This window comes from Amphibalanus amphitrite, unplaced genomic scaffold (assembly GCF_019059575.1).
Source record: "Amphibalanus amphitrite isolate SeventyFive unplaced genomic scaffold, NRLGWU_Aamphi_draft 001840F_arrow, whole genome shotgun sequence".
NCBI classification, from domain to species: Eukaryota; Metazoa; Arthropoda; class Thecostraca; order Balanomorpha; family Balanidae; genus Amphibalanus; species Amphibalanus amphitrite.
The window spans coordinates 1-102,192 of NW_024883333.1; the positions used below are offsets into that span (position 1 = coordinate 1).

General features: G+C 49.7%; 6 protein-coding genes across 13 annotated transcripts; 1 reads left to right on the top strand and 5 right to left on the bottom strand.

Annotated features, from left to right (window-relative positions):
- Nucleotides 1-14,758: 14,758 nt before the first annotated feature.
- On the bottom strand, nucleotides 14,759-18,693 carry LOC122375445 (damage-control phosphatase ARMT1-like). Of its 5 annotated transcripts, none has more exons than XM_043354836.1 (7): nucleotides 18,667-18,693; nucleotides 17,650-17,762; nucleotides 17,390-17,495; nucleotides 16,870-17,102; nucleotides 16,460-16,625; nucleotides 15,999-16,173; nucleotides 14,759-15,700 (listed from the first exon to the last, which is right to left on the bottom strand). In XM_043354836.1, the coding sequence occupies exons 2-7, from the start codon at nucleotides 17,760-17,762 to the stop codon at nucleotides 15,093-15,095; spliced, it is 1,401 nt and encodes a 466-aa protein (XP_043210771.1). In that variant the 5' UTR covers nucleotides 18,667-18,693; the 3' UTR covers nucleotides 14,759-15,092. The 5 variants fall into 5 exon arrangements, with proteins under 5 accessions (XP_043210771.1, XP_043210772.1, XP_043210770.1 ...); XM_043354837.1 differs by having other exon boundaries at nucleotides 18,663-18,681; XM_043354835.1 differs by having other exon boundaries at nucleotides 18,646-18,668.
- A 994-nt stretch (nucleotides 18,694-19,687) lies between these two features.
- LOC122375442 (calpain-A-like) lies at nucleotides 19,688-62,344 on the bottom strand. Of its 4 annotated transcripts, none has more exons than XM_043354829.1 (15): nucleotides 55,496-62,344; nucleotides 31,716-31,892; nucleotides 29,974-30,043; nucleotides 29,591-29,708; nucleotides 28,744-28,878; nucleotides 28,256-28,424; nucleotides 27,763-27,944; nucleotides 26,114-26,225; nucleotides 25,768-25,903; nucleotides 24,944-25,107; nucleotides 24,398-24,658; nucleotides 22,154-22,286; nucleotides 21,581-21,830; nucleotides 21,195-21,268; nucleotides 19,688-20,913 (listed from the first exon to the last, which is right to left on the bottom strand). In XM_043354829.1, exons 1-15 carry the CDS (start codon nucleotides 55,853-55,855, stop codon nucleotides 20,828-20,830), a joined length of 2,427 nt encoding a protein of 808 aa, XP_043210764.1. In that variant the 5' UTR covers nucleotides 55,856-62,344; the 3' UTR covers nucleotides 19,688-20,827. The 4 variants fall into 4 exon arrangements, with proteins under 4 accessions (XP_043210764.1, XP_043210765.1, XP_043210766.1 ...); XM_043354830.1 differs by lacking the exon at nucleotides 55,496-62,344 and adding an exon at nucleotides 45,085-46,216; XM_043354831.1 differs by lacking the exon at nucleotides 55,496-62,344 and adding an exon at nucleotides 36,255-36,856.
- LOC122375443 (N-acetyl-D-glucosamine kinase-like) lies at nucleotides 52,014-55,039 on the top strand. Its single transcript, XM_043354832.1, has one exon. The coding sequence runs from the start codon at nucleotides 53,281-53,283 to the stop codon at nucleotides 54,304-54,306; it is 1,026 nt and encodes a 341-aa protein (XP_043210767.1). The 5' UTR covers nucleotides 52,014-53,280; the 3' UTR covers nucleotides 54,307-55,039.
- Nucleotides 62,345-63,191: 847 nt separating the features above from the next.
- On the bottom strand, nucleotides 63,192-68,496 carry LOC122375444 (trafficking protein particle complex subunit 4-like). The gene is made up of 3 exons (XM_043354833.1): nucleotides 68,087-68,496; nucleotides 66,675-66,751; nucleotides 63,192-64,179 (listed from the first exon to the last, which is right to left on the bottom strand). Exons 1-3 carry the CDS (start codon nucleotides 68,259-68,261, stop codon nucleotides 63,778-63,780), a joined length of 654 nt encoding a protein of 217 aa, XP_043210768.1. The 5' UTR covers nucleotides 68,262-68,496; the 3' UTR covers nucleotides 63,192-63,777.
- Nucleotides 68,497-68,794: 298 nt separating this feature from the next.
- Nucleotides 68,795-75,572, bottom strand: LOC122375440 (delta(14)-sterol reductase TM7SF2-like). Its single transcript, XM_043354825.1, has 10 exons — nucleotides 75,385-75,572; nucleotides 74,295-74,336; nucleotides 73,915-74,128; nucleotides 73,445-73,719; nucleotides 73,016-73,192; nucleotides 72,356-72,539; nucleotides 71,230-71,764; nucleotides 70,843-70,970; nucleotides 70,382-70,504; nucleotides 68,795-70,156 (listed from the first exon to the last, which is right to left on the bottom strand). Exons 1-10 carry the CDS (start codon nucleotides 75,565-75,567, stop codon nucleotides 69,996-69,998), a joined length of 2,022 nt encoding a protein of 673 aa, XP_043210760.1. The 5' UTR covers nucleotides 75,568-75,572; the 3' UTR covers nucleotides 68,795-69,995.
- Nucleotides 75,573-76,172: 600 nt separating this feature from the next.
- On the bottom strand, nucleotides 76,173-94,091 carry LOC122375441 (putative transcription factor p65 homolog). Its single transcript, XM_043354826.1, has 10 exons — nucleotides 93,832-94,091; nucleotides 90,243-90,393; nucleotides 88,592-88,974; nucleotides 85,966-86,109; nucleotides 82,614-82,712; nucleotides 80,990-81,123; nucleotides 80,589-80,685; nucleotides 79,926-80,012; nucleotides 78,875-78,964; nucleotides 76,173-78,141 (listed from the first exon to the last, which is right to left on the bottom strand). Exons 2-10 carry the CDS (start codon nucleotides 90,344-90,346, stop codon nucleotides 77,543-77,545), a joined length of 1,737 nt encoding a protein of 578 aa, XP_043210761.1. The 5' UTR covers nucleotides 90,347-90,393; nucleotides 93,832-94,091; the 3' UTR covers nucleotides 76,173-77,542.
- Nucleotides 94,092-102,192: the final 8,101 nt, after the last annotated feature.

The following is a 102,192-nucleotide window of genomic DNA, read 5'->3' on the forward strand; positions in this document are numbered from 1 at the left end:
CCTCTTTGGGGCCCCTTTGGGCCCCTTCCTTTGGATTCCCCGGTAGTTTCTTCACCCAGATTGAAGAGGGGCCCAGGAGAGTGTCTGTGCAACATTTTGAAGAAAATCGTAGGGGCCGCCCCATTGGGCCCCAAATTTCAATTGGGTCCCGTGGGCCCCAGGTGGGCCCCATCGAAAAATGTTACTTTGGTTTTTTGTTTGGGAAATTACGCTCTTTCCAATGATGTGCAATTGCCGGGGTCGTCGCGAAATTAGGGGCAATACTTAGAAAGGGCCCTCTTGGGGCCCTCTTTGGGCCCCTTCTTTGGATTCCCCGGTAGGTTTCTTCAGCCAGATTGAAGAGGGGGCCAGGGAGTGTCTGTGCATATTTTGAAGAAATCGTAGGGCCGCCCCATTGGGCCCCAAATTTCAATTGGGTTCCCGTGGGCCCCAGGTGGGCCCCATCAAAAATGTTACTTGGGTTTTTTTTTGGGAAATTACGCTCTTTCCAATGATGTGCATATGCCGGGGTTGGTCGCGAAATTAGGGGCAATACTTAGAAAGGGCCTCTTGGGGCCCTCTTTTGGGCCCCAAAGAGTTTCTTCAGATTAGTAGGTTTCTTCGCCAGATTGAGAGGGGGCCAGAGAGTGTCTGTGCAAATTTTGAAGAAAATCGTAGGGCCGCCCCATTGGGCCCCAAATTTCAATTGGGTCCCGTGGGCCCCAGGTGGGCCCCATCGAAAAATGTTACTTGGGTTTTTTGTTTAACATTACGTTCTTTCCAATGATTGTGCATATTGCCGGGGTCGGTCGCGAAATTAGGGGCAATACTTAGAAAGGGCCTCTTTGGGGCCCTCTTTGGGGCCCTTCCTTTGGATTCCCCGTAGGTTTCTTCAGCCAGATTGAAGAGGGGGCCCAGGAGAGTGTCGTGCAATTTTGAAGAAAATCGTAGGGGCCGCCCCATGGGCCCCAAATTTCAATTGGGTCCCGTGGGCCCCAGGTGGCCCCATATCAAAAATGTTACTTGGGTTTGTTTGTTTGGGAAATTACCTCTTTCCAATGATTGCATATTGCCGGGTCGGTCGCGAATTAGGGGCAATACTTAGAAAGGGCCTCTTTGGGGCCCTCTTTGGGCCCCTCCTTTGGATTCCCGGTAGGTTTCTTCAGCCAGATTGAAGAGGGGGCCCAGGAGAGTGTCTGTACAATTTTGAGAAAACGTAGGGGCCGCCCATTGGGCCCCAAATTTCAATTGGGTCCCGTGGGCCCCAGGTGGGCCCCATCGAAAAATGTTACTTGGGTTTTTTTGTTGGGAATTACGCTCTTTCCAATGAGGTGCATATTGCCGGGGTCGTCGCGAAATTAGGGGCATACTTAGAAAAGGGCCTCTTTGTGGGCCCCTTTGGGCCCTTCCTTTGGATTCCCGGTAGTTTTCTTCAGCCAGATTGGAAGAGGGGGCCAGGAGAGTGTCTGTGCAAATTTTGAAGAAAATCGTAGGGGCCGCCCCATTGGGCCCCAAATTTCAATTGGGTCCCGTGGGCCCCAGGTGGGCCCCATCGAAAAATGTTACTTGGTTTTTTGTTTGGGAAATTACGCTCTTCCAATGATGTGCATATTGCCGGGATCGGTCGCGAATTAGGGGCAATACTTAGAAAGGGCCTCTTTGGGCCCTCTTGTGGCCCTTCCTTTGGATTCCCCGTAGGTTTCTTCACCAGATTGAAGAGGTGCCCAGGAGAGTGTCTGTGCAAATTTTGAAGAAAATCGTAGGGCCGCCCCCATTGGGCCCCAAATTTCAATTGGGTCCCGTGATCCCAGGGGGCCCCATCGAAAAATGTTACTGGGTTTTTTGTTTGGGAATTACGCTCTTTCCAATGATGTGCATATTGCCGGTTGGTCGCGAAATTAGGGGCGATACTTAGAAAGGCCTCTTTGGGCCCTCTTTTGGGCCCCTTCCTTTGGATTCCCCGGTAGGTTTTCTTCAGCCAGATTGAAGAGGGCCCAGGATGTCTGTGCAAATTTTTGAAGAAAATCGTAGGGGCCGCCCCATTGGGCCCCAAATTTCAATTGGGTCCCGTGGGCCCCGGTTGGGCCCCATCGAAAATTTTACTTGTGTTTTTTTGTTTGGGGAAAATTACGCTCTTTCCAATGATGTGCATATGCCGGGTTTGGTCGCGAAATTAGGGGCAATACTTAGAAAGGGCCTCTTGGGGCCCTCTTTGGGCCCTTCTTTGGATTCCCCGGTAGTTTCTTCAGCCAGATTGAAGAGGGGCCCAGAGAGTGTCTGTGCAAATTTTGAAGAAAATCGTAGGGGCCGCCCCATTGGGCCCCAAATTTCAATGGGTCCCGTGGCCCCCGGTGGCCCCATCGAAAATGTTACTTGGTTTTTTGTTTGGGAAATACGCTCTTTCCAATGTGCATATTGCCGGGTTGGTCGCGAAATTAGGGGCAATACTTAGAAAGGGTCTCTTTGGGGCCCTCTTTGGGCCCCTTCTTTGGATTCCCGGTAGTTTCTTCAGCCAGATTGAAGAGGGGGCCCAGGAGAGTGTCTGTGCAATTTTGAAGAAAATCGTAGGGCCACCATTGGGCCCCAAATTTCAATTGGGGTCGCCGTGGGCCCCAGTGGCCCCATCGAAAAATGTTACTTTGGTTTTTTGTTTGGGAAATTACGCTCTTTCCATGATGTGCATATTGCCGGGGTTGGTCGCAAAATTAGGGGCAATACTTAGAAGGGCCTCTTTGGGGCCCTCTTGGGCCCCTCCTTTGGATTCCCCGGTAGGTTCTTCAGCCAGATTGAAGAGGGGGCCCAGGATAGGTCTGTGCAAATTTTGAAGAAAATCGTTAGGGGCCGCCCCATTGGGCCCCAAATTTCATTGGGTCCCGTGGGCCCCAGGTGGGCCCTATCGAAAAATGTTACTTGGGTTTTTTGTTTGGGAAATTACGCTCTTTCCAATGATGTGCATATTGCCGGGGTTGTCGCGAAATTAGGGGCAATACTTAGAAAGGGCCTCTTTGGGGCCCTCTTTGGCCCCTTCCTTTGGGATTCCCCGGTAGGTTTCTTCAGCCAGATTGAAGGGGGCCCAGGAGGTGTCTGTGCAAATTTTTAAGAAAATCGTAGGGGCCCGCCCCATTGGGCCCCAAATTTCAATTGGGTCCCGTGGGCCCCAGGTGGGCCCCATCGAAAATGTTACTTGGTTTTTTGTGTTGGGAATTACGCTCTTTCCAATGATGTGCATATTGCCGGTTTGGTCGGCGAAATTAGGGGCAATACTTAGAAAGGGCCTCTTTGGGGCCCTCTTTGGGCCCCTTCCTTTGGATTCCCCGTAGGTTTCTTCTCGCCAGATTGAAAGAGGGCCCAGGAGAGTCTGTGCAAATTTTGAAGAAAATCGTAGGGGCCGCCCCATTGGGCCCCAAATTTCAAGTTGGGTCCCGTTGGCCCCAGGTGGGCCCATCGAAAAATGTTACTTGGGTTTTTTGTTTGGGAAATTACGCTCTTTCCAATGATGTGCATATTGCCGGGGTTGGTCGCGAAAATAGGGGCATACTTAGAAAGGGCCTCTTTGGGGCCCTCTTTGGGCCCCTTCCTTTGGATTCCCCGGTAGGTTTCTCAGCAAGATTGAAGAGGGGGCCCAGGAGAGTGTCTGTGCAAATTTTGAAGAAAATCGTAGGGCCGCCCCATTGGCCCCAATTTCAATTGGATCCCGTGGGCCCCAGGTGGGCCCCATCGAAAAATGTTACTTGGTTTTTTTTTTGGAAATTACGCTCTTTCCAATGATGGTGCATATTGCCGGGGTCGGTCGCGAAATTAGGGGCAATATTAGAAAGGGCCTCTTTTGGGGCCCTCTTTGGGCTCCTTCTTTTGGATTCCCCGGTAGGTTTCTTCAGCGATTGAAGAGGGGCCCAGAAGAGTGTCCTGTGCAAATTTTGAAGAAAATCGTAGGGGCCGCCCCATTGGGCCCCAAATTTCAATTGGGTCCCGTGGGCCCCAGTGGGCCCCATCGAAAAATGTTACTTGGGTTTTTTGTTTGGGAAATTACGCTCTTTCCAATGAGTGCATATTGCCGGGGTTGGTCGCGAAATTAGGGGCAATACTTAGAAAGGGCCTCTTTGGGGCCCTCTTTGGGCCCCTTCCTTTGGATTCCCCGGTAGGTTTCTTCAGCCAGATTGAAGAGGGCCCAGGAGAGTGTCTGTGCAAATTTTGAAGAAAATCGTAGGGGCCACCCCATGGGCCCCAAATTTCATTGGGTCCCGTGGGCCCCAGGTTGGGCCCCATCGAAAAATGTTACTTGGGTTTTTTGTTTGGAAATAACGCTCTTTCCAATAATGTGCATATTGCCGGGGTTGGTCGCGAAATTAGGGGCAATACTTAGAAAGGGCCTCTTTGGGGCCCTCTTTGGGCCCCTTCCTTTGGATTCCCCGGTAGGTTTCTTCAGCCAGATTGAAGGGGGCCCAGGAGAGTGTCTGTGCAAATTTTGAAGAAAATCGTAGGGGCCGCCCCATTGTGCCCCAAATTTCAATTTGGTCCCGTGGGCCCCAGGTGGGCCCCATCGAAAAATGTTACTTGGTTTTTGTTTGGGAAATTACGCTCTTTCCAAATGTGCATATTGCCGGGGTCGGTTCGCGAAATTAGGGCAATACTTAGAAAGGGCCTTTTGGGGCCCTCTTTGGCCCCTTCCTTTGGATTCCCCCGTTAGGTTTCTTCAGCCAGATTGAAGAGGGGGCCCAGGAGGTGTCTGTGCAAATTTTGAAGAAAATCGTAGGGGCCGCCCCATTGGCCCCAAATTTCAATTGGGTCCCGTGGGCCCCAGGTGGCCCCTCAAAAATGTTACTTGGTTTTTTTGTTTGGGAAATTACGCTCTTTCCAAGATGTGCATATTGCCGGGGTTGGTCGCGAAATTAGGGGCAATACTTAGAAGGGCCTCTTTGGGGCCCCTCTTGGGCCCCTTCCTTTGGATTCCCGTAGTTTCTTCAGCCAGATTGAAGAGGGGGGCCCAGGAGAGTGTCTGTGCAATTTTGAAGAAAATCGTAGGGCCGCCCCATTGGGCCCCAAATTTCAATTGGGTCCCGTGGGCCCCAGGTGGGCCCCATCGAAAATGTTACTTGGGTTTTTTGTTTGGGAATTACGTACGCTCTTTCCAATGATGTGCATGTTGCCGGGTTGTCGCGAAAATAGGGGCAATACTTAGAAAGGGCCCTCTTTGGGGCCCTCTTTGGGCCCCTTCCTTTGGATTCCCCGGTAGGTTTCTTCAGCAAGATTGAAGAGGGGGCCCAGGAGATGTCTTTGCAAATTTTGAAGAAAATCGTAGGGGCCGCCCCATTGGGCCCCAAATTTCAATTGGATCCCGTGGGCCCCAGGTGGCCCCATCGAAAATGTTACTTGGGTTTTTTGTGTTGGAAATTACGCTCTTTCCAATGATGTGCATATTGCCGGGGTCGGTCGCGAAATTAGGGGCAATACTTAGAAAGGCCTCTTTGGGGCCCTCTTTGGGCTCCTTCTTTTGGATTCCCCGGTAGGTTTCTTCAGCCAGATTGAAGAGGGCCCAGAAGAGTGTCTGTGCAAATTTTGAAGAAAATCGTAGGGCCGCCCCAGGGCCCCAAATTCAATTGGGTCCCGTGGGCCCCAGGGTGGGCCCCATCGAAAATGTTACTTGGGTTTTTTGTTTGGGAAATTACGCTCTTTCCAATGATGTGCATATTGCCGGGGTTGGTGTCGCGAAATTAGGGGCAATACTTAGAAAGGGCCTCTTTGGGGCCCTCTTTGGGCCCCTTCCTTTGGATTCCCCGTAGGTTTCTTCAGCCAATTGAAGAGGGGCCCAGGAGGAGTGTCTGTGCAAATTTTGAAGAAAATCGTAGGGCCACCCCATTGGCCCCAAATTCAATTGGGTCCCGTGGGCCCCAGGTGGGCCCCATCGAAAAATGTTACTTGGGTTTTTTGTTTGGGAAATAACGCTCTTTCCAATAATGTGCATATTGCCGGGTTGGTCGCGAAATTAGGGGCATACTTAGAAATGGGCCTCTTTGGGGCCCTCTTTGGGCCCCTTCCTTTGATTCCCCGTAGGTTTCTTCAGCCAGATTGAAGAGGGGGCCCAGGAGAGTGTCTGTGCAAATTTTGAAGAAAATCGTTGGGGCCGCCCCATTGGGCCCCAAATTTCAATTGGGTCCCGTGGCCCCAGGTGGCCCCATCGAAAAATGTTACTTGGGTTTTTGTTTGGGAAATTACGCTCTTTCCAATGATGTGCATATTGCCGGGGTCGGTCGCGAAATTAGGGGCATACTTAGAAAGGGCCTCTTTGGGGCCCTCTTTGGGCCCCTTCCTTTGGATTCCCCGCTAGGTTTCTTCAGCCAGATTGAAGAGGGGGCCCAGGAGAGTGTCTGTGCAAATTTTGAAGAAATCGTAGGGCCGCCCCATTGGGCCCCAAATTTCAATTGGGTCCCGTGGGCCCCAGGTGGGCCCCATCAAAAATGTTACTTGGGTTTTTTGTTTGGGAAATTACGCTCTTTCCAATGATGTGCATATTGCCGGGGTTGGTCGCGAAATTAGGGGCAAACTTAGAAAGGGCCTCTTTGGGGCCCTCTTTGGGCCCCTTCCTTTGGATTCCCCGGTGGTTTTCTTCAGCCAGATTGAAGAGGGGCCCAGGAGAGTGCTCTGCAAATTTTGAAGAAAATCGTAGGGGCCGCCCCATTGGGCCCAAATTTCAATTGGGTCCCGTGGGCCCCAGGTGGGCCCCATCGAAAAATGTTACTTGGGTTTTTTGTTTGGGAAATTACCTCTTTCCAATGATGTGCATATTGCCTGGTTGGTCGCGAATTAGGGGCAATACTTAGAAAGGGCCTCTTTGGGGCCCTCTTTGGGCCCCTTCCTTTGGATTCCCCGGGAGGTTTCTTCAGCCAGATTGAAGAGGGGGCCCAGGAGAGTGTCTGTGCAAATTTTGAAGAAAATCGTAGGGGCCGCCCCATTGGGCCCCAAATTTCAATTGGGTCCCGTGGGCCCCAGTGGCCCATCGAAAAATGTTACTTGGGTTTTTTGTTTGGGAAATTACGCTCTTTCCAATGATGTGCATATTGCCGGGGTTGGTCGCGAAAATAGGGGCAATACTTAGAAAGGGCCTCTTTGGGGCCCTCTTTGGGCCCCTTCCTTGATTCCCCGGTAGGTTTCTTCAGCAAGATTGAAGAGGGGGCCCAGGAGAGTGTTTTGCAAATTTTGAAGAAAATCGTAGGGGCCGCCCCATTGGGCCCCAAATTTCAATTGGATCCCGTGGGCCCCAGTGGGCCCCATCGAAAAATGTTACTTGGGTTTTTTTGTTTGGGAAATTACGCTCTTTCCAATGATGTCATATTGCCGGGGTCGGTCGCGAAATTAGGGGCAATACTTAGAAAGGGCCTCTTTGGGGCCCTCTTGGGCTCCTCTTTTGGATTCCCCGGTAGGTTTCTTCAGCCAGATTGAAGAGGGGGCCCAGAAGAGTGTCTGTGCAAATTTTGAAGAAAATCGTAGGGGCCGCCCCATTGGGCCCCAAATTTCAATTGGGTCCCGTTGGGCCCCAGGTGGGCCCCATCGAAAAATGTTACTTGGGTTTTTTGTTTGGGAAATTACGCTCTTTCCAATGATGTGCATATTGCCGGGGTTGGTCGCGAAATTAGGGCAATACTTAGAAAGGGCCTCTTTGGGGCCCTCTTTGGGCCCCTTCCTTTGGATTCCCCGGTAGGTTTCTTCAGCCAGATTGAAGAGGGGGCCCAGGTATGTCTGTGCAAATTTTGAAGAAAATCGTAGGGGCCACCCCATTGGGCCCCAAATTTCAATTGGGTCCCGTGGGCCCCAGGTGGGCCCCATCGAAAATGTTACTTGGGTTTTTTGTTTGGGAAATAACGCTCTTTCCAATAATGTGCATATTGCCGGGTTGGTCGCGAATTAGGGGCAATACTTAGAAAGGGCCTCTTTGGGGCCCTCTTTGGACCCCTTCCTTGGATTCCCCGGTAGGTTTCTTCAGCCAGATTGAAGAGGGGCCCAGGAGAGTGTCTGTGCAAATTTTGAAGAAAATCGTAGGGGCCGCCCCATTGGGCCCCAATTTCAATTGGGTCCCGTGGGCCCCAGGTGGGCCCCATCGAAAAATGTTACTTGGGTTTTTTTGTTTGGGAAATTACGCTCTTTCCAATGATGCATATTGCCGGGGTCGGTCGCGAAATTAGGGGCAATACTTAGAAAGGGCCTCTTTGGGGCCCTCTTTGGGCCCCTTCCTTTGGATTCCCCGGTAGGTTTCTTCAGCCAGATTGAAGAGGGGGCCCAGGAGAGTGTCTGTGCAAATTTTGAAGAAAATCGTAGGGGCCGCCCCATTGGGCCCCAAATTTCAATTGGGTCCCGTGGGCCCCAGGTGGGCCCCATCAAAAATGTTACTTGGGTTTTTTGTTTGGGAAATTACGCTCTTTCCAATGATGTGCATATTGCCGGGGTTGGTCGCGAAATTAGGGGCAATACTTAGAAAGGGCCTCTTTGGGGCCCTCTTTGGGCCCCTTCCTTTGGATTCCCCGGTAGGTTTCTTCAGCCAGATTGAAGAGGGGCCCAGGAGAGTGTCTGTGCAAATTTTGAAGAAAATCGTAGGGGCCGCCCCATTGGGCCCCAAAATTTCAATTGGGTCCCGTGGGCCCCAGTGTGGGCCCCATCGAAAAATGTTACTTGGGTTTTTTTTGGGAAATTACGCTCTTTCCAATGATGTGCATGTTGCCGGGGTTGGTCGCGAAAATAGGGGCAATACTTAGAAAGGGCCTCTTTGGGCCCTCTTTGGGCCCCTTCCTTTGGATTCCCCGGTAGGTTTCTTCAGCAAGATTGAAGAGGGGCCCAGGAGAGTGTCTGTGCAAATTTTGAAGAAAATCGTAGGGGCCGCCCCATTGGGCCCCAAATTTCAATTGGATCCCGTGGGCCCCAGGTGGGCCCCATCGAAAATGTTACTTGGGTTTTTGTTTGGGAAATTACGCTCTTTCCAATGATGTGCATATTGCCGGGGTCGGTCGCGAAATTAGGGGCAATACTTAGAAAGGGCCTCTTTGGGGCCCTCTTTGGGCTCCTTCTTTTGGATTCCCCGGTAGGTTTTCTTCCAGATTGAAGAGGGGGCCCAGAAGAGTGTCTGTGCAAATTGTGAAGAAAATCGTAGGGGCCGCCCCATGGGCCCCAAATTCAATTGGGTCCGTGGGCCCCAGGTGGGCCCCATCGAAAAATGTTACTTGGGTTTTTTGTTTGGGAAATTACGCTCTTTCCAATGATGTGCATATTGCCGGGTTGGTCGCGAAATTAGGGGCAATACTTAGAAAGGGCCTCTTTGGGGCCCTCTTTGGGCCCCTTCCTTTGGATTCCCCGGTAGGTTTCTTCAGCCAGATTGAAGAGGGGGCCCAGGAGAGTGTCTGTGCAAATTTTGAAGAAAATCGTAGGGGCCACCCCATTGGGCCCCAAATTCAATTGGGTCCCGTGGGCCCCAGGTGGGCCCCATCGAAAAATGTTACTTGGGTTTTTTGTTTGGGAAATAACGCTCTTTCCAATAATGTGCATATTGCCGGGGTTGGTCGCGAAATTAGGGGCAATACTTAGAAAGGGCCTCTTTGGGGCCCTCTTTGGGCCCCTTCCTTTGGATTCCCCGGTAGGTTTCTTCAGCCAGATTGAAGAGGGGGCCCAGGAGAGTGTCTGTGCAAATTTTGAAGAAAATCGTTGGGGCCGCCCCATTGGGCCCCAAATTTCAATTGGGTCCCGTGGGCCCCAGGTGGGCCCCATCGAAAAATGTTACTTGGGTTTTTTGTTTGGGAAATTACGCTCTTTCCAATGATGTGCATATTGCCGGGGTCGGTCGCGAAATTAGGGGCAATACTTAGAAAGGGCCTCTTTGGGGCCCTCTTTGGGCCCCTTCCTTTGGATTCCCCGGTAGGTTTCTTCAGCCAGATTGAAGAGGGGGCCCAGGAGAGTGTCTGTGCAAATTTTGAAGAAAATCGTAGGGGCCGCCCCATTGGGCCCCAAATTTCAATTGGGTCCCGTGGGCCCCAGGTGGGCCCCATCAAAAATGTTACTTGGGTTTTTTGTTTGGGAAATTACGCTCTTTCCAATGATGTGCATATTGCCGGGGTTGGTCGCGAAATTAGGGGCAATACTTAGAAAGGGCCTCTTTGGGGCCCTCTTTGGGCCCCTTCCTTTGGATTCCCCGGTAGGTTTCTTCAGCCAGATTGAAGAGGGGGCCCAGGAGAGTGTCTGTGCAAATTTTGAAGAAAATCGTAGGGGCCGCCCCATTGGGCCCCAAATTTCAATTGGGTCCCGTGGGCCCCAGGTGGGCCCCATCGAAAAATGTTACTTGGGTTTTTGTTTGGGAAATTACGCTCTTTCCAATGATGTGCATATTGCTGGATTTTGTCGATGTTATAGGCCTGAAATTGTTGAAAACGTTTATTTATGCCCCGAGGGCATACTCCCGGGCCCATAATTTGAAGCTGTTTTGTTCGGTTCAGGGGGGCGCTAGCCCCCTAAATTTGGTACCGTTGCACGTAAAATTTTGTCCTCTTTCGAATGACGTGCATTTTTAGCTGTTTTGACGGCTAGAAGTAGGGTTTCCAAAGTTCGTCGATTGTGCCCTGAGGGCATACTGTTTTTTGGGATTGTGGCCCCCCTGATGGATTCCCGCATTTTGGCACTAGGATTTTCGATAGAGGACACCATTCTGCACCTCTCCACCAAATTCAGCGAAATCGTAGGGGCCGTCGATCCCTGCTGAATCCCTGCTGAACCCCTGCTGAATCCCTGCTAACTTCCGTTACATCTCAAAAAATAAGTCTGAAGTAAAATAAACTCGGCAGGAAAGTGGGCACTGTTCTGATTATAAACAAGTCTGTCATCAGCTATACGGCTTTGGTCACATGCGAAAAACATGAAGATTACAGCAGAGAGTGGCTGTAGTCTGTAGGTGTAAAAAATGCGCGATAGAGGACGACAAATAATGGGTGGGACTAAATGCTTACTTCGAAATCTAAACTACGTTGCGGCATTGGCGGTTATGTGCGGCGTGTATGCCGCATGATTAGTAAGCGGCGACCACTAAATTAAAGACTCAAACGCTCCGACCGGTTCTCAATGAATAACACTGCATACCAAAAATGCCAACCGCTCTCGTCATAAGATATTCAGCTTTAAATAACTAGGTTATCTACATCATCATTTTGAACCAAATTAATACTTTCAACTTAACTCACTCATTCCTTCCTTTGTTGTCTCCAAACAGTCTTTCGATTGTCTGGAAATCGTATGCTAAATCCCGTACCTGTATGCGACTGGTGCATATAAAGGCCGATAAAAGAATTTGAATAGGCTCTGGCATGCGATTTCCTGGCTACCCAAAAAAGTCTGTTTCAGTCTTGCTATCAAAAGACCTCGCCCGCACAGGGGGGGGGGGTTGATGCAACCCCTCTAAGGTTTTTCGCGAATAACTCGCTTAAAAAGCGGCTGATCGCGACGAAACTTTCAGTACCCTCGCATTGATCAATTTAACACACATCCTGAAAATTTCATGACCCTGACCCAAATGACCTTTGACCTGTGACCTACTTTTCGAGACCATGTTTGGCCGGAACCGCGATTCAGCGTATGTCGGCTCGCATTAGCAGCGCGTTTGCAGTCTTTTCGTGGTTTCAAGCGTTCAAACATGTGATATGATGTTGCCCCCATGCATTAGGGTGGGTGTCAAGGTCACCTGAAGGTCAGGTCAGGTCATTGACCTTTGGTGACCTCGGTTCACTTTTCCGAGTTTGACATGTTTCTAGGTCAGTTTTTTTCGAGCTGAATTCGAATTAAGCAACCACATGAACGTTTACAAAGTAGTTTTGGTGCCTTCGTAACATGTACGAGGCTGTCAGAGGCGGTTGACACCTACTACAAATACCTGGCAGGACCTCCACTGGTTGACCTGACCTGACCTAACCCGACCTGGCCTAAATGAATGAAGACATCATCTGTGATCAAAACTAGCATGATATTCGTGATCAGCACCCCGAAAAACCCCATAGCAGCCACACTACGACGTTCTAACAGGTCCCAATTTTCCCGCCTTTTGGGTCATTGACCTGACCTGGAAGGTCAACCGATGACCTAGGACCTTAAAATTGGGTATCATCGGCTTTCTCTCGTCACGGGCAACACGCTCGTTTTTTCCGCGAAGCTCTAGCTTGATCAGGAGCGAAACGGCAAGGGGTTATACCTTATACGTTCGCGGCTGAGTATTAATTTGGTTCAAAGCAATGATGTAGATAAGTTAGTTATTTAAATCTAAATATCCTATGACGAGAGCGATGGACATTTTTGGTATGCAGTGTTATCCATTGAAAACAGGTCAAAGCTATTAAATTTTTAATTTAGTGGTCGCCGCTTACTAATCATGCGGCATACACGCCGCACATAACCGCCAATGCCGCAACGCAGCTTAGATTTCGAAGTAAGCATTTAGTCTCACCCCAAATAATAGAGAAGGCTCCCGGTCACTGATCAATTCGGAAGCTAAAGTACTCAAGATTACTGAGAAAAGCTACAACACTGATTTATGAATACGTATTTGTAACACATTTGCTCCCATTTTCGATCATGCTTATTGACTAATGGATTTGTGCGCACGATAAGTATCAGGCGAACACGGACGTTCGACATTTATTACCGTTTATGGCACACTTGAAATACCAAGGAAATTAGCGGTGAAATATGGTCAGGTTCTGATCAATAGGTACCTAAATACACTTCTGTTTTACACCTGACTTGCTATTTGGTTTTGAATATGGTAGCGCGATGTCTCGTAAACTGTTTAAAAAAAGACGATGAATTAAAAAAGTTAAAGATGTACCTAAATTACTAGAGCAAAGGGTGTATGCGGAAAACGGCCTGATTGCAATTAGGTACTGATTTTGGTAAGAGTGATTAGGTATGTTAAGTTACAGTTGACTAAAAGTGGCAAAATAAGCCAGTGAGCCAGTGGAAATCGAGGAGAATTAGGCAAAAGAACTCTCCATTAGTTGACAGATACCAGGTTCTGCCAATTAAAAAAAAATGTTTTAGCAGTTTGTTAACTTTCAAGCACGCATGCCATTTCTCGTCAAGAAGTCCAGGAGCCGAGGTAGAAGAGACTAATCCCTCCTTATTCAGCACGACGACGGCTCACAAGGACCTTGCCGTGTCGCGCGCGGAAGATTGTTGCAGCCCCCCCCCCCAACCGTATAATAAACGGTTGGATATACAATAAACGGTTGGACGCAGACAATAAACGGTTGGACGCAGACGGGGATCGTTTACACGTTACTGTGTTTTATCGGGTCCAACCGTAGGAGTTGCAGCCGTTATAAGGGTTAATTTTCCTGCAGAGGTATAATTTTGTTGTAAAAGTTCCATATTTAAGTCGAAACATTTCACCAATGACTTTTTTGAAATGTTCAACATGCCGAGTTCCAAGGCTCAGTGCTGCGAGGCCAGCATCCCTCTCTGGAGCGAAACGCAGGTGCAGCGGCGGCGCGCTAAGCCGTTGAGCACGATCGGTATACGTTTTTATCGTGTCACTCCAGCTCTGAGAGCTGCTGTGCGCGGACGTCCATTAGTTTCCAGGGCTGGACATTCTGACCCGTCTCAGAGCCGGAGAAGTGACCGTCTCTGGAACCTAGAGGTCCAGCAATTATCACAGCCCGATCAGTCGGCCGTTTCGGCACTATAATGTTCTGAGCGCTGATGGCGCTGCATAACTCAGATGATCGACAGACATGAACGGTTATTAATTAATTAGCTCGACTAAACGTTCCAACAAACCTGCTAAGTGCATAGTCATGGCCATGGGACGTCTTCGGATGCAGCGTAAATCGTAACCAACAATGTAGATGGATATAATACCTAAATGTTAGATGAGCCGTTTACATCCTTTATTGGTGGAACTGTATGACAAGGATCAGGTTTTAGTGTGTTAACGTTTCACTCGTGCATGGCACGGAGGTCAAAGTCCATCAAACCAAAACGTCACCGTCTTAAGACGGTCCAAATAGCACATTCACATCATGAACCGTTTATTCTTCTGTCTCTTCTGTCGGATCTAGTAGCAGTAGCGGCGGAACACCTTCAATTAAGGGGGGGGGCACTGACGACTTTTGGTCCCATTCTTTCCATCCAACGCCCATAGGGCTAATGTTAAAATGCCAAAATCAAAGGGTGGCACGGTGCCCTCCCCGTTCCGTTCCGCCGCCTATGTCTAGTAGGTCTTACCTGCTGAAAGTTGAAACGCACTGTCTTAGTTCGCACACCACCTCACTCTAAGGCACGTGACCACTGCCTGCGCGAACCCCCCACGCTGTCCGGGAAGCACTGGCGGCCGGCGCGAGTTTACGTTACCGGCTGCGGTCGTCAGGGACCGGTCGCCCGGGGCGGCAGGAATCAGCCGCCTATCGCCGCCTGACCTCTGGCGGCGGAAAGGTGAACTGCTGCTCTTGGTAGTTACCGGCAGACTGCATTCATGGCTCAAGTGCGTGGAATACGAGTATGGGCCTCGTGAACCGCGAAAATTCCTTTTCAATCTTCACTACCTTTCTTAGGTCGTAAGTTGAATTATTTTGCTACCTCACTCAATCTCGTCTTAAGCTCGCTTAAAAAAACTTATCAATGCTGTAATGTAGCTGCATGTCGCGATCGCTATTGGCTGTGATGGTGTGAGGCGTTCCCTGCGGTTACAAGTGGTCCTATGGAACATCCCCACCCGCTTTGGAGGGTCGAAAAAAAAACGTCGGTCAAGCTGTCAGTAAAACACGACTTCTGAAGTCCTGCGCATTGCACTTGTATTTGCGAGAGTTCAAAACGACAATAATAAATGGATCTCGAGTTTGAGAGAGGATTCATGCATCTTTGAAAGAAGCGGAACGTGGGCCAGGTAACGGCTTCACAGTCCACATTTCACACAATAATCACAAACGTTTTGGGCAGTTCCGATTTGCATTAAATAGTGCACAGCGATGCAATAATTGACAATAGCAGTTCCACAGTTAATAATCTCCACAGAACACTTCGCTAACGTAAATCCCCGTCACACGCCCCACACCGCTCTCCCTGACTAGTCCACGACACCGTCCGCCGGTTTCCCCGCTCGATCACAGCTCATCGCCACCCCGCGCGGTGTCTGAGCACTCACAGAGCTGTATGAGCGCCCACTCTCCGGACACCATCCAGTTGGGGTCTCCCGCGGTCAGCGCCTCCCGTTCCGGGGCCAGGCCCGATACCAGGTCCGCCTTCATGGTCCGCAGCGCCACCAGGGGGGCCGGGTGGAACCCCTCGAGGGAAGCACAGAACCCCGTACTGTGCGGCCAGTTCCGATCACCGAGCAGCTTGCGGTAGTTGAGGTCGCCCTTGAAGATGATCAGGTCTGCCCCCTGGAGGTGGGCGTACAGCTCCGGCGCCTCGCTGGCCATCCTGCTGAAGGGTAGGGGGGAGGTCCAGAAGGTATCCGTCTCAAACACCCACGTGCCGGCGTCCAGGTACCCCTGCCATCGCTCGGCGAGCCTGCGGAGGGCCGGTTTACCCTCGGCCGAGTGCATGTGTTGCAGTGTGTGCCGCACGTCGGCAGGGGTGGTGTCCGAGACGTACCACGGGTGCGCCTTGATGTGTAACGACATCCGCTGGGCGATACCCAGGGAGGTGAGCAGGTCGGCCAGGCACAGGTCCGAGAACAGCTCGAAACCGGCGTTATCCATCACAATGTCTGAAACGAGGAGCAGGGGACACATTTAGTCAATGGTAAAATATATCCACGGAAACGGGTTGGTAGCGATATCCAGAGATACGGATGACATCCCTACAGATGGCAGAGATAATGGAGGACAGCACTTTATAAAGCGAACTTCATGAAACAGAATAAATGAGGAGCGTATCAGCAATGCAAATGCTGACGATCAGCAGTACCGGAGGCAGTTTTTTAGATACCTACTCTTTCACTTGTCAAAACTAACGGCAAAATATTATACTCTCAACTAATACTGTTTCCTTTTGTCGTCACTCACCGATTCTGACGTCGCGTTTGTCCCGGAGTCTCCGCAGCTGAGCAAACACCTGCTCACTGTCATTAACCAGCACTCGATGGTTGAGTTCGACCAGCTGCACCAGCGGAGACGCCTCCTGCGAGACGTGCGCCCCGGCACTGATCGACAGGTCGTTCTTGTTCGCCCACAGAGACATCTGTCGGGAAAGACGGCATATTGTGATCTGCTGAGGTTCTGAGGTTGACTACGACACATCGAAAAACATTACAGTCTGTTGAATGGATGAAAAACATCATTTTATAGAAAATAATAATCGCAGAAAAACAAAGACTTACACAAAATACACACCAGGTTATAAAAAAGTTAAATTGCTTGAAGCAGCGCCCGTCCTACACACAACTGTGAAACTCGTATACAGGCATACCTCGACAGCGACAATATTAGACTAAACCTGCACGCAGTTTCGATGAACCGCTCCTTACCCCGATGAAGTCTGAGAAGGCCCGTTTGACCTGCTGGCCGGAGAGGCTCGCCGGGTCGGCCACAGTCTCCAGCAGGTGTTCTCCCAGCAGCTCAATGGCGGCCATCGAGGCCTCCAGGGTGTCCCGCTTCTGCTGGCCGAAGTAATCGTAATCCCGCAGCTCCCCGCTGGTAAACACACGCGAACGAAAAAAATGGAGTCAATCGAGTAAAATGATTAAATCCCGTAATGTGGTACGGGATTCCTTGGTTTGATATTGGATTTACACATTGCAATGTAACATATTAGCCAAAGAAAAAGTGACGGGAGAGGGAGGATAGGTGCGTTAACGCAAACAAATTTGTCAAACTGCGATCTTAGCCATACGCTTGTGTTGACTTCTTTATTCCATCTCCCTCATCGGTCAGTTACCTATTTTCGAGTATTTCCCGGACGCGTCGGTACATGTAGCACTCGACGAAGAGCCAGGGCGCGTCGAACCAGACAGGGGGCTCTCCGTCGACCCACTGCTCCTCCAGCAGGCGGTTCCACAGCGGCACGTCGGCAGCGGCGCCCGCCAGCGGCTGCAGCGGCTTGTTCCGCTGCATGGTGCTCTTCAGCTCCGACAGGCTGCCGTTGATCTGTTTCAGCTTCTCCTTGGCTGCCTGGCAGGAGGAGGATGTGGTAAAATGGTGGTGGGAGGGCTCAGAAAGGGGAGTGTTGCCTCCACTGCTCCAGTTGCAGAACGGCCCATTAGATATGGAAAAATTAATATCATTTTATAGTTTAAGGACATAAAAAACTTAAACATGAAGAATAAAATAATTTGTAAACATATCCTTCATAATAATAATAAATCTTTCATATAAGTTTCCTAGCAAAAAAGGCCACTTCTTCACCATTTTATAATACCTTTCCTTTAGCATTTAATTGACAGCATAGGACTACTTACATCTCCATATTGGTTCCCTATGTTGATCTTCTCTCTATGAAATAGATCTATCACCTTGGTAAGGATGACTGGCATTCTTTCTGAGATAGTCTTGTAAGCAAAAGACCTGAAACAGACCATGAATAAGTACATGACATTGTCTGTAACCCAGATATTAAATTACAAGGAGCCAATTACTGTACAAAAATGGTAAGAATCAATAGATGTCTTTGTATGACATTAAATTGAAGTGAAAAACCAGAAGCAGTAGTAGAACTTACCCCTTGTAGCTACCCCTTAGGACATCTGGTAGCTCAGTGTTGGCCTGGCCTCCCATTGTTGAAAGCAGAAAACAAAGCAGACCTAGTGTAGCAGAACACAAACCAGAGTTCATCTGTAAAAAATAGAAAAAAGTTACCTATGTCACATGTGACATTATAAGGGTAGAATAATGGTTAGTTGCATGTGGTGCATTACCTATAGCATCATAACAATAATTACATCAGATGATAAAAACTTATCCAACAGCACCAGAGTAATCCTAGCAGCCATATACCAGCAATAAGACAATTACATCTTATCTAATTTTGCTTTCAGTAGGCATCTGCTTGTGATCTAGATGGCATTTGTTAATTTATTTCTTTTGATGGCAGATGGAGTCAGTAGAAACATAACCAGACCCAGGCTACCGACCACAACTGTCAACTGTGACGGACGTATCAACATTTTTTTTCAACAAATTTAGCTGAAATTAAAATACAGCTGAAAAGTTGAATGCTTGCTTCTAAAATTGATCAAAATTAATGGTGACTAGTGATGATGACTACTGCACAAACTACAAAGGGTATATACTATATCATAAAAGAAGTATGAAGTTCATAGTCAACAAGATGTAAGTTAGAATGAGTTAATCTGACAGATACCTATCTACCCAATTGGCTAGTCCAAGATTTGAAAGTTAATTACCAACTTGCCCATCCAGGACAAAGCAAGTCATGCAAGTTCTTTGGTTGTTATTTATATGGTCTAATGCATTTTTATTTTGCCTTGCGTCATTCACTATCTCTATTCATTTATTTTAAACTAAAATTGAACTGATTTTTGATTGGAGTGCTCTAAAATCCAAGACACTGTTCTATTGTTCAGCATCAATATTATTGAATACTTGTAAGCCAGCTAAATACACTCAACAGTAAAAGATGCATTGATGATGAAGAACATGATTTTATAGTATGAGCCCATTCAATGTGAAAAAGTGATTCTCAACAGAAACAAACATCAACCCGCGTCTCACACACACAACCCGTCACGTCAGATATCGGCAACAAAATGCATGAAATCACAAATGTCACAAATGCAAGCATAATATGCTGTTTGATGACGTCAAATTTGTAAATGATCCTCAAACGTAGCTAACTAATTCGAATTGAATAATAACTACAATGGCGCTGGTTAATTATAAATTTTTAAGACATTTAATGTATTAATTATCTTTGTTATGACAAAAATATTTTGAAAGTATTTATGCTAGTCATAATAAATGCTTTTGTTAAATGTTGACAGCTAGCCCTACTCGCAGCATAGGCGCATTTATGTCTCATTTTCAGTAAGATGTAGGCAGCTAAATAATATTTTAGTAGATTCACTTTGATACAATTTAAAGCCGAAGTGATTAGATATTTTCAACACCACTTTTCAAGCGTGCATAGGGAATGCCGCAATGGCCCAGGAATTCATGGAGATGGGTTGACACAGACTGCCTTTCTGGATCCGCTAATGAATGTAAATAATTGACATTAGTCACAAAGTGCAACGTAAGTCATAGCGAGTCAGCGTAGGTCGGTGGAACGTAGGTCGAAGGTCCCGCTTTTCATGGGCACCGATAAACCTAAGAGAAGAGTACTTTACCGTCACTTCACCAGTTCGGGGCCAGGTGTCCCAGCAGATGGTGTAAAAATCTTCTGAACGGCCTACGTGCTGCGTGGGCCACTCGCACTTAGTGTTCCACGGCACCGGGCTGGACCGCTGCAGCTGGTCGTTTACTCTGCTCCTCCCTTCCTCCTCCCTCGCAAGTCGAACACATCCACAGCTGGACGCGATTATCGTCTGTCTATGCACTAATTACGTCGGGACGATGCTTATAAGCTGTCGAGTGTCGATTAGAGAGACATAGTCGATTAGAAAGAACAGTCTAAACGGTTCAAACGCTAATGCCGATTAGACAGAGAAGCGCTGCAGACAATAGTGACCACATTCATTGACACCACAATCGTTTCCATAAACTACGACGCATCAGCACATTTTGACACTCCATCGGTATATCAATAATGTAGGTATATTTCAAAGATATGCCAGCGATTGATAGCGCCTGCAGCCTGGCCAACGATCAATGACAAACAGCAGGCAAAGCATCACGAATCACGAACGTAGGCGCTTTTGCGAAAGCCACAAAAAGAAAGACTGAAGACGGCCATAAGCACTCGACAGAACCGCACAAAAACATGCAATACAGTTGCTGTTTAACTAAGTTACCAATCGCGATTTCAATTTTACCAAAGCCGACTTTATTCTTCTTTAAAAACTTTCGTAATTAACTACACACACCTGTCACGCAGAAATAAATTCGAAAATTGTAAACAGAGCATTAAAGCTGGCCGATGTTTGTCATTGTCTTCGCTCAGCCTTTATCAGCTAGTGCCCACTCCTACTGGTATTAGAGCATTCACAAAATAGAGACCCATCCATCATTTCCCCTTCCTTTTCCACTCTCATCGCAGACTGTTGACTACGCAAAGCGGCACCGGCAAGCTTCGTTCCACATCTATGTACATTTCTACTTGTTAATGGCGCTGTAAAGTATCTAGAAGCACAGCAAACTTTGGCACAAAAGCAATATTTCAAGCACTGGCATTAGGCACACACATCGTCTCAAAACCTAAAATCTGAAAATATGTACACCTATTCGACCCATGGATGCGACCTATCGCGGCCCTTTGACATCAAAGCGGTAAAATCGCGAATGCAATCAAATCGATTCAGACTTTTAGACCCGGAACAGCTACAATTACGGAACCACACATCACACTGTAGACTGTAGAGCCGACATTCACAACGTAGAAAACGGACTATAATTATGGACGTCCATAATTGCGATATTTGAAATTTAGAATAGCTTCAGTACGACACGATCACTTGAAACATCACATCAAGGTGTTGTACACCATTCTAGCTTACCGTCTTCTAAATAAAAGCAGTCAGTAAATCACACCAGTATGAAAGAAGGCGACACTCATTGCACGACACTATTCACCATTCCCCCTCTGCATCTTTGCACGAGAACGAGAACAACTGCTCGAACTCTAATCAATTGCAGTGCTCAGCCGGCCCGACTTTTTGTGACCGAGCCCGAGCCACCGATCTCGAAGTACGACGACAGGGAGATCAGACGACTTTCTCCATTTATGAGTACATGTTGTGTTCCATCCAGTCCTCCAGAGAGAACGTCGCCTTGTTTGTTTGTCTCGGGTCTTTGTCTTTGAAGATTTCTGCAACAAAAAATATTGATCATGAGCTTTTGAGAAATTCCATGATGCGGGAGCATCTCTGTGATTATCGTTCCACGTAAATAAAAGTTATGACGCTAAAAGAATAACTTATTCAGTCGGTTGCGGTCAGCAGTAATACGTTATGTCCGCAACGCCAATTGTAGGTACCCCAGTGACCTCTAGTCCTTTTGAACAACAGTGCTTTATTAAGACGATATATTATACCCAAATATGTCATGTCATCGATGAATATCGATCAGCGACCTCAACCGCCCACTTACCGATGCATGTCTTCATCTTCACGGCACAGGCCATGAAGTCGTCGAAGGCCACCCTTCCTTCTCTGTCACCGTATCTGCGAGGGGATTAAAAGATTAGAGACCTCCCCGAAAAGTAATAAATATTACGAGCAAATATAATAATATTATAATAACATATATATTATATAATAATATAAGAACACCGGAACATATATCATAGAACATCAGAAAATTAAATGCGATGAACATTTTAACCTTTAAGTTCTCGTAATTTCCTAGCGCATTAAAGCTGGCTGTCATACATTTATTTTCGATAAGGCTTCAGTCTCGAACCCATCTATCGGCCGCAGTTAGCACCAGACCCAACCAGTCACTTAGCCTTCCACCCTCCACACACACTGTCTGACCTGTGCATCAGCAGGTTGAGCATGTTGTTATTGACCCGGTAGCCGGACTCGTTTAGCGCCGCCCGTAGCTGGAAGCCGCTCAGGTACGACGAGCCCGAGCGGTCGTGCTTCTTGAAGACCGACTTCCACAGGCGGATACTGCTCCAGAGCGATTTGAACTCCTCCAAACCGAGCTGTCCCGAGTTGTCGACGTCCAGCAGAGCGACCATCGAACGCACCGTGTCCTTGCTGAACCCGTCAAACTCGAACTCTGCAGGGCAGAGAGGACGAGAATGAGAGTGGTAGTGCCTCGATCGGTGCTGTTCGCTTCATGGTGTCCAATGCTTGTATATTACACGATTTACGAACATCTATCAGGAGGCCTTACTTCGCTAATCCAACGTTGGCCAACCTTTTTAGCACCCCTTATCAGGTTGCATCCTGTTCCAACTGTCGATATCGAGGCTTTATCAACACAACGGCACTTGATAAATCCAACATATCACTATAATTACAAATATAGCGGCGTTAGATAGGGCGAACATAATTTTAATCCCAAACGACTATCTGAACTGAACGGTATCATCGTCGAACCTTTCTTCAGGGCGTAGTCGAGCACCTCCTTGAGCTCTCGCCAGTCGACCTCGAGGTTATCTCCGGCGATTTGTGTGAAGAACTGCCGCACGGCGCGGTCGTACTCGGACTCTTGGCTCAGCTCCGGCGTGATCTGTCCGTCAGGAGAGGTTACGAATTAGACACGGACGGTTAGGCATGGATCGTGTGGTGACGGATCGCACAAGTCACATGGCTATTTCACTCTGCACGATAGGCAACTGTCGATATGTATCTGTGGAGTTAGACAGCTGAAAAGTAGGACATAAAATGGCGATGTGCCTAGATCCATAGATTTAGATACGACATGCTGTTAAGTTCTTTTGTGATGCATAGACGTTATAGAAAATTTTGGAGAGTTATTTGTTTAATTAGTTGAGAACAAGTGAGCCATTTTGCATAACGCGCAATGATAACACGTGCAGCCAGTATGCCTACGTTTTAGGGAGCATTATTGTACTTACCGGATCATGCACGGTTTCTTGACAGGACCAAGGTGTATTTCATGGGAACATTCACAACAAATACTCATTTTAATTCACGTTCATTTACTACATACCAGTAAAACGCCTTTTGGGCGAAGAACGAGCGAGCGAGATAGTGAGCCCTGCACGTGCGGAAGGGCGAGAGGATGCTTCCAACGGGCTTGCGCAAAGCACCCTTCTAACCGGTCGCTAGCGGTGTGTCAAATTTGAACGCAATCGGCCCAGCCGTTCCTGAGATCTGGAAGCGGCATTCTGCACGTGCGCACGTGCAGACGGGGTCCAAAATGACTTTTGCACGGCACCCTACTAACTGGTCCCCAACCGTGTACCAAATTTGAGCGCAATCGGCCCAGCCGTTCTCGAGATCTGGAAACGCCCCCTGCACGTGCGCACGTGCAGTAGCACCCTAACCGCAACACATGGGAATGCATTGCCTGGTGGGTGCCTACCTGTATGCCAAGTTTCAGCGAAATCGCCCCAGTAATTACTGAGTTACTGAAATGGGAACAAATTTTGCACCTCTTATTGTTGTATTTTGCACGTGCACTGGGGGTGACCCACATGCATCGAGACTATCTTATTTTGGGTAGAGGGGATGCTGCTACCCTACAAAAATTACCGCAAGTCAATCGCCCAAGCGGCTGCTGAGATATGAGCCTCTCAAAATCACTACTTTAGCAAAACAGCTTGAACACCCTTGACTTTTCACGTGGCACGTGCCACGACGATCACTGAGATGTATCAAAAGTAGTCAATTACGGGGTAGAAGGGATGGGGCTACCCAACAAAAAAGACCGCAGGCCAATCGGTCCAGCGGTTGCTGAGATATAAGCCTCTCAAAAGCGTTACAGGCCGGGCCGGGCCGGGCCGCTCATACTGAGATTTTTCCGTTATATTGAAAAGACTCACTTCGCTCGCTGCGCTCGCTCGCTCGTAACAAATGAAGCATGCTTTGGAATGAAATGCGATATGAATATCCAGAGTCCTTTATATCACAAAACAGAGGCAAGGAGAAGCTGCGATGAATCAAACGAATATACAGGGATGCATGCTTATCACCCATTTACACAATCAGGTGGGTAACTACAGATGCACATTGGCATAATTCCGAAAAAGGCGCCACCCAGGGCATGTACCGTGATAAAAATAGAATGGCTCAATATTTATACACAAAGGAATGCAGCGTTCGAGCCGACCAGCCCAAACCAATTACCTAAGCGTTCTAAAGCCGATGTCCTCGGGTTCGCATTTTTGACGAGTTAATTAGGGGAATAGCGATATGGGGGAGGGGGGCTGCCTTACTGATTGTTCCTCCTTTCACTCAACTCACCACATGTATTCGTACCGAAACTCTTTCATCGAAGACCTACGAGAAGCATCAGCAAACCAAGTAAGAAGTTAAAACTGTCGGGAGTCGCTACCGTCATTTCCAATATGCACTTAAGTCAGTAAATGATTAAAGTAAATATTGAACAAGTGAATGAATGCTTTATGGTCAGGAAGGGTTAGCGGAGTCATTACCGACTACGTTAGTGTAAGTGAAAGTAAGGAGACATATAATTGAGATAGTTGAGAGAGACAGAGTTTACTACGGTGAGTTTAACGAGCGTGCTTATCTGCACCTAATGTTACACAAGCTGCACTGGTATACAGAGGTCTATTGTCCAATGTGATACCCTAAAATTCCCGATTTAACTAACCCAAAACCTCTTACGCCCACCTGTGCACTGTGCGTCCTCACCTCATCGGAGACCTGTCCGGGGCCGACTTCCTCGTCATTCTCCTCCATGTTGTTGCGCTTCTCGGAGAAGATGCGGATGAGGAATTCTCCCTCCTCGTTCGGCTCGAACGTGCTCGGCACGATGCAGTAGCTGCCCGGCGGCAGCTTGAAGCGGCACGACACCTCGCGCAGGTTGATGAAGCTAGGTGCGCGCGCCACCGAACAGTTGTACCGGAAGAACTGGGTGTCCAGAGGCTTGGGCGCGCTGTCCGGGTCATTCAGCTGAGAGGGAGGGGTGAAATGGCGTTAGACTCATTTGTAGCGCTTAAACCGGATATTTTACGTCGCATGACCGTTTTTTACATTTCCCGATGAAGCATAATATTTGTTCACTTTAGGTTACGTTTAACGTACCAACTATTGCACCGAATGGATATTTCAAGACGCCGTTTGTAGAAAAGTTATTCCTACGACACGACTTTATTTCCCCTATACACAATTCTTTTGAATAGTTTGGTAGCGGCCGTTTCTGATAGATGGACCAATCTAGCCCAGCCGTTTCCGTACGTGATAGATGGAGAAGCCGATGGTGAGACAATCGAGGCCGAGCCGCCGCTGGGCGCGCCGGTTCTTCTGCATCACGGCGATAATCACGGTGCACTTGCGCTCCTCGTCGTCTTCGTCGACGTCGTGAAGCTGGATCCGGTACTGAGGGTTGTGCGCGAACGTGTCTGACGGGAGATGACGGTCAGTCAGCGTCAGCCAATCCTTGTCTGATGTCATGGTGAGTTGAGAGTTTTATTGTTTGTTTGTTTGTTTGTTTTGTTGGGTTAGGCCTTTTCGGTCTGGCAAGACCATTTCAGAGCCGGGAGGATGATAGGATAAAGGGGAGACATTGGTCTGGGCAGGCACCCTAGTGAGTTGCCGGGGCTGAGCCCGTCCAGAGGACAGGCCACCCAGCCCCAAGGCACTCACTGCACCCGGCTACGGGGTGCGCTCCCTCGGGAGCAGCGGTGCCGCTCCAAGGGAGCAGCCCGCATGAGATAAAGTTGCCTGTCCAGCCCGGAGGGGGGTTGCGGCGTGGAGGAGAAGGATTTCTGTATCCTGAGGATAGAAGCACGGAACGGTGTGCGAGTTTTATTGTGACGGCAATATGTGAAATATCGTATCGCGAAGTATGTTTCACATACTTGTCTCGATTGCGAGATAATAATTTGACTGAACAGATTTTTATCATTGACTGACTGAATTACTTTGATTGAAAGTGAGATCAGTTTGAACCTAGGCGTATTTCTGTAAAGAAAGCAATAGGTATACAATACATGGATTAATAAATAAATGTGCACGAAACAAAACATCACGACACACATCCGTAGCCCTCAGCGTCTTACTGATATAGTTTCTGCAGCCACCGGCGGTGGCGCCGCGCACCCAGGCTCCCTCGAACACGGACATCTCCCAGCGCCTGGAGGCGTCGTCTTCATCGTCATCCAGGCTGTCCGGGCTCAGGTTACAGATCTCCAGACGCTGCCGGTCATAGGGCGGACGGCACGGTAAACACGCGACGGGGAGGGTCAATAGTGATTAGTGTGGAATATTGCAGACTGATGGGCATCGTTATTAGGGCGGATGATGGTTTTTATTGGTGATTTTCTGATTGATGACGAAGTTTGAGAAAATAAATCAGTAGCGCCGGTCAGGAGCAAGCCGATAAACGGTGAAGGAGTGATTATTTACCTGGAAGTTTCTGGTGAAGTCCTTGAATGTCATCCAGAATTCTCCATCGGCATCAAACGTTAGTCCGAGTTCCCTCCGGGTCTCCTCCGGAATATAGTTCCACTCCGGCGACCTGAAAACGACACAAGACAGTCGGCGTTAGGTATAGGTATCGTCTCTACTTCGAGGTGAAAATCGTTCATGACACGCATCTTTGACTTTGATTTGTTCAACAGCAATCGGATATATTCGCCCATTGATAGCTCACGTGATGGTCGATACGAGTGAACAAGTGCATGACTGTGCGCCGTGAGGTTACCAAATACCAGACGAGTGGATAGCGTACAACACAGAGCTCATGAACACCACCATGCTACCACGCTGCTGAAAGGTAGGCTGTGCCGCAGTACAGCGGTAACTGGATGTTAGGCTGTGCCGCAGTACAGCGGTAACTGGATGTTAGGCTGTGCCGCAGTACAGCGGTAACTGGATGTTAGGCTGTGCCGCAGTACAGCGATAACTGGATGTTAGACTGTGCCGCAGTACAGCGGTAACTGGATGTTAGACTGTGCCGCAATACAGCGGCGACTGGGGGTAGACTGTACCGCAGAACATCTTGTAAGTACTGGACGGTAAGCCATTGATGAATGGCGAATGTAAGCTCATGTCGTCAGAAAGTCGTTTAAACGTAAGCATTACTTACGAAGCGGCGTAATAGTTCTAGATCATCAACATCACAGTGTCATCCTCCAATTCTCAGTAAGCTTGGTAAATAAGGCGACCTCATCCAGAAATTAATTTTGACCGGGACATTTTTCACCTAAATGGCAGAGCTTTGTGAATGTGCGTCAGAGTAAGCAGTATTCATTATTCAAGCTAATGGGTTTGGCATTTTCAGTCAATATTATTCATTCGCTTTATCCAGTCTGTGACTGACGACTCGGTTCATGCTTTTACGGGAAACATTCTGAACGCTGTCCTGTGACCTGTCACTTGTTCTATTCAACATGACATTCACCGACATTCACCGGTGTCATGCAGAGACAGTGAGCCATGCTCCTGAGCTCGGCATACATGACCAGGCTGATGATTTCCGACGTTCTGGAATGTTGTGACGGCACATTGGTGTGTTTTAATTTCTCCGGCCGGCCGGCGGGGCGGAGGTGTTGTCCCTGGACGCGGGCCAGGCCGGCTGTCGACGCACCTGGCTGACCCGCCGGCCCGCGCAACTGGGCCGGGTCGGACCTCTGCCCCAGGGCGGAGCCGGCACCACCAGCCGGCCACACCCATTAAATGGACAAAGGGGCGACGTTGGGAAAGGCTGGCTTCGAATTTGTGAGGAAGCAAGCAACAGGAAAAACATTAATTGTCATTAGGGTCATTGGTTTACTGCCACACGGTAACAATGCGAAAGTGATGATACCGACATAGAGCTGAACAGGATACTTTGGGGCTGGGCGGTGGTGCTATCCTATCGCTGTAGCCACTAGCCACTAGTCGCTTAAGCCTGCATTGTTCATTCAAATCTTATCGTGCATGCACCCGCTATATAAACAAGCACCGTGACTCATTCTTATATCAGCAGCCCGGCTAAGAATGGCATGATAGCCAGGCCTTGGCCCTTGCCCAGTTGAGATAGCTCCCAAACCCGGCCAACCCCCCTCACTCACTTGTCGGAGAAGGCGCCCTTCCACTCCGCCTCGTTTCCCCACGGGTTTCTGATGCGCACCATGGGTATTTTGCCCTGGACCCGAGGCGTCTCGATATCGGCCAGGCAGGCCTTAGTCACCGAGTAGGCGTGACCCTTGATGAGGCCGTTCGACATTTCCGCCTCTGCCACGTATGGGTCCGGCTGAAGGGGGGGGGGGGACGAAATCAGAATACGGTATAACGTGAAACGGGTGAGAGGGAATGTGAAGTAGATTCTCTCTCTTCCGGTTTCCACCGGCGGTTTATTATATGGAGCTTATACAGGCAAATAAGGCATGTAGTTAAAGTAGATAAGCAAATAAATAATGCATGACTAGACATAACGCATCTTATGCCCTTTACAATGAAAAGGCAACAAGGTGTCTTTGAGCAAGGGAGCATGTTGGAATCGGCATGACCTTAATCTACACTCTTACCGACCACCATTTACTCCTCTATTTTTCTCTTTCTTACCTCGATGGAGCAGCTCATGAGTGACTGTCGCTGGTTGGCCTTCAGCATGATCTGAAACAGGTTCTCTGGGGCCTGCTCGATGTCGTACATCTCGGTGACGCCGCCGCTGAAATCCTCCATGGCCTCGCAGGTGGTGCCGCCCTTCAAGGCCTCGTACGAGCCGTGCAGTCTGAAGGATATGATACGACGATTAAATGTGATAATACTTGCCGCCGGTGCCACCGGATAACTTGGATAAACAGATTAGCAGGCATCGATAAGCGACTATTAGGCAGTTTTTCATTAGTTGTATTATGATCACGCTGTCTATTTTCATGATATTCTCTTTCAACTTACATGATGCGAGCGAGATAATGTTGCTAGAAAATGGCTGATCAGATGACCCGATACTTTTCCATTTTTACGTTATTCGGCAAAAACAAAACACTTCTCCCACCGTCAGTATTGGACGTTTCCGCCTAACACCCGTACCCGTCTTGCTGACTCACTTGGCGTATGCCTTCTCGAGGAGAGCCGACCAGAACTCCCTGTTGTCCTGCGAGTGCATGAAGGCCAGCTGACCGTGGTAAGTGGGCAGGCGGTCATCGACCACCACGTCCACCCACCGGCCGTACTGCCAGAACCTGACGGAGAGGCACGACGGAATAATATCTGAGACCAGCGGCGGAGAGCACAGGACAGGGTGGAGCCGCACCTAGGTCATAATGAGGTCAGCTAGGATGTAAAATGCTTCTTAAATGTGATTATGCTGAGCATTAAAAACTGTGTGTTTAAAAACACGTTGTTGTCCATTTCATAGACGAAGTAAAATAATAATAAACTTAAAAAAATAAAATTCAAACCCAAACAAGCATTTTGCACTACCTACTGTAAGAGCTATCACATAATCACAAAAAACAGAAATTTTACATTTGCCGTGTTTGGAGCCCGCAACTTTGCTATCTTATTCTGTACCTACCGTCAGCCCAAATTTATTGATGTGCACACAGAGGATAATTTACCATCGGCTGAACAGGGCTGTTTACTTGTTCAGCTGGTGTTTATGTTGAGATGTTTGCCGGAGGTGCCGAAGGTCTGAGGACCACCGCTGTTCAGAGGCCGTTAAACATAGGCTAATGAAGTCTGGACGGCTGGGGTGGGCAGAGGCCGCTTGTAAGCACAAGCGGTTCGCTGGGGTGGTACAATTTGTGCCTGATTTACCACTGCCATAAACGTCTGGAACTGGTTTGTTTGGTCTACATCGTTGCTCAATATAAAATATTATATGAAATTCCGTCCCGGCTTACTTGAAGCTGTTATCCAGAGGCGGTATCACAGACCTTCCCCATCACCTACCTGAAGTGGAAGATGCCGGCGTACTGGTCGTCCATCTCCTGGTCGCTGGGCACGATCTGCGCGAACAGCTCCTGGTTCAGTGTGATGTTGGCCACGGCGGCTAGCAGCCAGCAGTCGCCTGAGCAGAGACATGGAAAAGAACGTAAGGTGATACGGTGCCGGTGGTCTTCGAAGCTCGCCGCGAAAATAACGTTGAATGAATAATAAAGTACCATAAATCAGTTCACAAGACAAGTTCGCAATGGATGCAACGAGACGATAAGCGGAAACTTTGCTTAGTGTTTTTCAAAGATAAATTATGAAATAATTAAGTCATCGTGGTGAAATAATTAAATGTTGCTAGAAACATGGAATTATTAGCATGAATAAAATGAAATCCTTACCTAGCTCTCCCTGTTGGACATCAAACCGGGAAGCGCCTTTCAAGATGAACTTCGGGTTGCTGCAGATTTCCTGAGAAAAGAACGCCCAATTAGCCGTTTTTCGTCCTACTTTCTCGGTCCAACGTTCAATTCTTTTCGTCAACTGAGGTGTGTGGATGTTTGAGATTTTTCCATATCCCACCAGTACTAACATGTCACCGACCTGTCGGTTTGCACGGTCAACACCATTCTGTGACTGGTCGATTCGATACAGTAAACACACCAGCTCTATCGATCTACGGTGATATTAGACGGCGGTAAAATCCAATTTAATTCGTATATGATGCAAGATAAAATCACTAAAACCACCCAACGTTTCGTGTTATTCACTTTTTCAAGGGTGATATGACACATTTTACCTACAGAGTCAAGTACGTTTTTTTCGGTTTCGTTCGAATATAGCGTGGGCACTTTTTCACAAATTTCCTCTGCCTTGCATGACATATTGACACATACATACACACATACTACAAATTAACGTCTTTCCTAGCCAACAGAGCAGACACCGAAGCTAGTCTGAAGAATCCACTCGAAGTGTTCAAAACATCACCTTTCGCAATAAACGCTGCTTCTATAATTCTCCGTTGGGTTTTAGAAAAGTTTTGATCCACATAACCAGCCCTCAGCTGTAGCTGATCAGCCTGTGGCAGAAACCAAACCAATGGTAATAGCTCCGCATTCTCCTTTGAATGAAACGGTTCAGAAACTGATAGGTCCTGCGCTGGGCATAGTCTCTGTAGGGGGGGGGGGGGGGCAGAAGATAGGTGGGATAATGCGTAAAAAAAGGTAACAGTCTCGCAACAGAGACAGCGTAGTTTACAAAATTCCATGTAGTGGGTGCCCGCGGGTGTACTACGGGGAAACTGGTAGGGGTCTCAAAACACGGGTCCGTGAACACAGGGGGGATTTACGTAATCATAGACTTTCCAATGCATTTGTTATTCACGCTGAGAAAGAAGGGCATTTACCTGATTGGACGCGGGCTACACATGTGGATCAAAACTTTTCTAAAACCCAACGGAGAATTATAGAAGCAGCGTTTATTGCGAAAGGTGATGTTTTGAACATTTCGAGTGGATTCTTCAGACTAGCTTCGGTGTCTGCTCTGTTGGCTAGGAAAGACGTTAATTTGTAGTAAGTGTGTATGTATGTGTCAATATGTCATGCAAGGCAGAGGAAATTTGTGAAAAAGTGCCCGCGCTATATTCGAACGAAACCGAAAAAACGTACTTGACTCTGTAGGTAAAATGTGTCATATCACGCTTGAAAAAGTGAATAACACGAAACGTTGGGTGGTTTTGGTGTTTTTATCTTACATCATATACGAATTAATTTGTCCAATTCAAATAATCAAAATCCAATTTCCTTTTCCAGAGCACTTTATTTTAGGGAACCATGTAACTAGAAAGGAGAATATATGTGGAGCCAGCTGGTCGTGCGAGATCGATGACATATTTCAGGATGCCCGAGAAAATAACTCGTGTATGAGGAATCTGTTGTCAGATGAAGCAGTTTCCACTGGAAACTAAACGGTTGCGGTCAGCTTGGGACTGACGTGAAGTCATTTTTACTCAAAACCGCCGTGGACAGTCTGACACTCTCAATTGGTCATTCCCACTTGAAAGAATATTGTGTACTCACGTGAGGCCGTTTCCACTCGAAGGGCCGCGGCGGCGTGCGAGAGAAGAAGATGGAGTACTCACGTGAGGTCGTTTCCACTCGAAGGGCCGCGGCGGCGTGCGGGAGAAGAAGATGGAGCAGTCGGTGGCCGGAAACTCGGGGTCCTCGAACAGCCGGCCGGAGCGGCGACACTCGGCGCGCAGCTTCTCAAAGTCCTGCACCTCACCGCGGGCGCGCAGACCCGAGCCGCGCTCGTTCATCTGGGAGAAGAGCGGGGTCGGGCAGAGGTCAGAGCAGGTCAGGTAGGGTCACCGACGGGACTTAGTTGACCTTCAGTAGTCCGAAATAGTCGGATTAGGACGGATCATATACTGGAGTTAAACCTCGGAGACGCCTCATCGTATTTTTATTCTGGTTTGAATAAACGTTAATCAATTTCTGCTTCATATACAGCAATGATCCACTATTAGGCTGGCCTATACTTTTCTACTTGCCGTCACATGAGGGAAAGATCAGTGGTTCAGGCTCACAAGAACTAGGGTGGGTCGTCATCACTGACTGGGTAGCAGTATTGATATCTTCGCTGTGTTTTGGGCGTGTCAATGCAACGATAACAAACAACTCTCGTGATCATTCGTCTAACACGAAGCTGACGAAGCTGCCGTCATTGATGACCGATATCAACAATGGAATCGTCACAGATAGAAGGGGTAGACCACCCGCGTGAAGGCTGTGAAGATCGGTATGTTGGCTCAAGGTGTTTTGTTTGGACTAATGCCTGCTGACGTATTGTTTGGTTGGAAAACATAAATATGTATGTCGAAAACTGAACGTATGGCACAAACGGCCGGTTTATAGTTATATGTAAACAAAGTACAATAAAAACGTTAATGTTTTGTCCAGCTGACAGCTTCAGTAGACGCTTCATTTTCCAGCGTCTGTCCCTGATTCTGTGACCTCCAGCCCCAGCCTCTGTCCTCTGGGTCGATGGCCGGAGGCGGGAGAAGGATGGCTGGCACGGTGCCACCCTCCCCTCTCCCCTGTCTCCATGGCAGAGCTCCCAGGGAGCCTCGGCAGACAGCCGGGACGGGACAGGTCAGGGGTGTGAGGCGGGCTTCAAAGGCGCTGACACGCCAGGAATGCAGGCGCCGGTGGATAGTGCGCTAATTACTTGGCAGAGCGACTGCCTCACAACTTGTCAAGAGAGTAGTAAAAATGGCGCGTACCTGTCATGCTCATGTCTTGTATCGCAGAAGCACACATGACCGAACGCATTGGTATAATGAGATCATATTGCTAGAGGTCGTATACTCCTGAATGACCAAGAGGAAGGAAGAGATAGGAAGACAGTGAACATAAGCATGAAAAGATTGGGATATGACTCATTGTAATGCCGTCATTATGCCACTAAATCGCAAATGTGCTGAAAAATTGAACCCCCTAGGCCTAGCTATTCCAAACCGAAATGGTGAAAAAGCATGAAAATGCATGAATGAATAAATGCATGGAACACCTCTCTGCTATACAAGCACGATTTTACCTACCGGGACGATTTTCGTCCGTGCTTCCTTTGTGTTCGTCAGTCGCCCGTTGCCTCTGGACCTGCTCTTCTTGTAGTCATCGAAAGAGGCGTTCAGGTCAATGGAGCGCCGGGCCGGCTGCGGAACGGTGACCTGATCTAAGGTCATCCCGCTGGCCGTCAGTCGCCGGGGCGCCGCCACCGGCTTGTACTTGGGCTCTTCAACTGGCTTCGGTTCTTCGCCCTCCGAAGTTATGACCTCAGCTAGTACCGCCTTTACACGACCATCCTCCGGGACATTGGCAGCTCGGGTATCTTCCTGGGCTCCGTTAAGCTCTTCATTTTCTTTGGCATCGATATTGTGTCTTTTTGTAGGCTTTGCTCTCGGTTTCAAGCTATCCATATGCTCAGGACTTTCAGCGGCACTTCGTCTTTCATCATCCACGTCTCTCTGCTTTTGGTCACGCGTATGTCCGATTTCATCTCCAATCGGCATTTCTTCAGTTTTGCCGGACTTGAGTCTAGCTGATACTAGTTTTACATCGACCTTTCCTGTTCTTTCTCCTGTGTCCGCTTGCTCTTTATACGAATCATCTGCAGGTTTGACCTCAGGCCTCCGATATCGGCTCCGCCGTGCCGCCGCGGAGTTGCTGTCCTCCTCTGAGATCAGGTCCGGCAGCGGAGATGCCCTGGCTGAGCCGACCCTCGTGGCCGCTCTGGGGGTTGGTGTATCACTCGTTCTCAGAGCGGCTGATCTATGACTTCCCTCGGCCGCCGGGCTTCGGTCTCGAAGCGCTCGTCTCTTTTCAAGAGCATCTACTGAGCGGCGGGGCTCTGGTTCGGCCAGCTCATCACTACTTCCCGAGGCAGCCTTGGCAGCTTTCCTGATCTCTCTGATGGCCGAGGCGTGTTCAGCCGATAGTCTTCCAAGAGGCCGTTTCTCGTCCAAGTCACTATCTATTCTGTACCGCGCCCTGCTGGGTAGCGTTTGAATATGAGGCGCAGAGTGGTCGGTGCCCCGGTGCCGTCTCGGTGTTTCCTCGTGTTCATCAGCGTCTTCAGCATGTCTAGCTCTATGATGTCGATTACTCACCCTCGTCGCAACACTTGGAGACGATTCTTCATACCGCCTCTCTCCGTGGACCCTGGGAGAGGTTGGGACATCCACACTTCGATTCTCCGTGTCCAGTTCATCAACGGACTGACCTCGTGCTCTGGCAACCTGCCTTCTGTCAGACCGATCTGCATATCTTGATGGGGAAACGCCTGAGCGTCTACCAAGACTCCTGCTACCAGAATCATCGACTGCTCGGAAGGCACCCAGCCCTCTTCGTCGAGCTTCTGGCGACTCTCTATCACGAGGCTGCCTCTCAGTCGCCCCAGCCCGCTCTTGGTTCCCCTCCTCGTCCTCCGCCTCATCCCTCTGTTTCAGCCCCAGCCACTCTCCCATACTGCGGGGCCGCGGCGGCCGAGGCTGCTCCGCCCGACCCGTCAGACCGCTGCGGAGCCTGGCGCGCGGCGCGTCAGAGGGCCGGCCGTCGTCCACCTCGTCAGCCCAGGAGGGTCGCGGTCCGTCCTCCTGCGACTGCAGCCTCTCCATCATCCTCTGGACGTTGTTGCCGGTGCGCTGGCGAGTCCACGGCCTCGGCAGCGAGCCGGCGCCGATCAGGTTCCCCGTGCTTTTCCAGGGGCTCACCGGCGGCGACTGGCGGGGGATGTCCTCCGGCTCCGGATCAGCGAGCCCGTGGGTGGATCGCCACCGGGTCGGGCCGCCGGGTCGCGCCCGGTCATCACCGTATCGAGACGACATGCCGCCGCTGGCCGTCCTTCCTAAGCAGACGAGTTGATCTTTAACACTGATGGACAGATGGAGACGATTCGGACGCGTTCACCGTTGCAGGACACAGCTTGGCGGCAACCGCGCTCCTCCCAGGCTCCTCTCGGACACAGCTCGGACACAGTCCGGACACGGCTCGGACACAGTTCGGACACCGCTGCTGTCCGCCAGTGGACAGTCTACTGATAGCCAGTGGGTGGCGGCCGGCCGGGTGTGGCGAACTCCTATCAGGCCCCTATCAGCCCTCAGCCATGAGCGCAATCAATGGACAGTGGCCGCACCATGCAAGTCAGACAACCGCGGAACTCCCGACCAGATAGACGAGCTCTTGAGGACTTCGAGCATTCGGGTTGATTAGATTATGAGTGGTCTTAGTCACTCATGATATGTCATGATATGATATGTCAATGGGTTGTCGAATAGAAGGTCGCAGTCTTTCTGAAAGGCGAGTTTGTTTAAAGATTTAATGATTGAGATGACAGTGGTATCGCAAACTGAGCAGCGGTGTTCAGAATGATGGGTTGATGATGATGTCTAAAAGCGCCTTTAAATGTCTTGATTAAAGCGGCATGGGTGCATTACATGCCTAGTCGTGGGGCTACTTCATTCAAAAGCAAAGTCAATTGAACGACAGCTTTCAGCTGGGGCGAGAGTGCAAGTGTATCGTATTTTTATTTCGCGTGCATTTTATCAGGGCCAAGGACTTCGCATCTAGTTATACAGCTGAAGCTAATGTTGGTTCTTCTATCTATCGGTTTATTAAAACAGCGAGACTCACATTCATCTGACAGCTCCTTTTAGCCCCTGAGCCGTTTAATCCTGATCTAAACGGGACCCATTAAATCCTTAGGGACCGTTTGTTGTCCCTAATCCAGTTCCGTCTATCCTGAATTCTGCAGCTGTTCTGGGGGATTAGCAGTACGAGTTTTTAGCTTTTGCGGTAGCTTCGGGACACTTTGATCTCGAAGATTGTTAGGATAATTGGCTGCTCAATTAGTAAATTATCGCATTGGTTGAACTTGAAGTACAGGGTTATGTTGGAATAGATAAAAGAAATTCACAGGTTTTGTTTGATGAATACATGTGCATGTAAATGTAATAAACGGAATACGGATACGAGCTTCAAATTTACAACACCTTAACAACTGTTTTGTCTGTGAATTATCTCATTAGGCATCTCATATCATCTCATCTCTCATCTCATTTGAACGTATCGAGGCACTAGACTCATTCCAGTCATGGGTGCCATGCACAGTGCACACTTACCTTAAACACGGTGAGTTTCTTATAGCGGTACGGCATTTTCCTGTTTTATTTGCCCTCACTCAACTATATTTCACCAGCACAGTCACAGGTTGTCCCGCACTGGGTTCATAACGCTGCAGTTCACCTCTCGCACTTGCTGTGCGTTTACTGACTGTTCTACGTCTGACACTAGGACACACATAATTCCTAGCTGATTTCGGTCCCCTGTTGACTTGCTTTGTGGCTCCGCTTCGCTTCACTTCACAAGCAAGCTTGTTATTGCAAGAGAATGGCAAATTGGACCCACTAGATACACCGTTTGACAAACTAACGTTATGTACCAGAGGCTTTTCAACTGACTTTAACCGCTCGCTATATGTTATTTTGTAAACGTTATCTACTATAGTTGCGTCAAACAGTGGGCTTTAAATCAAGATTCGTTTCCCTTTTGCAATTTCAAATCCAAGTGAGCTTTGATCACATAATTTTACACAACGCTTTCTTCGCTTGTCCCTTCCTGCCGGCACTCGATTCCCCACACTTCGAGCACGTGTCCGCTGCCCTCCCCTCTCTCAGCCCCTCAGGCGGTGCCCTGACCCGCACGACCCGGCGCCGCAGGGCATACTGCCGGGCGCAGTTCGGCGCTGGGAGGCCGAGGCTGCGTGCGCGGACCGGGGACGGAACGCACGCAGACGCCGGCGGCGAGTGGCGACATCTACACGGATTGCCCGGAGGGAGGTGAGGGCAGGTGGTATCAGTATGTGGGGTGACACTCGCAGTCAGGTAGAGGTGGTGCCATCTGTCAATCATTTGGGTCACTTGTCGCTTCCGTTTTGGGTGAAGGGCTGAGAAGTGAGCTCGATCGATTCGCCCAATCGAAGTGCTTAAACGGCGCCAAATCAATATGACAGCAACTCACAATCTTGTACACGATCTTGATTTTGAGCGCCATGCATGCTCCGCCCGGCCGCATTCTCTGGTCGGGCGGCAGAGCCGTGCGGCACAGCATATCTTCAGGCGTTACTGTTGCTGCCATCTAGCGTAGATAGCCACGGCATTGCGCACCGCAGTGTTTCTAGCACGGATAACATACGAGTAGATCTAAAAACGCAAGGGTTAGGGTTTCCCGTAAGAAACAACTAGTTCCTACTGTTATTACATATGGAATGTGCACAGCACCGCCAACCTCCGATTAGCCTGCAAAATCAATGAGCATGAATTCTACTATCTTATCGGCCAATACGCTGAACGATATGATTAAAGGTAGTGTGCCACCTTTGAAAGATTTCCCATTTTATTTTTCCTAGGATAAGAAGCTTCTGTTTTTACCTAATAACGCAAAAAAAAAATCAAAAATGGGCCTGGAATAGTGCCTTTTTCGCCTAAAAGTTTATCGGTTTTTCTATATGTATAACAGCTGTAGTGGGCTGACCTGTAAACAGGCGTCGGCAACAATCGCGAATGCGGCGCACATGTGACAATAAGCAAAGGTCATTATAGAGTTACGACGTACGGGAATGAGTTATCAGCTGTCTAATCGTAGACAACACAATGTCGAGCCTTAAACTGTAAGCCTGTATTGGTATTGTTTCTTTTATTTGGCTGTCGAACATTATTTATGGTTTGAAATATGATTTTATGTAAAATAATTGATATGAAAAAGCCGTCTCTTAAGTTATGACCCCATTTCACCACACGCAAGTGGCAGAAATGACAATGATCAGCTGACGCATTTTTCTTGGCCGAAGTCAGAGCGTGCGGCCCGACGCACCACCACCGCACCACAAAGTATGAGCAGAAGCCGCGCCCAAAGCCAGGGCCCCGGTAACGTGAGGTAGCCGAGTCGGGGCAGCGTGCGCTGACCCAAGCCGGGGCCGCAGCTTTGGGCGCGGTCTACCGCATCCCCGCGGGCAGCCCCGGGCTATCACACGACACCGGGAGGACGCGCGGCCCCGGCTTGGGTCAGCGCACGCTGCCCCGACTCGGCTACCTCACGTTAACGGGGCCCTGGCTTTGGGCGCGGTCTACCGCACCACCTAACAGGCGTGTTCGAAACCGCAGGAGATGATGATGAACGGGTTTATCGAAACTTGATTGGATGAGCATATCGGTAATAGCGATTTCAGTGTGTGCATTTATTGTTCATAGTGGTGTGAAATGTGGTTGGGGTACGACCGACAACCCGTCGGGGCGAATTGCGCACTGGGGTACTCAAAATTTGAAGAATTTAAGACGTTTCCATGAGTTTTGAAGGTATGGATAAGTTCTAAAAATCCGGTTCTCCTTATCTGGGCCATTAACTCCATACGGTCCAGGAAAGCTGGCACACTACCTTTAACACTTTTGAGCTTGTAACGGTACATGAAAAGCAAATTAAATAACAGTGTTGAGTGTAAACTATTGCGTAGGTGTCGGACATCTTTGGACAAATGGCTGGCTTGGACATTTTTGGACGGACAACCAACGTAAGCATTGGACATTGGACGAACTTTGGACATACGTTTTCTGAAATTGAGACCACTAGTAATTACCCGGACACTTCCATAGTTGATTTTATATAATCGCTTGCATAGATACGTCATTTTGAGCCGGACTTCAAAAAGCCAAATTTAATAATTACTGAAAAAGCATCAGCTGCCTCACCCCACTACCATAAAGTTAACTTCCCCCGATCCGCACCATCCCCTTCTCAGACCCAAATCGTTTCACCCCAACATAAAGCGCCTTTGTGTATTCTGGTCACAGTCCTGTTAGTCCGCTCGACCCAGCTCCGGTTTTGTCCTTCTGTCCATATCGGTCCCTACCCGAGCACAAAAGGAGCCTGACCCTAATCGCCCCGCCATCAGTCTATCGCAAAGTGACACGCGGGTGTGGAAATTCTCCGAAACGTGTCGGTTTTCGCTCCAGTGGCCCTTTGCCTCAAAGGTTTCACCGGGTCATTGGGAGCAGCGGGATGAGACACACGACTTTCTCCATCAGATCAGATGTCTAAGGTTAAAGGACGTTGTATATTTGGGTATTTGTTTGTACTATCGTTCACATAAACAGCTCCAGCTGTGCCTGTTATTTTCTCTTGCCTATATCAGCGCTAGTTTGGACTGGAAACATGCAGCCTCCAATGGAACGAGATAACACAGGTTCACATCACAGTGGGAACAAAGATAACGTTAGAGTACCCGATGGGAGACTAGTATGTTCTCCTAACACGGTGAAATACTACCCTCGTAGACGTAATTACATTCGTCGCAATATTTTCATCGATTACTTTTCAACCCGGCAGCCCGTCCTACACTCGGGGTATTAGTTCCTCAGTCGACTCACACTCTGCTATTTATAGCTCGTTTTCAATGCTCAATTGCTCATTCCTGTCACGATCTCGCTTTTATACATGTTCCTCATTCCAGCCTACGCAGTATGAGTCACACCGTCATGAAGCAACAGGGATCTGGCCACCATCTCCCATTGGATCTCTGCCTCTGGTGTCACGCCATCATCGCACGTGATCTCATGACGTCAGCACCCACCCGGATTTGTGTCCGGGTAGCATGGCAATCTATGGTGGGGTGGGCAAGAGTAAGCAAAGTAGCATGCGTGAGTCACAGTATATTTTTGGCAAGCGAACTGGTTTACGGATTGGCGATTGCTCGTGATTCAAACTTACCTAATAAGCTTCGGAGTAGTGCTAAGCTACCGAAATTTCTTCAATTAGACGTTCTTAGTGAAAAGCTCCTACCTGAGATTTGCAATGCTATCAAAGCAAGTGTGAAAGAACCGCCTATGTTATGCAGCCCGACACGCATACCAAAGCTACAGCCTACACAACTCTTTGTATAGACACAAGGAAGCCGGTGCCGCTGAGCGGGCCTCCGTAACCACGTGTTGCACAATAGATAATAGTCACGTTTGTCCCACGTGCGACACAGAGAAGCTGCACACCGAAAAACGACCGGTCACTGAAAGAGGTTAAGGCTATGTGAGCTTTTCTCTCCCAGATATGGACTGTCGACTCACGACTGCTTTGTTTTGGTGCGGCTGAAGGAAAGTGTTCTAAAAATGCATGAGTTTTAAAAAACCTTTTTCCTACATGCCGGGGTATGTCTTAAGCACAGCACGAGCCGGGCAGTAAAACTATGACCAAGAAACTGTCGGTGTCAAAATGCCATGTTATTTGATAGGCCGGGCAGGAAACAAAAGTTTACTGCCCGAGTTTACTGCCCAGGGCAATGACCTCTAAACTACAGTTTATCGCATTAGCCCAGAGTTATACTTGACAGGGAATGTATATTTGACATCATTATTGCATGATATTTGCCGCGTACAATTAGAAAACTAACATTTTTTGGTAAAAAAATATCTGCTCTGCTTATCAAGGGTTTTGAAATATGGATAATGATGTAAATAATAAACCAATTAATACAAATCAAATATATTCAAAATACACAAAGCTTTCGGCTTAAACAGCCTTGATCACTGTGAGTTGTGACAATGTATAATCGGTACAACACAAATATTCGCAGTAACCGTCTAAGAATTCTTGAAAATAATGAATCGCGTGTTTCTTGTTTTACTAGCCAACTGCCGATTTTGCTGCCATCGATGACCAAGTAATGAATCCATTTCTACTGTTGAATGTGTCCCGTGTGATAATATGAGCCGCTTCCAGGATCTTTCTCGTTGATTTCTTCATGTTCTTTTCTAATATTTTCGTATTTTCCCAATCAGGTAAGTGGTTGCATTGTTCTATGTGTAGCACTATCGCGTTTGAAGTACGATGGAATTTTACGTCGCTTTTATGCTCTTTTAAACGAACATTAACCCCCCTTCCCGTTTCTCCAACATAAGTTCTTTGGCACCCCTTGCACGGTATTTCATAAACTACACTTTTGGCATCATTTATGTCTTCTCCACTTTCTTTATGTTTGACTATTTCTTGAATTTTCTTTCCCGTCACAGTGGCTACTTGTATGTCTGACTTTTCGAGTGTTCTTGATATGATGTCGATGTTCTTCGAGTTTGGCACTGAAATCCACCTTCGTTTTTTGTTCGCTTTTCGTTTTCTTGCAGTGTTCGTGTCATCATCTTGTGGTTGGTTCGCATGTCGTTCGTGTCTTCTGTTAACTTCATCGCTTGAGTTATACTTTGAGTTATACTTGTTCGTTCGTTTCTTGCTCGTGTCTCTTGTTTTGCTCCTTTCTTCGATTTTTGATTTTTTCCGCCTTTTCTTTTTGTTTAATTAAAAATCCTCTTGGGTATTTCAGTTTTTCGAACGAAGCGTATATGTGATTGAACTCATCTTGAACAAATTCTTTGCTACAGATTCTTAAAGCTCTTAAAAAGAACCCAATCACGATTCCACTTTTTGTTCGTTGGCTGTGTGCTGAGTAAAAATGTACATAATCCTCTTTGTTCGTCGGTTTCCTGTAGACTTTGAATTTGAAACCTGTCGTCGACTTTATGATGCATGTGTCTAAAAACGCTATCTTTTCTTCTTTCTCTTCTTCTAGTGTGAATTGTATTTTTGGATGAACATCATTCAGTTTGTTCAGGGTTTCAGTCAAATCTTTTTCTTTCGGAACGATAACCAGTACGTCGTCTACATATCTGAGCCAAATTGAGTCGTCACCAATGATTCTAAGAAAATGCTCTTCTTCAAGATTTTCCATAAAAAGGCATGCAGCTACAGGGCTTAATGGTGACCCCATTGCAAGTCCGCTGTGCTGAACGTATTCACATCCTTTGTATGAGAAACAGTTGAATTTCATGCATAATTCGATGAGTTCTAAGTAATCGTTCTTCGGAAGAGGTAGTTCGTTATCGTTCATCGGTTCAATCACTTTTCGTATGGCGTTCAAGGCGTCATCGACCGGAACGTTTGTAAATAGAGACTTGACATCAAAACTAGCTACCTTTTTGTCACACACGTTCTTTACTTCTTTGATTTTGTCCATCATCTCCGATGTGTTCTTAATATGAGTGTCGCTGATGGATCCAAGAGAGTTTGAAAGAGGTTTTGCTAGTACTTTGGCCAGCTTGTGAGGCGCACTTCCGATTCCTGATGTGATAGGTCGCATAGGCATTCCTTCTTTGTGAACTTTTGGCAGGCCTTTCATCTTGGGGAGAGTCGGCGCTTCTTCCATCAAATGGTATAGCTTCTTTCCTTGTTCTGACCTTTTAAGAATTTTTCTGACATTTTTGTTGAAACTTTCACCTTCGGTTTTTCCATGACCCGGCTTCATCTTCTTGTAAATGTTTTCGTCATGAAGCATTTCTTTCATTTTGTCATCGTACTTTTTGGCATCCATGATAATTATTCCCCCACCTTTGTCTGCTTGTGTAACGACAATGCTTTCATCATCGGCTAATTGTTTTAGGGCTCTTATGTACCTTCTTGGTAGGCTACTTGGCTCACTGTCCGCTAATGCTTTGCAGCAGGTTAACACGCCTTGAATAAAACCTTTATCGGCATCACTTTCATTGAATTTGTAGTTTCGTTCTATGTGTTCTGCTAACGTGTACCTATCCTTGCCGGAGTCAAACTTGAGTCCTAGCGCAAGAGCTTCTTTTTCATCGTTTGTGAGTTGTCGTGAAGAAAAATTTCGCACTATGTCGATGTTCCCGGCGTCTTTCCATTTGCTTTTCTTGCAGAGGTCGTTCAGTTTTCGTTTTAGGCGTTTTTGCTGTTCGTTGCTTATTCCTTTTAACTTCAGTTCGTGTGACTTCGTTAGTCGTATCCCGCTTCTTTGTTCGTTCAGAACATAAATATTATCCTTGATTTCAGTGCATGCTTCTTCTAAATATGTTCTTGCAGTATCGCTGAAAGGTTTTGAGCTGTTTTTGATTGCGGCTGGGGCTGACTTTGGAATAACTTGTTCTGCTAAGCAATCTTTTAAGAATCTTAGACGGTTAAAGCTACTTGAGATCTTTTTAAGTACGTTAAATTCTTTCAGTTCTTCTTGTTGGTTATTATTTACATCAATTGACAAATGTTGAGTATCCATGACAGATTGGATAATGATGTAAATAATAAACCAATTAATACAAATCAAATATATTCAAAATACACAAAGCTTTCGGCTTAAACAGCCTTGATCACTGTGAGTTGTGACAATGTATAATCGGTACAACACAAATATTCGCAGTAACCGTCTAAGAATTCTTGAAAATAATGAATACGCGATTCATTATTTTCAAGAATTCTTAGACGGTTACTGCGAATATTTGTGTTGTACCGATTATACATTGTCACAACTCACAGTGATCAAGGCTGTTTAAGCCGAAAGCTTTGTGTATTTTGAATATATTTGATTTGTATTAATTGGTTTATTATTTACATCATTATCCAATCTGTCATGGATACTCAACAAAGTTTTGAAATATTATGTACCTATTGGTTACAAAGCCGAAATGATGGCAAGATGTGCGCCTAGGTAATCGAAATCCGTTATTGCTTGTTGTCATGTCCACTGATACCTTGGGCCTAAGTTATTGCGTTATTATTTGACAGTTGTATTCCTTTCCTCGAAACAAACATGTAAAATATGGAAAATATAATGTATTTCACGAAAGTTTAGCCATAGGGCATCAGCAAAGTACGATTACATAAATAAAGAAAAGATTCTTGCAAGAACACTGGAAAATTCACGTTTATCACTAGGAATATTATGCCTTCTTCTTGTTCTTATGTCTTGGCAAATTATTCATGTATTATGTTCCTTGGATATCCAGTTGTTGTGCCATTCTGAGTTGATATTTTCAGACACGATTCTTTTGAAGTAAGGTGTTTTGATGCATTTTCTTCTATCAATTTCCTTTAAGCTTTATCCACAGCAGTAGCGCAACCACTGTTAGGAAATTATGGACAAAACAATTGTATAAAAGTGTCACCAAACCCTGTCGAAACTACTTTGGTATGCGGCATGTAGGAAAAATCTTACTGACCTCAGCCGTACGAAATTATTTGGAAACTCGGTTTGCAAAATTTGACTCCGGCCCTCGTGCTTCGCACTCGGGCCTACGTCAATTTTGCAAACCTCGTTTCCAAATAATTTCGTCGGCCCGGTCAGTAATATATATTCTCGATGAAGCTTCTCTCACGGCTTCGGAAATTTGAAACAATTTGCTTATAAGGTTTCGTGTCGCCGGACCCGTATCTCCGTTTGAGTCTGTCGTAGCAGAATAGTGAAAAACTAGTATCGTGGTAGTGGGGTGGGAAATGTGCGACATGACAGGAAGTGTGATACATTTGACCTTCGTTGAAGTGATTGCTGGATTGAGGTCAGAGGAAATCGATCATACCATGCCAGTCAGTGGCGATACGAATGTAGTAATGCGGCATGCCTAGTCAGTGCGAGGAAGTCAGTCTAATTTGTAGTCTAGGACCGACTCACGCGATGAGTGTAGCGACTCCGTTCGGGGTCATTCGCTATTCATCATTCGGTAAAGTATTTCATTATCTTTTGCAGGAATGCACACAGAGTAAGGAACATGGTAGTTCACTGCGCTGCACCACACATCAACTCTCTCTCTCTCTCTCTCTCTCTCTCTCTCTCTCTCTCTCTCTCTCTCTCTCTCTCTCTCTCTCTCTCTCTCTCTCTCTCTTTCTCTCTCTCTCTCTCTCTCTCTCTCTCTCTCTCTCTCTCTCTCTCTCTCTCTCTCTCTCTTTCTCTCTCTCTCTCTCTCTCTCTCTCTCTCTCTCTCTCTCTCTCTCTCTCCTTCTCTCTCTCTCTCTCTCAACCCCGACTCCCCAGACCACATCCTGGTCTGACACCAGCTCACCCGTCTAACTCCAACCTAACGCCCCCTCCCCTATCTCCCTCTGGCAGGCAGCCAGCCCTCCCCGTCCCCCACTTACCGGCTGAACATTCCTCTTCCCCAGCTGGAAAAGATAGTCCGCCTCATCCACGATATCTCCTCGGTCGATCCAGCGGCAGGAACACAGCTCCTCCTTGACAGTGCTACCGCTCTCCTCCTCAACATCGAACGGTTTCAGCGGTTTGACCCGATACGGGTCGTAGGCCTGACCCAGCGTGGAGAGGGCGTGCCCGGTGATCAGGTACGGGTTACCGGTGCCGTCACTGTGCGGGGCCTGGTCGTCTACCAGACGCTCCAGCTGGGTCTCCGTCGACGCCACCGCGTAAGGGTTGTAGCGCTTCTTCGGCATGCTTTCGGCTTGTGCTACGGTGGGTTAGTCCACTCACTACTACGCAGACTACGCAGCGACACTGCGCGACACTGCAGGGAACGCTAGATTCACAGTCAATTTCACCGAAGGTCGCCGGCTGCACTGCTGCGCTGTTGCGCTGTGAGCGGACGCGGCTCAACTGACGATCTCCGCTGCACGTGCCGGGGGGGGGGGGGGGGCAGGCTGCGTCACGGACTTCCCGGGGCTTCCGCACCCTCTGTTCGACCCACACGCTTCTCTGTCCGCCGTAGCCGTCACTCGGTCACGGTCGACACCAGCGCGGAGTACGCTCACTTTCGCCCGCGCCGCGGCGTGGGTTCGCCCTCGGAGATCGTGGGAGAACTAAAAGTAGACCGGCGCCAGCCCGCGGCGTAGCCCCAGCGGCGATTGGGACGCGCCCCGGTAGTGCGTCGAAAACGACGAGCGGTGCGCTCCACAGGTGGGGAGTGTATAACTCGGCGGCGGCGGCGGCGGCACGGAGCGCGTCGACTGGAGACGAGTCAGGCCGGCCCACGAGAGAGGCCCCAAATCCAAACAAGTCCGACCGGTGGCACTGCTGCTTGAACTGAGCCCGCACGCCGCAGCACGGGTGCACAGCCGGTTTGATCGTATGTACATTCGGTGACGTCATCCCACGTTTGACGTCATACCTGGCAGCAGTGCGCTGTCCTACCGCACTGCGACGGTTGACTCAGGGTGGAGTATGACGTCAGTTATAAAATAAGGCTTGAGAATAACTGACAAATGTTGAGGCCTCGCCATGCCGTATGCATGGCAGTTATAAGCCTCCATATGTCGCACACTAGAGGAGAGAAGGAGGGTAGAATCAGGGACAGAGCGGGAGAGGATGGATCGATACCAGCTAACGACCGCCCTGCCATCTATCACACCAGGACTGGGGTATCGCTGCCTCACATATAGTATAACCGAACATCCCTGGGTCAACTGCCTATCTAGCTTATTCATATTCATTTCATGAAATTCAGCCAGCTGGGTTCGGGATTTGTTCCTGAAAGTCGAGTACCTTTCTGACGCCCGTCGCTCTCCGAGAGATATGGGAGCCCCTGGCCTGGCCTAGCGCCAATGTAAAGACGGTCACGCCTTGCAGCGTTGGTAGAGGGCGTGACGGGGCGGCTGGGAAGGCGGAGAGTGTTGGTGCTGACTGCTGCCTAACCCCTAACAACGCTTAGCAGATGATCGCCAAGTTCATCAACCAACAGTTCAGACACTTGGCTGGATAGGTGTCTGAGTACTAATTGGTGAACACATGAAGCGGTATATGTCGGTAGACGTTTTCTACCTACGCAAATGTGCGCTTGTCGCTGTAAAAAAAATCATAATCCATAACTTGACAATAAACGCTGGAATGGCAAAAAATACGGGCATTTTGGCAATAACAGTCCGTTCATATCTATTCTTTAAAGTTACAGTTTGGTAAGGGAAGCAATTCGATTCGAAGCCCCAGCGAAACACTTCCCGTTTAAACGGTTCTGTCTCCCTCAGACCATTTGTAAACTCAGAGTCCTCAAAACCTGGTGGATGTCCCTCCATTAATAACTTTGGTTTCCAATATACGAGTCAGAAGTGACAATTGACATAAAACTATAGAAGCGGAACGGTCACGAGCAGTTTCGCCAACTTATTTACCACCGACGGGAAATCCCAGAGCCTCTCAGCAAGAACCAGAACTCCTCCATTTTGTTCATAACTGCCGACCCAAAATCAGTAGATGACCATTTTGCGAAGTTGTGACGTCCAAGAGGTGGCCGTTCTCTGTCTAGATTGCCAGCGGGAACTTCCCAGTCTCGCGGTACCTCACTCGGCTCACTGTGCCATTGTGCCAACCATCGTCAGAAACACGAGCTGCGGGAACTGCCCTGGAACTGCCTAGTCCACTTGGCCGGCATATAAGCGCACTTACAGGAAACCAGCTCATCTTCCCGGCTGGACCATCCATCCCAGTCATGGATGTTTCTGTGAAGTTCGCCACGATATTTACCTACCTATTTTCGTTAACAAGGGGAAACGTCAAAACAAAGTATGTATATACCTATATTGCTTGGTAGTTGGGTGCAAAACCATAGATGATTCCAAAGCCCTAAATACATTCTTATGTTTAAAGGGTGATTCTTAAAGGATTAAACCACGTTCATTAAATAATCAGATAACCGCATTCGCACATGACTACAAACATTTAAAAGTAACCTTGGGCGGAAGAGTGTACAACCAGGGTTACTTTTACAGGAAAAGTCGAGAGGGGGAATAAAGTTCGGGGCAAGAGCGGGCGGATCCAGGGGCATCTGAAAGGGGGGCATCTGAAATGCCATTAGGTTTTTGTTAGGATGGCGCCTGCAGAACCTTACCTACCCCCAAATCCTACTATATCCCCGGATTCTGGCCCGGATTCTGGCCACTTTATATTGTTAGGTTGCCAAAAAAAAAAATAGCTAAAAATATACGTAGGTACCTATCTATGCCTTGGCGGTAAGGGGCGGTGGAGGTCCCAACTTGACTGCGCCCTTGCAAATGTCAATCAGTAGTATCAACCTATTAACCTGGCCAAACATCAAGTAGCGCCTTTCTAAATAGAGAGACGTTAACCCTCGCCCCGTTGGGGGGCCATTTTACCCCCCCCCCCCCTGTGGTTTTTCCTGAATAGCAAAAAACGGCGGCGCGCAGCGCCGCCGCCAAATTTTTAGTACCTTCCCGGGCATCAATGTGACACCTTCACACCAAATTTCAAGTCTTAGGTCACCTTAGGTCAGGAGTTATTGAGGTCAAACTGAGGTCATGTTCGAGCAAAAATGAGCGAAAAACATGCAATCTTGAAACGCTCACCAAATCTACAGTTATCAAGCAATTTCAAAGTTCTTTATATGGTCTAGTAGACAAAAAGCGGCGCTACAAAACTGCTATCTCGGATTTTCAAAATTTTGGGTTTTTGACCCAAAACAAATCAAAAAAATTGATTTTTTTTTAGAAAAACTAAAAAAATCAAAAAAAATCCGTATTCCGAAAAAACGGAATATTTGTGATAGTCCCTGCGCTCTTCTATATACATACCAAATTTCAGATCGATATCTCGTTTTTTGGCTAAGTTATAGCGAAAAAAACTGTTAAAAAATAATGACGTCAAATTTTTGAACTCAATTTTTAGTGATTCTAGATCACGTACGGCAAAACAAAGACCATCATTGAACTCCCCGTGACGAGCTGCATCGATTCAATACCCATTTTATGCAAAAATATTAACTTTGAAATTTGACCTAATTTGACCTGACCTTGACCTGATCTTGACCAAAACGTGACCTAAGCTGGCCCCAAAGGCTGCCTGACCCACATAATCGCATTTGTCATGTAAAATGGACCATAAAACATGTATCACACGACACTTCCATGTTGTGACACCCCAGTGACCTGACCTTTGTGACCTGACCTGGTATCAGTGACCTCAAATAGCAAAATATGTGTTTGAAGAACATTTCCCCATCGATGATTTTCAATGAAATGCATTTTACTCGATTTTACAACGCATTTCTTGAAATGCCTGTAAACGGTGAAAATTGGACCTTTGACCTGACCTGTGACGTCATCGGTTTGATCTAGGTCAATAAAATTGGGTCACAAGGTAGTTCCCTGATAGGGCTATCCAACACCGTTTGCCGCTTGTCGCTAGGTTGCGTGGTTCTCGAGATCTTAGGGGGGCCAAAATGCCCCCCCCCAACAGGGCGCGTTGCTCGGCAGAGCCTAACGGGGCGCGGGTTAACACGTGACTATTTTTGCTAGGCCAAGACCGATTGAAGGACCCTGGTTCGAAGGAAGACCCTTGGTTCGGAGAGGTCATGACCCCCGTCCCCCGTCGGTTTCTACGCCAACGCCTGTAGACTAGCGATATGTCAGTGATTGCGAAGAGACGGAAGAGACAAGACAAGAGACGGTCCCACCGACCATCCGATCGGTGTCGGGTCAAATCTGGAGTTCCCGCTGCACGGAACGTAAAATGGTTGGATGGAACCTCAAATTGAAAATTATCTAAGCGCCAGCAACATTGATTAATGACTAGAGTCTGATCAACGATGATTATAGAATCTGAGTAGCGAATTGATTGAAAATGGGCTCAAAAATAAATTTGAAAGGGGGAAATTCCCCCTTCCCTCCCTAGCCGTTCACGCACAATTTGAAAGGGGGAGCGGAATTTTCGAAGGGGGGAAATTCCCCTTTTCCCCCCTTTAAAAGTTACCCTGTGTACAACTGAATCATAAGCTAAACAAATGCGGATGAAGGATTAACGAATGAACAAATGGATAAATACTTGAATGAATCAATTAATGAGTTAGGTATTGAAAAACAAGAAACATTTGAATGCAAGCATATTGTCTAGTGTAAGCAATGCTACAAGAGTATTTGGAAACATAGAACGTAAAACGTTTACTGCGTGATTAATTAATTTAATACGTGTGTCGCTTTATTAGTAGACAGTGTGTGCACTGCACATTAACTGTAAAAGATGGTATATTAATAATAAAAATCACGACCGTCTGCGATAGAATGAAAAGGTATTTTGCGTCTCGTGTTGTAAGGTTTTGTGATAAATGCCGAATTGAATTGTTTGTAAATGCACAACTGCATAGATACAAATTAGTCGTTTTCACGACGGGCTATCCGGCGAGTGCACCTAATTTGACCAAATCTGCACCTTATCTCTTTTACAGCAAATATCTTTATTTTATGAATCAATTTCAGTGTTAGATGATGTTTTTCGTACTCCAGCGTAGATGGGTAGCCATACGACTGCCACGGTTGACAGTGATGACATCAGTCATCTTTTGCAAGCACACCTAACAATTTCAGTGTTTTAATCTATGATACTCTCTGATAATATGACAAAGCAGGCATATAAGCAATTAGTGCAACCCTAGCAGATAGCTAGGGTTGCACTACTGAACACACACTGAACCTAATTTGACCAATTCTGCACCTAATCTGCACCAGATGTGCACCAAATGTGTACCAGATTGACGTCGTGAAAACGGCTTTTATATTATTTCGTTAGCAACGAAGCAGTGTATCGGCCCAAACCACATAAACGTCTCCGTCCTTTTAAATGCTGCGCACAAGGTCTTTTTAAAATAGTATCAGGCTAATTATACTGGGCTGAGCGCATTATCCAAATTCAATCGATATCACATGGTGTTCAGCCGCAGGACAGGACAAACAGGGCATACAGATGAAGCAAACTTTTCGATAAGTTACCTTCAATGCGTGACCTCAGAAGCGCCTGCTATCGCAATCATAACATTTGCCATGAACGAGCATTGGGCAACGGATTCAAGTTGAAATTGGAGCAGCAACTTGCGCAAGCTTCAGCAACCAGACCGCCCAGGCCCATCCGCATGGGTTGAGTTAATATTTGCACTGCACGCATTCCACGTGCTTCCAGAGACCAGACATAAGCAATCGGTGGCCAAAGCCGCAGCCAGCGGTCGTCGACAGAAGAGGTTCAACGACCTGCACCATTCTCAGCGAGTGCAAATCCGGCCAGCCCAGAGCGTCAGTTACAAAGTCCAGCACGCAATTGCCCTACATCAAGCAAGTGGATAAATTAAACAGAAGACGTTCCAGCGACCCGCTTGTGAAACACGATCTAAAGATACCGCGCGCAGAGTGGACAGGAGTGTATATGATCACACAGCTGTCTCGGCCGCTGTGGCTTCACCGTTTATTTTATCTCGAATTCAGACAACCGTCTTCAAACATGAGGACTTATCAGGTTCCATGGGGTGGGTCACTTCTGGCACCTTCCAAATGACACTGAACAAATAAGCTAAAATAGAGGACAGGCAAGCTCGTTACCGACAGGGAAGCCTACTGAGTTTTTCGTTACCACTGTATGGTATGTTTAAATTTTATATTGTGAATGATTTGTCAAAATACCTAACATTGTAAATGACAAAGCGAAAATTTATCTGTGTCCTGTTGCGAAGCGATTTTTACTTTAAAGTTAGCATTGACGCTAATTAAACGTTGAATATTAAACGGTTTCATCTTCAAGCAAGCATCAGTTTAGCCAACATAAAATAGTTTTTTTTTATTCAGCTATTCGGTGTGTCTCTCTTCGGATTAAAACTTGCTAGTGTATAACTGAAATATCATCGGAAACGCTTCGACCCAAGTGGTTCGTGAGCCGTTTAAATGCGTTTGCTTTTGAGCAGACATGTGCACGGATCCCAGACAACCAATCACGGAAATCGAGATGGCCATTTGATTGACGGTCTTCAAGCATGAAATTATGGTGGAAAACATGGCTCATAGAAGCCTCTCAATGAACCAACTATTTTGCATTCCTTCAGGGTTACCAGTTCTGAGAAAATCCCTCAAGATCCATCTCGGATCCATGATTCGTGGCCATGGATCCGAGATGGATCTTGAGGGATTTTCTCAAAACTGTGAACTCTGAGGGAATGCAAAATAGTTTGTTCGTTGAGAGGCATCTATTAGCCATGTTTTCCACCATAATTCCATGCTTAAAGACCACTTATCTAGTGGCCATCTTGATTTTCGTGTTTGGTCGTCTGGGATCCGTGCCCATTTCTGCTTTTGAGATTTGAGAATGAGCGCAAGCTTGCAATGAAACGCATGTAACATACAGCACCTATTAACTATAGGTTATAGGTTGGAAACGGGATAGCAAAGCTCTCCCGGTGACACATTGACACAATCAATATCTGGGAAACCAGAGGTTGGCAATTTTGACATTGAAGGACAGCAACCGAGTTCCAGATGGTATCACCAAATCCCCGCACCGGGCAGGTGCTCTCTCAATAGACTGGCCCCACCGCGCCATTGAGAGCGATTTCAAAGCTTAGAGCACATGGGAAAACGTCGGCAAGCGTTACACTACCGGGTGTGTAACTACCCAGACGCGAAAGTTTCTTTCTCCACACGATTGGATGCCTCTGGCTGCATGCCAAAACCGGTTTCCGACGTGCCATGGAACGATTAGAGATGCAAACGAACTAACCAGGCTTCCGTTTCGTTGCGGCAAGTTCTAAGCAGACCGGAGCCAGAAACCACAGTGGTGATACTAAACCGATAACGGTCGACCAAGCACGCCGGCTTTCGACGGCCGGGTGAAAAACCTCTCCGAGGGCTCAGTGAATGTGACCCGACCCGGCGGCGGTCACGCGCCATGAACGCCGCTGGTGCGCACAGTCACACCGATCTGACGGCCGGCGCGGTGCCGCCCCGCTCGCGACGCGACGCGATCGGGTGATGAGCGGCCCGATAGGTCGCCGGGAAAGTGGAACGGGCGGTGGCGGGCGGCGGAGGGCGTGCGGAGGCGGGCGGCGGAGGGCGGGTGGGAGGCGGACACTCCGGCCGGGCGGCGCGCCGTCACTCGCCCGCTCGCCCCCGGACACGGCGCACGCGCCAGTCGCACTCCGACCGACACGCCGGCGGTCGTCGTGTCCCGTACGGTCGGACCGCTCACGCGCACGTGCCAGTTGCTGCGTACGGCGCCAAGTGGCTGGCCAAGGCGACCCAGTGGAGAGAACTGAGTGTTCAGTTGCGTGACTGTGAGTGTGTCTGTGGGACTTTGTCGAAATCTCTTTTTACTGAGAAGTCTAACCGAACAAGACTCGGCTTCAAACCAGGGAGCAGTCAACTGGAATCGCCGGCTTGGTGAGCGTATCGACAGAAAGGAGACAGCTCCGAACAACGCTGGGGTGAAAGTCGACGACACACCTCCAGTCTCGGCGGGAGCAGCTACTTTTCCGTCCTCTCCCAGGTATCAGCAGTGCCCACAGCTGTGAGCGACCTGTCCGCCAAGGTCACCCGAGCCCAACACACCTACCCCGCTCATACACCATGGCGCCGGCGTTCTTCGGCGGAATCGAGGGCGGCGGCGGGCACTCGTTCGCCAAAATCATCAATGGGGACGGTCGTATCATGGGGACCGGCTCGGGGCCGGGCACCAACCTCTACCTGGAGGGTATGGACGCCACCGTCGAGCGGTTCCACGCGCTCGTCGCCGAGGCACTGACGGCCGCCGGCCTGCCGACCAACACCAAGCTGCGGGCGCTGGGCGTCAGCTCAAGCGGCTGCGAGGCCGAGGAGACCAACGCCAAGCTGAAGCAGATGCTGATGTCGCGCTACCCGGGCATGGCCGAGAGAGTGGTGGTGTGCAGCGACTCTGTGGGCGCCATCGTCACCGCGTTCCCGCACGGCGGCATCTGTCTGATCTCGGGGACGGGCTCCAACAGCCTGCTGCTGAACCCTGACGGCTCGGTGCACCGCTGCGGCGGCTGGTCCTACATGCTCGGAGACGAGGCCAGCGCCTGGTGGATCTCGCAGCAGGCCGTCAAATGGGTCTTTGACGAGGACGACAACCTGCGCACGCCGGTCCACAGCACTGCCAAGGCGCGCGAGTGCATCAAACGCTACTTCGGCATCACCGACCGCTTCGGCATGCTCGACTTTGCCTACACCAACTTCAGCAAGGCGCAGTTTGCGGGTCTGTGCCAGCACCTGGCGGCAGCCGCACACGAGGGCGACCTCTTCTGCCGCGACCTGTTTGCAGAGGCGGGCCGCTGGCTGGGACGGTTCGTGGTGGCGCTGCTGCCGAATGTCTCGGAGGAGCTGCGCCGCGAGCCCGGCGGTCTCAGCGTGGTCGCTGTCGGCGCCGTGTTCAAGTCCTGGGACCTGATGCAGGTGGGGTTCGTGCAGCAGGTGTCCACCCACCTCTCGGCGTTCACCCTCCTCCAACTGACCGGCTCGCTGGCGCTGGGCGCCGTCTACATGGCCGCCAAGGAGGTCGGCTTCGACCTGCCCAAGAACTACGCCCAAAACTCGATCCCGCTCTGCCGGTGGAACAAGAACACGCCCGGATGGTAGGCTGGGGCGCAGCCGCGGCCGGCCGACGGGGAGGGTGCGGGGCGCGGGCGCTCCTCCTCCCTGGCGGCCGTAGGCGCGCGCCGGCCGCAGCGGACATGCGGGTGGGACGTGTGTGTCTGTGCTCGGGAATCTGGGACATGTTTGGGGCGTGTTAGTGACGTCAACACCAGTGGATGGCGGGTGTTGCAACGTCGCAGTCCTGGTAGCGAGACCGGATGCACGCCTCTAGTCGTCAGGCGCGTGTTAGCTCGTAGACGTCAGAACGCCAGAAAATGAGAGCGCCTGAGGTAAATGAAACGTGCATTCCTGCAAATCGGAGATGTGCAATCGAATGATGATTCGTTTCGTTGACATTTGTTGACACTTTTTGCTGTTGATTTGTGCTGCCTTAGCCGGTTGGGTTCGAGCCGCGTAACCGCACCGGCAATTCGTAGGCTCGGCGATAGCCAATTGTTGGGAAATATGCACTGAATCACCGACCTTTTGTAGCGCCTCCCTATGTCCACGATGGCGTTAGCGATCAGCACGTATGCGATACAGTCACAGGGATAATAAATGACACTTCAGGGAAGCTATGTTACGACGGCCTGTGGGTACCGATAAGATTACGTCGCTTTCAGAATTTTCATTGTTTAACTTCTGATCCGCAATAAAGATATATAATCAGACGCGAATTGTACTGAGTCTTCTTTCGACATCCCCTCTTTCTGCAATAAAACTCGTCCAAAATGTGTAATCATCTACTTTTTAGAGCACCTGAATAAGTGAAGGCCGAAGGGTTTGATGCGACCGTGTAACTGATTTGTTAGTAATCGGCGCGGGAGCGTTACACGACTTTTAAACGTCTGGGTAATAGGTACACATAGTCTTCCAGATTATAATCTGGACACCCAACGAGGTTCAAACCCAGTAATAAGTTTCGGAGGCATATGGTTAACACTAACAAGCATAATCGAATTGACGTGGCATCAGAACGCTCACTGAAGTTGTAGACGCTCCTGTAGATAAGGTATGCGTGATAAATACGAGATGATAAACGTTTCGAGGTTTCTACTACGGTCCAAATGCATACAGCTAGTTTCACTATCCATGCAGTTGCACCAGTGTGTAAAAAAATAAGTAAAAGAAAACGATGAGTTGAGCTGACTTTTCCCATGCAACCCTGCCCCACCCCCAGCATGTTCCTCACCTCGAGAATGGTGAGCCGGCGGCCGCGCGAGCGTCCGAAGCATCTGTAGGCCTTGATGAACGTCGAGCTGAAGCCGTGCACGATCTGATGCTGGTAGGACGCCTGGTAGTGCAGGTGTTCCTCGTCGACACACCAAGTGTGCCGCTGCGACACGATCGGGTAGTGGTGCACCTCGGGCACAATCTCGGGCTCCTGCACCTCCTCCATGGTGCCGGCGGCGGCCTTCAGGGCGGCCTCTGGAGCGCGCGGCGCCGACACGTACGATCCCTCAGACGAGGAGGATGCGGAGGAGAACAACTCCTCCTCACCGGCGTCCGACAGCGCCAGGGAGCTGTCAGACTCGCCCCAGTCGCAGTTCATAGTGTGCGGGCAGCGTTAAGTGCGATCCGCCTTTCGTTCGTACGCGACGGGTTTTGTTGAAGCTTATTGCTATGTAAAAGGCGATCACAAACTACTACGAAGGTGCGAAAGTGCAGTTTCCTAAACGAACTTCAAAGAGCGCACGTCAGGATGTATAAGGCCAAACACAGCGATTATCACCCGGACTGAAATCACAGGAAATGTTCACAGCTCAATCAATGCCAATGCTGCCTCACAAGCTTTCAAAGACACTTGTCAATCCCGTAGACCGTTTAAATGACGCGCGATTTAAAGGATCGAATATCACAAGCCTTTACGCAACTACCGTATCACTGAGCTAGGTTCAAGCTATCACTTGCTGAGTATCAAATAATCACCGAATTATGACGATTATCAAATGTTGTCAGCTCACTTTATGACCGGGTAATCCCTGTTTCTTCTGAATATCGCGAAGAACTTCGAGTTACGAAAGACCAGCTCAAGGTAAAAACCGTTTACGATTGTTATCGTCACGAGACTTCGCCATGGGCAGACGGATTTCCGTCTATCCTGACTGTATCACAAACAGAACAATCACAGTCCGGTTCAGTCCTCAAGGGCCCAAGGGTGGCTCTCCTCCACACTGCGCTCCTCAGGACAGCACAGCTCTCCCCACTGGCACGCTCGGCTCTGCCCCCGGGGCGGTGCCCGGGTCCGTGGACAGGCACCCTGCAGTCAGCTGACGGGCTGGCGGCCGGCCGGGCGGTGCTGCGGGGCGGCGGGGGAGCTCCCAGACCGCTCTCAGACTGCCCTCAGACTGGCCTGCACCTCTCAACGTCCAGCAGAGGCGGTGGTTCGTTTTATCACTGCGGCTAGCCGGGAGGTGGGCACGGAAATAGCCGACGAATGGCGCCGCCCGCGGGTGGTGTCCCAGTCGTCCCGGCTCGGCGGGGTGGCGATGACCGACCCGTGAGGTCCGGGGGCATCAGCTCGCGGTTGGAGGGCGCCCAGGATGGGTCATTGTCGTCACGGAAGGGTTGGGTCACCTGACCGTGGGGTGATGACAGAGCGGGAGTCGCGGCGAGGGTTGAAGAAGCGCTACTAATGACAGGGTGTCATATTTCCTCTCCCGACGCGGTGAAATATATCTACACATCTTGTCTCAAAAGAGCTCGACGCCGGATCCTAACTATGATCCCATGGGTGACTGCGTGTCATGTGACCGAATCACGCCAACTTGAGGGTAACAAATCGTCTTTTTAAGACATGGTTCTCGACGAACGGCCGAAACAGCCATATAAACCCGATAGACGCGAGTTCAGACACATCAACCCTATCGGTCCTGACTCTAAGCCCGGCGTCCGGCCAGATACGTTAACACGTAATGACTGATTCCGGCTTTACTAATCTTGATGTTGACATGAAACGCAGAAATGACGCGGAGCGAGGCATTGCATCAGTGCTAGACATTGCCAGCAACGCTACGTAGATTCAGCGACCGACGGCTGTGTTGTGCGAGCGCGATCGCATCTCATCAGCTCAACAACTACGCGAACATAACTCAGCCCTATTCCTTGCCATGAAGACACATGACCTCGAATGCGGTCAGTGAATCTCACTTCCACGACCAATTACGTGCAGAATGCTGACGCAAACGGCAACCCACTCACACCCAGGTCACGTACCAGACACCTTTCAATAGCGTACGGTGCCTGCAGTCAGCCTCTCATCCGAACTTCAAGGCGACGATATCACACACATCTCTCGTGTTAGCATCCCACTGAGTAGCTTCACAAGCTAGGAAAGTCGCCACTCGTGGCAGCGCTGAAACTTAGAGCATACGCGACAGTTCTCTTGATTGACGTTTACACACGGTATAAGATCTGAAATCTAGGCTGAAAGCATTGAATCTCGCTTTCTCTCTCTTTCTTCCGGGGATATTTCGACTTTCGTTGAACCGCATCTGCATGTCATCAATGTAGAAGTGCTCAGAGTCGCTGTTTCGACGGACCTGTCAGTTATCGCAGGAATCCGGCGCAACTTCACCAGTACCTAAATGTGGACCATTGCAGCCGTTCGCTTTCACGGTACGCATATGAACCCAATGCCCTTGATGATTTTGATCTGAATATAATATAACAGTGTCCACAGGCTTGAATAAATGTTAACCTAAAACGGCACACGAATTAAACAGTCGGTACTTACTATTATAACGGTAAAAAATTATCGTTACCTTCCATACCTATCCGGGGAAACGGCAAGCAAACATTTAATTGGTCGAAAGACGCACCTTAGCACAATGTGAATGCATTTATTTACTGCAACTGACTCTATACAAATTACAGAATAAAAATACACAATTCGCGGCGATAGCACGCGCTCAAACAGAAACAAAGACCATCCCATAATCACAGGAACATCAAAGTGTTCCCGACGTCTCACCAAAACGTTTCCGTTCGCATTTTACGGAGCTGGCGACATAAACATTGAAAGGAATGAGTGCACCGGCGCGGTGACCAGCACCCCACTTGTAGCCATAAGACAGCGAAAAAGTGCGCAGCGACCTAACAGTTTATCGTAAGAACCCAACACACTGATGCCTTATAGAGATTGGACAAAGAAGCACAACGAAAAACTCTATGGAATATCTCACAATGATAATGCACGAATGACGTGCGCCTTATAGCTCACGGACCATCCAGCTTCTAACACAAAATAAACTGTGAGCAGGCGTTCCGAGAACGTCAAACGGCAAGTCACCAAATATAGTCAGGGGAAGGAGGCCCAATTTTGGGCCGAATAACGCAAAATTGGGTAGAGCTTAGCAAAGGGTGGTTTCTGGGACAAAAATGACCGCTGAACCCGAATCCGACCGGTGCGCACCTCTAACTAATGTTGCACCACTTCCAGAGCACGTGCAACTGCGTGGTTCTTCTTTTTTGAAGAATGGTACCCTTTTTATATATTTTAAAATAAAATAAGTCGTGTAGTTGTGATGTATTTCAAAACTTTAATATTATAGTCAAAATTCATTGCATTAATGAAAATTCTGGTTAACGCATATCGCACACAATCTGTGACGTCACTGTGACGTCATTTATTCGTAAACTGACGGGAAAATGAGGTGTGACAACAAAACATTTAACTTTATTCACAGGATACGCTCATTGGCGGGTTTAAAATGCATTGAGCATGCTCAGAAAATATCTCCCCGTTGCAAAAAGTAAAAATCGTCTGGATGGAGGTGCCATTTTGGCCTAGAGGGAGCGAGATCCGCGGAGTGTGCGTTTTTACCCCAAATAGTTTTTGTACAATAACTTTTGATACAATGCTTGCATGTCGTCCATTTTACCATCGTTGTGATTCTCTCACCGAGACGCATCGAATAGTATGCAAATTGGCTTCGATTAGTTAATATTATATTTTACCGCAGTTCATGAGCTCAGAGGCCTCTTGCACCAAACTACCTAGCTAGGTAAAATCGAAAAACCGGTTTCAGAATAAGCTAATCTAACGGTGGTAAATTTGTTTGCAATAGCCCAATACATAATCCTACATGTGCTTGCAAAATTGTGCATGCAAATTGTTACATTTGAGACTTGGACTGGGTATACGATGCAAAATAATCCAAGCATTGGTGCAAGAGGATTTTGGTGCAAGAGGCCTCAGTTCAATTATCACGCTACTGAAGGTTATGACCTGACTGGAAATGGTCATGTAGTTTACCAATCGCTTTGGATTATCAAGATAATCGTATGGAAAATGGTTTCATTGTTCTTACGTGGTTTGATCAAAAGCTACAGCTGAAAAAATTGCAGATGACGTTTTCAGGACGTCATATGACAAAATTCAAAGGTAAGTATAGAAGTCGTTCATATATGTATTGGCGCCGCAAAGCATTCGTAAGGCATGCAGTATGCTTGCGAGACTTTTGAATTGGATGTGTGCGTAACAGGCGTAGTTTTAGTTTATTACGTTGGCATACGTACCTAATAAGGTGGGCGTAAATTTCGTCACAGGGTTTCACGTGTGTTATGTCCCAAGGTCTTATCAATGTCTTGTGGTTATTCATGTTCTTAGACATCACATACCCGAGCATTGAAGAACACGTAACCACTAACCGGAGAGAATTTGATTCTGGTTGGTTGTATTTATTGGTAAATATATACACACACGCACAGGCGAACACTATGCACGGCTACTATCAGGAGGCGTTCGGCTGCCGGCCGCCGGCACGGTGACTGTGTGCACCCTGGGCGATGGCCTTCGCCCAGGACGTCTGTCTCGTCCATCCAGCGGACGCGTCTCGTCGTAATGATACAATATGTTCTGTCCCATTATGTACAGTACACGGCATACGCACATAGGTGGTATCCCGAGTGTTGGCACCGCCGTTAAGTTGTACGACGCCAACCAGCCGGTACGTGAAGTCGCCGGCCAGGTCGACGGAGCAGAGCGACTGGTCGTTCTCGACGCAGGATAGATGCGCCTGTTCCGATGCGTCAGCCGGCTCTCCCTTCTTCTTCCGCGCACTCATGCCGGCCGTGCCCTAGGGCGTGGCAGACCGGGGCTGGTCCACAGGTACTCGGTCGAGGAACTCCGTGACGTATTTAGCCGGCCTCGAGAGCACATCCTAGATGGTGGGGAGCGGCCCCCAGAGCCGGGTTCGCGTTCTTGCGCGGCCGGGCACTCGCATAGCACGTGCGCGACCGTGTCCTCTTCGCCGCACTGTCCGCAGAGAGAGCTGGTGGCCAGGCCAATCCTGAAGAGTGTGGCCCGGACCAGGGGTGTGCAGCCGCTGCGGTCTGCGAGACAGTGGTCACTGGTCTGTCCCCATCGGTCGAGGTCGTCGTGGCCAGGGGTGTTCTCCAGATGTGGGTGGTGCTTGGAGCGATCGAGGGTGAGCAGGCCGGTTTAGTGTCTGATAGCGATGCGCGCACAGGCCAGGTCAACTGGGATCCGACGCTGGTCGCCTGATGTCGCCGCGATGCTTGCTAGGCGGTCCGCTTCTTCATTACCCTCGACCCCTGCGTGGCCCGGGATCCACTGTGAGACTAATAACTCTGCCCCCGGCCGCGGCAGAGTGCAGGAGAGAGAGCCCAGATGCCCTGTGTCAGGGCCGATTCCTGCGCTGTCGGGCCTCGGCTGAGCAGTTGGAGGCCGGACAGGGAGTCCGAGCAGAGCAGGACAGACCGAATTGCAGCGAGGGATGGCTCCGGCAGTGGCCCAGGAAACATTTTAACGCCTCCGCCATCGCCGCCAGCTCCGCCTGCATGCTGCTGCATACGACTTCTGCCGGTGCGGTACATTCGATCTTGTGCCCCTCACGGTGCAGTTCGAGGAGGGCTCCTCCGCCGCCTTTCTTGGTACCGTCTAGGGTAGAGCCATCAGACCAGATTGTGAGGTCTGGATTTGGGTAAGCGGCCAGGGCCTCCAGGGTTGCAGCCTTCCGCAATTCTGGTGGGTCAGTCCTCTTGGTAGGTTTCGGAAGCTTCAAGCCGAAGTGGGCGTTGGTGTTGTACCTACTGCTTCCACGGCGATTCTCCTTGGTGCAGTGTTAGTGGGGCTACGGGCACTCCATCCAGTCCAGCTTCCTCGCACACCCACTTCCCCACTCGACGGAAACAGGGTCGATGCTGGAGGCCAGCAACGTCCTCATCTGGCGGCGACGGCGCCGGCACTCCCACCTCCTGGGCTTTCTGTTTCTTACGCATCCAATGGAGGTGGGCTCTGTACTGCAGTCTAGGTGGCGGTGTCTTATCAATAAGCTTCCAAGCGGGATTGTCCGGAGGGAATCGCGTCAGGCGTCCATACTCCCGGCCTGCCAGCTCCGGCTCTCCCTTCTCCAGCAGCCGCATGCTGGTACTATTCAATCTCTTTTGGACTCAGACGGGCGAGTCGGGAGAGCTCCATATTCAGCTCGTCGTGCCTTCATCATCATTCTGCAGCTTTGTCTAAAACGGTTCCATGTGTGTTCCAAGAGCATCTGATAGTGTCGAGCCGCATGCATGTTGAAGGTGTCACCAAGCTTCAACTTTATAGGGCAATCACGAATCCATGCTCCTTTGATACAAATGAATTTTCACTTGCAATGTAGTTCCAAGAAAATGCACTTAACACAAAACAGGTTTACGAGGAGGCATTCGGTTGCCGATCATTTTTGTAGGTACCGTTTTGTTCCTGCATCGTCTATCGTGTGGTCTCGCTTCGATCTTAGATTGTTTTCCTCAAATATCCAAGATATTTCACTTTCTTACAAAGGTGATTTTTGTCCTTTTTGATAAACCACAGCTGTTTATTTTTTTCCACCAGTCTTCATGACAAGCACAATTCTGGATCATTTTTTATCGCTTTCCAAACGCGCGTAACGACTATAAGCTGAACCCACGCTGACTTTCCGTTATTCATAGGAATGGATATTTACTTGAAAGAAATAAAAAATTATACAATTTGAACTATAAATAAGACCAAAGGAACGATATTTAGTCAGTTCAACGCCAACAGCATTTTGATTTAAATGCCGTCGCAGCGCCAGAACACGCTAAAAATGATATAAAAATATCCTGTTTCACGTGATTTATCAATTTGCTGTACTACTTCATCCAGTTTGACCAAATCTGTCAGGTGGTGACTTTAACTGTCTCGTTCTCAACGTGACTCACATGTACCTCTGCAAAAACGATTTTAACATGATCCGACTCAGAAATGTTCAAAGATCATGTTTGATTATTTTCCCCTCTCTGATTTGCATACGACGGGAATAAAGGTAAATGCTTTACGGACAAAACGACTTTTTCAACTCATTTATCGGTAAATGACGTCACGGTGACGTCATCGGCTGCCCGAACATTGCAAAACTTAAGCTTTCAATTACGCCATGTGTTTTTAGCACAGGGACAAAATCTCCAAACAGTATCTCAAATATCAACGACGGTACACTGCAATTCATGAAAAAGGTACCATTCTCCAAAAAAGATGAACCACGCAGTTGCACGTGCTCTGGAAGTGGTGCAACATTAGTTAGAGGTGCGCACCGGTCAGATTCGGGTTCAGCGGTCATTTTTGTCCCAGAAACCACCCTTTGCTAAGCTCTACCCAATTTTGCGTTATTCGGCCTAAAATTGGGCCTCCTTCCCCTGACTAAATACGGGTCCCAGGTCATCGATCTTAAATGAAACACAACGGGGGATTTAACGAGTAAGAAGCGCATTCACTGCACAAACAGGTTAAATAATAATGGCGATATTTCAAACGCGGTACCGAAGAAACATACAGCAGCACCCAACGAGAAAATCAGTTGCCCTTTGTACCCCAGAGGCCAGCATGCACGCAAAACATCACGATGGGTAGAAGGGAGTTCTCCGAAAGGCCATCTGAGCTTTATTCAGAACACAAAAACCGACACACAAACACAAGACCACAGTGCGTCGGTTGGTCGTCCGCGGGACACCATTAGCATAGGACACGGGTGGCAGAGACGCGGGTGCGGGGTCACAAATACGCGAACTGCGCACACGCAGCCGCTGACAGAGCAGACAGACAGCGTCAGACAGGACAGAGGCACCCAGTGGACAGCTGGACACGTTAGCAGTGTGTGGGGGCGTGAGGGAGAGCAGAGGGCAGCGTCAGGTCAGCACGGGCATTCAGTTCTCAACAGTCACGCTGTGACAAGCAATAAATGGAATATCAGTGCGCACACACACTCAGCAATATATGATTTTCTTCACCTAACTAACGTAGCTTCAAAATCGTACTCTCTCAGGCGCCGCACGACACTCTCAGGAGCCGCACGACAGTTACATCCCATAGCTGTCAGACGCTATCTCACATTTCGCACAAATGTCACTATCATGGCGCATAAGACTCTCACGCGCTCAACACTTCACGAATCCCCCTCATGTCCATTTGTCATCCCTCATCTCACGCGTCTCTCGTCACTTTCATCACACATTCGCCACGCCAAGTTTTTCGGCCGACTCGAGCGCACTACGCACGTGAGTGTCAAACAGCTCGCATCGAATCGGCATCTCGAGCGAGTAGAACGGATTCTTGAGCGCAAAGTCCGCGTAGAGCTCGTGCAGTCTGCGGAGGAGCGCCTCCACGCCCGTCTGGCGCGGATCGACCACGGCCAGGAACTTCACTCCGGTCAGGGTCTGGAAGCAGTGTAGCTGGTAGGAGGCCGTCTCCAGGACCTGGATACCAGAGCTGCGCGGCTCCGGGCTCAGCTGGCTGGCGATGGCGAACAGCGGGTAGAACATGCTGGCCAGAAAAATCTTCTCGTTGGTGGAGAGTTTCGGCCAGCCGAATTTGAGGCTGATGGGGTACTGCTCGGGGTCTTCCAATACCTAGCGAAGGGCGGGAGGGGAGCGGTGGTAATGGGCGCCTTGATAGGGCAGCTAACTACAATCTCTTATGCTGGTTCTGACAAGCAGACTTACGAGTAAGTGCGTAAGCGTTACGTTCAACGAGTAATCAAACGCCAAACGTGTAAATCAGTGACATGGGCCTGGTTCCGGCGCCCATACCTTATCCTTTCGATTTAACGGTGTAAAATTGGCTTCTGCTGCTTTTCTTTTTAAGTTAATAAAGCAAGTTATTATTCAAAGTCCATGCTACAAGTTCAAACTCTTTGCACTTCCACTTAGTAATTAGACGGATTTTTGTTATGCAGGCTTTCGTTCAGTCTCCCGAAGGGAGAATAAGAGAGTACTGGGAGAACGAGAGATACCTGCCTATTAGGTCAAACTGCGTTGATACACAAAACCCCTGCTCGCTTACACTGCTTGGGGTTGAAGCAAAATTAACAACATTCTGCAAAGCATGTAGCATGAGTGAATCGGTTCATCGCTGATAAAGCCGTTAGCCATTAGTCAGCAGGGCATCGGCATTTGTATCAGGTCATAAAGACATGAACATTTAGTGCAGCAAAGAGGTACAAAATCCCTTTTGCAGCCGAACTTTTCCCTTTTGCGCAGAAGGCTTTCTAGATGCATTGATAACGTAGGTGACTGAGCTTGTTAGCTCAACGGTGAGCCAATCAAAGGAAACAGCCAGCCTGGCCATCCGATTCTGAGAAAAATATGGGCGACGCATGGCTTCCTGGCGATCAAAAAAGGGGCAGTGCGTCCAGACAGCCCCTCCAAGGACTCACACAGGTGCCTACTGCCTAATGCTGACCATGAAATTTTGTGTAGTTTGACTATGAGCAGCCATAAGATATGAAGACTGGACTGAGGCATATGTTATTGTAGAAACTTTTATGCAATATGTGTGAGAATGAAGAAGTTTGACTTTTCATGACTCATCCAGTTACAAGGTCCGGGGAGACACTATCTCTATATAAAGGTGGCATTCTGCCAACTGATACCTTGGAATAGCTTTCAAACCTTAGCACTCGAGTCAATGATGCTAGAGATCATCTACCAATACAATGAACTCATTTAAGAGAATTCATGAATTGGCTAGAACAACTTTGTTAACCCGCGCCCAGATGGGGTCTGCCGAGCAACGCGGTCTGATGGGGGGGGGGGCATTTTGCCCCCCCTCAGATCTCGAGAACCACGCAACATAGCGACAAGCGGTAAACGGTGTTGGATAGCCCCAACAGGGAACTACCTTGTGACCCAATTTCATTGACCTCAGTCAAACCGATGACGTCACAGGTCAGGTCAAAGGTCGAATTTTCACCGTTTACAGGCATTTCAAGAAATGCGTTGTAAAATCGTGTAAAATGCATTTCATTGAAAATCATCGATGGGGAAATGTTCTTCAAACACATATTTTGCTATTTGAGGTCACTGATACCAGGTCAGGTCACAGAGGTCAGGTCACTGGGGGGTCACAATATGAAAGTGTCGTGTGATACATGTTTTATGGTCCATTTTACATGACAAATGCGATTATGTGGGTCAGACAGACATTAGGGCCAGCTTAGGTCACGTTTTGGTCAAGGTCAGGTCAAGGTCAGGTCAAGGTCAGGTCAAATTAGGTCAAATTTCAAAGTTGATATTTTTGCATAAAATGGGTATCGATTCGATGCAGCTCGTCACGGGGAGTTCAATGGTGGTCTCCGTTTTGCGCTACGAGGTCTAGAATTGCTAAAAATTGAGTTCAAAAATTTGACGTCATCAATTTCTAACAGTTTTTTCGCTATAACTTGGCCAAAAAAAGAGGTATCGATCTAAAATTTGGTATGTATATCGAAGAGCGCAGGGACTATCACATATATTCCGGTTTTTTCGAAATTCGAAAAAATTTTGGAAATTTTTTGAGTTTTTCTAAAAAAATCATTTTTTTTTATTTTTGGGGGTCAAAATCCAAAAATTTCAAAAATCCGAGATAGCAGTTTTGTAGCGCCGTTTTTTCTCTACACAACCACATAAAGAACTTTAAAATTGCTTGTGAACTGTAGAATTGGTGAGCGTTTCAAGATGTCATGTTTTTTGCTCATTTTTACTCGAACATGACCTCAGTTTGACCTCAATAACTCCTGACCTGAGGTGACCTGTGACTTGAAATTTTGTGTGAAGGTGTCAAATTGATGTCCGGTAAGGTACCCAAAATTTGGCGGCGCTGCGCGCCGCCGTTTTCTCGCTATTTAAGAAAAACCACAGGGGGGGCCAAAATGCCCCCCCCCCATCAGGGCGCGGGTTAAACCATCTGTAATCTATATGAAATAAGATGCAATGAGTAATGGAGTCTAGAAGTGGATAAATCAAATTGAGAGCTTATATAACATCAAGTGCATGCTCCTAATAGAGAAAGCTTCTGATTAAGTCTTCTGATTGAAATATTACCTACTCAATTACATAACAAGAAATATAAATAAATGGGTACTCACTGTAAACGCATCTCTTCCATCATCCAGCTGCTTTCCTGTCACAGGTATCCCATTTATTGCCAGGAGAGCGTGGCCAACTGAAAAAAAATGGTGAAGTGTTAGAACCAGTGCCCCGAGGGGTGTTCACGGCACCGCACACTGCTGCGTGGGGTGCGTGCGGTGCGTCCAGCAGGCGTGGGGGTAGGGGATGGGTATGCGGTTCTGATGTCACGGCTGCGTGCCAGTCACGACCGGCCACAGCGATCGCTGTGTGCAGTGACAGAAGGCTGACGTAGGCACGCAGTGGGCGGAGCTTGGAGGCTGTGAGCGGTCCGACCGCACACAGGACCCGTGAACAGCCCTCTGTATCCTGTTAGTTACCTAATGTGTTACAAAAATGGTGTGGCAATGGTAATTTTTGGAAGCATTATAGAACATAAATGAAAGATATCCATGCACAAACACACATTTTTTTAATAATCAAGTTCATCATCAAATCTGTTCCCATTGGAAAATGCACTGATATGTATTGAAAAATTTAAATTGTTCCTCTGGCATACCATATTAATATCAGGGCATCATGACCCCATTTGCCAGGGCGGGGGGCCGAATAATTCAGTTGGGGAAACTACGAGGAGCCAAACAAAAATTGGATTAGCCAATCAGCGGCTGGAGTGGGCGGGGCGATGACCATATATGGTCATAAAATCAGACAACTTCATCTTTTCAATGAATTTTAGCATTCAAATGAAAAAATAAGGCGTAAGGATGTTTTTTAACCACACAAGGCCTACACTCACCCGGTGCATAATTAACTGGCGGCTCTAAATCGCAGAGTTACAACGCAAGGTCAAACCGTGATTGGCAAATATGGCGGATTGAAACAGACGCGCCAAAAAATGTAAGCAGTACCGTGGTTTAAAAATGTCATTATTTTTCTTATTTTGTTTATGGTTTTTCTAATTGTAGTTAAGTTATTATTTTAGAATTAAATATTTTTGTTTATTGTAATTAAATTAAATCTTTTAACAATTTTCTTTCATAAAACCAATCCATTTATTGAATGGCCAGCTGATTGCGACGCCCAGAACCTGCAGAAAAGCAGTTTTCCTATCGCCATTTTCGAGTCAATTCGCCGAATTTAATCAAATCACACCAATTCCTAGTGAAAAATGGAAGCCTTTTCTCTCCAATAAGTGGACGCGATACCGCAAGTACCAGCTTGTTATACCGTTTTTCACCCTTAGTAGTGGGGGCTGCATTTATGCCCATATATGGTCATCAAAAGTCCATTTATTGACCAATCCATTTTTTGACGTGCGCCTCGTAGTTTCCCCAACTGAATTAGCCCAGTCCTACAGATCCAGATGAAAGAAACATTCAAATTTGATTTATTACAATACATTTTCCTGGTCAGATTTGAAAATACTAACCTTTTATGCCATCCCTCTGACCAAATGACACAACAACACGATTGTTTTCGTATACCAGCTTGTAGGGTATAGGGTAGCTGAAGGTCTTCTCAAGCTCTATTTTTGGCATATTTTGATCAGTATTGAATATGAGTCCACCAGATTTTGATAATATATAAATACTATAGATAGTCATGATCCTGACACTTTAAAGGTAATAAATCAAAGACACACTAAACTCCAATTTGTTTAGGAAGTTTAGCTACAATATGATCCACATGACATAACCCTTCTTAGAAATATTGTTCACAAATAAAACTTCTTCACCGACAGGTCATATCGCCTAGCAACCTGCCTATATAACAGCAAATTGCTAGGCAACCTACATAGGAAAGCAGCTGAAGAGCGTTCGAAGAGCTTATATGCAGAACAGCTTTTGCGCTACTGAATGGCTACTCTGCGTCATGCATGCCGAGGCGATTATGCTTCCAACTCCTGCCATATGAGAAAAACTTTAGTTTTTTGTTTTTACTCGGCGCTCATTTGAAACGTAATCTTGTTTGAAATAGGTTTTTTGAAACACGGGTTCAGCCACAGCACTGATAATTTTCGCCTTCCGTAAGTCATCACTTGACCGGATTCATATTACTTCGTCGCTCACAAAGATGAGTACCATCAAAACTTCTACAATCCATCAGCAGAACTCCACTCTCAGATCAAACACACATATCTCGGACGCGAACCATACGTTTATTGTCGACAAACCGTTTCCAAAATGACACGACAGCTGCGAAACCTGCATCCATGACCGGCCCGCCACCGGATTGAATCAGGGTAAAACGACTCAGAAACGCAAGCAGCCATGAACGGGTGATACGTTTGTTCGAAGGCCGGCAAAGAGCCCGCATAAAACGCAGTTGTTCTGAAAAGCCAGGACCTCAAATTCGCTTCAGAGAACTTTACCAATTACCAACCATACAGAAAACCATTAAAAATTATGAAACAAGAGTGAGCGAGAGAGCGAGCCACCGCAAGTGCATGAAAACCGATTCGAGCCTGCATGCCAACACTTAAACCGAAACCGCGACGGCAGCCGACGCAACACAACTACGAACTAAAATAAACGGGCCGGCCCTGACGAGTCGCACCCACCCGGCAATCTCGGACTCCCCCGGTGAGATCCTAAGGCCTACCATTCCCGGTGACGATGGTCTCACTGCCCTAGCCTGGCACCGGGGCCAGCTATTCACACTCACACTCGCACGCCGATGAGTATGTACAGGGGATGGATGAACCACACAACACACACTCTAACGGTCGTCTAACTAGTGTCCCTCCCGCCCGCGCTACGCGGACGGGGTGTCAATACTGGGCGAATTTCAATTATGGATCGATCACTGGCTGGTGGAAAACATGACTGAATTGTATGTGAATGTTGAGGTAATGTGTAGCAGCCAAAAAGGCCCGCCAAAAATATGATCACCAGAGCAGGATGGGGCTTTATAACTCCGTGGCTTTCTCTGGCCATGCAAACACCAGAGGACAGCCCCAATAGGGACCGTCATTCAATTTGGTATATCCTCAGCCCCCACCCCAAAAACCTGCGGCAGTGGCACCACGACTCCAGGCGCCCTCTACCCTCCCACAAAACACTCGGCAGATCCCAGCGCCCTGCCATCAGGCCGACGCGCGCGCCGTAGCGCCGTCCACCGCCTCTACAGGGAGGAACACGTCCACTCCGCTCGGCAACTACCAGCAACCAGTCCCTGCACAAATGTGCAGCTGAGTCGCTGTAATTGTACCGGTGTCACTAAACTCTCCAACGCGATGAAGTTGAGCTGGCAAGATCCTCATGTGCGTCTTCTCCGCCTCCCACGTGTCTGGCCGGGCGGACGTGCCCGCTCGGCCCACGTGGCGCCCCGTGTGGCGCTCAGAACACAGAGGGGATGAGACGGTAGCGGACACGTGCCGCGTACCGCTCCCAGGCAGCGCCGTACTTTTGCTGACAGAAGGCGTCCACCTTGCGCGCCTGCATGACCACGCCGAGGGCGGCACAGGCGGGCAGCACCCAGCCCAGCGCGTGGTGGAACCCTGCAGAACGAGAGGAGAGACCGTCAGTGTGGTGCCAGATGCAGTGGTCAGAGGGAACAATAATTTCGCGCTGAATACGATTGACACCTCTTTCCTGCTCTTCATTTTGATTGAGTGAGACACTCTGCGACGAGAACATGAGATCAACCTCAATTTATGATAAAACGGCAGAGGCTCTCCCATTTTCTATCTGATATGCGATCTCGTCTCGCGTCGGGAACCCACCGAGGAGCAGCGACATGGCGACGATCATGAGAAGTCCGCCGAGGTGGTTGGGGTGGCGCACCACACCCCACCAGCCCGACACCAGCAGCTTCTTCCCCTTCGTCGTCGGAATAGTCTCCAGATCTGAAACGTACAAACAAGTCAGAAAATGTAAATCATGTCAACAATTGGCGTCACTGACAAAGAACCTTTTCTAAGCAGGTCGCATCAGTGCTGAGTGCGCAAAACTGCATGGCCAAGAACTTAGCTATAAAAATATATCAGTGAAGTTACATATGTAGCTACTCATTATAACGGTCAGAAAAACGACTCAGATAACAGCTTCATCGTGACACAGTTCACTGTCGCCATAGCGATACAGACGACCTATATAAACTGTACAAACCAACCGGCGGTTAGTCAGCTCCCTATCCCAATAAACACACATCTACCCCGCGTCCCCCGCAACCCCGTCTACTCACGCGCCAGGGCCGGGTTGACCGGGTTCTTGCGGAACTCGTTCTTCTGAGAGTTGGCTGAGCGCTGGATCAGGTAGCCCACCAGGTAGATCATCACACAGCCCACCAGGGCGTACCAGGGGTGGGACACGCTGAAAGGGGGAGGAAAAGCAAGTCATAGGGGGACTAAGCGTGCAAATGCAGACAGATACGGTACAGACATAGGAAGCGATGCGAATCACGGCTATATAATACGGAATATTATTGTTCGAGCAATCTAAATTCGTTCAATAACCGGTGTTTAAACGTTTGAAGACATTCCCAAATGTAACTCAAGCTGAGAAAGAGCATGAAATCAATGAAAAGACACAAACCATGCCGCGAAAGTCCAACACGCGTTTCTTAACTCACCCTGTGACCATGATGAAGCGCAGGTTGAACGTCATGGAGAACGGCATCACCATGGCTCCCAGCAGCTTCTTCAGTCCAAATCCTTCATTCATGAACGTGTAGGTGGTCAGCAAGGTATCCTCAAACCACATGTGATCGACTCCGATGGCGGCTACCATCACTGCCGCCGTCACCAGGGTGGGGGAGCTCTCTCCCTTCAGGCCGCGCTCAGCCAGCACGAACAGCACGGACAGCAGCACGGCGGCCACGCAGCAGGCGCGCGTCATCAGCAGCTTCACGTCCAGCCCCAGCAGGCGCGGCGCCAGCTCGCGGCCCTCAGACACGTTCACCAGGAGGGAGTCAGTGTCACCGGCGGAGTTCAGGTCGAGCAGGTGAGCCGAGCGGGCGCGCCAGTGGAGCAGCGGAGCCAGCAGCAGGGCGGTCACCGCGCTGGCCACCATCAGCAGGCGCAGTTTGAGGAGAGCGATCATCACCGGCGCGTCCAGGTAGTAGGCCAGCACGACGCCGCCGACAGTCAGAACGAGCGACAGGAAACCTGGCGGAGAATGAGAGACCGAGTTACATAGAGGCGGGCCGTGGGAACGGGTAAAATATGAAAGCACAAAAATAGAAAAGTATATAAACTTTGAGTAAAAGAAACGCCGAATCGGAGCCTTCGGCATATTGGCATCTCGCATTGACTGAACACTGAACAGCCGAGCAAACTACCGAGTCAGAATATCAAGGATGGTGCCGAATGCTAACGGTTACAAGCAAAGATAAGGGCTCAAGTGCAGACCAAATAGTGAAGCATCTGAACAGAAGACAGTGGCCCGTTGATATGAGAGTCAACAATGTAAGCACCATTGGGTTAGCATTTGGTTTAGTTAGACATGCAATCACTATAATACTTGCACTTGTCGTATTCATCACTAAGACTATCGTATCACCAGACGATCTATAAACCACAATACGGCTACGAAACACACCACTCACTTAAGTCACGTCACAATCCATAACTACTATTTTTCCACGCCTTGTTGCGAAAAAATCTAGCGGAACCCTAATAAAATCCCTCAGCCGTACACTACGCTCGATTCCCCCGCCACCGCCCATACCAGTCCTTCCACACGTTCGTTTAGCTCACCGTTGCAGCGGTAGCGTCGGATGCCCTGTTTGGAGATCTGGCCCTCCACCTCGCGGCCCACGGGCAGCAGAGAAATCGCCACTTGCACGGCCAGGAAGCCGAGAACGCACGCGAACGCCACCGGGTCGAACCAGGCCTTCAGCGCGGTCGGCACCTCTGGCACGCGGCGGATCGAACAGTGCTTCTGTCGGGATATCAGACGGGCGAGCGGTTAGAAAGAGGATCAGCGCCCAGCGGTCAGACGGGACGAGCGTGATCAGACAGACAGACGGGGAGAGGGGCGGGGACGAGCAGACGAGGGGCAAGGTACGAGTACACAACAAAGGGGATGGACAGTAGCAGTTCGGTAGGCGGGATAGCAACGGAGACGGTTACACTTGAAGATGAGACTCCGATAAGATAGGCCAACACGTTCGCGGTCAACAACGATGGCACTTCATAAGCCCTTCATTCAAAAACGATCCGAGTACCCACATCCGCCACCGTTCGTTGCATTTTCTCATACGAAAAGACCAATTACAAAACAAACTTATTCTTCCAATGAAAATCGACATCATTAGTTATTCCTAACCCATAATTATGTGCATGACCTTAGACCATCTCTAAGGCGCATTTCTCGGCCACTATGCCACAAATCACCCCACACTTATCTCTCCTCACCTTGTTACAGGCTGAGTAGACGTAGAGCGGCAGCAGCGCGATGCCCAGCACCATGGGAGTGAGCAGCGCGCGGCCCCAGCCCACGTGCGTGTCCCGTTTGGGCTTCAGATCCTCCTCGGCAGCGGCGGGGGACGGCTCGCGGGCAGTGTCCCCGCCGGCGGCCGGGTCAATGCCCAGCTGAGGAACATCGTGAGGGACAGGTCAGATTTCAGATGACCACAGATGATTTTCATATTAGACAATAGACAATCAAACCAGGCCAGGGTAGGCAAAGATGAAGCAGTTGCTGATCAGGATTCAGTTTACAAGCAATACAGTAAATCCTTCAGTGAAAATGAATACTGTCGTTACTGGCGTTATCTCACTTTGCATATGTAGTGGCCTTCCTCTTCTCTCTACGCCCCTTCTCTCTCAGCCCACCAGCCTCACCTCTCTGAGCTTGTTGGCGATGCGGGCCGAGTGGCGGGTGGTCACACCCGACGGAGACGGCTCGGGCGCCTTCTCCTTCTCCTCCTCCTCCGGCGCCGGCTTCGAGTTGCTGTTGGCGTTGTTGACTGGAGGGGGACTGGCGACCTCGACGGGTACCGGTGCGGTGCGGGTCAGCGGCCGCCGGGCGCGCACCTCAGACTTCGGGGTGGATGTGAGCAGCTCGGCCGACGGAGCGGCGCTCTCAGCCGGCGGGGGTGTTACGGAGTTCGGCACCGCTGCAAAGCAAAAGTGGCAGCAGGGTTAGCGATAAATATACCGGAGATGGGCAATAAACTCAAAACACAGGACGATGAGTGGCCATGAGTGTGGTGGTCATATGATATGTCACAGAAAGCATGTCAACACAATCCATAGTATCTAACAGTTTCCCAACTATGACTGCCCAACCAGCCAGGCATATTCTGACTCACCTTTCTGCGCCGCCGCGGCCACGCGCGCCGGGGACCGGGAGCGCGTGACGCGCTGTCTGGTCGGTGGCGACTGGCTGGAGCGGCTGGCCGGCGCGCTGGCACGCGCCGGCGACTTGCTGACGCGCGCCGGCGACCGGCTGGCCCCTCCGACACGACCCGGCGACCGACTGGCGCGCGCCGGCGACTTCCGGCCGCGACTCCGCGACCGAGAGCCCTGGGGACAGTGACGGTGGCAGTGAGAGGGGCGTGGGATTTAGGGGTATGTGTTGGCAAGTTATATAACACAAGGTAAAAAGGCACTTACTATTGGTAATGTTAAGATGCATAAGGTCAATGCAAGTTGTTTTATCTTCATAACAATACACAATATTGGCACTTACCCGCGCTTGCCTGCTTCTTGATGGAGTTCGAGACCTTGGCATCTGAAAAAGATGATCAGTTTGAAATAGGCAAATCACGACTTTGGATAAAATGATGTTATAAATGTTGGAATGGAAGTCTTTTAAAAATAATTCCCAACCACATTCCATTTGGAATTGCAGAGGTCCAAGGACCAAGGAACTATCAGGCATGAGGATTAGAGAGGGAGTCAGGAACTGGCACAATCCATTATGTAGGTACCTACCCTATCTAATTGAAAGTTAAGTGCTTGAATATTACAAGGGAAGAAAATAATGTTAATAAGCTGCTAGATCACGTCTTATGACCATAACAGAGGGGGGAGCTTGAAGTGGGAAATGCATTTAATTGGCCATCTCACATTTTTTTTAGCACCCTGGTCCCTGGCTCAACTTTGCTGGGGAGCAGTGTCCAACTGAAACAAACTCCAGACTGAGACTGAACTGCAGATCCACCTCACCAATTGGCAAATCTACCATGCAAAGACAAACCTGATTACATTTGGATGACCTGACCTCTGGCCTTAGGTAATAACCTATGATCTGACGTAGGTGATCATTTTAGCCTTTGCATGGCAGGGTTGCAATTTGATTTCTTCACAGACGAGAATCAAAGGGCGTTCAGACACTACAAAACATTTTAAAAGCTCTCAGCCATGATGCATGCACAGTATGCAATAAACTATTAACATGCCAATTTGAATTCTTAGGTTGAAATCAATATAGCATCAGTGGAACTGGTCTAAAGGTACGACAGTCTCATTTTGTAATTCAAAACAAGCAAAATTTCACATGAAAATGTCACAAAAATGCAAAGGATGAGCAGTGTCTCACAGCTATCTTCGTTCTCCGTTCTCACACCTATTAATTATCGCTGTATGTAGGAATTAAATAATATAAATAAAGCTATTTTGATTTACAACTTTGGTCGATATCTAAAAATGTCGTAACTGTGAGCTCTGCTACAGTTCCCCATTTTTCAAATTCGTTATGTACCCGACACCTAAATTGAGCTTGAAATCATTTACATTATAAAACAGTTTATTTAGCATTTAAATCCCAGATCAAATACCTTTAAAAAGCCCTCGCAAACAAACACAACCCCAGCAACACTCCGGCACAAAATAGACAAATTTGGCGTCCCAATGGCGGTCACTGAGCGGCGTCGTTTTGAACCGGCGGTTCTGATTGGTCGAGAGCTGATAATTGCCCGCCGGGAGCGTGCGTAAACAGAGACGTGAGTGGGGAACCGCATCGCGCGTGTGTAACGGGAGAATATGGGAATGTGAAATCTGAACCCGTGGGAAAAAATCAAATTGTATGTTTCATTTGCAGGTCGGTTCAAACTTAATTTTCAGTTAAGAATCAAATGGAGAATGTCTAGTAGAATATGAAAACTTGGTGCAGAATTGGAGCTCGACGCCAATTTTAAATCCCACCAACTCCTCATTTCCGCGGAATGAAGGGGCGGCACCGAGGGCTTCGACCTCCCGTCTTCACCCCTGTCGCTGATGGGATGGGCGATGACCGAATCAGTGCCACATGGGTTACACTCTCAGCGCCTGTGCAGCCCGCCATGGCGCCATTCTCCGATAAAACAGCAAAAATAGCCTATGGCTCATACCCTCAGGGCAGGGGGCGGGGCATGACCCCGTGACCCTCGAGGTCCTCCCCTGAGCCTGGCCTGGTCAAGGCCAATGCAAAAGCTTTTGGACGTTCCGCTTTAGCATTTTAGCCGCGAGCAGAAGGGGTGTAACCATACCCCCGCGGTCCCGCGCTGTCCGCCCCGTCCCTGCGTCCCAGTCGGCCTCCCCCGTCCTCCCAACATCGACGAGCCACATAACATAACAAACGATGAGGTGGACAGCGAAACATGTATTCGTTTTCACTCGCCGCGGGCGTAACAATCTCACACAGCGCGCATTCCTAGCCGCAGAACGCCGGTGAAATGGGTGATGATCGGTGCCGAGCACAGCGGCCAAGCGGGAAACACCTAAAGCGCACTTCACACCGATCGCGCCGCCTGCAGCGCCAAACTGCGGTGTGCCGTGTGGACCCGCAGCCAGAGCCGCCGCCACTTCAGACACCAAATGGCGTGTGGGGAACAGTGCGTATAAAATTCAGAAAACGTTCAACGCTGATATAAACTCCATGCCCGCAGCCAGGAGCCGGCTAATTTGAACATGATTTGAACCGGGTCGTAACACCGCTAGTATTGACAGCAAGAACTATAAAAATACAGCGCCACCTACCTAGCACGGATCACATCCGCAGCACTCCGCAAAGGTCGTATCGAAACGCTGAATGGCGCAAGGGACATCACGAAAGCCTCGTCAAAGCAGCTGACACCGGCCGACCGCCGGTTTTTACACGCCGACATTTCGGTGACACGGCGTGACATTTGGTGACAGAATGTCGACACCAAGACAAACGAAGACGGAGGGCGGGCAAACCCACACCGGTCACATCCAGACCTCACGAAACGGAACTCTGCACCAGCGAGTCGCGACGTTCGATAACAGACTACCTATGGGAACACTTGGCTGGGCGGCGCCGTCCCGCCGCGGTGTTCTACCCGCCTTGTCACAAGCCTTACAGGTTCCACCCATCATGCACCGCGCTCCTACCCCAGCCCGGGCTGTCCTCTGATCAGGAGATCTAGAGAGACGGCTCCGGCACAACCCCATAAATTACAGCTTTGCATATCTCCGCATATGGCAGGCATTTCGCGATGGTTTGTGCTGTCTAGTCCCGTGCGATGATAATCTCTACACTGAAACGGCTATGCCGTTGTCAACATCCCCCACATTACAGACGGTCACACCGCCGTGCCTATACTTCTCGGCGCGTCGTTCACAAGCCTTGCCGACGCTCCGCAGTCCGCCCCGCTGCTAGAGTCGTAACAGTGACCTTGCCCGCAGCACAGCCAAATATGCATCGCGCCGGCGACTCTGCTGCTGCCGCAGCCGACATGCACATGTAAAGCTCTTCAAACAGGTCGCATATTTATAAAGCCCGCAATCATGCATACCGCGCCAGTCCAATAATACAGCCTATTGACATCGAGCCCTCGGCAGACTCACACGAGCACACGTTAGCACTCCCCCACGACTAAGTCCCCAGGATGTCGACACAGGTCCTCTTCCCGTCCGTCGCGCTCTCTCACTCTCTCCCTCACCGTCCCTCTCCCCACTGCGAGATCACGCTGCGCCGCGCGCCGCGCCCCTAGCTCACTTCTTGCTCAGCTGGTTGAGGAACTCCAGCTCACTGATGGTATTTCTGGTAAAACTGTCCATCTGCGCGTCCGGCCGCTCCTCGGCCGGCAGCGCCTGCGGCGGCGGCGGCATGTCCAAGAAGTTGAGACTCTGAGACAGGTTGCTGGAGAGGTGGCCCTCGATCGCCTGCTGGTTGGCCTCTGACTCAGAGGGGAAGCTCAGCATGTTGAGGTCGGCAGAGTTGAGCTGGCTCAGGTCGAGCTCGATGATGGAGGAGCTCACCGGCCGCTGCGTGTCCAGGTCGAGCAGCTGGTGCGCGCTGGTGGGCGGTGCGGCCGCGGCGCCCAGCGGGGAGGCCGGCGCGGCGCCCGGCTGCTGCGGGGACCGCGCCGCCCGGTGCACGCTGCCCGGAGCGTACATGGCCGGGTACTCCTGTTTGACCAGGTCGGCGGCGGCGGCGGTGGGCGCGGCCAGCCGGGCGGCGTAGGCGGCGCGCTGCTGCAGCTCGTAGGGGGTCGGCTGGCGCACGATGCCGCCGCCGGACATACTGGTGGGTGAGACGATCCCCTGGGCGGGCACGTCACCGCCCGGGTACATCGGCTCCGGCACCGGGTCTGCAGGGAGAGAGAGAGAAAGCGTGGTTAAAATATCTGTGGAGCTTCGGGAGTTGATCGGAGCAATCGAGGAAAAGTTTTGCTTGGACGCGTTATGGGGAGCATTGTGCTGTAATGATGACAAAAGCAGCAATAAAACTAGGACGCGTACACTTCTTTTCGTGATGTTATCTGTCAATTTAAAACGAATTTAAAAATCGCGTAAGATAATTCCGCTCGTTTGGTAATAATTACAAAACGCCAAATTCTTGTCATTTTTTTATTTTGTTGGGTTAGGCCCTTTCGGTCCAATGAGACCATTTCAGAGCCGGGAGGATGATAGGATATAGGGGGAGACATTGGTCTGGGCAGGCACCCTAGTGAGTCGCCGGGGCTGAGCCCGTCCAGATGACAGGCCACCCAGCCCCAAGGCACTCACTGCACCCGGCTACGGGGTGCGCTCCCTCGGGAGCAGCGGTGCCGCTCCAAGGGAGCAGCCCGCATGAGATTAAGTTGCCTGTCCAGCCCGGAGCCGGGTTGTGGCGTGGAGGAGTAGGATTTCAGTATCCTGAGGATAGAAGCACGGAACGGTGGAACCCAAATTCTTGTCAACGTAACCTTAAAGAGTACAACCAAAACACAAAATTATGACGAGACATTCATGGAAAAGACTACCGCCTAAACTTAACCATCCAAAAGGCCGAAAATGTTTCCGGGATAGAGCCTGCATGCTCTATCGTAGTCTAGTTCTTACCGACTGGCTCCGGTTTGATGGTCTTCAGACGGTGCCGAGATGTCGCCTTCATTTTCGGCCGGGCGCCGACGGCATCAAACGACTGCTGACCTGCCAACAGACAACAGAAAATTCAGCCGAAATCACCCACCGCACCGGTCTCAGGCAGACGCGCTGGGTTTTCACAAAACCCCTGCACCCATGCTTTCCACGGAAGCCCGAATTTTCGGCCTTAATCCCCGGCGCCACCGGGCTGGACCTAATTTGGCCGTCGGTGGCCATTTTTGCCGGCGCCGCGCCCGGTTTGCATCATCGATCATGCAGCAACATTCCGGTCCGCGTAAACAGCCGCGCTCGGCCACATCCTGGAGTAATTCCCGCCCCGCGCGGCCACCGGCCACTTTGGAATTCCCCAGCGGCCGGCGGCGGCGGCGGCGGACCGGTGCGCGGTCCCCATGGCGGCCACTGTCGGCCGCTACCTGCCAGCTCAGCGCCGCCGCCGCAGTCCCTCCCCCGCAGCTCACGCGGCGCACCGGTCACCGCCGGAAGTGATCGGAGGATGGCAGCGTGGCGCGGGGACCGCTGTCACCAGCCGGAGCGCTCCAGCCGGCCGGACATCCTCGGCCAAGGCCGGCCGGCCGGCTGGGGAAGGCCGCGCCGGCGGCGGCGCGCCGGTCGTCGGCCGGGCCGGCCCGCGCGCCGCCGACCGGTTTGGGTGTCGGCGGCCGACAGAGGCGGACACAGGCCGGCCGGGAAGCCCGTGCCGCCGCTCCGGACCGGCCGGACACAGGGACACGGCCGCGTGGGAGGAGGGCAGCTACCGCGCCGCCGCGCGGCCGGCCGGCGTGGATCCGGGATGACACCCTGAGATCGTCTGCCCATCTCCGCCCGCTACCGGGCCGTCACCGCTCCGCTAACCGGCCCAGCAACAGGGCTCCCTCCCCGACCCTCCCTCAGCCCACCTGGCCAGCCGAGCGTCAATGCTCGGCCCGGCGCCTCGTCACGCTGAGTTGAGGTACGCCGGGAAAGGCCAGCCTCGCCCGGCCGCCGTGGTCCGGCTTCTATAACTCACCCTCTCCCTCTCCGAGGTTTTCGGCCAGGAACCGGTGCAGGCGGTCCGAGTTACGGGCCATCTTCCGTTTCTTCTCCTCAATGCCGTCTGTTGATGGAGAATGAGAGTTTATTAGTGGAGATAATGAGACGTGAAGGCATTACGGGACGTGTTAACGACACGCTGAAGCTGCATTCACTTAACTTTACGCTCGTCGCCAGCTACGTTGATTATTTATATTTTCACGTACGGAATGCACTCGCTATGCATCTTCGTGACTTGATTTAGATTGATTCATTAATTGCACGGTGTGCAATGTGCATAGACGGGAGTTGAATATCGTTTGTCAGATCATAAGCTGCCCGTTGTACTCTAATTTACAGCGGTGATTACAATATCTATCTTATTCCATCTGTGCAGTAACATTTAATGACACATGTTTAGATGCAACAACTCCACTTACACATCAAACCCGTCTGTGACAGATATAAATGATTTTTTTAAAGCAAATAACAGCTCTAAATAATGTACCATAACCGGACATAAGACCCCTACGTAGATCATAACGTCCCAATGACAACTGCATTTGACCAGTTCTGCTGTAAGTGTTCTCACTTCTCAGCCCCGTACCCTAACCACTCGCCACATGGCCCTATCCCGAGCCTGGTGGTTCCTTGCACTTACCACAGTCGACCGGTGTGAGTGTGAAGGCGCGCGACTCGCTGTACTGTTTGTCCGAGGGCCGCCGCAGCTGAATCTGTACCCGTACCGGAGTGTCCAGCTGTGTGACAGAAGGGAGACGGTTAGCTGAGGGGGCTGGGTACAGTGACGGGTACTGACTGCATTGCGGGACTATCGTGACAATTGTGAGAACACACACACACAAAAAAAAACTGGTAGGTTCGTGTCAGTTGCTATGGGGTTACATAGGCACCAAGATTCTAATTGTAACAAAAATCTAAACATAATAATACGTTCGTTTCTATAACTATAAATTCAAGCCAAATAAAAATTGGCACGAAGTTTAATTGACTGTTCTTGGGAAGCGAATGATAGGGACTCCGCTAGCATGACATGGAACTTACGTCTGGGTTGGCGTATCTGGGTGTTTTGAAGCATATCGCCACTTGCTTGTGTACGTCTGCTGGCAGGAACTCCCCGAATCCCTCCCAGTAGAGTCGGTTGTCGCGCACCTCGAAAAACCGCACCTCTATGTCATCTGAAAAACGCGGAAAGTGGGTAAGATGAGTGACCTGGGTCAAATGTGAATGTCTATAGAACAGTAACACAGTGCGGCACAATTAGGAGATAATTTGATTGTCTGGCTTTCTCAAGACAGGCTGATTTTTAGGCACTCGATTTCCGCGAGAAGCTTGAAAAGGACGCATAGGGATGTGTTACCGTTACTTTATCAAAAGACAGTCACAGGAGCATTCTAGCCTGCGTAACTAACATCACCTACAACTAGACCAGCCGCGAAAGGACCTGCAGTCCATTTGTCACCCCATCCGGAGATCATTCAGCAGAGATGTCGCCCCGGACCTGTTCCCTGTCACCCAGCCAGCAGGTGTCGCCGCTAATACAGGACAAGGCCCTATATACCATACAGGAGACGCCTCACTCTCCACTGCTCCACCGCTCCCTCTCGGGCCCAGGGGCACGAGAGTACCGTTATAACAGAGCAGCGGCCGACAAATGCGCCCATTGGCCATGGAAGACTGAGCAACACTGCGCCATTTTTCGGAATGAAGAAGCAGCCCGGTGGGAAGTGGTTCGAGATGAAGATGAAAAATTCACATTGAACTAACATCGCGCGAAATTGACTTAGAAATGGCGAATCACCCAAACTAATCGTTTGTATCCTTAGAATGTCTAGACTGAACTTCCAACAGCCTTCTTTCGAAACATGCAATGTTGTTCTACGTATAACAAGTTGAGCTCAGCCGACGCATAAGACGGACCCTGGCCGCTGAACTTTGATCCTAGTGTTTCGTGCGGCCGCAGACCGGGCTACCACTAACACATGTGCGTCACTAACACTGGGAGCCGACGGCAGCTGGAAATAACAGCCGGGCCAGCTTCTACGTGCCTGACGTCAATCCTTTTCCAGGAAGGTCGGACAGCGACACGCGGCATTTTTGTTGTTGTTGATTGCCGCATCGGAAAACCCAGTTATGCAATGGTGCCGCTTCACTGGCAGTCAGGCCCGATCAATCAAACTCAGTCATGTTTCCGCTGTAATTCCTGACATGCCACTCGACCGCAACTATTTCATACCTGAAACTGAATTTTTCGGTTGGATTGGGAATCCCACATGGTAGGAAAGCAAGCTATCCAGCTTTTCCTAAATCACGCAACACGTGCTGTGGTGTAGACCGAAACTAGTAACCATGCCGAATGTGTTCACACTGTTCTTAGTGTATGCTATAGGTCTTGAGTGGCAATAGCACTTTCACGGCTGCATCACATTTTTGGAGTTCATAGACTACAGCAAATAAATGTGATCGAGCTCACTATTGCTCGAATTCTTGCTCCCTTTCAGAATACTGGATAATGCATAGATGTGCTAAGTCAGAACTCCAAGGGGAGTTATGGCATATGTATGTTGCTGATAATGCTGACAGTAACGCTGCGACTAACGGTTCTTCTACTTCACAGGCCGGAATCGGAGGAAAAGGCCGGTCGTGGGGCAGACGGGCGCGTCCTCACCTTTGGTGACTTTATCGCAGAGCAGGATAATATCCCTGCCTCCTGCCGCTGACGCCGAGCAGTCAGACATTTTGTATATCACCAGGTCACACATCGACTCTGAAACACACAACGACACCAGTCAGCGCCGATACATCCACCCGGGTATGTAGGGTTGCGACCCGAACAGACAGAGGTCCCAACCTGCCTGGGCCCCGTTACTCACTCATGGGAATCCCTCCCAGTGATGTCATTAAAGCATCGTCACGAAGAAAGCATGTCCACGATCCGCGAGAGAGCTGATGCCGCCGAGATAAGCGGCTGAATGGCCAGCGTGGACCAGTGACGTAAGACCAGCGGGGCCAGTGACGTAATACGTGTCACCGCACGACAACCCGGACTGACCGCACGGCGGCGAAAACCCACAGAAGTATAACGGCCACAGTGGTGAGCGGGGTGGGAGGTTAGTGACAGAGGCGTGAACACTTCCAACGAAAAGCCTAAATAGCACATATAAAATAAAAATATCAGCTGGACATAGCAATGGAGTAGCAGCTGGTATCCAGCTAGTACTCAACTAGAAGTGTAGCTAAAGTACCGTTAGGTCGTGGGTTTTACCAGTTGCCACACCTTATATGATTGCTCAGGCTATTAACGCCACACCTCAGCCATTGCCTGTTACTATTTAACGCTTCAACGCTCTGAGGATGACCATAATTACGAGGTATTAGTGTGTGAATCCACATAGCGAGCTGGATGTTGGCACCAGGCACGACAGACGCTAGGTCAAACGCAGAACATAGAATACTCGTGGGAGAGTAAAGGCCTGGCTACACTATGCGTTTTCTGCGTGCGTTTTTGCAGGTTTGCGTGTTTTGCGTAATATCGTTCTAGGAAAAAAGTTATAAACAATATAATTTTTACTTTGGTTATATACAAAAGCTAATATAACTCTTATGTAACTAAAATTTAAGGTGAAAAACATCACAAAAACGTAATATCGTTCTTTTTTCTAGAACGATATCACGCAAAACACGCAAACACGCAAAAAACGCACGAAGAAAACGCATAGTGTAGCCAGGCCTTAACCCTCGCCCGCACATGGGGGGGGGGGGTGGTTGCCACCCCCCCAGGTAGTCTTTCTGCTCTGCACTCAACATTTTTAGAGCTAGAAGGCTGATTTTTCGTATAGCTGCTCCTCTATCCTTTCTTGATGTCCACTGAAAATTTCAAGTTTCTGTGATTTTTGGTTTCGGAGATATGACCTTGTTTTTCAGGTCATGTCATGACCCAAATGGCCAATTCTCAACATCTTGCGTTTGCCATGGGCCTTATGAGCTTTTGACACCCTGATTTCGGCCTTTTTTGCCAGTCTTACCTCCTACCTATCATGGAACATGTTGTTTGACGATGTACAGGGGTCAAGGTCAGGGTCAAGGTCAACCTAGGTCACCTAAGATAATTGCGTTTTAGGCAAGCTGAATTTACTTTTTTGAAGTTTTTTGACTGCATTTTTGGTAAAAGCTTCTCAGATCATGATTTCATGTAATATGGACCCAAAAACAATCGGTGCACACATCAGTATACACACAGACACACACAGACATACAAACACATATAATTGACCTTGACCTAACTTGACCTGAAATGACCTCAGCAGCAAAATTCTGGTCGGGTAGTGTGACAAAGAGGATCTAGCTGGCTTGGCACCAGAAAACAGCATCGTCATCGGTATTTGATAAGCAGCACACTTGATATCCAACGGTGACCAAAAACAGCAACATTTTTTAGTTTGACCTGACCTGGAAGGTCAATGACTGACCTGAGAAGGTAAAACTGGGTATCATTGGATTCGTCTCTTCCCAAAGAATCTTTTTGGTCTTTACTGCTAAGCTCTATCTCCAACAGGAACGAAATGGCGCGGGGGGGGTGGCAACCACCCCCCCCATGTGCGTTCTAGGATGGGAAAATGGCATGTGCGGGCGAGGGTTAAACCCGGCAGTTGCTGGGGTATTTCGCCACCCACCGTTTGCTGGGGGGGGGGGGGGGCGTTAAACGCCCCCAGCCGATAACTCGAGAACCAATAGGCGTAGCGAAACGCACGAGGCGGCAAACGAAAGAACGCGACGAGACGCTTCAGATGAGTACTTTAAAGTTGAATTTTGAGGTCACAGGTGGGGTCAAGGTCAGGTCAAACACCTGAAATCGGGCTTTCAGTAGCATGGACTTCAGGACTTCGCAATTGGCGCCTCTCGTCATAAACTCTGTCAAAACGGTGCACAATCCATCATATAAGGCCTACAAGAGTGTCAGCTCCATGTAAAGGTCAGTCAAGCATAGGTCAGGGTCAAGGTCAGGTCAACCGGGTAGGCAAATATCCCCGAAAATCAAAACTGATATTCGCAGCCTGTGACACATGTTTTATGGGTAATTTGAGGCGTAGAACACGATGGTGACATTCATTTTATCATATGTGTACGTGTTTGGCTCAAAAAGTTAAATTTAAAAAATGCATGTATCATGTTGGTGAAGTAGACACGAGAAATTGCCGAGATTCAGTTCCAGATTTTGGAAAATGCGGAACGATAATCAATAATCGAAGATAGCCATTTGATTGTTCATGGTATTGGCAGTCTAATGGCGTTTACGGCATGTCTGTATGTCTATTCTGTGATTTTATATGATTTTTTGAACATATGCCGTTTTTGGTCGAAAACTCAGAAATCATGACGTCACTAAAACCTCGATATCTCAAAAATTTTCCGATCGATTTTTTTGAAACTTTGTCACAATAAACTTCAATCAATTCTCTACAGGTACCCAAAATTTGGCGCGCCTGCGGCGCGCCGTTTTTATGCTATGGCCCGGCGAAAAAAGTGGGGGCGTTTAACGCCCCCCCCCCAGCAACTCGCGGGTTAAGAGAGTGGGAGAGAGAGAGAGAGAGAGAGAGAGAGAGAGAGAGAGAGAGAGAGAGAGAGAGAGAGAGAGAGAGAGAGAGAGAGAGAGAGAGAGAGAGAGAGAGAGAGAGAGAGAGAGAGAGAGAGAGAGAGAGAGAGAGAGAGAGAGAGAGAGAGAGAGAGAGAGAGAGAGAGAGAGAGAGAGAGAGAGAGAGAGAGAGAGAGAGAGAGAGAGAGAGAGAGAGAGAGAGAGAGAGAGAGAGAGAGAGAGAGAGAGAGAGAGAGAGAGAGAGGAGAGAGAGAGAGAGAGAGAGAGAGAGAGAGAGAGAGAGAGAGAGAGGAGAGAGAGAGAGAGAGAGAGAGAGAGAGAGAGAGAGAGAGAGAGAGAGAGAGAGAGAGAGAGAGAGAGAGAGAGAGAGAGAGAGAGAGAGAGAGAGAGAGAGAGAGAGAGAGAGAGAGAGAGAGAGACCACTCACTCTTGTCGAAGATGGGGTCTGAGACGACTGGTGTGAGCGGCACCACGAACTTTCCCGGCTCGTGGCCCTCGACAAACACTTGGAAGCACAGTCGCACTGTGTTCAGGTCTATGGCCGTCGGCTGGAGCCGGTGGTCGAACCCGGCTGAAATGGAGGGGGGGGGGGGAGTGTCAGTACTGGACCCAGCTGGTAAAACGGGGGGAGGGGTATCAGTCAAGATCTCAGACAAGGTCAACACAACATGCAGAGGCGTGGGTAATGTGAGGCGCTAAGAGGAGCTAAAGCAGGATAATGGACGCTATGTTAGCTTGTAACCTCATCGAGACTTGGTAAGTAGGAATCAGCCGCCACATCGCCAATGATCTTATATGAAGCTCTGATCTTCGAGGACCTAGGGTGCAGCAACACAAAGACCGGCGAGATATCAAATTCATAACGCAGCTTTACGTCTGAATGCGTCAGATCTTCAGAAACTCAGGAATGCAGTTGATAATCCCACGTCACGGCACTTAGTCCTAACCATCAGATAGTGTTCGTGCGTAGTATCTAGCCGTATAACCAGCTAGGCCGGCTGACGAGCCACCTAAAACCACGGACCACGTAACACATCGCAGAGCCGGACCCCGTGCCGGCGCTATTTCTGATCAGACAGCTATAAATTACCCGACAACGCAGGAGCACTTGGTGCAGCCGCGTCTGGCCTTAGTGAATCCAAACACAGGGCGCCTAGCAATACAACGTCCCCGGCCGAAATAAACCAACTGCACTGGCGAGGTTAGCAGGTCGTATTCATTTGAATCAGCTACATCAACTAACTGGTGAAGCTAACCGAAGAGGGTAGGACTAGGAAATGAGCAGAATAAAAAATTAGACTCGCTATGAGTCGTTTAATCGGAATCCTCATGGTGCAGCATGTAACCCATTCGCACCATCCACCCAGCGAGTGTAGCCGGATACCCGCTCCCCGCCCTCCACTCTGCAGCGGGTGACTGTCACCGCGCGGGGCGCTCATCCCAGATCAGAGGCGCCGACCCACCGGTACCGTGCACCGCTCCCTCCCCGTGCTCCGGTGTGACAGACGGGGGATCGGTGCCAGGCCGGGCCAGGCTCCGGATTGAGCCGCCACGGGTCCAGACCGGACCGGGCCCGGCCTGGACTCAGACCCCGGGTCAGGCTGCGGGGTGTGAAGTGGACTGATACGAGTCCGTATCTGAATCTGAATGAACCCAGACTCGACTCCGAGCCAGTCTAGAGAGTGAGTGGCACACATGTCCGGAATGAGGCGAGGAACCCGGACTTCGACACGGCTGGCCACCGGCCGCTCCGGCGCCGAGGCGCGGCGCGCCGCTTCACCGCTCCACGTGCGCGCGCGCCGCCGAAATTGGCGCGAACCGTGACCGGCCGGCAGCGGGCTGGGAATCCCGAGTGGCGGCAGCGCGCGCGCAGCCAAGGCCGTGCACCGACCCGTCATCGGCCCGCACCGGTCGCCGGCCTGAGGTAGTCTGCAGAGTAGCAGCGACCGGCAGAGACCGGGCAGGGCGCGGCGGGAGATCTCTGAGCGAGGTGCTCGTCCGATCAGATAGTCGCGGGGGCGGCTAGGTAACAGCCTCCCCTGCCACCTGCTCCCGCCGCCGCTGTTGCCATGGCCAGACGGAATGGTGCGGGAAAGCGCCGCGTCACCGCCCGGCCCGGCGCGGCCCGTTACAGTCACAGTTCAACAGTGCGAATAAAGAGCCCGTCGGGTCACGGGGGACATAAGCCCGACCATGACTGGGCCAGGCACGACTCGTCTGGTGGAATTCCAGCCAAATCTCCTCCACCGAATCCACACGATCCTGAATCCACAGGCGGACTTAGCTAGATATCCAGAGAACGCGTTTGAAACAAAGAGCGGAGACATTGAGGATTAACTGGTAAGACATCCTCGCTTAGCCGTTTGGGCAAGCCCTCAAGCCAATGAGATAAGAGCACAAGGCATGGACTGGCGGACACATGGGTGCCTCGAGCAAGGTACCTGGAAAACCCGCACAAACGTGTCACGCTTTGGAGGTAATCATAAACCGGTTTACCGGGCCGACAGCTAACAATAGAATGTCCGCCCGGGGGGGACAGAGTATCCATTGTGAAATAAAGGCACTAGGCAGCCGAGCCGAAAACGGCCAAAACACGGCACGAAAAGTCAATACACTGAACGGATGAATGATGCTCTAATTTCCAGGGATATTAGCGGCTAGAGGGATAATTGTTCTCAAATGGAGTCGATGATTACATAAATCGAGTTTCCCAATAGTCGTGCCGTGTTCGGTAATGCATTTGGAGGTAACAAGTGATACGATTCGTTCGATTTTTAGACAGTACTCAAGTGAAAACAAGTCTCCATTTGCTAAATGCAAATCTAAATATAGTGCATCGTGAATGCAATAAGAAACATACTCTAACATTCGTGACAAAGTCGCCCGTTTATTACGGGCAGTAAGGCAACCCAATTAGAATAAACCTACCAAAACTGCATTAGCCAAACTGTGGGCACTGAGGACAACCTATCGAACGTAGCTTTCAATGACCGAACAGTTCGAAAGAAACTGATATTTAACTCACTATTCCCCATCCCGGTCGTAGCACTCACTTCTGAAGGGATCGACCAGGATGGCCTCCCGTTGCCGTAGCGAGTCCTCGACGTCCTTCTTCTTCACGCACTGGATGCCCAGGTTCTGGAACGTCACAGACATCGTCTCCACGTTCAGGTTCACCGTGCAGACGCCCTTTTTGCAGCCGTCCTTTCCGACCAGGTTGTGCGGGTGCGGCCAGTGCGGCGGGTCCTTGGTGACACAGGAGACGACCACCACGGCCGGGCCGCGGTAGCCGACCACCTTGACGCTGGGGAAGGTCTTGCTGTCGGCGGTCGAGTGCGCGCCCGGGATGCTGCCCGCCGAGCGGCCCTCGCACTCGTACCGAAACCGGAGCGCCTTGGAGGCCGGCTGCTCGGTGATGACCACCTTGGCTTGTCGCCTGCCGGAGAGAAGAGGTAGGTTAGGGGATCCGTCGCACATACACCGCGAGGAAAAGTGACCACGTCATGGGAGGTTATCATGGTAATTGGTAACTTCAATAATAGCGTGCATTGGTGACATCACATGCGCACAGCTTATCGTTGATGACGGCGAGTACTTATGAACTATAGAGAAATGAATGACAGCATGAGCTTCGAGCCGACAGTGATTAATTATTGCATGAGAGGCAACCGTATGGTATATAACCCCCGGAGCCCTGAGGGTAACAGAGAGTACATTGCACCGGTCGAGTATGACGCACACTTCCTTTGAGAGCATCTATAATCTATTCCCAGCAGTGATGTGACTTCTCGGTAAACATATGCCTAGACAGATGGGGTCTATTCTACACTGCATGTTGCAATGTAAATATATTCAACAGCGTCAGCGGTCAGGAACGCTGCAACCGGTACGACTGACATGACCCTGGACAAGATGCCTGTTCGGACGATATACTGCCCGCGGTGAGCCATGAAACTGCTCGGTGATTGTGGAGGCGCCACCACGGCGATAGGTGTCCGTTAACCGGCTACTTATCACTCAGCCACTGGGCGTGATGACAAACAAATAGTTTGCGGTTGAAACGAGCCATAGGCTGTGGATAATGATGGCCTCGGGTCTGATTTACACGCAGTGTGCAGGCATAGTACGCTGTGATCCATAGGACGGTAATTTATGGAGGGAAAATGTTTAGCGTCACCGCAGCAAGCTAGCTGAGCGCCACTGGTCTTGTACTTTTGAGCGCATCCATAAGGAAAGTGTCACCGAGTTCTATTCTCTCCTGACGTTTTTATTGTAGCCGAACCAGCTACAAGTGACGCAAACACGTTTACCAAAAGAACCACAGGTAAAACGGGTCTAAATTTTGCTGGCGAACGCTAAGATCCTCCACGTGTGCCACCAAACTGCATCCAAACTAGATTGTGACCGCAAGATCTGAACACAGATACACAGGACCGTCTGGCCACAGAGCTAAGTAACATGTCACGGCCACTGTCCAGCAGTGTACATGCTAGTCGCAGGGGGATTCGAAACAAAACTTTTTAAGCGCGATGAAGTACGGGACGTCTCGCACTCAGCGAACGTATGGTGTAGGGTATTACTAACATCCCGTTCGTGCGAAGCGAGCGTAAGCGTAGGGTATTTTAAGCCTACCGACTCTACCACCCACCTGTCGCGTAGCACAGAGTTGTAGGGTATTTCCAGCCCACTGAATCCCCTACCCACCTGGCGCGCAGTACGGGGTCGTAGTCCTCCGGTCGCGGTGCGTAGTGCATTGGCGCGTGGCTGTAGAGCGAGGCGCCGACGGGATCGGCCGGCCCGTACGACATCTTGGAGTCGCCGTCGGCCAACTCCAAGTCAGTCTCGATCACGTCCACTGCCGGAACAGAAAGGTCACGTCAGCCGTCAGATTTGTGCCTCGTGACACTCAACAACGACGTATACAATAACGGCACTACACGAAGTCTGAACACTACAAATTCCAAATACTATGTGAAAGCCGAACACCTAGGATTGAAACGCCACAACGCAGCAAAGTCTCGTTCCCTCTAACTAGTTCATCACTGGACCTGCGAAGTCGTAGTCCATCACAGGACCGCTATCATGCTCGTCACGGTCACGCTCCCCGGAGAACGCGTGGGCGGATCGGGCCACATCTCTCCGCGTGCAGCACGACGAACTCCTGGCATCACCGTCACGGAATCCTTTCCAACCCCTGACTCATCAGCTCATGAATATTTTCCACACATTCGCGGTCATCATTTCCGATGGCGAGGTGGCGTATCCGCTGGCCGGCCTGATGTTGACAGTCGTGAAGACGCCCCGGGATGGACACTGGCGATTGGTGAGCTCATCTGATGTCGCCGTGGAAAATCCATCCCCGGGGGAGCACCGTCAGACTGCAGGAAATGACGCCAGAGGCGATGATAGATGGACGGGGAAGGGACTCGACCGCTGAAGCAATTCTAAGGATTAATTTCGGAGAGTGTCGAGTTCTAAAGACGCAAACATTAGCCCAGGTCACGAGAGACTCCGTAAGGGCTGGGCTGTATTCCCTGAATCCTACCGGCTATATATGTATAGCACTCGGTGCTACAGCCGGTGCATGCATATTTATTTGGTATTGCTGATAGCTGGTCAAGGTGGCTTAATTTGGAGCATGCACAACCATATCTAAGGATATCCATGAAACACAGGATCAAAATCGAATATCAATATGAAAGAATGCTTCACAAAAGAGCCAAGTAGGCACAACAGAACCTACATGCACTTGCCATTTGGTCTGAATCCGTGAGATCCAGTATCTGTGCATGATATGACAACTCCCCACGTGAGCAGGCGATTACTAGGACGTTTTAAAGCCCGATTTCAGGGCGATAATGCTGCTAAAAATCGATACAATCCGGACACGATATGTAACATGTCTCAGTCTGCAAATGGCAGCTGATCCGAAAGTTGAGCAAACATTACACAGGCGCTGGGCTCGCTTCGCCATGTATTTGTAAACAAACACGAACAGAAGCTCGAGACGAGGTACGGTTGATAGCACCCACCGGGTCCGTATCTGTCCCAATGATGTTTATGGTGACAGAATGGATGCATTTAGGAGAGTAAATAGAGCATCTGATCCTTACAACCACGGATGAAAGCAAACGTTCGTCTGATAAAATGAATCGACTGGAAATAGCAAGTTTGTTATCAAACTTTTATGACAAAACTCGCACCCCACCCACAGAATCTAGTGTCCTAAGATCGCACAAGATCAGGCTACTTGCCACGCTGATGGATCCTGAGGCGGGCGGTGGGTACCAGCCGGCGGGCGGGCGGCGATGGTGTTCGCTGCACGCGACATACCACCGGAGCATCCGACTGCGATCGCGCGTGGCTCCACCGCGTCCGTTCACGGTACAGGCGCGCCGGACCGGCCGGCAGGCTTCAGGAGGCCACGGCAACACGATGGCCAGATGAAGTTGGGTTGGGTGATAAAACGGCGGGGTGGCGAGACAGGACGAGTGTGATGAATAGGATGTTTCATGTCGTGGTTCAATTCCGATCTTACAGACTACTCGCAAAGTTAGAACACCTCGGTATAACTACACATACACATACAGCCAGCCTACACAGCCAGCCTACACATACACATACAGCCAGCCTTCACGTTTCCATAGTGACTGATTGAGCCATAGACCATTTACCGGCTGGATCAAACAGTGTGCACACCTGACAGTTCATCCATCGAGGGCGGATCCCGTCGGGTGGCCGCGAATGTTCCGCGTGACCCAGCCGTGCACCGGCTGTGGTTGTGCACCGTGCACCGTGCTCTGTGCACGCGGCGCCACACGCGGCGCCACACGTGCACGCCGACCAAACGGCGGAAAAGTGAACAGACCTGAGCATCAGGTGCACATGTGTGACAGCTAGCCACCCCCACGGCTTTATTGTGACATCACCGGTTGACCGAGCTACATACACAGGCGTATGCTGGGTCCGACCCGAGCTAGCTTTGGCACCGTAGATGTGACGCATAGAAACATCGCTTGTCTTGTTGTCTTCAGCACAAACGATCAAAACACTACAAAAGCCTACCAATCACATTTGAGCACATTTGATTGCCAAATAAACCCATCACAGCGACTAAAACACATCAGAAGAGCATCAGCATCAACCGGAAACTGCGACTGGTTTCGGCACACCTGATGTCATCCTGCACGTTGTGCCGTCACCCCTTTGCATCAACCAGAACAATGGCTGCGCTTTAGCCATCTGTCGCCGTGTACCGAGATACACAGATACAGATACAGGCCGCCACAAACAGCCGTCGATAACGCTATCGTGTAGGCGCCACCACCCACCAGATATCGTCCGTCGAGCAGCACGCGAGGGCGGCTCACGCTGCTACAAAAGCCCACCGGTCAGTGACACCATCGGAAAGACCGGCGGGAGGGACGCCCCTTTGGAGCCTGACATGCCGCGCGATGGTTACAAGACATGTCATGTCCTTAGGGAGGTTATTGTTACGTAAGGCGAGATTATGGGGAAAACTCAATGATCTCGTTCTTAGGTAAGAAGGGAAGATCCCGTCACTCAGGATTCACGCATAGCTGAACAAAGCCATGCGGATTGCGGAACGTCCTTCACAACGCCGAGAATGGTTGATGAGACTTTGGAAGAACCAAGAACGCTTAAATCACGGAGTAGTCACGAGTTGCCCCGACTGCGGGTTCGTGACCACGTGATCGCGGACATCACGGATCATAGAGCGACACGTCACGTCACACTACGTCAGGCCATGTCTGCCATCATCAGGCGCTCAAGTATGCCACATGACGGCGTGGAGCAGACAGGCTGAGAGCGCCCGACGGATATGGTCCGAACGCCCGTGACGGGCCGAGCGTCCGTGACGGTGACATCACCAGCGGTGCCGGATCCGACGGACGGGTCCCACGCCCAAATAAAAAGCAGCAAGGACACTATGGGATCCTGTCTGAGGTGAATCATGCTTTACATCGCATGAAAAGGCTAGGCGAATCACTATTGAATAGGATACAGATAACAGCGAAACATTTGAACAAAATAAAGTAGTGCACCTATCATTTTCCTTGTTTGATTTAGTCATAATGCTCGTATAAGACTGAGCATCAGTCTGCAAACATCACGGCATACTGCAGCTCCTCGTCATAGCCTATTTCGGCATCGGGTCGGGCCAGCAGACGGTGAGGAAAACTGAACCAACAGCAGGATAGGGGTCATGTTTTTGGACATAACACGCCACCACGAGCACGCCATTGGTGTATGTCTGTCTGCTTCAACTTACCACACTCGCGAAGTCCAGCGATGCCACCCGTCGGTGACACTCACTAATAAGTGCTCGTCGCACCACGTAAAAGGACGTTCGGTCAGTCACTCCAGCGTATCACCTCGTGGGCGACAGACCACCACGAAACCGGCACTCCTCCGCCCACAGCTCCTTCAGTCCTCCGTGCCCGTCTCACTTCCCTCCACACCGCAGCACGTGCTCTGAGGCTGCGACTGGGCCGCCCTACGTGCGACCCCGAACAGACGCAGAGACACACTGGCCGCCGGCGGCACCGTCGTGCTGTAGTAGCGCCGCTCGTGGGGAACCACGCGGCCAGTGTGACGTCACTCCCGTCTGGGTAAGCCCGGCCTGACGTCACACCTCAGAGACGAGGCGGTGGAGGAGGCTCGAGCGGCGTCGGCGCGCAGTGTCGGGGCCCCGGCCAGCCGACGAACCAGCCACCTCCGGGAGACGGATCGACCGCTTCCGCTGCGAGGGAAGTCCGGGGTCGTGGCACATCCGGTCTGCCGGCCGGCCGAGGGCGGTAATAAGGTTAGGTCAGTCGGTGAGGAGCGAGGTCGGACACCCGTGTGAACCGCCCTTAGCGAGTGGAGGGGGAGACCAGACACCATCAACACCCACCGACCTGGGTGGTCCGATAGTACTACGTGTCAGTCAGTACGTGACCCGTATTCACGTGTTTTGACGGTAGCGTCTTGACGGAAGGCATCGTCTGGCGCTGGTCGTACGCGCAGGCCTCCAACACTAACAATCGTCCCGAGGTGGTGACGCAGGAGCAGCTCTCGGTGACGGTGGTGTAAAACAACACCACCAGCAGAACGGGGCGTCACCACCGAACTGTGAGACCAAAGGCGTCACAGACTGCACCGGGAGTGCAGGGGGTTCATATACGCAGCGCGGACATATTGAAATGACGCGCGCGGCGCGAGAGAAGTAAGTCGTTCGGCATTTCAGAGACGTCATCAATAAGATGTCGTGATGGTCAACAGAAACGTGACCTCAGTCATGGCATCAGGAAAAATGGTGTTTGAGAATTGGGTGTATATGCTGCGGAAATCTGTCGATTTTATTTTTGGCCAACACCGTCAACTACTGACGTAGCAAGACACGCCTTATTCCATAAGTTATCATAGCAAATGTCCTGACTATTGATAACGTCATTGGAAATGACAGCAGTGGCGGATCCAAGGGGGGGGGGTCACATGGGTCATGCCCCCCCTTGAGGCCCGGGGGCCCAAAGACCTGCCAGGGGCACCACCGGCCTATCAGGGGTATCACAGTCCTGACAGGGGCACCACAGGACCGCCAGGGGCACCACAGGCCTAGCAGGGACACCACGGGCCTGGTGTCCCTGGGCCCTGACAGGACTGTAACGCCCCTGACAAGCCTGAAGTGTCCCCGCAGGCACGTGGTGCCCCTGACAGGCCTGAGGTGCCCCTGCAAGGCCGGTGGTGCCCCTGGCAGGCCTGTGGTGTCCATGGCAGGCCTGTGGTGCCCTTGCTAGGCCTTTGGTGCCCCTGACAGGCTTATAATGCCCCTGGAAGGACTGTGGTGCCCCTGGGCCCTGACAAGCCTGAGGTGCCCTTGACAGGCCAGTGGTGCCCTTGCTAGGCCTGTGGTGCCCCTGGCAGGCCTCTGGTGCCCCTGGCAGGCCTCTGGTGCCCCTGACAGGCTTGCGGTGCCCTTGGAAGGACTGTGGTGTCCCTGGGCCCTGACAAGCCTGAGGTGCCCCTGACAGGCCCGTGGTGCCCTTGTTAGGCCTGTGGTGCCCCTGGCAGACCTCTGGTGCCCTTGCTAGGCCGCTGGTACCCCTGGCAGGCCTCTGGTGCCCTTGCTAGGCCGCTGGTACCCCTGCGCCCGGAGAGGACTGGTGCCCCTGAAAAGTCTGAAGTGCCCTCGGCAGGCCCGTGGTGCCCCTGACAGGCCCAAGGTGCCCCTGCGAGGCCGGTGGTGCCCCTGGCAGACCTCTGGTGCCCCTGGCAGGTCTGTGGTGCCCCTGGCAGGTCTGTGGCGCCCCATGGCAGACCTGTGTTGACTGGTGCCCCTGCTAGGTCGCTGGTGCCCCTCACAGACCTGTGGTGCCCCTGGGCCTTGACAAGCCTGAGATGCCTGGCTATGACAGGCTCGTGGTGCCCCTGATAGACCAGTGGTGCTTAGTGTCCTGAAATTGATTTTCGGAGAGTGTGATTGAAGCTGCGAGGACGTCGCTATTTCAAAAGGACGTCGATATCGGTGCGGAGCCTAAGCCACTGAAGCCCTTACCTAAATCTCTTAAATTAGCGATTTTCACTGGCAATATTGACTAATACCACCTCAAGGCACCTCAAATGATCATATATAGACACAAAGTAATGCCAGTTTACCCCTAGTAAAATACAAAATTCAAGCATTCACCACAAACACCAAAACAACACTTTGAAGATGTCTAGTTCTTGTCCATGATCGTACATAACAGTCAACAACAAATATGCTGCAACAAAAATCAGCCCAAGAGCCAGCGGCTATCACTAAATATTGACGTCATAAGAGGGATATCATATCGAGCAAGAGGACTGATGTAAAAAAAACAGACGTCCAAACAAAGAGGTGGAAAACGGCTCGGAAAATTAATTTCCATAGCTTCCTGTTATGAAATTCAATGAAGAAAACTCCAAGGTGGACGCTGAATTTTTCTTGGCTGGAAAAAATGTGAAATCATCGTGCACTTTTCAGTTTTGTACCGACGTCGATTAAATGGGAATAACAAGGTCAATCGACGTCCCCAACATTGCGTGTATTTTTAAGCCAAGGACGACATACTTGAATTAATACTGTTGAAATTCGGTGGCCTTATTTTAATTCAAACAGATAAACATTAAACTTTTTCCCCAACCACTATCAACATATGCAAAATTGACTACTTTTAAAGGGCATGTTCAATGGGCAGCGCTAACCCGTTACTGTGACCTTCTGAGGGGAAAAAATAATTAAATATGTTACAGTAATTTGATACAAAAGGTATGTTGCTTGCTTATAGATAAATGTCCAAGTAATATATTCGCATGATTAATTTCTATCTATACACTGCACAGTTACTAAAACTGAAAAGTGGAAAACGACGTCCTCAGATCCCTCTATTCCGACATCTTTTCTCCTTCATATGGCAGCATTACCTTCACATGGTAAAGGAAAAAACTTATCCATATCTGACGCACAGAAAACAAAAATAAAATAAAACCGCGTTGTTTACTGTTGCGGCAGTTGGCCAGGAAAGGGGAGTTGAGTGTTAGAGTGAGTTTTTGAGGACTTAGGATATATTTATTGTCATTTTGCATAGCCGTGTTTTTAGGCTACAGAGGTGATATTTCTTTTTGTTAGTTTGCTTTTGGTGTTCGATATACCTATCGACTTTTATCTGTCAGGGACGTCGTTTGGCTTTCTGGGACGTCACAAAGAGAATCTGTTAGGTGTGGGTTTCCACCCAAATTCACGAAAATCAGGACACTGGTGGTGCCCTTGCTAGGCCTGTAGTGCCCCTGGCAGGCCTCTGGCGCCCCTGCTACCCCTGCGCCCGGAGAGGACTATGGTGCCCCTGAAAAGCCTGAAGTGCCTCTCGACAGGCCCGTGGTTCCCCTGGGCCCTGACAGGCCCAAGTTACCCCTGCGAGGTCGGTGGTGCTCCTGGCAGGCCTCTGGTGCCCCTGGCAGGTCTGTGGTGCCCCTGGCAGGCCTGTGTTGACTGGTGCCCCTGCTAGGCCGCTGGTGCCCCTCACAGGCCTGCGGTGCCCCTGGAAGGACTGTGGTGCCCCTGCCCCTAGGGGTGCTCATGGGCCCAACAGGCCCGTTGTGCCCCTGACAGGCCTGTCGTGTATACTTGCTAGACCTGTGGTGCCCCTGCTTTCTGGCAGGCCTGTGGTGCCCCTGGCGGGCCTGTGGCGCCCCTACAAGGCCGTAGGTGCCCCTGACAGGTTTGTGGTGTCCCTGGAAGGACTTTAGTGCCCCTGACAAGCCTGAAGTGTCAAGGACAGACCCTTTAGACGCCAGGGTCAAGTTCGTCGGACTGACAACGATTTGCTTACCTGATAACGTTCCTGGTAAGTACTCACTACTCAGCGTCCACAACATATATACACATAGCACATTCATATATACTTGCTTACAATTGGTAAATGTGGTAGTGGCTAAGAGTTAAGATACTGACTAAAAAGAAAAAATAAAAAGAAAAAACTGAAAATGGGGGCACCACCAAAATGAAGTGGACGAAATCCGTTGAGTTTTTAATTTTGGGTATAGGTAGGGGCACCACTTCGATTCATGACCCTCCCCTTGGAGTTTTCCTGGATCCGCCCCTGAATGACAGACGCAAGCTTCGCAAACAGTCGACACAGACATTATTTCTCAATCAATGCAGATACGATAAAATTTGCTGTTAAATCGACAAAAAGTATCAATCATCTACTGATATAGCCGAAACGTAGGACAACGCGTTGACTAATACAATAGTCAGCAACTTATCGAGATAAGAAATTACGAAGGCAGCCAAAATCCTCAAACGACAATGTTTGTCATCATACACCAATCACAAAATGCGGCGGGTAATCTACCGCCTCCGCTTACTCACAGGTACGAGCGGACGGGTGTCATACAAGTGTTGTGCGCTTACTCATACGAGTGCATGAGTAAGCGCGCAACACATTTACGAGAGGTTCAATGGGCACACGAGCACCAACGCACCGCGACCTTGCCAGAAGAATTCAGCCTTGCCATTTGTCAGGTTCATGCGTATTGCGTAGTGCTTGACCAGTATATGGACAGTGGGTTAGTGCAAAATATTCGGTGGTTGCTTGCATAGTGTGCACACTTTACTGGGTTGTTTTAAATTCAGATAGCTTTACTGGGTCGTTCTAATTTAAGACAAGTGATAAAATCAACCAGCAAAAATCGTCAGTTATTTAAACAGGTCAATCGAGCCATTTCCATATCAACAAACTTACTTATTAGATTAGCTCGTTGTTCACCTTTAGGAGCTTTGATATGGACCAAATATCAGCATTGACGCGGACAAGGCCTGAGGAGCGTGCACCCCTCCCCTCCCCTCCACCACCATCACCCTCAGCCCATCGCTGCCAGTCCCGTTACCACCCACGCGCAAAGTCGGCGCGACTCACTTGGTTCCAGGTGCTAATAATAAATTCACCACAGAATCGATAACCACGCGGTGAAAGGCATGAGGAAGGAAACGGAAAGCCAGGATTTGACAGCTGGACATACCATTGTTTAGAGCAGCAGTGTACTTGACAGAGAAATGCTAATTATCTACATCCGCCCTACACGTGGCACGTGCGTGATGAGGAAATTAATGCATCCATGGTATGCTTTTAAGTGAAAAGACATTGGTATTTACCACTACAGGTATAGTACCACGGCGTTTCGAGAGGCTTCTTAGTAAGGTGAGCGAGTTCTCAGAACGACTAATTTTCTCACTCTGGCAAACAAATTATAAATCTAGGCAGACATGATATAAGTAGTTCCAATAGTTAGGTAAATAAAGCACGATAGCCTAACCGTGTCGAGACTTCGATCTCATACTCGCACGCGTGTCTCATTTGATCGTGATGTGAGATGTGCATTACGCGACAAAGAGGCGGCCTTCAAACGCAAGAAGTCCGACCCTTCGCCTGAGAACTCTCGTGCCTTTTCACTTGCCCGATCCGCTTTCAAATCTCTATCGAACTCGAAATATCGTGATTACCTCACTGGTCTAGTTCATGACTTCAGAGAAACGCCTAAACGTTTTTGGTCATTTATCAAGTCCGTAAAATCTTCATCGCATTCTTCTCCAACTTTAGAGTACGAAGGTGTGTCGTATTCTGATGACTATGACCGAGCAGTTTGTTTCAACAAATGTTTCAGTCGCAAATTTTCAGATTCCAAAATTGACTCACTGCCTCTCACACCAATGCTGAACGTGTCGACTTTGTGTAGCTTTCATGTGCCACCGGGCAAGGTTGAACGGCTACTGCTAGAACTGGACAGACACAAGGCGTGCGGTCCAGATGATCTCAGCGCACGTATACTGAGGGAGTGCGCCCGTGAGATTGCTGTTCCGCTTGAGATTCTGTGCCGACTCTCGGTTGAACAGGGCGTGTTTCCATCTCGGTGGAAACAAGCCAACGTGGTGCCAGTGCACAAGAAAGGAGACAAACGTCGCCCGGAAAACTATCGTCCGGTCTCACTGCTACCGCTCTGTTCTAAAGTTTTAGAAAAGGTTGTTTACGACTGTCTGATGTCTCACTGCCGTCCTGTCCTGCCGCTGAGCCAACACGGATTTTTATCAAACCGATCTTGTGTGACCAATCTTACATGTTTCATGAGCGATGTATGGGGTGCCATTGCCGAAGGCAAACAAACTGATGTTATTTACCGACTTCTCTTCCGCTTTTACTAGTGTTAATCACGAACTTTTACTCTATAAGCTAAACAAGTCTTTCAACGTAACGGGTCTTGCATACAACTGGCTTCATTCATACCTTAGTGACCGTAAACAGCGTGTTGTTGTCAACGGGAAGCAGTCAACATGGACACCTGTGCTGTCGGGCGTGCCGGAGGGAAGTGTGTGCAGTAGTTTGTTGTTCGCGTGCTACACAGCCGACATCCCGCTTCATGTCAAGCACGGGTGCACGATGTATGCAGATGATATCAAGCTGCACAAAATGGTTCGCTGTGAAGATGATGTTCATACATTGCAAGCTGACATCAATGCATTGGTAGACTGGTCTCGCGCTTGGAACTTGCACCTGAACCCTGTGAAATGTCATGTGATAACTTTTACTTTGCGCACCTCACCTGTATTAGCATCATACAAGATAGGTGACGCCGCACTGGAACGATGTACGCAGGTGCGCGATTTAGGAGTTGTGCTTGACAGCAAACTGACCTTTGCTGGTCACGTAGATGCCACGGTCGCCAAAGCGAAACGCATGGTCGGTCTGCTGATCAGAAGCATGCAGCGATCGGCCGTCCCGCGCCGCGCCAGGGTCAGTTTTAAGCCTTTACTGTCTGTGTTTTACGCTCATGTTCGCTCCATCATCGAATACGGCAGTGTGGTCTGGTCTGGTGCAGCTGTGACTCACCTCAAAAGACTCGAACGTATTCAGCACACATTTCTCATCTGGCTGGCCTGTTCTAGTAACACTTGCTCACAAAATCTTAGCTATGATCACCTACTTCAGCATTTTAACGTTCCCTCGATCAAATCACGTCTCATGCAACATGACCTGATGTTCCTTTACGGTGTGTTTCACGGCCACATTGACTGTCCTCAGCTGCTACATCAGTTTCAGCTGTCGACACCTGTCAGACGCAACAGGTCCCCAGCTCTTTGGCATGTGCCGTTTGCTCGAGTGGCAACGATCAAAAACAATACCTTCTGCCGTATCCCATCGAGGTGCAATGAGCTTTTAAGAGACAACACATCTCTAGACTTCTTTTATTCTCCGATATCAGTGTACAAGGCCTCTGTAAGGCTCCATGCTGCACGAGCTGGCTTTTATTGAGCTTTTGTCCGTCCGAAGGGATGCGTGTATTTATATAGATTTATCTTATATTTATCCATGACTTCACCTGTAACCGGGTTTTATCTGTACCTGTTGGTGATGAGCAAATAAACAAATAAACAAACAAACAAAGGCATCTGTGGTATCTGTATGTCTCTTATATCTGTCATATTCAAAGTGTGATCAATTTGAATACGTTGTCAATGAACGGAGAACAGACTGGCAATACGAGTATCTTCACTATCTACATACACCCATCACAGTCGGCGTCTGTTTCAGCATACCATGCCTACCTAATGTGTACTCAAAATGTCATGGCACGACACGATGATACCGGCCTGTACCCTCAGCACCCAGGACACCCAGCACGCCTGCACCCAGCACAGCAGGCGTGACGCAGAGTCCTAAAATGTTTCACTGCAGCTCCATGAATCATCTTCCGGCCAGCACTGATAAAGTGCGTGTGTTCTTTGATAGTACACCAGGTCCGCCTGGGTTAACTATACAGCATACAAGCTACCGAGCAGCGGTAAGCCTGGGCAGATCCGTGTCCGATGCCGCAAACATCACCCATGGAACGGTACACCATTACCAGGTGGCAGCAGGCAGCGAGATGTCATCTTGCAAATCCTGGTCAGCGGAAGCATCGTCAAATCCGGCAACAACCCGACAAAGTCCCCCGGGAAACCCAGAAACGAGAGATGCGAGATTATAGCCGGTTCCGGTAGTCTCACAAGATGAGAGCAAAAATGGCAAATTATAAACAGCACAACAATATAACGAGCTGTCACCCGGAACATGGAAATCGTGAGCCCTGCACCGCA

What these genes read in the sequence shown, in the direction of transcription:
- LOC122375444 (XM_043354833.1), bottom strand. Translation starts at nt 68,261, where the DNA reads ATGACTATCTATAGTATTTATATATTATCAAAATCTGGTGGACTCATA. An exon ending in TCAGAGGGATGGCATAAAAG is followed by an intron (nt 66,752 to 68,086) that starts GTTAGTATTTTC and finishes ATTTTTTTTCAG; the next exon opens with TTGGCCACGCTCTCCTGGCA. An exon ending in ATGGAAGAGATGCGTTTACA is followed by an intron (nt 64,180 to 66,674) that starts GTGAGTACCCAT and finishes GCCCTTCGCTAG; the next exon opens with GTATTGGAAGACCCCGAGCA.
- LOC122375442 (XM_043354827.1), bottom strand. Translation starts at nt 34,961, where the DNA reads ATGTCGTCTCGATACGGTGATGACCGGGCGCGACCCGGCGGCCCGACC. An exon ending in TCGAGTGGAAACGACCTCAC is followed by an intron (nt 30,044 to 31,715) that starts GTGAGTACTCCA and finishes TTCTTTTCTCAG; the next exon opens with GAAATCTGCAGCAACCCGAA. An exon ending in GAAGATGAAGACATGCATCG is followed by an intron (nt 20,914 to 21,194) that starts GTAAGTGGGCGG and finishes TTTTTGTTGCAG; the next exon opens with AAATCTTCAAAGACAAAGAC.
- LOC122375441 (XM_043354826.1), bottom strand. Translation starts at nt 90,346, where the DNA reads ATGTCGTACGGGCCGGCCGATCCCGTCGGCGCCTCGCTCTACAGCCAC. An exon ending in AAACCTCGGAGAGGGAGAGG is followed by an intron (nt 78,965 to 79,925) that starts GTGAGTTATAGA and finishes GTCTGTTGGCAG; the next exon opens with GTCAGCAGTCGTTTGATGCC. An exon ending in CATCAAACCGGAGCCAGTCG is followed by an intron (nt 78,142 to 78,874) that starts GTAAGAACTAGA and finishes CTCTCCCTGCAG; the next exon opens with ACCCGGTGCCGGAGCCGATG.
- LOC122375443 (XM_043354832.1), top strand. Translation starts at nt 53,281, where the DNA reads ATGGCGCCGGCGTTCTTCGGCGGAATCGAGGGCGGCGGCGGGCACTCG.
- LOC122375445 (XM_043354836.1), bottom strand. Translation starts at nt 17,762, where the DNA reads ATGAACTCTGGTTTGTGTTCTGCTACACTAGGTCTGCTTTGTTTTCTG. An exon ending in TAGGGAACCAATATGGAGAT is followed by an intron (nt 17,103 to 17,389) that starts GTAAGTAGTCCT and finishes TCCTCCTGCCAG; the next exon opens with GCAGCCAAGGAGAAGCTGAA. An exon ending in CAAACGCGACGTCAGAATCG is followed by an intron (nt 15,701 to 15,998) that starts GTGAGTGACGAC and finishes TCCTCGTTTCAG; the next exon opens with ACATTGTGATGGATAACGCC.
- LOC122375440 (XM_043354825.1), bottom strand. Translation starts at nt 75,567, where the DNA reads ATGCGGTTCCCCACTCACGTCTCTGTTTACGCACGCTCCCGGCGGGCA. An exon ending in TTTGCGAGGGCTTTTTAAAG is followed by an intron (nt 74,337 to 75,384) that starts GTATTTGATCTG and finishes CATCTTTTTCAG; the next exon opens with ATGCCAAGGTCTCGAACTCC. An exon ending in CAAGAAGCAGGCAAGCGCGG is followed by an intron (nt 74,129 to 74,294) that starts GTAAGTGCCAAT and finishes CACTGTCCCCAG; the next exon opens with GGCTCTCGGTCGCGGAGTCG.